The sequence below is a fragment of the Aptenodytes patagonicus genome, chromosome 3 (assembly GCF_965638725.1).
Source record: "Aptenodytes patagonicus chromosome 3, bAptPat1.pri.cur, whole genome shotgun sequence".
Taxonomy (NCBI): Eukaryota; Metazoa; Chordata; class Aves; order Sphenisciformes; family Spheniscidae; genus Aptenodytes; species Aptenodytes patagonicus.
In genome coordinates this window covers 22,146,989-22,280,056 of record NC_134951.1, presented here as the reverse complement: position 1 = coordinate 22,280,056, position 133,068 = coordinate 22,146,989, and the positions used below count along the sequence as shown (strand labels likewise).

Sequence of the window (133,068 nt, the reverse complement as noted above, 5' to 3'; positions counted from 1 at the left end):
GAACTACAGTGAGTCACAAGTTGAAAACGATTCAATGTTAGGCTGCTACAAAAAACAGAACATACCATACTGGGACAGATAAACAATAGTTTTGTCTGCAAAACACATGAAGTAACTCTTTCATTCTACTTGTCAGTGGTATGACTCAGGGGGAGTACTGTGTCCATTTTTGGGCAGTGCAGATCAAGAAGAATGTGGGTCAGTCCAGACAAGCAACAGGAATGACTGAAGGTCTTAAAAACATGGTGGATAAAGAAAGGCTGAAGGAATTAAGATTGGGTAATCTAGATAGGGCTGGGGGAACAAAACTTGGCATTACTTGATCTTGTCTGCCTTTAAAAGTAATGAAGAGAACAAGGAGGAGAGAAAGACACAAGGGCATTTCTGGTGCTGATCCCTAATAAAGACTTTTGGCCACTATGATTTATTTCTCCCATGCGTGTGCATCAGGAGCAGGCTCCAAGCAGCCAGTTCGTCCATCACTACTGCTTAGCTCACCCTCATGAGCTAGGCTTTTGGCAGGAGAAGGCTCTCTGGAAATGTGGCACTACTGCCAAATACTGAGGATTGTCCAATCTTGTAATCTTTTTTCCCCTTGTTGTGGTTTAACCCAGCAGGCAGCTAAACATGACACAGCCGTTCACTCACTTCCCCTCCTCAGTGGGATGGGGGAGAGAATCAGGGAAAAAAAAAGTAAATTTTTTTTTACCCCACCACCCTGGCAGTCAGGGTGCCGGAAAGAGCTGTGCTTCCGTACCAATGACTTCCGAAGCAGCTCAAATCCCTTCATATGCTGCCAATCTCTTTTTCAGTTGGCATATAGCGGGCCTCGGATCCTCCGTATCCCCAACTCCAAAACCCTAGGGGTCAACCTCGAGTCTCCCTGGTGCTTTCTGCCAGAGGCTCCAGGTAGGGCCGTTCTCCCCGGCTGCGGTGTAGAGCACTTTTTTTACATCTTGCCCTGCCCAGACTGGCCCAAGGGCTACTGCATGGACTATCTCCTCTTTAATTTGTTCAAAAGCTTGTCATTGCTCAGGGCCCCATTTGAAATCGTTCTTCTTCCGGGTCACTTGATAGAGAGGGCTTACAATCAGACTGTAATTTGGAATATGCATTCTCCAAAAACCCACAACACCTAAGAAAGCTTGTGTTTCCTTTTTATTAGTTGGTGCAGACATGGCTGTTATTTTGTTGATCACAACCATTGGGATCTGACGACGTCCATCTTGCCATTTTATTCCTAAAAACTGGATCTCCTGTGCAGGTCCCTCAACCTTACTTTGTTTTATGGCAAAACCAGCCTTCAGCAGGATTTGGACTATTCTCTTCCCTTTCTCAAAAACCTCCTCTGCTGTGTCGCCCCATATGATGACGTCATCAATGTATTGCAGGTGTTCTGGAGCCTCACCCTGTTCCAGTGCAGTCTGGATCAGTCCATGGCAAATGTTGGGGCTGTGTTTCCACCCCTGGGGCAGTCAGTTCCAGGTGTGCTGGATGCCCCTCCAAGTGAAGCAAACTGTGGCCTGCACTCTGCTGCCGAAGGGATTGAGAAAAACACATTAGCAATATCAACTGTGGCATACCACTTGGCTGCCTGTGACTCCAATTCGTATTGAAGTTCTAGCAAGTCTGGCACGGCAGCACTCAGCAGCGGCATGACTTCATTCAGACTCCTGTTAGTTTCTACTCCCCATGAGACTTTTGCACTGGCTGTATGGGACTGTTAAAGGGTGAGTGAGTCTTGCTGATCACTCCCTGGCTCTCCAGTTGACAAATCAGCTTATGGATGGGAATCAGGGAGTCTCAGTTGGTGCGATATTGCTGCCGGTGCACCATTGTGGTAGTGATCAGCACCTGTTGTTCTTCGACCCTCAGCAACCCCACAACAGAAGGGTCCTCTGAGAGACCAGGCAAGGTGGACAGCTGTTTAATTTCCTCCGCCTCCAAGGCAGCTACACCAAAAGCCCACTGGTACCCTTTTGGGTCCTTGAAATACCCTCTCCTGAGGTAGTCTATGCCAAGGATGTACGGAGTCTCTGGGCCAGTCACAATGGGGTGCTTTTGCCACTCATTCCTAGTTAGACTCACTTCGGCTTCCAATACAGTTAGCTGTTGAGATCCGCCCATCACCCCAGAAATACAGATGGGTTCTGCCCCTTTATAGCTTGATGGCATTAGGGTACACTGTGCACCGGTGTCTACTAGAGCCTTATACTTCTGTGGGTCTGGTGTGCCAGGCCACCGAATCCACACAGTCCAGTAAACCCGGTTGTCCCTTTCCTCTCCCTGGCTGGAGGCAGGGCCCCTCTAGTCCTGGCCATAGTATCCATTACTTGCTTCTTGTAAATGTGACTCAGAAGTCCCTTTATTGAGATCGGAAGTAAAATCAGCCCTTCTACTTTGTCTGGGGAACTGCCCACTGGAAACTGGAGCAGCAATTTTCCTGGAATAACCCCCTTCTGTGATTGTTTTTCCTTGCAACTCATGTACCCGTGCCTCTAGGGTCGAGGTAGATTTTCCATCCCACTTCCTCATGCCCTCTCCGTGGTCATGTAGGTAAAACCACAGGGTGGTCCGTGGTATGTATCCACTATATCCTCTCTCTTGAGCAGAGGGATGCTTACTCCTAATGGCTGAGATACTGGTCCGTACAGGTGGGAAGTAGGACATATCCTCTTTGAATCGCTGGAACTCCCAGGACAGTTTTTCCACAGCCAAGACACAGGCCCATAGGGAAGAAGAGAGACTTTCTTCCTATTGCCAGAGTTCGCCAGCAAATTCATCCACTGTTTGTTCCTCTTCGTCTTTCCAGGTCATTACTGCCAATGAGTTGGCATATGACAATGGTGCACTCCTTACAAACTACATGACTACATATGGGTCATGTGCACTTGACTTCATCTGGATCTTTGGATAACGGCTCTTTGTTCAGGTCATCATAAATCACCTCCAGCATCACCAATTCCCTTAGGTAGTGGATACCCCTCTCCATGGTGGTCCACTTGCCTGGGTGACATATAACATCATTCTTGAAGGGATACCTTTCCTTTAACCTGACAGGAGTCGCCTCCAGAGGCTGAGGGCTTGTGCCCCTTTTCCAATCACTTTGTCAATGCCCCCTTCTCTGGAAAGGGACCCCAGCTGCTTGGCTTCCCTACCCTCCAATTCCAGGCTACTGGCCCCATTATCCCAGCATCGGAGCAGCCAGGTGACAACGTGCTCGCCTGGACAACGACTGAAATCTTTTCGCATATCTCACAGCTCACTCAGGGATAGGGATTGGGTGGTTACCATCTCATTTATGGGTTCTGCCTCTTCCTCCTCCTGTTCTCATGATGGCCCTGGTTCATCTTCATCCCTTACTAAACGAGCTCATTTTCTTGTGTATTTCTCCTTGTGTATAGGGGTGACTGATACCAGCACAGGTTGATTCTCTGGTTCAGCCGCAGTGCCTGTTGCTGGGGTTTGAGTAGCCGCAGTGCCTGTCGTGGGGGTTGATCTCTGGATGGTATTCTTAAATAATTGTTAAACCTTAAACAAGACCTGAATCACATTCAGGAGACATAATGATAGGACCATGCTGGTTTGAACATCCCAAGGATATTAAAAATTCTCAAGAGCTATTGTAACTCACCTGAAGGAGAAAGGGAAGGTGAAGGAGCAGGGGAAAGCATCCCCCCAGTGTCTCCCATAGCTTGGTTCCCCGAGGAGAAAAGGTAAAAGGTGTAATTATTAATAGTTACTGAAAAGTGGCTCCTGAGGTACGGAGATGACGGCAATGCTGAGTACAAATACAGAAGTACAAATACAAAAATTAGTCTCATGACCAAAAATGTTACCACATCATAAACCAGCAGTGTTAACAAAGTGCAGCAAAATGATATCCTTGATCCAGCTCCTAGACGTCATAAACAGCACAACAGGGAACATATACAGCAAGTAAGGTGTTACATAACACAACTTTGAGAGCACACACGACAACTTTGGGAGTAAATTAATCAACATTGTGACCAGCAACTATTAAACCAATATGATGAATGCTTATAACAAATTTGCCTTAACACACTCTGGACAGATCTGTTGTTATCTCAACTTCAATCCTTCGTGCCCCACGTTGGACACCAAAAGGACTGTTGTGGTTTAACCTGGCAGGCAGTTAAACACCACACAGCCGTTTGCTCACTCCCCCCACTCCCCAGTGGGATGGGGGAGAGAACTGTGGGGGGGGGAAACTTGTGGGTTGAGATAAAGACAGTTTAATAGGACAGAAGAGGGAAAAAAAAATAATAATAATGATAAAAGAATATACAAAACAAGTGATGCACAATGCAATTGTTCACCACCCGCTGACCGATGTCCAGCCAGTTCCCTGAGCAGCGGTCACCCCCCCCCCTCGGCTAACTCCCCCTAGTTTATATACTGAGCATGACATCACATAGTATGGAATATCTCTTTGGCCAGTTTGGGTCAGCTGTCCTGGCTGTGCCCCCTCCCAGCTTCTTGTGCACCTCCAGCCTTCTCAGTCAGTAGAGCACGGGAAGCTGAAAAGTCCTTGACTAGTGTAAGCACTACTTAGCAGCAACTAAAACATCGGTGTGTTATCAACTTTATTCTCCTACTAAATCCAAAACACTGCACTGTACCAGCTACTAGGAAGAAAATTAGCTCTATCCCAGCCGAAACCAGGATGCCCCTATACCAGGTGTCAGCTTCTATTTGTATGAAGAGTGTTTACACTACATAAAGAGCTGCCCGAGACAGAAATAGAGGCAAGCTACACAAATCATTTAATGAAGAAGCTTGACCATCTCTCTGTGTCTTTAAAGGCAGAATCAGACTGTAACTACCAGCCCAGGTTTAAACGGTGCTGCAGAGTGGTACACAAAATGTACTTCTATTTAAAAAAATAAAAAGAAAAAAGAAATTCATTGATCAAAACCTGATGTCAGGGAGCAGCAAGGGCCAGCTGCTGCCTAAGGGCATGGGAATCGAAGGTGATCCAGCACAAGCCGTGCCCTCACCAAGGGCACACAGTCCCACAGGGGCTGAGCACGGTGGGCAGAGCTGTGGGCTGGTAGCAGGGTCTATAAACAGTGCCAAATCCAGGTCCACAGTCAACGCTGGGGATCCCATCAGGAGCAAAAGGAGATGGGGCCAGGGAAATGGCTGCAAATAGACACAGTTGCAAAATAGTTTGGACAGGGACAGAGAGCCCTGGGTTGAGCTGAAATGAGGTCCTGGGCCTACAAGCAGGGATAGGGGAGACCCAGAGGAGGCTGGGCAGGGCCAGTAACATCTGTTGGTGCTCTCAGGGCCCTGGAAAGTTTCAAAGGAATAAAAATTAACATAATCTTGATTTAACACGCACCTGACTGATTTCAAGGATATCTGTATTTAAAAATAATTGATTACATGTAGCATTTTTAAGTCCTAAAGATGACAGATAAAATTCAATAAATGCGATGATTTGTTCACTACTATTGAATTCAAATATAGACAATGCTACCAATAGCAAAACATCAGATATATTTGCTAGTAAATATAGGCTGAAGGAAAGATTTTTGGTCTTGGCTTAAGCTTGAAGGTTTAAGCTTACCAGAATTACGGTTTGGGTTGGTGGCAGAACCAACTGTGCCAAAATCTTTTTTAACAGTTATGTGGTTTTGGCAAAAATCTCCTGAAATCTCCTGAGAATTGTTGTTTTTTGAGAATCTGGCTACATCTCAAATGGGAAACAGGCTCTTCCAGCTCTGGGATCTTACTGGAAACCATAAGCATAGGAGTGATGTTGAAGCTGGGAATTCAAATGTTTCCCCGCCCTTCTTGGCCACAGATAAGATGAGTTGGATGTGACATCCTAGTTTCAATCCATCTGTTCTTTCAGGCACTATCAGATGCATAGCTCATTTAACTGACAGCAAATTCTCAGAATAATTTGTATTACTTGCATTCTGCAATAGCCTCAGTGATCTCTTCTCCTTCCCCACTTCACCCACAGACACAGACTTAGCTATTCATCATGTGTTCCTCACCTCATTGTACTATGGGACAGCTGTGCTCTCATGCATTGCTTTAGACCATTTGGCTGCAAAAGCTGGCTGGCAATCCTGTACAGCTGTAACCTTGGCCCACTAACTTTCTAATGAAAGCCATGCCACCGTGGGTACCAAAGGGAAAACAAATACCCTTTTGTCCATGGAAAGTCTGGCAGGGAAGCAGATTCACTTTTGTTTCAATAGCAAATTTCCTTTGACTGCAGCCCTCCCTCAGTCACTCCTTTGATTTTTTTCATAGTTAGTCAAGTTGAGTGAATAGCCAAGGGCAGGAGAAGATCTACAGCACTTCGGGCTACAGCTGCCGATTATTTGAAACAAAGAATCTATGAAAAATTAGCAAAGAAACTCTGCTAAAAGAATTCTTAGAGTACTGTCTTACTGGAAGGTGGTTTCATTCCTCGAACTGGTTTCTTTTTCGCACACACATTCAATAGAAAAGCCTTGAGCAGTGAGGAATGTCTGGCATTTCTGCTGTCAGTGTGCATGTACATTGGAGTGCGATATTTTTAGAAGCCCATCACATCCAAGTATGCATGAATACTCACGTAACCTCATAGTGCGAACAGCTCACAGAGTCAGGGATGTGAGGGCTTATCAGATTAAGCACACAACTTGGTTCCTGCTGAGTGTCCAGCAAATATTGAAGATGTGATGTTTTCCACACAAACACACGTTGCATATTCCAATCCAGGGGCAAAATTTGTTGTAAGACTCAAACAGAGAAGAGAAGCAGGAAAGGTTATGGTAGGTTGGGTATGGCATAGCTTTGCAGCACAGAGATAAAATTCATTAGCTTGGAGACTGCATGGGGAAAGCTGGACATTCAGTGCACAGTAGACAACCACATGTCTTTTGTAAGCGTATCTAAGTTGTTTCTTTCTTAGGGGAATTTTTTTGTAAATAGGAGATTTCTGCTGGGTCTACTGTAGTGTCCTGACCCATGCCCAGAAATGAAGCCTTATTTCTTCTCTCTTGGTCTGACCATCTGACAAACAGCCTTTAAGTGCCTTCACAGCAGAAGAAAACAGGGTCAGCTTTACAAAGAACACCCAGGGAAGGTCTGCTTCAGAGAATGTCTAGTTTGAGACATACAGTTATTCATAAAAGAAGGTGAACTTCAGAGAAAGGGGAAAGTTTGGACTAGAAGTTTTCTGGAGCTTTTTCAATTTCCCTTTATTTCCAAAAGGATAAAAATACCATTTATTACAGTACCAAAGCCTAGCAAATGTAAGGAAAACATTTAAGAAAATATCCCAATGCTAGGGATAGAGGTTTTACTGGTTGAGCCACAGAACAATTTTACAACAAGCTTCCACTTAAAGAGGGCACTGTTTTAAAGATAGGGTAAGAGTCTCTAAACTGCTGAGTGATTTTAGATCCCTGAAATTTTGTAGGCCAAGCAGAGGACAGTTTAAAGAGCCTTGCATCTTTGCCCTGGCACTGAAATGTCCAAAACCACTTGACACGTAAATGATTAGGTGCAATGAAAAATAAACAGGACCATATTCCAGCAGGGTACTTTTGAAAAAAACTAATTTTTTTACAGTAAAATAGGGCAGAAATAAATGTGAACCATGGGTCAAGTATTTTTTAATTTTTTTTCATTAAAGTTCTTAATCAGACTTTAAGTACCTAATTTAATCACCAAAGCTTGGGCCTAAAGCCATTTGCTGAGTGAAATCCAAGTTTAGAACATAAATACAACATTCCTGCATAATGCAGCTTTGATCTAATGACTAATAACAAGGAAGGATTCTCGTTCTATTACTCCCAGAACACAAATGCAATGGCCTTTGTGTTAACTTTCTCTGATCTTGATTACATCTGTATGTCTTGTAGGTCTAAGAGGGCAAGACAAAAATAATTATAATTCTGTTAGCTTAAGGGCAATCTCTGCTTTTGGATCCAGAGATTTTAAAAAGGGTTGAAGTGACTTTTTTTTTTTTTAAGTTTCTTTAAAAAAAGAGAATGAAGAAATGGAAAAAAAATGAGCTAATGAGATGGCCAGTGCTACTTGTTGCTTCTTGTGAACTTGTCTAGAATTCAGAATGCATTTTTCCTTAAGAGAAGAGATAAAGTCTTAAATAAATAAAGATAACATGGTGTCACGCTACTGGAATTGTGCAGGCTCGTAGAGCAGCCTGCAAAAACACTGTGGAAGAATATGCTGAATGTCTTTCTAGTCCCTATGGTAACCACTGGAGCAATAAGTTGTTCTGAGGACAAGTGGAAAAAAATGCTATGAGAAAAACAGACCCTTCCTGACTACAGCAAGGAAAAGGCATGATCTCTGCAGCCTCCTAGCAATAACGTACACTGTGATTATAACTTTAAGTATGCAAACAGAGATCCAAGTGTCACAAAGGGGATGAACAATAAAGAGCTGGCCCAAGGCTCTGTGGTTTTATGATGGGGCTTGAGGTACAGAGGTAATTTTCAGCCTGTAATTAATATTTCCCTGCTACTGCCAAGGTTTCCACAGACTAATCTCTCCTCTTTCAGGGTTCCTAATTGGATATCCTCTGAACAAAGTCCCATGGCTCTAAGTAATATAATGATCACAATAAAATTACCACATAGTAGCAGTTCTCCAAATACTTCCTAAGCACTGTAGGTGGCTCTGCTGCTGTTCCTTCATTTCCTAAATTCTCACTTCCTCCCATGACCATCTCATCATTTTGATCAGTGCCCAACATCAATCATCTTCAGAGGTGTATCCAAGCCACTGCCAGGCATGAGTGGGATTTCCTTACTCCAGGGCAGAAATACCTACTACCATCAGCATAATATATCTGCAGCATTCCTGTGAGAGCTCACTAAGCTGCATTTCTTGTCACAGCAATATCTTACGTGAATTTTCACAAATGAAAAATATGAATTGCTCATAACTGAATGTATAAAAGATCAGCTTGGTATACTGAAGATAGGGAATCATGCTGTTTCTGCTGTAGAGATCTCAAAGAACAGGAAGGAAATATTCCCGAGGAACATGCGGGAAAGGAAGAGGATCTGGAGCATGAATTTTCAGCAGAGAATTGGAGGAATTAGCTGGAGAAGATGAACACCTGGCATAGTAATTGAAGTTTGTATCATGATTTTACATTTGAACATCATATCTGTACCAAATATTTAAAACTGTGTATGTTAAATAGGGTTTCTAAAAACATATATCTCTACTCCAAAACATATACAAATGTCATTAGCATACAATATATTAACAACTGTAATAATGAACAGTTCATGGCCAGATAAATATTATTCTTGGTTTTAATCATTGTCTAAATAACTAATTGAGCATCCCACAATGCTCAAACTAGCAAAATAGTCTTTTCTACCAAATACACAATTGCTTAAAAGTATTTTCTTGCATCTCACTCTAAAGGTCAAAGAGCTCTCTCCTACAGCCCACCAGAGCAATGACTACCACTGAAAGGGACCCTTCACATTATGCCTCTGATCTAGGAAACACTTGCTCTAAATAGAAATTTAGAAATTCTTAACCTCATCATTCTCAATGGCCATTGCCCTTGAAATATTTCTCTCCCATTACTTGAAAAGGAGGAAGAAAAAATCCAACACATTTAGTTTATAAATAGAGAAAATATATTCTTCCTTCCTGTATACCACTTCCAGAATTTCAGCAACAGATGTAACTGAACCACCAAAGCTTCTGAATCCAGAATGGTTGCAAATTCCCTTCCTCCCGCCCTAGGTAAGGTAAACTGTTGTCTAGCAGTTTTTGACTGGTATCTCCTAGGCAGAAATATGTGCACATGTGCTGCACCACACAAATGGAATGAGCTGGACACAGATCCAGGGCACATGGAGCCCACTGCATGTGTGATGCACAGATTGACCTCTCCAAGCAGAAGACCAAGATTTGCAATAGGTCTGGTCCATCCAAAACATGAGCTATCAGTGAACCATATGCACAATACAGTTAATACAGCAGTCCCAATATACATAATGCACTACTAGCCTCCACTGTAATAGCTATTGTTAGTGGCTAACATAAGATAAATCATCCTCACAGATCCTTGTAATCCTCAAATTCCATTCAGATAAAATTTTCAAGTGAAAAAGAGGACTTATCCAGGACATGCCCATGTCTATCTGGTAAAGAACTCTACTTCTAGGGAATATTAACAGCATGTACCAATTTGCTCTCCAAATCCAGAAATTATATTTTTCATCTTTTATATCACACGAGGCAGAAATTTTTAGTCATTTTTGTTATTGTCACTCTTATCTTGAAGCAGAGAACCCAAATCCCCCATGTTTAATTTTACTACATTTATTTACTTGCCAACACCCCTTCTCTCTCATTGGAGAACACAAGTCTCAGAAAGGTCATGGCCATGAAAGAACACTGTTAGCAGCAGCAGGAAGAAGATGGATGGAAGATCCAGTTTTGACAAAGCTTCAAAGCAAAGGCATATGCACTCTTGTCACTCTTTTATCTCCTTCTCCCTTTAGTAAACTCATCTCTTGCTACTCTTAGCAGGTTGCTCCAGGGCATCCCAAATAGCATGGTGTCTGTCAGTGTACCTTATAAAATCAGTGAAAGTCCCTAGGTCTGCAGGGTCGTGGGAGAAGGAATAGTATCACGTCAATCGTGACGGGGTCCAACTGTCAGAGGAGGGGAAGAGCACCTTCGGTCATAAGCTTGCCAAGCTGGTGAAGAGGGCTTTAAACTAGAGATGCCGGGGGAGGGGAACCTCAATCCATCCCACTCCTACCAGTTTGATGCCAGGGCCAGCAATAGATGCCCAGAGCCTGGAGAAGGAACACGGGTCAGCAGGAGAGTGCCTGAAGAGCAGCACAAAGGAACTCCAGCCAGTAAGACAGCTTCATCGGGGGCCCAACTTAAATGCCTCTATGCAAACGCACGTAGCATGGGGAATAAACAAGAGGAGTTAGAGACGTGCGCACGCCTGCAGGGCTATGACCTTATTGGCATCACGGAGACGTGGTGGGATGGCTCCTATGATTGGAGTGTTGGGATGGAGGGATACAGGCTCTTTAGGAAGGACAGGCAGGGGAGACGAGGAGGGGGTGTCGCCTTCTATGTCAATGACCAGCTGGAGTGCATGGAGCTCTGCCTGGGGATGGATGAGGAGCCAACCGAGAGTTTGTGGGTCAGAATTAAAAGGAAGGCAGGGACAGGTGACATTACGGTGGGGGTCTGCTACAGGCCACCCGACCAGGAAGACCAAGTGGATGAGGCCCTCTGTAGAGAGATAGGAGCAGCCTCACGCTCACAAGCCCTGGTCCTCATGGGGCACTTCAAGCACCCCGACATCTGTTGGAGGGACAACACGGCAGGGCATAAGCAATCCAGGAGGTTCCTGGAATGCATCAATGATTGATAACTTCCTTCTCTTCACAAGGGGATTGAGTGCACCCTCAGTAAGTTTGCAGACGACACCAAGTTGGGCGGGAGTGTTGATCTGCTCGAGGGTAGGAAGGCTCTGCAGAGGGACCTGGACAGGCTGGATCGATGGGCCGAGGCCAACTGGATGAGGTTCAACAAGGACAAGTGCCGGGTCCTGCACTTCGGCCACAACAACCCCATGCAGCGCTACAGGCTTGGGGAAGAGTGGCTGGAAAGCTGCCTGTCGGAAAAGGACCTGGGGGTGCTGGTTGACAGCTGGCTGAACATGAGCCGGCAGTGTGCCCAGGCGGCCAAGAAGGCCAATGGCATCCTGGCCTGTATCAGAAATAGTGTGGCCAGTAGGAGTAGGGAAGTGATTGTGCCCCTGTACTCGGCCCTGGTGAGGCCGCACCTTGAATACTGTGTTCAGTTTTGGGCCCCTCACTACAAGAAGGATGTTGAGGTGCTGGAGCGTGTCCAGAGAAGGGCAACGAGGCTGGTGAAGGGTCTGGAGCACAAGTCTTCTGAGGAGCGGCTGAGGGAACTGGGGTTGTTTAGCCTGCAGAAAAGGAGGCTGAGGGGAGACCTCATCGCTCTCTACAACTACCTGGAAGGAGGTTGTAGCGAGGTGGGTGTCGGTCTCTTCTCCCAAGTAACAAGTGATAGGACGAGAGGAAATGGCCTCAAGTTGCACCAGGGGAGGTTTAGATTGGATGTAAGGAAAAATTTCTTTACTGAAAGAGTGGTGAAACATTGGAGGAGGCTGCCCAGGGAAGTGGTTGAGTCACCATTCCTGGAAGTATTTAAAAGACGTGTAGATGAGGCACTTAGGGACATGGTTTAGTGGGCATGGTGGTGTTGGGTCGACGGTTGGACTCGATGATCTTAGAGGTCTTTTCCAACCTCAGTGATTCTATGATTCTATGATTCTCCAAGTGGTAGAGGAGCCAATGAGGAGAGGTGCTATGCTGGACCTTGTTCTCACCAACAAGGAGGGGCTGGTGGGGAATGTGAAGCTCAAGGGCAGCCTGGGCTGCAGTGACCACGAAATGGTGGAGTTCAAGATCCTTAGGGCACTGAGGAGGGTGCACAGCAAGCTCACTCCCCTGGACTTCAGGAGAGCAGACTTTGGCCTCTTCAGGGATCTGCTTGGCAGAGTGCCATGGGACAAAGCCCTGGAGGGAAGAGGGGCCCAAGAAAGCTGGGTAATAGTCAAGGATCACCTCCTTCAAGCTCAGGAGCGATGCATCCCAACAAAGAGAAAGTCAGGCAAAAACGCCAGGAGGCCTGCATGGATGAACAAGGAGCTCCTGGACAAAGGACAGGTGCTCCTGGAAGAAAGGACAGGTAGCCTGGGAGGAATACAGAGAAATTGTCTGAGCAGACAGGGATCAGGTTAGGAAAGCTAAAGCCCTGATAGAATTAAATCTGGCCAGGGACATCAAGGGCAACAAGAAGATTCTATAGGTACGTCGGGGATAAAAGGAAGACAAGGGAAAATGTGGGCCCTCTCTGGAATGAAACAGGAGACCTGGTTATCCGGGACACGGAGAAGGCGGAGGTACTCAATGACTTTTTTGCCTCAGTCTTCACCGACAAGTGCTCGAGCCTCACCACCCAAGCTGCAGAAGGCAAAGGTGGGGACTGGGAGAGTGAAGAGCCGCCCACTGTGGGAGAACATCAGGTTCAAGACCATCTAAGGCACCTGAAGGTGCACGAGTCCATGGGACCCGATGAGATCCATCTGTGGGTCCTGAAGGAACTGGCAGATGAAGTTGCTAAGCCACTATCCATCGTATTTGAGAAGCAATGGCAGTCCAGTGAAGTTCCCACTAACTGGAAAAGGGGAAACATAACCCCCATTTTTAAAAAGGGAAAAAAGGAAGATCCGGGGAACTGCAGGCCAGTCAGCCTCACCTCTGTGCCTGGGAAGATCACGGAACAGATCCTCCTGGAATCTATGCTAAGGCACGTGGAGGACAGGGAGGTGATCTGAGACAGCCAGCATGGCTTCACCAAGGGCAAGCCCTGCCTGACTAACCTAGTGGCCTTCTATGATGGAGTGACTACATCAGTGGACATGGGAAGGGCTACAGATGTCGTCTATCTGGACCTCTGTAAGGCCTTTGACACAGTCCCCCCCAACATCCTTCTCTCTCAACTGGAGAGATATGGATTTGATGGGTGGACTGTCTGGTGGGTGAGGAATTGGTTAGATGGTTGCATCCAGCGGGTAGTAGTCAACGGCTCAATGTCCAGATGGAGATTGGTGACAAGTGACGTCCCGCAGGGGTCCGTATTGGGACTGGTACCGTTTAATATCTTCATCCATGACATAGACAGTGGGATCGAGTGCACCCTCAGCAAGTTTGCAGATGACACCAAGCTGAGTGGTGCGGTTGACACGCCAGAGGGACGGGATGCCATCCAGAGGGACCTGGACAAGCTGGAGAAGTGGGCCCATGTGAACCTCAGGAGGTTCAACAAAGCCAAGTGCAAGGTCCTGCACCTGGGTCGGGGTGTATCAATACAGGCTGGGGGATGAAGGGGTTGAGAGCAGCCCTGCCAAGAAGGACTTGGGGGTACTGGTGGATGAAAAGCTGGACATGAGCCAGCAATGTGCGCTCGCAGCCCAGAAGGCCAATCGTATCCTGGGCTGCATCAAAAGCAGCATGGCCAGCAGGTCGAGGGAGGGGATTCTGCCCCTCTACTCTGCTCTGGTGAGACCCCACCTGGAGTACTGCGTCCAGCTCTGGAGCCCTCAGCACAGGAAAGACAGGGACCTGTTGGAGCGGGTCCAGAAGAGGGCCACAAAAATGATCAGGGGGATGGAACACCTCTCCTATGAAGAAAGGCTGAGAGAGTTGGGGTTGTTCAGCCTAGAGAAGAGAAGGTTTCAGGGAGACCTTACTGCAGCCTATCAGTACTTAAAGGGGGCATATATAAGTACTTAAAGAAGATGGCGGCAAACTTTTGAGCAGGGCCTGTTGTGACAGGACAAGGGGGAATGGCTTTAAACTTAAGGGGGGTAGATTTAGACTAGATCTAAGGAAGAAACTTTTTACGCTGAGGGTGGTGAAACACTGGCACAGGTTTCCCAGAGAGGTGGTGGATGCCCCATCCCTGGAAACATTCAAGGTCAGGTTGGATGGGGCTCTGAGCAACCTGATCTAGTTGAAGATGTCCCTGCCCACAGTAGGGGGGTTGGACTAGATGACCTTTAGAGGTCCCTTCCAACCCAAACTATTCTATGATTCTGTGAATCACATGAACACATAATTAATCAGACAGTAAAAAAGTGCTGGGCTCGCAAAGTTGTACTCTTTCTCCATTTACGCTGGACTTTATCACTTTCAGCAAGCTGTTGGGAGAGCATGACAAAAAAAGAGAAAGAGCAAGGTCTTTGGATTATGAGAACTCACTGTTAATGAATACAAGGACTGCAAATATTTATAACATCCTGGGCTGGGCACCCAACTGAGGTGTCCAAGTGAAGGGCTGTTTTTCACTCCTGCATGTGCTGAGGGGAGCCTTAAGGAAGTTATACAAAGGCAGATTGAAGATCATTGCTCTCCCCCGCTACACACTTCCTGGCCCAAAACAGGAGGGGAACTAATGAAGAATATAAATAAGGGAAAAGAAATACAAAAAGACTAAAAAGAGGTTACAATAAAACAGAAATTGGAAATAGGCATAAGTTAAAAACAAGAAACAGTCTAAATAGAGACAGGCTGGCATCATTTCAAGCTATGGGACTTAAAATAATTTAGACAATCACCTTTAAAAAGCAGTCATAAAAATGCCTTGGCTGTATCAACAACTTAAGCCCTACTACACAGCAAAACCTCTCTTTCTCTTTCTTTCTTTTCCCTGTTTTCTCTGTTTTCTCATGCATCTTGTCATTTCCCTCAGGTCCTATCCCTGACAGATAATTTTCCTCATGTTCAGAAAGGTATTATTTAGACTACTTAAAAACATTTTTTTTAATTATACTGATAAGCAATGGTATTATTCTGGATCTTTGACAAGGGGTGAAATTTTTAAATACTAAGTTAATACAACACAATTATTTGACACGATCGTTTTTACTGTATTATGGCTCAAAATAATAACAAGGCAATTAAAAGTATAGACACTTCTGAAGAGATAAAAATGCTTGAACATTGCTATCTATAAAGGTGAACAAATAAGAAAAATTAACATGTGAAAATGAGGTTACCATAATAAAACAGCCTGGTATCTTTAAGGGGAACTTTTTTTAGTGTTTAAATGGGGATAAAATGTTGCTGAAAAGTCTTTAAAAAAAACTTTTATAAAATGCCCTGTCACAGAAAACATTAATTATGTTGGCTATGTCCCGGGTAGAAACAAGCTAAAATATCCACCGTGAGGTCATAACAATTTCCCAGGACCTCCTTGAAAATGTGAAGTGTGTCACAAGGGGGATTTTCCTGATGAAATAATGTATAAATAGCTTCAATAAAGTAAGCAAGGGAGTTAATTCTGGCAGAAGGGATCTGCTTTGAGTTATTGAGAACTTTCTCTCTCCTCATGCATCTTTCGCTGACAATTTAAATCAATGGATACTACAACTCAAACCACCGGAGAAGAGTAAAACCTGGGACTGGTAACTTATTACCTCATTCCCAATCATAGATCTTGGGCTGCCAGGAACCTCCTCTGCCCCTTTTTGGCTCAGAACAGGACACTGTTCAACCCATCTGTCTACCCCACTGCCTTCTTACCCCTTTGCACATACATACACACAGAGGAAAATCTAGCTACAGCTACCTAGTTTAGAAAAGATAATTTGTTCCAAGTTGTTATGTTTCTCAAGTGTATATCAGATGAATTCATAATTGTGGGAACTCTTGAAACATTTCCAGCTTTACACAACATGTTTGTTTTAAGGCTCCGGTGACGTCTGTAATGTGTGGGTCTGCTGAGATTTGGAACAGATGCATTATTTTTCTCAGCCACCTGGAAGAAAGTAAAATATTGAGAAAAGCTGGTTTATAAGGACTCCCTGGTGTCCACAAACTGGTCTGGTTAATAAGAGAGAAATTTTTTCTGATTTTTTTCAACTGCAAAACAAATGGCTAAACATATAATTGCTGCTTTCTCTCAAGGAAATAAAAATGTCAGGAGACATGCAAGGCTTAAAATTAACACACAGTAGCTTGCCTAGTGTCCTGTTTTGGGGGGACATTAAGGATTTGGGAATGTATTTTTCAGACCTGTCCTGCAAACCTGAAACTGAAGAGAGCAAAACCTCAAACCTGTGTGCAATTCAGTGTAGACTAGACAGCTTCAGCAGGAGTCAGAGGAAATTCAGGAGGGTGCTTTAAGTTCTTAAATTCTTTTACTGGGGAAAAGACACACTTGAAGTGTAGACTTGAGGTTGAGAGCAAAAGACTTCTGAGAAAAAAGTGGACAAATTCAAATGGCAGCCCAGAGAATGGGTTTTTATCCAGACAGAGGGATGTTCAGCTTGTTGCAAATGTCCTTGAAATTAACAGGCAAACTACTTCACATATACAAATATCACTAGCCATTTCATTTGCTGAAGTCCTCCTTTGCTTCCCCTCAATATAATGAAATACGGCAAAATACTTTGTAAACCCATTCCCTCCTTTGAAAGACAGGAACCCTGAGCCTTTGAGCAGACTGAGTGGACTTCATCTACCAACAGCGACTTTGTAGTTGGAGCAGAGCCTCAGAGAGGGATCAGGAGCACCTGAGGAGATCCTGCTAAGCTGCAGAGGGCTCACAGGGCTCAATTTGCTGCTCTGCTCACATATGGTTGCATGGCCTCAGACAGTGGTGGCATCCATAACAAGAAATGCCAAAGTTGGCTCAAGATGGAGCTTCTCTGATGTAGCTGTCATTTCTTAATGACTGTATATAATGAATCTTCCTATATGCAGAGGCTATGGATTGTTACAGACCAATCTACAGAACCTGGATATTTAGTTCAAGCCTTTAAAGCACCCCTATAGTGTCCCTCAGTTTTGCCCATGTTATAGCACGTATCAAATACCTGCTTCATTTCTTTGTCTCAGATTCCTCTTATTCCTCTACCTTGGAGTAAATCTTCATGATCGTTGTTAAAAAAAAGAGCTTTCAGCCACAAGGCCTCCCACGGACACTAGCCTGGAGGACTGAGGCTGGACGTGCACAGCCATAACGTTCTTTATCATCCAAGCAAACAATCCCAGTCTATGGAATTGAGGACTGCAAGGGACAAGCCTGCTGGCTCACTTACCTTTGCCTTTTGCATTGATAAGCTATGAACAACAAAGTTACTGCATTATATCCATGGAATATCAGATTAGCAATCAGGTGAGAAGAGCTGTTTGAGCAAATGACTGAACTTTGCCTTCTCTTTTGTTGATGAAAATTGAAAACACAAATATTTTTGTCTATCTGACTTTAGGATTTCTCAGGTGGTCAAGGAGAAGCTTTTTACTTTTAAAAAGTGTTTTAAAATGTCTTCACAGGCTGACCAGAGCTGTCCCACATTAAGATATACAAGGTATTGCCTAAATTGTTTTCACAAATTGACCTGAAACATCATCACTGTTAGGCAAATGAGGTAAGGTGTTTCTTAACTACTGCTGGGAACAGGGAGGAGATAGTATATATAGCAAAAAACACTTGTCAGAGGCAAGAGATTTTGTCCAAGATATATACATTTCAGCAGCAAATGTAAAAACCAGTTGCCTCACCAAAGATCCTAAGCTGCTGGCCTAAAAATGATATGTTTGGGTAGATAATGTTCTAAAAGAGACAACTCTCTGACCAGCTGTGTTTGCAGGCTTTACAACCCTGAATCTACCTCTCCTCTACATGCTACAGCTCAGCTCTAAGACATACGCACTGGGATTTCCAAAGAACTGGGTTTTAGCTCTATATCTTCCACTGAAGTTATTTTTTGCATTTCTTTGGAACTATGAAATTTCAAAGAAAACAATCTGTATCTATCGTCAAGAGAATATCAAGTTTAGATGAAGCTTTCTTTTGTCTCTGCATTTTAGAGATTGAACAGCAATGATTAAAATGTGATTTTGTAACAAATTTTTATGTATCACTAACAAAATTCTTGCATTGTTCTTGTGTGCTGGCCATTGAGTAAGACCAACTCTTTACCACAGTCAGTTCGTGCCATCTTTGAAATATCGTGACATTTACATGGCAAGTGCTGTGTAAAGGGATCAATGTGAGAGTAGTTCTTCTTAAAAAAAAAAAAAACAAAAAACAAATAAAATGTTTCTTTTTCAAGCCTGCTCTCTGCAAAGTGAGCTAGAATATAAAGACATTTAGTTATAATACTAAGAAAATAAAATATGGAATACATTAGTCTCCCCTCACCCCCAAAAAATCTAAATCTTCATTATCTAGCAATGTATAATTAGCTACATCTGCAAAACTGCACTGCTGCATTTGAAAATCCCAAAGGTCCTAGTGCAATTTCTAACAGATGTATCACTGCTCTTACACAAAGGGGAATAATGGTTCGATCAGCTCTTCAGCCCACTAACCACAAGAAATACATCAAGTTATATATCCAACATCTGGTGATGATATCATGTCCCAGTTTGTTTTTCAGCATTTTACACGGACCTAGAACTAGATCTGGCTGTGAAGCTCAGCAGAGAGTTGCACTACAGTTCACTTCTTATTGCCTTTTCAGAAATGCTATGAAACATTTCATTGAAATGATAATGTATTTATGAAGTCTATTATTTAGTGAGCCATTTGTCATCCTTGTATCATGGAAATAATCCAGGTATCAGGTTTACAGGAAACTCAAAATTGCTCTGCTGGGGCTTGTTGACATGCTTGATTCTTCCAACTAAGCCCAACTTGGAGCCAAAGTGGGAGTGAAATAAGCAGACTTGGATAAAAAGCTATTGGGAGTAGGATTAAGATGAGGAGTTAAGGATACAAGGAGGGGAAAAAGAACAAGCAATCAAGGTGGCGGCACAGTAGAGAAGGCAAGCTGAAGAGTACATCAGAGAAGTGACAGCAGGGCTTGATACAAATAGGGATTGTCAGCTAACATAGGAATTACATAGAACTGTAGTCTTCAAGCAGCTCACGTAATTGCCAATTATCCCGGGCATCATCTAGTCCATTGGTTTTTAGAAGTCTAAAAACTGCCACCTTTTAAAACTGATTGGCCTGATTGTGCTAACTTTTTGGAAGGTGCTAGTTGGAATGAGCTGAAAGTGTGCAGGTTCTTTCTAACAAAACACTCAAGTTTGCAGGTAGGGAGCCTGGCATTTTTTTATTTACTGTCATACAGAGCTTCACCATCCTGATCCCTTGGAGTCAGCTGCATATGCCTAGATGACCTTTAAAGGTCCCTTCCAACCCAAACTATTCTATGATTCTATGTCAGCATCACTGCCCTGGCTTACAATCAGCTATTCTTGCATTTAGAGCAACCCGGCCTTGGGACAAAGTTGTTCTCAAGTCACTACAGGGACAATACTACTACTGCTGTGAATTTTCTCTGCCTTCGTTTCATGAACATTTAATATTAGACAACACCTAGTTCTCAGCCTCTCAAGTACTCCTCTACCATTTTACAAGTCATCAAATTACTGTAAAAGCACTAAAAGAATAAAGTCTCAGTAGAGTTTTAAATTAAGTGTTAGCAAGTAGCTGAAAATTAGCAGTAGCATGTCTTTTCTCAGTTATATATGAAGAAAAATGTGAATTCACAGAAGGGATTGTTTTAGAAGGATGGGTAAACAGCTCAATGCTTTTCCTTGGCACAAGGAATGGTGCTTTGGACTCCATGGCAAATGGAATATAAAGTCCAGACAGGGTTGATATTTAATACATAACCTTATTCTCAGGGTATCCCTTTGGGTTAGTGTACGTTGCTCACTGTTCAGCGTATTGTTTTTCATACATCTCATTTTCAGTTTCTTAACTCTCATTATGCATTATATTAAGCTTAATATCAAACACTTAGATTTCAGATGCTTTTGCAGGACCTGAGTTCCTTAAAGATAAATATTTATTTAAGGAAGTTCCTCCATTTTAAGACAGTTGTTTTTGAATATTTTCAAATTATTAGCCAGCTAGTGTGCTGACTTCTGTAGATTCCTAGAACCTTCACACTTGCAATTTGGACCTCTTATTTACCCATAGGCCAAAAAGTCACAGTACCTTGTGACCAATCACTTTGGGCACAAATAAACATAGATGGACCATAGATGGACCCTGTTTAATGTCATTAATGATCTGGATGATGGGGCAGGGTGTACCCTCAGCAAGTTTGCAGATGACACAAAAATGGGAGGAGTGGCTGATACACCAGAGGGTTATGCTGTCATCCAGAGGGACCTCGACAGGCTGGAAAAATGGGCCAACAGGAACCTCGTGAAGTTCAACAAGGAGAATTGCAAAGTCCTGTACCTGGGAGGAACAATCCCAGGCACCAGTACATGCTGGGGGCCACCCAGCTGGAAAACAGCATTGCAGAAGAGGACCTGGGGGGTCCTGGTAGACACCAAGTTGACCATGAGCCAGCATTAAGGGACTGGAGCATCTCTCCTATGAGGAAAGGCTGAGAGAACCAGGATTGTTCAGCCTAGAGAAGAGAAGGCTCAGGGGGGATCTTATCAACATATATAAACACCTGAAGGGAGGGTGGAAAGAGGATGGAGCCAGGCTCTTTTCAGTGGTGCCCAGTGAGAGGACCAGAGGCAATGGGCACAAACTGAAACACAGGAGGTTCCTTCTGAACATCAGGAAACACTTTTTTACTGTGAGGGTGACTGAGCACTGGAAGAGGGTGCCCAGATAGGTTGTGTAGTCTCCCTCCTTGGAGATATTCAAAAGCCATCTGGACATGGTCCTGAGCAACTGGCTCTAGGTGGCCTTGCTTGAACAGGGTTAGAGCTGAAGTCCCTTCCAATCTCAACCATTCTGTGATTCTGTGACCTGATACAATGAGTACGGTTTATATACTAGCATCAGCAGCGTATTTTCAGCTTTTCTTTTCACTTTGGCAGAATGCAAAGCCAACCTGGGTTCAAGATTTCTACAGATATGAATACATCAGTTTGACGTTTGTTTAGTCAGATTTGCCTGCTCAACTCACAGGAAAGGAAATTTCACTACTACCTTTAATCTGTAAAGATACTGTTTGTATTATAGCATCTAGTGTTTGCAAGCACTACTCAGAGAGTTCAATGTCAAGTGATGTTAGAGAGTTCCTCTAAGAGTGGATACTGGATATTCATACTGTCATACAAAATCAAATAATAGCATGATTTTTACATTTAGCAGCTAATGGAGTGATCAAAACCAGAAAAGTTGCTACATTTGAAAAGGCAGGAAAATCTTGTGATATCAGTGTAATTTGTATTCACATATCCAAATTAGTTGCTTGAAAGAATACATCCCTTTATCTAATAACCCTCTTCCTCATGCTTCTCTTCCTCTTCCCTCTTCTTAAACAGCAGATTTAGACCAGCTATCTACATGCAAAGGTCTGTTAATTTTCAAAGACGTCCTGTTCCTCAGTGACGGTTAGGGACACACATCTCTTTTGTAAGGTCCTACTGATGGTTTCAATACTTCTCTACAGAAATTATTATCCTGTGTTAATAATAAAGTAAACTCTTATTTCTATGAGGGGTTTATATTTTTGCAAAACGACAGCAGTATTGTAAAAAGAATTGCCGATGCTGCACTTTGGGAAGGCCAGTGGGGACTACAACACAACTAACGCAAATTAGGACACTAATGCTGGTTTTCATTTGGCAATGTCTTATAAAACGCTGTTCTGTAACGTGGAAATGGGAACTGTGGAAACGCCGTCACGCAATGTGTTTCACCATTAGAAAAGCATGAGGCTACTAGAAACATGATCTTTGTGATCAAAATCCAAATCCGAAGCAAATTCTAAAAGAACAAGAGGGCAGTGCTTAACCCCTATGTAACAACAAATTCCTGAGATGCCCAAAGTGATGTCATTGTAAGATTTTTGATACTACAGTATCAATACTGCAGTATTTTCTGTTAAGAGCATCTTGATGACTAGAAAGTTGTTCTTCCTATTAGGGTTATATATTAATATAAACTTACTTTTGATGTTACAACATCAAGCAATTGATGGTCATTCAGAAAATTTGCCACAGTGTAACAAGATCACTGATGATTATCATATGAATGTTAGTAAAACCACCCAGGCAAACGAAGTAAGGAATTTGAAGACTGACAGAGAGTAAGAGCATATCTAGGAAATGCCCTGCTTAGTATTACCTCTGCTCAACTTTTTATAGGGAAATCTCTAACTGAACCTCTTAAATGGAATTAAAGCTCTCAAGCCCTTTTGGGGGATGGTAATGAAAATGTAATTCATGCCTATAAAGATATAGGTATCTTCAGTCGAAGAATTTGAATTCAGCAGTGGAATTCTGCTCCTCATCAGGTGCATTTATGAAAGGGGACATCTCTACAACTTCAGCAAAATGCCTATGATGCAGAACTTGGAAGAAATAAACTCCCTACTGAGGAAGATTGGACATTGCATGGCTGTGGAAGCTCTAGTGTGTTGAGAAAGCGGAAGCATGTCTCATCTGATCCCATGTCTTCCTGGGAAAACCTAAGGAACGGAAGGATGACAACAGGCTGTGAATTCAATGTTTTCCAGACAAATTCAGGCCTAAGATTGTCTGAAAGAATAGAAGTTCTGATGAAAGATGGGCTTGAAAACTCATCCAACATCTCAGAAAGTTAAACTGATGAAAACTTAATTCTATCTGCTAGCAGTGCCAACATGCTTGCCTATGTCTTGTCTGACAATGATGATTTTAAGTTCACTGAGGTTCAGTGAAATTCTGGGATGTTCTATGACTATTTTCAAACTGTATTAACTGACATTTTTTCTTCAGCTTAATTTTGGGTGAGTAATCTGAGGTTCAAGTGATTTGAGGATTTAGTTTTAAGGGTATAGGCTATCTGACAGGAATTAGATATGCGTAAGTATGGTCTTGCTGTTACTAATTCTCCATATGCCTGATTTCATGTACATGAAAGGAAGGGAGAAAGGACAGAGCATGTCACTTCTAACCCTTAATCTCCCCTGCAGAACAGCTGGTGGGAAATGACAGGCACCGCAATGGCATTATCAGCCACTCTCAGACCTGGAAAACTTCTATAATAATCAGATCATCTAAGACTCAGCTTCCCCTTATAGTTAAAAGTTCATGGAGGTGTTGTAAATGGTAGATTTCTCTTCATTTGGTCAACCAAATTCCTATTCAAAATAAAGGCAAAGACATTAAAAATGAAAACCAAACAGGAAAGGGCAATAACACAGAAGAAGGAACAACAGTAAGCTTTCTCTGAGACACAAAAGGCCACTGGTGAGCTTCAGTAGATTTTAAAAGACTTTACAGAGGCCTGCATAATTATATCTTTTTTACAGATGGAAGACTTAAACATTGAGAGATTAAATGAATTGCCCAAGCACGCTGAAAGCTAATCCAAGAATAAAACCATCCTGTTTTTTATCTTCAGTGCCATCCTGCCTTCAATTAAGCATTCAAGATTCAGCCAGAGAATGGTTAAGAGATGTTTTTCACTCTTTCTGGCTTGGTCCGGAATATTTTTTTAGGATCAAGATGACATAGTATCAATGTAGAATCCAGCAACTTTGGAGACAGGAGGGCCAGCAGCTCCGTTAGCCACGCATCCTTTCTAACCATCCAGCAGTCCAGATGGTTTCTTTAGAGCACTTCTGATAAACAATCTCTACAAACATGTTGCAGCCATGTTTTTATTTTTAAATTACTCGTTCAAAACACAACCTATTTCAATGTGTTTAACAGCAAAACCTCCTCCTAAATTCCATTTAACTGCTTGGGCTAACTCACAGTTTGACTGGAAGAGTTGAAAACCATTTTCTGTCTTTCTTATTCTAGTTTGGACAATTAATTCTACCTCTGACATTTACTTAAAAAAAAAGTTTTATTTTAGTTACATCATTTATATAAAACACATAAAATAAAGGATATTATATACAGACTGTAGAGTACTCCCAAACAGCATATTTCAACTTCTCAGTACACAGGTCTGTGCTGCCTTCAGGTCAGGGAAACAGAACTGTAATAGAAATAGAAAAGCCAGTTACTGAAAAGCAACTAAAATACGGATCAATATGTAAAAAATACTTAAGTTAATATCAGATACTGGCAAACTCCTAATCAGGATAATACTGTCATGTTAATATCATTAGCAAAGGAGTGTACAATTTAGTAACACAGTAATAGCAATTTATCACCTAAAAAAACCTCATTTCAAATACTGCAGATAGTTCTTACAGCATGGTATTCCTTTCACAGAGAATGGAACTTTCTAGATACTGATGAGTAAATCATCATAAAAATGAAAGCAGGTATGATGTGTTTAGATATGCTGCAATTCTTGCAAATAAACAATTTGTTATTCATTTATTTTTGTGCACCATGCACTTAATTTTGTGGAAATTTTACCATGAACTGAACAGATGAATCTCTTCAGTTTACTTCAGGGATTATTCCACACTTTGAGGAATTGAATAGAGTTGCTCAATGCTCAGTAACCCGTTTTGTCCTCTGTCCTGGTTTCAGCTGGGATAGAGTTAATTTTCTTCCTAGTAGCTGGTACAGTGCTGTGTTTTGGATTTAGCATGAGAATAATGTTGATAACACACCGATGTTTTAGTTGCTGCTAAGTAGTGCTTACACTAGTCAAGGACTTTTCAGCTCCTCATGCCCTGCCAGCAAGAAGCTGGGAGGTGGCACAGCCAGGACAGCTGACCCAAACTGGCCAAAGGGACATTCCATACCATGTGACGTCATGCTCAGTATATAAACTGGGGGGAGTTGGCTGGGGGGGGCCGCTGCTCAGGGACTGGCTGGGCATCGGTCGGCGGGTGGTGAGCAATTGCATCATGCATCACTTGCTTTGCATATTCTATTGTTGTTGTTGTTGTTGTTGTTGTTGTTGTTGTTATTTTATTTCAATTATTAAACTGTTTTTATCTCAACCTACGAGTTTTCTCACTTTTACTCTTCCAATTCTCTCACCCATCCCACCGGGATGGGGGGAGTGAGCAAGCAGCTGTGTGGTGCTGTTGCCAACTGAGGTTAAACCACGACATCCTCCAAAACTGTGTTCTATTTAAACCACCTCAAACAACCCTTTCCTTCCATTTTTCCAAATATTTCCTTCAAAATAACTGTGAATTGTTGTCTTATTTGGTCACGTCATGATGGTCGTTTGGCAAAAGCTCTTTTAATCTCCCTTATGAAACCAGTCCCTGTGGTACCATAAATGTTGTTTTTCTCTTAGATACCCCCCCTTTGACAGAATACTTTGGACTGGACTTTGGATCCTTTTTTTAGGTGCAGGGTCACCAGTGACATGTAAGAGAGAGACATGAGGACTATAGATGTCACTAGAAAGGCATAAGAAATATCATATGCATTGTAGAAATAAGTACATGTAATCACTACAGTCACAGAAGACTTTAACTCATAATAATATAAAATATTTCATAATTAAAAGAAAGTAAGTGTAATAAAGGAATACCATATTCAGTGGAAGTTTCCTTCCTGCCTACAGCTGGAAATTCATGTATTCCATAGAGATATTTTAACTAATTAGCTCTTAAATTTACAAGACAAAAGGGAAGTATGGTTTTTCTGCCTGATTGCCAGACATTTTATTCAGGGCCTGAGAGAGAAATGTCTTCGTGTAAGTCATGATCCTGTGCATGCTTCCTTGGTGTGCTGTGCCAAGACCGATGTAACAAGCTTTGGGAATCTTCACTGAAGACCAAAATGTGCTAACTGAGATCTGAGATAGCAGCCATCATCCTGACAGTCTGGCAAGCTGCCTAGGAGAATTTGCTATATCTGCTGGGAGAGTTAAGGATATTCTCTAAAGAATGAATGATTTCCTGAAATCTGGCCAAAAACACGGGTTTTAGTTTTTACACGGATTTCAATTTCATTTGTAGCTAGGCACTCACAGGGATGGACCTTGTGTAATAAAAACAAGCTAGAATAAAAAAAAATTCTAGGATAATATCACCAAGGCTTTTATTATAAAATGACAAACCTGATGGTCTCCTGTAAAAGGAATTCCTTTAGTGAAATTCTGTCCTTAAACTGTAGTCACATACTATCCCTAGCAATCTAATTAGGAAAGATTTTTAAGAAAATTGGTTAGAATTGTTCCTTGTGATACTTCTGTTTTCAGGAACTGCAACTGTAACTTTTCTGTTTGTTCAGTTCTGTTGTACTGGGCACATGTGTAAACAAGCAAGAGTCAGGACATGGGCCTGGGATGTTACAGAGGACAGGATTTCTTCCTAATAAACATATATTGTTTAGTGCTGTCGTACTGACCTGTAGTAGACTGACATTATTGAAACAGATCTCCTGATCTCGTATGTTAGACACCGAATTCCTTCTCCCTCTTAACACACAAAATCCAGAACTACAGGAATATTATTATTTGGGGTAAAATCCTGGCCCAATGAGGGTCCTTCCCAGGACTGACCACACAGTGTCGATGACATTACCACATCTGCTTAGTGGAGACAAGATTCCAGCCCTGTCTTTTATCTCCTGTTAATAGATTTTCATGGGATTTCAGAATGAAAAAAGCCACCTGGCTGGCTGAAGATAGGAAGGCAAAACAGAAGAATAACGGTCCATTTAGGGAAGCAGTTTCTACAGCACTTTTGCAAGATCATACCTTATTAAAATCTTAAACCATAAGTGCCTAAATTTTCCATAATCCCCATAGGAAAATTAAAGAACATGATTTTAAAACAGCTGAAATGAGCTGGCACAGTCATTGCCGTCAGCTTTCTTTAGACCAGACTTAGTACAACTGTCTTGTTTGCTTTGCAAGAACTGTGAAAGTGACACTATACCATTTTCTGTAAATTCTGGGATGAACACTCTAGTTTATACTGTAGTAATAAGCAGTCAACCACTCAATGTTTGGTACAAAATAAATGTGTGATTGTTGTGGTATTTGCATTTACTTTTTCTATTCTAAAATATCCCTTTTATTTTGACAATTTAAAGTAGTAATTAATTTAAAAAAAAACCCATGCAAGCAACTTTTCTGTGTATAAATATTCCAATATTCCAGATAATAAATATTATGGGTTTTAAGGTGCCCATAGTCACATACTACTGCTAATCTGAATGCTTCTAGAAGACAGGTAAGATGGCTTGCAATGTTTCTAATGGAGAAGCAAAACCATTATCACTAATGCTGCACAGAACAGAGAGTTACTCCTTTCTACCCCTTTGCAGACAAGTAATTATCACAAAACCCACCAAGACTTGTACTTACTTGCAGTGTTAGTCTCAACAGAGACATCAAGGCTTGAATGAACTCAAGTCTTCATCTGTGAATAATTTTCCAGAGCTGTGGTGGAGTTCACTGGCACTGGGAAGTTCTCACATCTGCAAACCATGGCTGTTCAGTAGGCCAACAAGGCATTTTATTTTCCAGTGGTGCAAATCCAACACTAAAATATGCAAAATTCCTGACCACAGCTATAGCTTAATGTAGCCCAAACTCTTTAAACTTCTAATATAAACATTTTCCCCGACCATATTTTTCTGCTCTTTCATAAGTGTGAGCTATTCTTGTTTTAATTTAATTTAAATTAAAGACAGAACTACAGGCTGCAATACAGACAAGCTTGTGGCTTGAAAGGGAAAGGAGAGACAAGATTATCACTAGGAACACACAACCTGTAAAGTATGCTACTACAGTGTAAATTCTGACTTTCCTCTCAAAGCTGTCATACTTTTAAATAGCGTATCAAGAGTGAAGCAAACAGCAGCAGATGGGGAAAAAACAACAGCGACTGTCACCAGCCTTTTTCCTTTTGTGAAAAACTTCTCACCACAGAACGGAAGCAGCAGCTCAGCCTTTCTTTATTTTTCCTTTAATTTCTTGCTCTCTCAAGGGTGATCAGGCATACTTGGTTGATTTTTGCTACAAGGAATGTAAGAGACGGATTCACCTGTAGCTGCATCAAAACTTCTATACCAGATAAAATAATTTGAAACCTTAAGTAAATGACTTTCTCTAATGAAAATTAAAATAATTACAGATAAATCTGGATTGCTTTCTAGACTGAGTTTATCCAATTAGTATAACACAGTTAAATGAAAAATCATGGATGGGGAACAAAGAATGTGACTCCTACTTACAAAATTGGGGGCTATAAAATAGCTAAAAGCAGCTTTAGGATCTGGGTGAATATGAATTCTTGGTGTGATTTGGCAAATAAGAGTCATCTTAAACTGTGAATGTGCACCCATAAAACCTTGTAGTTTAAAAAAAAAAAAAGAAATTAGAAGACTGATCTATTTTGCAAAAAAAAAGTGAAACTAAGGATCAGGATGAGCAGTGCAGTAGCTGAATATCTGCACAAACACCCATGAACTATTGCAGGCTGAAATTCTTTGTGAGAGTAAGTAACCCACTATTACAAATTACATTATGGTGATGCAGAAGTAACATTTTAAAATTTTCTGTCAAGACTGCATGTCTTTTTAAGACACTATTCAAACACAAGACAGTGTCTTAATGTAAGAAACACTGGATGAGTTGAGTTTAACATGCTGTGCAGGTGCTAGACAAGACTGCAGTGACTTCTCTGGGCTTTAAAAGTCTATTAATCTAAAGCAATAGGTAGGAGCTGTGCCCCTTTTTATCATTCCCAATGTGCAAAATCCTTGATCTTAAAAAAGTAAGGTGATGTTTCCTGAATACATCTGAAGTTCAAATGGAAAATATTAGCTGTTTGTGAGGTGAGATGTGGGGTAACAATAGCATTTCACCACAGAAAAAAAGAAAGAACATAACACGAAGGTTTTAAAATCCACATTAACATTTGCCTGCATCAGAAACTAGCTGTCATTTTCTGACTTCAAGGCAGATGTTTTCTGTTATTGCGTGAATTGATTGTTGATATAAAAGAAAATCCAAATAATCCCATGGCAATCTTTAAATACTCTCAATATAAGAGAATAGCCTGGCAACAAGTAAGGCTGTATGCAAACATGCCAAGCCAGTTCAGCTGAAAGAAAACATTTATTCCGCTCCTACAATGTCTCCAGTCTGCTGCACTGCATTCAAGAAGGCCCTTTGTAGAAAGCTTAATTAAAAAAAAAGAAGTCTTCCTTTTCTGTGACAGCATTAGAGGTTTTAAATAAAAGCGTAGGTTGCAAAATAACTCAATTTCACGCAGAGGGAGAGAAAACCCTTGATTAAAACAGCTTGAGTATTCCTTCAGCAACTGGGATTGTTCACTATATATATAAGCTGTCACACTTGCCTCTCATGTGTAGCAAGAAGATGGCTTTCTACAGCAAGGGTGACTTAGGAAAGAGCGAGCTGTCAGCTTGGTGTCTCCTCGCAGAGTTCCTCGGAACTGTGAAACCTGTATTATGGAAATTTGTGACGGACAGTGCTGAATCCGGCACCTAAGCACAGGAAAAGGACAGGAACCCCAGTATGCACCTTTGGCTGTCGTTTCTAACCGGCTGACTCTGAACCCTCCTCCGAAGCATCCCATTCAGGCCTCTAAGTAAGTCCTTGTTCACCAGCTAGGACCTGCCGTTCTGAGGGGTCAGGCTGATGATTTGCCCCAGTAAACTTTTTGGCTTGCAGTCTTGAGTTCGTGTTTAAGTCTTTTAGCTGTGAAAGCATGCAGGAGAAAAAAAGAAAAGGCAATCTTCATTGAAAGAGAGGCAATGCCTCAGAGTGGAGGTAGGGGACTAAAAGCCTGCCTTACTACCGCTCTAGTAGCTGCTCAAATAAATGGTCAAATTGATTTCCAGTGCCTGGGGACTCTCTATTGCAGTCTAGTACATGTGTTCCTTTGGTATATTTAATCAGTTCCTATATGAACTGATGAACTGTTGAATTTTGCCTGAAAAAATTCAGAGTACTTGATGAAATCTTTTTTTTCTGCCCACCAAAACAAAGCAATAATTTCTTTTCCTTTCTCAGGACAATTCCTGATTACTTTTTCCCCTCTGGGTACTTTTTTCATGCTAATCTCTATGAAAAGAGACATGAAGCACTTTACTGCACTGATCCTTGGAATGGCTGCAAGCCAGGTTAACAACAGACAACTTCTCATAAAGATATAAGTAGGTAATGGGCTTTATTTTGGCAACACAGCAACATTTTTAAAGCATGTGACTTGTGGGAATGTAAAGTTGTGTCACTGAGGGGGGCATCAGACACAAACGTCTTCACTGAATGCAACAATTATGTTTATTCCTTTATCACAGGAATTGCTGTTCTGTTCAATTTCTGAATCTAAACAGAGATATTCAGTTCATAGCTTTTCAGCTAAACACAGCTGGCCAGATCTTCTTGTAACTTAGATGTTTCTGATCTGTACTCTGCTCCATCTTTTACCAGGCTAGAATCCTAAAGAGCAGGGAAAGGACCATTCATAACACTGCCAGTGGACAGCAAAGATGTTGGGCAGAAAACAAAAGGAAAAGTACGTTGGAGGTGCAGAGGTTTCCTTGCCATGTCACAGCAGGCTAAGTGTGAAAAAAGGGAAGAAAATGAACTATTGCATGAAACTAAGAAGCCAGGATAATTGCAAAATAACAGTCTGATATTGCTAGGATGTCTGCTTTAAAATATGGTATGAGCAGACAACACTGCCTTTTCATGACTCGGTACCATCTCCTGATTAGGTACATCATAATGCAAAGCTGATTAGGGCAGTATTAGTATCTAGTAATTTATTACATGTTTAGTAATTTATTGGTTCACATTAGTTTTAATAAGGATAACATTGTTTCCTTCCACTAAGAGTCGGACAAACTTTCAGCATGAATGAGACGTGCATATGGTCATATTGATATTTTTTGTTGACATATTCTGTCTAACAAGCTTTTTGTCATATATCAGATCTCGTTTTTTCTTGTACATAATAAAAATTAGTGGAGTGAATTCTGAAATATACTTCACTGAACCCCACATTGTAGACGAGAGAGACCACGAGAGGACAGTAGTCTTTCTTTCTACTGGTAATTTTATAATTGTATTATCCTGTATATGCAAAACATTTAATCTATTTTAACAATATGACAACAGAATAATGCAGAAGTCTTGAGTAAATTAGTCAAATACACTAGCTTTTGATACCTTATTCTAGTTTCCAAACTAAAGCCATGGAACAGTCCCATGTCTAAAAATCTCACTGCAAAGATTACTGATTTCGTAAATACTATAGGAAAAAAGTATGAAACTAGTAGGGGATTAAAAAGAAAATATAAGGAAAAATATTTTAGATCATACAATGACATACACTATGGCAGCAAAATATTATTTTAAAAATAAAGGTTACTGAGCATGGGAGGTCATTCCCTGTAAAGACAACTTCAATCATACTGCGGCCAAATGATTCTTAGCTGTAATCAACCAAAAGGAATAAAGTCAACTCACTCAGTTTATTTCAAATATAACTGAATCTTTCTCAAAATATATCAATATCAGCCCAAGAGTTTTATTCTAAATGTCTAAACTTTGTGGTTTGTTTTTTTAAAAACTGTTAGCGAACTTCTTGGCAATTAACTGTGTTGAACCCTGGCTATTGTCTTGTTTGGACTAACACAAAGTTATTTACTGAAACAAAACCTTCTCTTCAAGTCTCTGCCTGTTTTAGTCTCAAGGTAAAAAAAAAAAAAAAAAAAAAGTTGTTCAAATGTAAATATTTGAGTATTTTTAGATTAGGCTTAGGAACTGACTATGTCTGTTAAAAGAAGCATGCATTATCCATTTATGTTACTAGAAAAATGTATACCAGTACTTTGCCAGACTTATTTTATCTGAATTTGGAGGAAAAAAAAAATCTGATTGCCCTAAAATTTTTATAGGATAGTGACTGAATACTACTCATCAACATTTTGGAAGAGCAACAGGATATTTCCAGCCTGCTGGAAAATACATAAATGAACCTATTGCAATTCTGCTTTTCTAGATTTGCCTTATGCAATACTCAAAGTCAAACTATAGTGAAACACAGTCAACTGTAACCTGAAAACGATTCTTAACTCTGCGTCTTGGGAATCCATCTTTAACTTCTCCCATTCCACTGTAAGGCAACTTAGAATTATATTAATTGCAATGATATTGTATCACAAAATACTTCACTGTATGAAGTCGTGAAGAAACAGATGAATCTCAGGTGGATCTAACAAAGGAATCTACCTAGTGCTCTAGAGATCCTAACACCTCACCAAAGGATGAGAGTAACTCAGCAGTAATTCATATTCTATGATGGGGAAACAACATGAGGTAAATAAGAGGATCTCTTTTGCACAGGAGACTCATTTTGAGCTGAAATTGCATGAACCTGGATATCCATCTGTGAAATGATGTGAAGAATGAATGTAGAATCAAGTGCATTGGAAGGCAAGTCATGACTGGATCTATTTGAAGATGCGACGAAGTGAAGAAACTCTGTAAGAACAGGCTGTATGTAAGTATGCGCTGGTTTTGGCTGGGATAGAGTTAATTTTCTTCATAGTGGCTAGTATGGGGCGATGTTCTGGATTTGTGACCAAAACAGTGTTGATAATACAGGGATGTTTTCGTTACTGCTGAGCAGGGCTTACACAGAGTCAAGGCCTTTTCTGCTTCTCACACCACCCCACCAGCGAGTAGGCTGGGGGGGCACAAGGACTTGGGCGGGGACACAGCCAGGACAGCTGACCCCAACTGACCACAGGGATATTCCATACCATATGGTGTCATGCTCAGCATATAAAGCTGGGGGAAGAAGAAGGAAGGGGGGGACGTTCGGAGTGATGGCGTCTGTATTCCCAAGTAACCGTTACGCGTGATGGAGCCCTGCTTTCCAGGAGATGGCTGAACACCTGCCTGCCGATGGGAAGCAGTGAATGAATTCCTTTTGCTTTGCTTGCGTGTGCGGCTTTTGCTTTACCTGTTAAACTGTCTTTATCTCAACCCACGAGTTTTCTCACTTTTACTCTTCTGATTCTCTGCCCCATCCCACTGTGTGGGGAGTGAGAGAGCAGCTGTGTGGGGCTTAGTTGCCGGCTGGAGTGAAACCACGACAAAGTATTATGACAGTCCCATAAAAAATAGGAAAAAAATGTTCAGGAGTAAGAGTTTTCAAATACACATTTGTGTTAAGAAATAAATGTATTTTTAAATATCCTTTCTGAGTCTATGTGTATTTTTTTCCCATCACCTAGAAGAAAACAGTGAATAGATACTTAAATTCTATGTGTCATAATATTAAAGAACCTATTGAATCTACATGATTCATTAGCTCACTGTTTAGTTCTCAGAAATGGAGTCTCGATCATGACAATCCTGCATAAGATAAGTAATATGGATTTTTGATAAAAGCCTACATACTGGAATCTTCAGCAAATAATCTAAACAATACATGTATTGAGAAGAAATCACTTGGAATTTACTTGGAAATGTGGCCCCTTTTATTTTAACTGAAAAGCATTCATTATACAGTGCAAACAGTTCTTTGGTAAATTTACTGATTAAAATAAAAACAACAAGGACTTCGTTTTAGGTAACATTAAAAAAGAAAATAAATATGTAAAATTTGCAACATATTACAGCAATATTCTCACAGTGGATACTGAGGAAATGGTCATCTAGCCATTGGCCACTGTTTCAGAAATGTTAAAATCAATGCTGATTCTGCAGACACTGCAATAAAACTGAATTAGTACAACCCATGACTGATTACATTTTAAACTGTGGATAAAGACCTGTTTTTCCTGAATGGTTTATAATCAGATGGATGGCGGAAAATAACTCAATATTACACTTGTTTAAGCATATCCAGACTCCTAAGCCCGTCTTATATACCATATGAATAAACAGTGAACAACGAAGAAAACCTCCCACTTTACTCTGGAGGCTGGAGAAAAGGAACAATCAGATATAAAGCACTATTTTATAATGTATAAATGGAAACTCTCTTCTCCTATAAGCGGAATCTTGAGAAAGTTTATTTAATACAAAATTGGAATAAAAGAATGCAAGTAGTAACCAGCTGGATGTATTACTGCCTTATTTAACTGTTTAGACAGTTAAATTATATTTGGTTTAGCTCCGCAATCCTTCCTCTTTGAGGAATTTCTGCTATAGGTCAATGGGAGTTCCATCTGAGTTGGAATTACAGGACGAGACATGTGGTTTGGACTCTCAACAAAAGTCAGCAAAATACCAGAGTATCAAAGAAATACAGGAATGACAGCCTCTAGGAACCATGTGATACTCAAACATGCTCGCCACACACAATTTCTAAAAGTATTAACATAGAAAATTACGTAAGTCAAAACATTGTATATAAAATCAATTAAAATATTCTTAAAAATATAAATTGTAGTTCCACGTGTACCTCTGCCACACACCTTTAACACACCACTCACATGTACATATTGCTCCTACCATAGTATGAAACAAGTTTCTGTAGTAAGCTTTAAAGATACACCAAAGTTTGAATGTGTGTCACGGTATCAGTTTATCAAATTAGAAATTATTAATGTTAGTAATCAGAGAAATTATGTGCCAAAGTATTATAGTGGAACTCATATTGCTGTGCTAGGTTAGTTATTAGACAGGTATTTGTTCTACCATGCAATACTTAAGTATTCAGTCTGTTTGCATAATCTGAAGTGTTTAAAATGAGAATGTTTAATTTTGTGCAGATTTCTTTGACACCCAAATCTCTGTTCCCTAAATTTGAACAATAAACTCAGAAGTCAGTGAACTATATAACTAAAGAAAAGCTCTGGTTCTAGCTAGTCCTGATTTAGGACTTAAGGACAGAGCCATAAATTCTAACATATTAAGTATTCAGGGAGAGAATCAATTCTGAATAAACACAAAAAAGCTGTAAAATGAGGTATGATAGTTGTCCTTCACTGAATATAATATATAATTCCCGGTCAAAAATATGCAGTTTGTATTCTAAAAAGAACACAACTTTGAAATGCTAGAGTAGACATATACTCTTTAACATTAAACATTTATTAAATGGGAAATAAAGTCCATTGGCAGACCATTTTTAACATGAATGATAAAAATATTGAGGTAAAAATATATATGCATTAGATGAAACTAGAAAAAAAACTAAAAAATCAAATACCTTGTCAGAAAAAGTAGTCAATCCACAATTAATCATGATGCTTGATTTTGATTGTTCTTTTTTTCAACAAACAGTGCCACAATATAATCAGGAACATATGTCTATTGACAATATGCACAATGAATCAGTAGGAATCTTTGTATACAAAATGGCATGTGACATCTTTTCACATTTTCATAACAGGGCCATACAAATACATGAGCTGATCTGAGATCAAAAGAAGCACGCTTTAAAACTGGACTGGATGGTCATGTTACAATGATTTAAAATAAATGAAACAAAAAAAAAGTCGCCAAGCAATTACATATGTTTTGACAAAAAGGATTATGTTCATTTTAAGATCAAATGCTACTCTGTCATGTATGTTTTCGTAGAATGAGGAACACTGTCAATTACATCTGTAACATACATTCAGTTGCTTTTTGTATCTTCCAATTACATTTATTTATATTTCCTTACTAATTCTAGCTTTTTCGGTCTGAAAATTTTGATTAATTTTGCTCCTTGAATTAATGAAAGGATGTTGAAAGGTGTCGTGTAGTTTTCTTTACTTCCTTGCTGGTCCAGATGCAGAAGTGATAGTGTGATTCAAAAGAATTTCCATGCATAGGTGGGTTTGCAGAAACTGGCCCTCGACGGCATTGCTTTGGGCACAGTGACCTTGTGTTTTCCTTTTCCCTGCATTTACTAAATAATAACAAAGAACTAAATATCAAGTCAGTCTGGTACTGAAAAGGAATAGTAAACTTTTAATGTTGCTAATTAAAGATAGGAAACAAAGTGTTCATTTTTAGAGTAAGTCTCAAGCCCAGTCATTTTGGGTACCTAAAACTACCTGACAGTGTTCTTTTAAAGTAGCACCAGTTTGAGTTTGTCTAACCTGAGAAGTTTAACACACAATTATCTTTGACTTGTTTGCTAATTTCCCTTTCGTTAATTTTTGCATTGTGATTACCTTCATGGGCAGAAAATAAAACGATACATTATGTTATACTGTTACAGCACCATTAGAATGTTGTAAATCTTGATTTATTGCTGTTGTTAAGACTGTAGTTACCTGTTTTTGCCATCAGCAGGCATTGATATGATTTGAGGAGTATGCACCCTAAATTATTAAAAAGCAGACTTATGGCTTCTTTTTATTAATGTTTTGTTTTAAGCAGACTGGACAGCAATCTCCTTTAACCTTCACAGGCGCTTTGCAGTCAGCCGGCGGGCATGATTCTACAAAACAGGTAATCTGACCAACCTGTGTCAGGGAAAAAAGTAACAAAACCAGAACATACTTAGCTACATTTTCCAAACAAGAAATACATTTTTCATATTACTGAAGAACATGTTCTCATTCATCCTCTCTAAGATCTTGGCTACTAAGATTAACTCCACGTAGTTTATTTCAGCATAAACTGATACTGAGAAGGCTCTTTGTATTATACCATCTTTAATGGAGCAGTATACCATTTTATCTAACGTTCAGGCATGAAACTCTGGGATACCAAGTACTGACATATTTCTTCAACTACCTTTTTTAAAATTTCACCATGATAAAAGAAAACCAAGATCTAGCACTGTCGGATGAGCTTTTATTGCTTTTTATGCATTTTAGTAGATTTTTTCAAGAAGTCTCTTACTTCTCAGTTAATTTTGCCAGTACAACTATACATCAATGAAAATGGAAATATAAAAGTGCATAAAGGCTGGATTGAAAACCGGTGTCAAGGGCAGGGATAGCTGAACAATATAATTTTTCACACCACATAACTGAAGGTCCATAAAAAAACAATTAGCAACTATTACCCAGAAATTAGCAGGCACAAAACTGGAACTGCTGTTTTAGAAGCAGAATCTACTATAATTTCTATCTCAGAATGGATTTCCACATACTTACTTTGCATTCACACACAGTACAAGGGTCCCTTTTCCAGGTTTCATTGCTGGAATATGATTGACCCTTTTCATCAGTGCAATCAGTTTTACTGAGGCGTGATTCAAGTTTTTTTATCTGAAAACATTAAAAAAAGTTAACAACTGAAAGGTTTTTATTTGTGTAAGGTATTCTGTCTTTTCTCTTATGCTACATAATCCATGATAAATACTTGTCTGAGTTTTTCTTCTCACTACTTAGTTTTCATAATGCTGAAAGATTGGAAACAGGTAATATGTATGGAAACAGCCTTTCAAAAGAAAACTAACAGAAGGTACATCTTTCCTACCATTGGAATACACAACTAGAGCATACAAAGAAAAGCAAACTACATGTGGCATATATGGAAAGACAAATCTAAACTTTCAAAAATGTCTGAATGAAAAGGAGGTGAAATAAAAACAATAAACTTAATTAAAAATGTTTGCTTGGATTTTTGACTCTCTCTATTTTTTCCTTAATGATGAAAAAAAGGGGCTATATGATTATTCTACCTTGCTGATTGCGTGCTTCTTGGGAACAGTAATTAGGAAGGCACAATTTTTAACAATCCCTCAGTCTTTTTTACATCCAAAAAAAGACAGAAGAACTGACTGAAATGTAATAGGTCTTAACACAGCATTTCCACTGTCAAAATGGGAGCATTGAAGATGAGTACGATAATGATTAAGTAATACCATCAAAGATGGAATCAAGTCACTATGCAAATAAATATATGATTCGTATCTATAAATTACATGGAAAAGCTGCTCTGGGGGAACTTAATTATTCTAGGCAAACATTTTGGCCTACTTTGGATTTGTGTCCTGTATGGTATACATTTTTAAAACTGAATTCCACTATGGCTGAGTTATTCTGAATAAAGAGTTTATTTATGCCACATTGTAAAAGTCTTCTTTAAGTGATCTAGATCTTAACTATGTTTACAGCTGTCATCTGGCATATTACTTCTTATGAAGTCTACATTTTAATCATAGTTTTACATAGATTCTATACATTTCAGACAGGAGAAAAAGATTTTACTAACTCTACAGACAAATTTTTAGAGAAAGACTAATCCCATGTTTAGTATACAATGGTTACACAAGGCTTCAGGTTCAAAAGTCAAGAGGGTCTAATTGTAGAATATTTCAGTATTATTTCAAAAGAACATAGAAATAAAGAATAATAACACACCATGTTCTGTGTTGTGTTTTGTTTGAGATACTATGTGGTGGTTTTTGGCTGCAGTGGATGTCTAAATATTAAAAACATAAGAGGAGTGATGTTAGGAAAACATTATAAATTAAATCTACAATTAGAAACTATCCATTATAGCACCTTACCTGGTTTCTGAGGCTTGAAATAGTTTTTTGCATTTCCAAAACAAATTCTTTGAAGTCATTCACTGCGGGCATGTTTGTATTTTCATTAGATGCTGATGTGGCATTACGAAAATATTTACTCTGTTTCACAGAACTGCAACAAATGAACACCAAGTCAGAGTATTCATCTAACTCATTTTTATTTGGCTAGATATTTTAGAACATTTAGCAAAAATGTAAAAGAAGAAGAACCAACAAATGTAGGAACTGTATGAACCTCAACAGCACACAAGACCCACTGGTGCTGAAGACAGCCTTAGGTCAGGTGAGCTGTGGCTTACTGTTAATATGACCAGCAACAGGGAATTTCTTCTACTTAGAAAAATAACATATGTATTTCATGCAGGGGGACACACAAAGTTGTCATCAGTGACACTGTAGAGCATCACCTTAAATACACTGGGAAATCTCTTGAGCCTCCAATATGAAAGCAGACAAAAGTGGGAGAGTTTTAAAAAATGTCACTTCCAAACATGAAATTCACATTTCGCGTTCAGATTCATTTTCTCCCTCTATATGCTCATTAGCAAAACGTGTATTTAAAGAAATATGACTTTAAGAAGGAAAAAGTTGGTTTTCATAAATAAATGAGAAGTACTTTTAGATATGAACATATTCCTGTGTCCCATTTTAACTAACATTTGAAATCAATACTGATTACTGCACACAAAATCTAGAGTCTTTTGTCTACAGCACTTTCCAGCTGATATCTGATAAGAGATGTATTACACTAAATTGTGTTAATCAATTCAATCTGTTGACAGGAAACAGTTATCAAAGGATCTGTCCATAACTAGTAATATATTATTTGGCACCACTTAAAAAATATGTATTCAAAAACAAGGATAACACTAATTATTGTCACTTATTACATTAAGATCCTTGAATCCAAACAAGCATTCCTATCTTGTTAGTGTGTCTTCTCCAGAGCTAAGGGATACCCAAAGAATGAACTGGCAAAGAAATCCTCTCTCATATAATAGGGCTCATGATTTATAATCTTTCTGCATAAATTAAAACAGCACTTATTGGCAGGTGTTCAAGCTAGTTTCCCATAGTTTTTCATCTAAATTAAAGAAAAAAGAACTCTAAACAACATAACATGCCAAAATTCAAGTAAACCAGCTGCTAAGCTGCTATTGTATAACAAGTTTAATCTTCCTCACCTGCTCAAGTTATTGAAAATGAGAAGGAAAAAAAGGAGAAAAAAATCTTCTCACCACAAATGCAATTTAAATACAACGAGCATGAGAACTGATGACAATGTTAAAGGACTGAGGTTGCTTTAGCTTTATTTACGTTATAAATAAAGCATTGTAAATTTACTATTTTGTAGTCCTAATTAGTAATTGGACTGTTGTAGATTTTTGAGCTTCATTTCTGAAACGCAAACAGCAAGTTAATGAAAACAAGCTGCTTCTCAGATATAAGCATTTGTTTTTTCTTGCTTCAATTTTTATTTAATTTAACCCTTCTACAGTTTTAGAATTATGGGACTAGCATCTTTAAAAAGTGAATTGCTGTTTCGTAAGTTTAAAAACTTCTAACAGTTCACTTGCAAAGACAGACGAAACATCCTTCTTCAATGATTACTCCAAAGGAATCTTTCTTTTTCTATGGTCTATAAGTAAGCTTATACTTAGCTGCTGACTCCTCTTGTCTAAAATCCTAAACACCTAAAGGCTCTGTTACTTCAGGACAGCTTCCTAACAATTAAGTGAAATATAATGGTGGTGTTTCTTCAGTGCTATAACTTCCACATGAGTATTTGAAACTGCTGAAATAAATTTACCTGTCTACATATCTGTGTAGCTGTTTTCCTTGCCAGAGTGGGTAGACTCTGTCTCAGTCAAGTAGATAACTTTATTTGCTAAAAGAACACATGCTATATGGAAAGAGCTAGAATTCAAGAGAGTCTCAAATTTGCTCATCATGAAGGATCTTCATGAGAAATGTTTGGTCTGAGCAGAATTCATTTTGTTTCACTAATTCATAGAGAAGTTTTGATTCCCTGGAAATTGCAGGGACCCTGTGCAGTTGATCATTTGTGACTGACACTGTGATTTACTTCCTTTCTAGAATATTTTTAGGATTAGGGAGTTATAAACAACCTTGTCTGTGGCGCTCCTGTTCTCCATTCCTGCTCTGAGTATTTTTGTACTAGAAGCAATCCCTACCATTATCACGAATTTTTATGCTAGTGTTACCAACACTTGGTTTCCTCCTATTTCTACAGGACGACCTAGCAGCTCCAAGGAGGAAAGGAAATAATTTAGTTTGGTTACTGCAGGCACAGTAGGAATGTGGGATTCCAAATCCCCCAAATTACGCTTCATTACTGAGTTTTTTCACAAAAAGCACAGGAGGAACAAAAGCACTATACTGCGTCACTCACAAAGGGTCTTACACAAATTTGAGCTTGAAAAAAAAGTGGTTTATTGTTAGCAGATATGCAGAAGTGTCAGAATGAAATACATCAATCATAAACTTGAGAAAGCAAACACTGTAAAAAAGTGGTATGCACTTACAAAGAAATCATTCAGTTTCATTCCAATTTGAAAACAAATGTTTTTTCATACTTCTTTTAAAAAAAAGAAAAATCTCACCTTACTGTTTTGGACATTTTCATTTTCTTCAAGGGCTTGTCCTCCTGAAAGCTGTAATCAAGAGAACGTCTTCCCCGGAAGTGATATGAAAATGCATTAAACTGTCCTCTAGTTCTACAGTCTGAAATTAGACAAGAAATTACACATTATAAACTACAGCATAATTCAGCAGTTATAATATTAATATGGTTTTACAGTATCTTCTGAATTGGCAAAGGCAATTCATATATTCAGTCTGATTCCTCTGGAATCAGTTTGATGGCAGCTGAATATGTCTCAGCGATACAACATTTAAGCCAGCTGGATGCAGAGAATTTGATTATTCACAGACCAGCTTTTTGGTATGAAACAAAGGAATAAAGATTATTTTCACAAATATATCAGTGCTATTTTAAATATTCTTTTCACTTCTGAAATTTCCACTCTCTTGGCTTTTAATTATTTTCTGCTTTTGGAATGGGGTAGTTACATACAGAGGAAAACAATGATAGAAAAAACAGCCTGTTGCTTCCTCATCTATTCTAGGCATTATTATTTGTTATTTTTGGCATTTGAAAGAGAATGTTTAATTAAATCCTGAAGAACATTTGCAGACACACTTTACTGGTTGACCAGCCCTATTGCCAAATTTGAGGGATCTGAAGGTATCACCAGTCACTTAGACCCTAAGACCCTACCGTAGAGTGAAAATCTCAAGCCTGAGAATAATCATGACAGAAATCTTCTCCTAAGATCCTAAGAGGATGTCTTCACAGGATGAAGTATGTCTTTCCTTCAGTTCACTTTTTTTAGCCTTCCAAACACAGTGAGTATTTGGAAGGAGTCCCACTTAAAAAAGAAAAGGAAAACAAAACAAAACTGGAACAGCATTTTGGAGAGGAGACAATGAGAAAATATAAGTTTTCTCATTTGTGTTCACAGAAGCTTTAAAACAAAAAGTTATAATGGGCCAAGCTGCAGTGGGAACCAACAGCAGGTTCAACTGTTAGAAGCAAAGAGTCTGCTAAGAAAACAGAAGGGAAAGCTGAAATACACAATCCCATGGACATATCAGCTAAGTCTGGCATTAGCAGAACGAGCCATGAAAGCAACTGAATAGGGGAAGAAGTCATTTTCCCTAATGTTTCTCTTAACTTGCACCAGAACAAATTTATTCAGAAAGTCAATAACATTTTATAAAGTATTTTTCTGGAATTTAGCAGAAGCTAGATCGAATACCTAAAGTATTAACATAAATTATTTCACAAGTTTCAAGTCAAGAAAAGAGCCTCAAAAAAATTATTGAACTGAGCAACTTGAGAAATAAATGTAAAGTTGCTCTGTGATTATACAAAAATAAGTATCTTGGACTATTTTTAATTGTATTGTACTTTTACTTAAACTAGACTATTACAATTTCCCTGTTAGGAAAAATTTAGTTTGTCCATGGCTTAATATCAATTAAGATAGAAAAAAAAAGACTGACAAAAAAGAAGTACCGATTGATTTTCAGTTCAAAAACAATACCTACAGAACATTCTTGAACACAATTTATCCACACAATTCTCCTTCCCTTTTCTTCCCTTGCAGTTTGTCCCATTCATGAGTAAATTTGTTACCTTCCTCCTATAATAACAGCACCACCAAAGAACTAGATGATATTTACTGCCAACATATTGTTCATTCTTCTTGTGTGTTCTGCTGTTTCTCACACAATCTTCTTGCTGCCCACTCAGAAACTAAGCTCTTTCAGATGGGAACAGACTGCTGTGTCTGTAAGATGCTTCGCATGAAGGCATTTTTGATCACCCTTTGACGCTTCTATATTTAGTATGGTGAGAAAAGGGATCACACTCTGGAGGGCCACTGGAGAAAGGACTAGTTTTGGTCAGAGGATTTTTCTTAAAGCAATCTGTTGCTTAAAGTTTTCCTGAGTGTCATAGAAATTTTAGTTTCTCTTGGAAGCAATTTGTGAAAGGTTTCTGCTGTCCTCCTTTGTTTAATAACTGCTAAGGTCATCTTACATAATATAGATTTTTTTTTTGGTACAATAACACAATGGCCCATTGTTTTTTTATTCCTAGGCTGGTTTTTAGAAACAAAGGTCTGAAATCCTGGGAAGGTTTTATCACCTTAGACTGGTAAATATGAAAACCGTATGCTCAGTGGCAGCTTCAAGTACACAGACCTGACATTTCTGTAGTTTTTAAAGACTTAAATATCCCAGCTTGCCAAACGAACAACTCTTGTTCTTGGTTTCAGTTTCAGGTACAAGGAAGAGGATTATCACTGCTGAGAGGTGTAGGACAGACTGCTCTACTCTAGCTTTCAGAAAGCCTAAACCAAGAAGTTGATATCTACTTTTAAATGAAGAATACCTTAGTAGTTGTGGTAAATGAGAAAAATTAGCCTCAACTTCTGCTTTTTTCAGCCTACTTAAAATTTCCCCCAAATTAGGTATACCCAGTCCAACTCATTTTCTGCACAAAAGCTGAATGTTTAAGAGCAACCTAATAACTCTTTTTTCCTCTATGGACAACATTTTCTTCCAGAAGCTAGGTATTGTCACACTGCAAGTGTCAAGATAATCCATTTGTATATTGAAGCCACGTTCAGATTTTCAGAAAATCCCCTATTTCCCACAAAGTTTTAAAAATGCACCTATAATGTAAATTGGATAGGAAAAAAACTGACATTTAGAAGTATTGAGCACTCTTAATTCCCAGTCAATCACCTCTCAAAATCTGGGTCAAGGAGAATTAATCTAACAGTAGATTAAACTAAAGCAACTTGAGAGACTAAGGGAATGTGAAGAAAAGCACATATAATGTAACTATTGCTTCTATTTGATCATACTTCAGTTTTCTGAGGTTTAATGTAGTGAATTTAGTTGCTGTTACTGTAAGCATTTGTACGTGTCTAGAACTCCTAGTTGCGCCAGTGGGAGCAGTAAAAGCGAGGAGAAACACTGAAAATGTCTGAAGTGTCAAAAGATTTTTTTTGAGTAGATGTTTTGACAAAGCAGCTACTTAAAAATTACACAACATATGAAAAAGACTTTTCACTCCAAATGAAGTCCTAACTCAAAATAGCTGATTTTGTTATTGCTAAATAGGTCACATCCCTTCACATTACGCTGCACCTCTTCATTTCTTCTGTTGAATAAGACTTCCTAACAAATGATAAATTAAATAGCAGAAAAAATGTAATATGTTGGTCTAAAATCCAACAGTAATCTGCTCAGATTGGAACAGATGCATTTTGCATAAGCATTATATAAACGTTTGGACAAAAGTAACAGCATAGAAGGTAGAAGATAAAGTGACAACCCAGACTGTCATCTCTCAGCTGACATACTCGGGAATTCTAATAATAAAGACGTTCTCTGTACTTGACCTCGAAGCTCACAGACTGATGCTACCAAAACTAGAAGGCCCAGACATCACTGGGAAAGCAAATATCCAGATAATTTACAGAACGTGACTATATAAATTGTTAATATATGGCTAACGATAGCCTAAAGACATCTAAAAACATATGTCTGCGTGATCTGAATAGGGTTTGGATGGCCTGCAGGAAGATAAAGGAGAACCATTAGATTCTTGACACTAAACCAAAGCAAATCCGATCTCCCCAGCAGAAAAAATAAACAGGACTAGTTAGAAAGTTTTGCAGATCAAAACCATGCATCTTTTGGAATATAAGTATCAAAGATCAATGAGGAAAAAAAATTCAGACTGAAAAGTCACGGAAATTTGGAAATTTGAAAAGTAAGGACACTAAGAACTGACCTGCCCATTAGACTGTGAAGGTATCAGTGTCTTAGAAAGGCAGTAACAGTCCATAGAGAAGAAGAAAAGGCTCTTACTGCCTAGTTTTGCACAAATCACCGAGACACCTCCATTAGGACACTTTCCTACCCGTTTCCTTTACAGTCAAAGGACACTGACACAGGAAGAGATTGCAGCCTGAATTGTCCTCTAGAGGCATCTCTTTCTCTACTGCCTGCAGCGGGACTTTGACAGGCTGGGATCTTAGACCTGGGGACTCATTCAGGAGTTTGGGTTTAAAGACAATGAATGACAGCCTACTGCTTCCCTGTCACTTTTCATTAGGGATGGCAGCTACTGGCATGAGACCCCTGCTAGCAAAGACAAAGCAATGTCATAGATTAAGTCTCCTTATTTTAAGTTTATGAATTAGAACTGTATTTTACTGATCATGGACACCTGAAAAAGATAAAATATTCTTGGTTTGGATGAAATATAAATAAAAATACTGATTCTCTCAAGAATATCTATAATCATACAGAAATGCTGGACTATATTAAATGTACTTCTATTCAAAGAAAAAAGGATGTAATCCTTAAAATTACAGACCATGGAACTTTATTTTAGTAGCCTGGCATAGTCTGAATTGTTATTAAGCTAATAGACACTGTCTTTAGATGTAAATTTAAATGTAAAAGATACACTTGAATGTAGAAAGCAAAAATAAATATGACATGACAGAAGCAAACCACAAGATCTGTGTAAAGATCTTGTTCATGTTCAGGCATAAATAGCATCATTTTGGTATTTTGAAGAGTTCTTGGTATACAATTTCCATTGTCACAAAAGATTTTGCAGTCTCACACTGAGACTGCTGTTAACATTTTAAAATGTTAGTCTTCCACAGCATTTAGTGCTTAGTCCAGTGTTGCTTAGTATTTTCATTGAAGATGAAAGGGCATAATGAGAAGCGCATAATAAGATATAATACTAGAAGTAAACGCCAGACAATTTTTAACTTGGAATAAAGCACAATCGTTAAAACAAATAGTTGATGGCTTTCTAGAAGCAATGCTTAAATCAAAGAGGTCAGTACAGAAGCAACAGACGACATAATTGTTGGTCTGGTCTTAAAACGCAGGAATTCATAAATATAGGTCTACCCACTGGAAGACCATGTATAAATGCACTCGGATTAAGAATGTGTCAACTTTTCTAATAAAATTCAGTGGGATTTAAGCATGTTTAATCATAATTTGTATAAGGCTGTTTTCCTGAACTGAACAAAAAAGAACAATACCTGAAACAGGAGATATGTTGGTTGCTAACTGAGAATCAGTTAAGAAAAATCACCTTCCTAAATCAATTTATGCTTATCAGGATGACTTGCATCTTGTCTAAATCACCTCCTCCTGGGTCATTGTTTCACATAAAACAAAAGGCTAAAGAAATTTTTCATTTCAATTTACAAAAAAAAAAAAAAAAAAGTGTGAAACTTTTAAAGACTCACAATGGAAAACACTTCAAATTTACATATTTGGAGTAAAACCATGTTTCCATTTGAGCCAACATGTCTTTGCACCTAATTTCTAGTCTTTTTTTTACATAATTAATCTCACAAAAATATTTGGCATAACCATAACAGTACGCTTATATTCGAGGGAAGAGAAGTTTATCATTTCTGTATTTTGGGTTCAGAACTGAGTTACAAAGTCAATAAGAGTAATCATGGAGCATACAATGAGTTCTTAAAAAACAAAAAGTGTTTTTTTGCACTAGAAAGCCTGAAAAAAGCACCAAAAGTTTCTTGTTTGGAAAATCTGAAGCTTGGATGCTCTTTGCTCAGAGAGCTGCAGTAAATCTGCAGTAATTCCTCACCATCTCTGACAAGACAAAGAAATGTAAAAAGTGAAGGAAACCAGAAGAAAAACTTGTGTACCTCAGTGGAACCCCTTCTTTTTCCCACCATAAACTAGTAATTCTGTTGTATGATTCGTTAACTGAAATCTAAAGGTAATCTGGTATTGTTATTATAAAAAGGAATAATGCTCTGCTTTATAAGAAACAAATACTAGCTTTACTCAAGAAATCTAAGTAGCAGCTTTTTGTAACTAAGAAGTTTTTCTATTCTTCATATGGAAAAGTATTTTGACTTGAACAAAACAGGAAGGATAACAAAAACAGATGTGGTTTTTTTACCAAGCTGAAACAGCTGAACATATGGGTCACTTATTAAACATACATGAAGTGTAATAAACAGTATTCTGTATTCTAAATTTTAACTTATGATGATTTTAATAATAAAATCATCATAAGTATTTTAAATGTGGAAAATCGTTTAATTTTTTTTCTTTTAAATAATAAACAATAACAAATTCAAAGAAACAAAAAACCAGAATGTATTTAACTTAAAGTAAATGCTGTTCCTGAATGTATGCTGTGTGTGCCCGCCACCTCAGAGTAGTGGTGAGTCCCTAGTGCCACAGAATGAAAGAACTTTTTTAAATTAATTGCTTAAACCTGGATTCCCACAGAAAATGTCACACCCATTCATCCACACAAGAGAGCAGTTCAAGCCATGCATACTTTGTTTTTTCTTCATTAACCTCTGCACAGACTTCAAAAGAGTTCAGAAGAAAGGGATACAGATAGGCAATTTTTTAAAGAACATTAGTTGTTTACCCTTTCTTTTGCTTGGCAGTTGCCTAACTGTACTGCATCCAGTAGTACTCTCTGGTAGTAACATTCTTGAATGAAAATACAAGCTAGGCTGTTGAACGGCTGAATACTCTAAAGATTTTCCAAAGATAACATCTGCTCTAGAAGGCTCAGTGATAACATAACATTTAGAGAATCAACACATAATTTCTCAGAACAGCTTTACAATTTTTCTAAATCGATATAATTAATGTATTTGTGAAACTGTCTGCCAAGCTTCATGAACCATGGCAAAGTGAACTTATCCTGAACTGGTAGAATATGATTTATTTGCTTATGGTAAAGCATTTGAAGAGTGATAATTGATATTCTCTCAATGCTTCTGGCATATGTCAGAGTTATTCTGAGTAGATTCTGGAAGACTTTGCATTATAATTATAATGCGTCAACCATATCTAGAGTTTTATATGCTATTATCATTTATTTGGGAATGGCAAACCTGGTAAACGTTGTTCAAAAAATCTGAATAACCTAAAAAAAAAACCCTGATAAAAATTAGAGTAAGACCTGATTGAAATGATATCTGGGGGAAATTGTACAAGATTTCATTGAAATCTAAAGTATTTATTTCTCCTAGTCTCACACAGATAACTGACATTTTGAACCAAGCCTTCCAAGGAAGAGTTTTCTTAGACAGTGATTTATTATTTAAAGAGTTGTTTACTGGACAAGACAATACAATAGTCAGTTTAAAAGCTAAATCTTTGAATAGTAACTCTCTATCTACTTTCAGCCAGGGCATGTAATTCGAGTTTTGTCAAAAGAAAATGCTAATAACATTGTCAAGGAGATCTCAATAAAGAGAGGTCATCGCCCTCTGAAGTATTTTGTTGTCGATGCTACTGCAAATCATTCTGCAAATCTGTGTGATCCAGAAGATTCTCTTGGGAAGGGATCTTCTAACTATGTTACAGATGCAGTGAAGTCTGATGTGATGATGGCTAAAGACAGGCCATTCAGAAAATCTGTATGTGAGATAGAAGCCAACATACATGCTACCAAACAACATGGGATTCTCAGCGTCCTCTGCTTCATGCAGCTAAGTAAACCCTGTTTCTGGAGAAAAAAAGTTTATTTCTGAAGAAAAACAAATCACCCCACTGTCCTAACTTTTGAAGGAGATGGCAATGAACAAGAATATTTATCCACAAAAGGAAGAAAACTGGAAAACAGTTACCTACACCATGCAATACTCAAATCTATGCTATCTTTAGAATGTGTCTATTTAATATAAAATATGGAATGATTGCTTACTTAACAAGGGTTGTGCTCCAGATTTGAGTTTGTAACATCTTAACAAAAACTGAACAACAATCAAATATCTTCTTAAAATAAAATGAACAGACACTAAACAAAGTGCACGTTAATACACCCAAATCCACCTGTATACAGACCTTCACAGCAATCTTGCCACATCCGGAGGTCCAGTTTAGGAATATCTTCACAGCTACTATATCCATGTGGGAATTCAGCCACCTTAAAGACATCATGTTGTACCCTGGTTATGTTGTCACCATTGTCACATAAAACTCTGGCAAGAGATGTCTGCTTGATCTGAGTGAGCTGAGCAGGCATGAACACACCCGGGTTCTCATACCATAACCTGTAATCTCACAGAAAAGACAAGTTTGCTAGTGAAAAAACAAAACACGCAGTTTGCCAGAGATATTGCAATACTGTATTCAGAATGAAATTAATTATTCCATAAATCCTGTTCTCAGCTTTACGTTGTATCTGAGGGAGTGATCCAGATGCCAAAATGTAAGCGCTTAGTGTCACTTCAGTCCTACTTGGTGTCATGCTGACACTCTGAAAGGGCCCAAGTATTCAACAAATCCTTTGACTTCTCTTCTAGTCCCATTTTGATGTCTTGGGTGTCTTTGGACATCTAAAATGGCACTAGACTACCAAGTTCAGGGTTCTTTTAAAGTAGAGGCTTAATTTACCATAGATTTCTTTCTCCACGCAACTTTCCTATGGGTATGAAAAAACTTTGATAGAATTGCTGAGATTAGAAGAATGTTAATCTATACCTAGGTTATTATCAAGATAAGTGAGATGATTGTTTAATTTACTAAGGAATTTTTTATCTGTAAAACTATTTTAATGACTACTAATTCAGGGACTTATTAATATATGCTCAGTTAATTCATTACATTGAAGGAAGAAATGTTATCAATAGAAAATATAAATAATACATTACTATGAAAAGCAAGCCAGCCCTTGTAAAAGAAAACATTTTAAGACACTGTCCAGGGTTTGAAAACATTTTACATTATTCTAACATATAAGAATTGCTCGCTGTGATATCATTTGCATCTCACAAAACTGTAAAGTTATAATTCTATATTGATACTTTTTTCCATCTATGTCAACCAAAAATAAGTAGGAGGCTCTTTAAACTTTATGAAAAATCAATAACAATTTTATACTAAACTTAGAAGAATGGTCAACAAATCGCATTTTACCTACTTATTGTATCATTTTCATAAGGCATTAGACAGTGGCCAATGAATTTCCAAGTACTGGGATCAGAAAAACAGATTCTGAAATTTCCATCTTGACATGAAGTATAGGCTCCCTTCAAACATCACTCCTTTTCCCTGCACAGGCACATTTGTTTTGCATGGTGCTGGCAGCTTTGATCCTCTGCCCATTGTAAAGGCTTTTCAAAGAAGTGAGAGTTGCTTTCATTATGTCTAATAACGTTTTACTATTTGCTGGCATGCTGCTTCAAAACATTTGTATTCTTTGGACAGCAGAATCCCATTTCCTAAATATTCAATGTTTTCCTATAGTTTCTAAATGTTGTTTCAGAAGAAAAAAAAGAAAAAAAGCAAGCTTTTGCTGGAAAAATGCAAATAGACACACAAAAAAGCAGTATCATTATCCTGTTGTGACACAAATAGGTACTTGTCACCAGCAATCTGGAGCTCATACTGCGTATATTTCTCCTTTTACTCCCTCTGCCTCCAGGCATGAGAGTTTTATGTTTCACAGCTTAATTTTTAAACAGATTTTATGTAAGAAAGTTATTTTTAAGAAAAGCATACAAAAAGGCTTGTGTTATTGACTACAGAAATGAAAAAGCCTTTATACTATCTTAAGTAGCAATTTTATAATTACATAAAGCAAATAACATTAGATAAAGTGAATCAAATCTAATTTCCTAATTCTTCCTCTGTTTCCCTTTCACTAGGATGGGACTAATCAGCGTAAGTCTTTCTACCCTCATGCCATGCAAAATACAAGATTCTAGGTCACAAATTATGTTAAAATGAGGGAAATGTTGATTTTCAGATTCCAAACGAGTGTGCTGAAAGTATGCAAAGGACATCTGGCTGCTGTAACAATAGCAATGACTATTTTCTTATTTCAGGTACTGTAGAAACTGAAAATGAGAAATTGCTCATAATGTGCATGTAAAGTAATTTAAGAACAATTATCAAATTGTGTTCTTTGGGATCACCTGTCTGCTTTTAACACTCTTAAGGTGCACAGACTGCTTGTATTGAAATATGTACGGGGGTTATATACACAGAGTAATACTTTCCAACCCATGCTTAAGAAACGGAGATGGTGAAAGTGTCTCAACCACCACAATTCCTTTGCCAATAAAATAATTAAATACCAATGAAAGAAGATGAGTAACATCCACTTTTCAGAAAGGTAAGTGACTTGAATAACTGGTAAAAGGAAACTCAGCATGTGTTGGCTGTGGTGCTTTTTGGAGGTCAGTATGACATATTCACCATAAAAAGTAACAGATTTAAAAAATAAATTAATCATAGCTTCTAACAATGTTTTAAACCTGTATTCTTCATCTTTTCAATTATATATTAAAATCATAAATTAAAATAAAATGCAGTTTGATTTAGAAACAAGACATTGCAACTGCTATTAAGCATCCTCAATTTAAATTACTTTTGGTTTCCATGGTATTTCAATTTACCTGTCTCCATCCCGAATACGCCTAAACTGTGTGCTTAACAGACACATCAAAGTTGGCCCCAGTCGGCTCCCCGGAACTAGGTCTTCTACCATTAGAGCAGGAAATAGGTCTATGTTCAATGGGGAACCATACAACCTATAAATAGAAAACCACAAATATTTAATATCAAATATTTTACATTTACAAAATAACCAGTATGTGGTAAAACTAAGGGCAAGAGATATGAACAACTCACAGTAAAAATGACAGTGATAGTGCAACATCTTTTGTGAACAACCTGTGGTGTATATGCAAGAAACCCCACAATGTAGGTTGTATATGTGAGTAACATCACAGGGGCCTGCAAGTCTATCCCACAATTTCCTTTCTCCTAGTAGCTTTCTTCTGATTTCTTAGAACCGTTTCTTTTTCAATAGCTTCTCTTTCCTGCCCCTCTGTACATTTTTTCTTTTACTGTAGCTGAGATTAATTCTCTGTCTGATTTTGTGCAGATAAGCTAGGGGTGGCAGGTAGCTGAAGACTTCCTTTCAAACACTGATGCTCTAAAGAAGAACAGATTGCTGGTTGTGAAGGATGTCCACATGAAAATACAGTGAACGATATTCCCATTTGTTTTAGTGTACGGAATGGATGGAACTGAACATGTAAATACTTGCATGAGACTGGCATTAAAGATGACCTTACATTGAAATAACATTCATATTTGACAGCATTTATAAAACCAGACATTTCAAATTAATACTTTAATGAACACATACAGTATATATTAACTTCTTATTGTTCACAGAGATGTAGAAGTGGAGAAATTATCTGCATGTGGGAACTTTCCACATCTATTTCCTGGTACGGATGGAAGTTTCTTAAAAAATCCCTTTACCCCTTTCTTAACAAATATTTTCTTCTAGATAAGACACTTAGCTACTCATTTTGCATGCACATTTAGATAATTGATTGTTTTTCTTCACCTCAGGCTCACCTGCTAAGTTTCTCCCTGATTTCAGGATTCTTAATTTCATTTTTCAGATCTTCAAAAGTCTGAGCTGAAGAAAGATTACAGTAAACTCTAAAATCATGGTAGGGAGGAATTCCATGATCTCTGCCTCTCTGAATATTCATAGCTGCCAGATCTAAAGCCACAGTACGTGCCATGGAGAAGAGTCTTTCTGTTAATTCTGTATTGAGTAATTGTGATGGGACACGCATCTTACCAGCAACACCAAACAATCCCCTTAGAAGTGGATCAATGCCTCCTTCATTTACAATCCGAAATGGAGAGAAGAATGCCTTATGAAGAGGTAGATGGCCTTGTGGAATAGGTTCAAAATTTTCATCCAGTCGATACAGAAAAGGATTAATGAGTGTGTGACCAAACCTAAAAGCGGCAGTTGCAAACTCATTAGTTATGCCAGAATTAACACTGGGATCATAACCCTTATATTCGCCAAGCATCTTCATGCCTACCTCTCCAAAGATCTTAGGTAGCCAGTGGCTAAATGTTATGTGTTGCATTTCTGCACCAACAATTTTGCGTGTTTCGTGATATATTGTGTCACCATCCCAGTGTGGATTGAGTTTCAGTAGCTCTGTGGCAATTCTGTTGTGTTCTCTAAACCACAACGTGTGGATGCTGGTAAGACCCAGCTGTTCGTTAGAACGCTGATCACCAGCTAAAAAGCAGGGAATTGGGCTCTCATTTTCATCTTTCATACATTCTGTTGGTGGGCCAGTAGCAAATGGAAGAAGGGGCTTGCCAGATCTCTGTACGATGCCCTGTCTCAGAAGACCCCTTTGACTTGCCAAGTCTCTGATTTCTAGTGCTTCATGGTCCGAACTGCCATACACATTGGATGCATCAATGTATGACGTCAGCTGGTTGATCTGTTCTCGTGGGTACACAGAATTCATCAGGAGAGATGTCATGCCGCTTCCACAAACCGGACTGGAGCGTACGAAAAACATGCAGCGTGCACCGTTTCGAACTCTGGGATCGTTTGGTGGTATCATGATCGAAAAGCATGGAGGATCATTTGTACAAACTGAACTGCAATGCTGACCATCCGAAAACCTGGCCTCACTTAGGGCAGCCACGGTGAGGTCAAGGTCGTGGTCAAGAAACTGACCCCACTGCATGAGCATGTGAGTGTACTGGTCATCAGGAGTTATTGTTTCTGTGCCGATCAGAGTAGTTGAAACCAAGCGAGGCATTGGGAGTGCGTAGCCATTAGAGAGCCTCTTGGGTTCAATTCCCCGAGGCAAATTAAACCCATTTTCGTAGACTGACTTTAACAGACGTTCAAAGGCTGTCAGAGAAGCGCCCCACATGGGATGCTGAAGGTTGTTGCATGTTCCATCGTGTGTCCTGTACTTCTGGTGGAAGCACATATCTGAGCAGTTGTTGACTCGTCGATGGGCTGTACAGCCTGAGAGATTAGCTATCAGATTCAAGTACTGTGGGGATACAAGGTCATTATAGTGATAACCTGAAACCAGAAGAGAGACAGAGAGAAAATCAAAGACTTTCTAGACTCACGGTCCCCACACATCACGAATTTATCTGAAATGTTATTTTATTATATTGCATTTCCCACCAGATTAAATATCCCAATTGTTTAAAAGGAACAATAATAATCACATATGTATATTAGAGCACTAGGTCATTTGAGCAACAACCACTATTAGGTCAGGAGGGAACTTTGTAAAATGCCAATTCAAGTTCAACTTTTACAAAATGTTCACAAAAGGAGCTCATTACTTCTTTGGTCACTTAAGAAAGCAGAGATATTTTCAGAAATAAAAGCCTCATATTAAGACAAATGGGAAATTTTCCTCATGTTAGAGAAAGCACTTTAAAAACTGTCAGTAACATTTACATGGATTTCAAGACTTTATCTTTTGAGACTTGATAATTCACTGAACATTACTATTTTGTTTTGCTTTATTACAGCGAAAGTTGCAGAATTTTAAGAAAAAAAATTCAACAAAAACCACAAAAGAAAATAACCACAGGCAATATAGCTAAACAGAAGAGCGATCTCTAGGACAAGTGGTGTGGAGTAACTCACATTCACATTACCCAGGACTAGTTTCTAAAGAAAACCGGTGTTTGCGTAACACTTGGCACAGGTTTCCTCTGCAATCCACACCATTCACCTCTGGGACTACAACATACTTATCACTTTCCTGCTTCTTTTCTCAGTTCATAGAAAAATAATATATACAAAATATATACTGTAATTCATTAGAATTATGTTTTTATAACTTCAAACTAAGGCTATGTATTGCATGATCTCTGCTGTGGTACGACGGCATGTGGAAGGATTGAAGACCATAAGCCCTCCTAGTACAGTGCTGGGTGACTGCAAATAGCAGAACAGTCAGGCTGCGCCTTGTCCATGCTACCTATTAGGAGTCATTCTAAAAGTGATTTTTCTCTTAGAAACTTTTGGGCTTCATTTCAGGAAAAAAAGTCATTAATTTGGGCTATATGTTATCAACTTGTGTAGACCAACAAAAATCTGTCTGTAGAGTGAAATTTTTGACGCTGAGAAAGACATCCCTACTGTATCCATTCTGCAATAGGAGCAGGTTTCCTTCAGAAAAGCTCTACTTGGTTCTCCTAGACTGAATGTGGCCCTGGACCACATTTTTCACTTAATTTGAAAAGCATCCACACTGTTCAAGACCATACCACAACTCACACCAAAGCACAGTAAGGGGACAACAGGGAGATTCGCTTCAAATGGGCTGTGCTGATCCAAAGCATAGGCACACCTTAAGTGATTAATGGATATACAGTGTGGATGAGTGAGGTTCCAGGATCCAGGAGAGAGCCCAAGAGGTAGAATATTTGGCAGTGCAGATGCACTTTTAGCTAACTAGGAACCATCATACACCACCATGGTTCTTAATCTGGAAAGCTGGCAGTCAGGAGTAAAACCGAACAAGCAGAATAAAGGCAGAAAGAAAAAAGGAAATGAGTGAGTGTACAGCGGTATTGTGTTCCCACAGGCTCACAGGGTTCCCACCATGATGGTAATCAGTCAAGAATATGAACTGAAAGCAGTTTTGCAAAAGGTCGGTGCAGGCTAATTGCACAGAGTCGGGAAATGTTCCTTTTAGTCCTGAGCTCAGTCCCAGCGTGCCTGCAAAGACACCGACCTTCATCCACATTCAACACGTAAGTGTGTGCTAGACACACTGCTGTTCTCTGCCAATTTCTACAATGCAGGGCAATTTCAAACAAACCACCTAAAGACTCTCTTTGTCTTTGCCTTGGAAGTGACTGGATTGCTCATAGCTGCTCAGCTGGGACAGGACCTGTGCTCAGTCAGGGGATTTATGTTTTCTCAGCCTCAGGCTACGTGTACTCCAAGTGGTTTACAAGTCAAAGCAAAGATATTAGAGACCTAGTGCTCGCATTAGGCAAAACTAACCTGTTCTTGTAGACATACATAAATTATTTTATGGAATACTCCAGACTAAGAAAAAGAAAAATAAACCACAGTGCAAAATCAGTAAGTGCCACTGGGTAATGCAGCAAAACACACTCTTTGAAGATATTATTGATAACATATTATAATATGCTGGCTACTAGGGCAGTCTAATTCTAAAACTACACCCAGAAAACATATCTTCTTTATAATAACACGCCTTTTTAAATGATCTCCATTCATCATGGAGTTCTTTCCTTATGATCATTATTCATGCAGTCTTTACATAAACATCTGTCTGCTGTTGTTATGCTGGTTGCCACCCAGATTTCTGAAATCAAGTTGTGAGCAAAACTTGACTATGAATGTTTTGGGTGGAATGACCTTCATTACCAATTTAAAATAAAAGGTTCAGCCTCTTTGTTTAGAAGTTCAAGTTGGAGGCAATGTCTCATCTATGGATTAGATTCGATAGCTTTCTGAGCAGACTGAAGGCTGCCATAAATGCCAGTCTCAGACCCTTAATTACCCCTCGCATTGCAGGCACTAACTTTGGCTCTGCTTTCTAAAAGGCTGGGCGCTGAGCGTTTCCAGTGCTTAGAAGCTGGCTAGCTCAATTCACATAATATTAGCTATATTTTTTTCAAACTGCAAGGAAGATGTTTCATAGAGTCACAGAAATATTGATTAGAAGGAACCTCTTACCCAGACCAAGCTCCTGCTTGAAGCAAGGCTGTCTCCAGCACTGGATCAGCTCAGCTTTATCCCTGTCTAACAGGCTTGAAAACCTCCAAAGATTGAGTCTCCTCAGCCTTTCTAGATAAGTTGTTCCAGTGCTGCACTGGCCTCCTGGTGAGAAAGTGTTTCTTAACATCCAATCTGAACCTTCCAATTTGTGGCCATTACCCTTGTTATACAGTCTGGCACTGCAGAAGAGAATTTGGCTCCATAGTCTTTCCTTGGGATATTCCAAGATTTTACATAAAAAAAGTCTCTGAATGGGAAATTGTCAAGTTTCTCAACCGTTCCCAATGTAAAAGTGGTAAATAACACCTTTCATTGGGCTCTGCATTTTGAAATAAAACCAAATAAGGACAAATATGAGTATTAAAATCTGAGCATTAGGCTATTTAAATGAAAACAGATTTATTTTACTATTCAAGTTTCCGTAAAGGCCAGGTTTCCATGGATTTTGTAGGGCTGAGAAAGCAAGCTCTCATGAACAGAACTTCCAGTATCACAGAAAGTTGCCTGATTTTGTGTTCGTTAACTTGTATGTGTATGCTTTAATGCCAATTTTTGGTAAACTTTAGGTGATTGAATTTCACTGTTACAAATCCTAGTGAAAAGTAGTCAAGCAATTCTCACACATCAGATTTCATATATTCTTAGTATTATATTCAGTATGTTTGAATATGCATCTAATCAGATGTGCTGGTTTTGCTTAGGATAGAGTTAATTTTCTTTGTTGTAGCTAGTATGGGGTGATGTTTTGGATTTGTGACCAAAACAGTGTTGGTAATATAGAGATGTTTTCGTTACTGCTGAGCAGGGCTTACACAGAGTCAAGGCCTTTTCTGCTTCTCACACCACCCCACCAGCGAGTAGGCTGGGGGGGCACAAGGAGTTGGGAGGGGACACAGCTGGGACAGCTGACCCCAGCTGACCACAGGGATATTCCACACCATGTGACGTCATGCTCAGCGTATAAAGCTGGGGGAAGAAGAAGGAAGGGGGGGACGTTCGGAGTGATGGCGTTTGTCTTCCCAAGTAACCGTTACGCGTGATGGAGCCCTGCTTTCCAGGAGATGGCTGAACACCTGCCTGCCGATGGCAAGGAGTGAATGAATTCCTTGTTTTGCTCTGCTTGCGTGCACGGATTTTGCTTTACCTATTAAACTGTCTTTATCTCAACCCACGGGTTTTCTCACTTTTACCCTTCCGATTCTCTGCCCTATCCCACCGGCAGGGGAGTGAGTGAACGGCTGTGTGGGGCTTAGTTGCTGGCTGGGGTTAAACCACGGCATCAGAGAACCAAATTAAATCGGGTTGCTCTTATAAAACAAGCCTTCAAAGAATTTTGAATAAGTTTTTGTGGTAAACTATTCATCACAAATTATTTACTCAGCTCTGATAATGAGTAACAAGCTTCTTTTACTAGTAAATATTACAGTACTCCACAAAGCTTGCAGTCTTTGGTCTTATAAATACTCGCCTAGTTCACGGTCAGAGTTAAATTTTTCGGAAGTTACAATAAATACTCAATTATAAACATCAAAAAGAATATAATAAGTAAAAATATTTCCTCTAGATTTTCAGTGTAGCTTTTGGCTATGCCTCAAGTCTCAAAAGCTCTCCTAAAACTCTATCATTATTTCCAAATGCTTCAGTCCTATGTCTCAAGCCTATCCACACACATATCTACACACGTTAGTTGTATATGCTCCAGCTGGACTTCATGAATTTGAACTTGGACTTCAATAACTAAAAGGTAGAAATAGTAAACCTCGCATTTTTCTGCTATTTATAAAAAGCAGCAAAAACTGTATTTCTCATTACATCAGATCAGTGTTAAAGGAAACTATTAGCTTTGTTTGATACACACTTATAGAATGAGTGGCAAATAATTCTTTGAATACTATTGTGGTACATGCAGAAACCTTGGTTTGCAAAGTATACAAATCCTTCTTGTTATATCATCTTTCCTCCTTGCCAAGGCACGCCGACAGTAAATGGTTTTACTTAAAGAAACATGAACAAAATAAATACTGATTATTTTTAATACAAAACAGAAAAGTCTGTTCTGCTATGAGACAATGGTCCTAATGAATTAACACACAGGGAATCAACAAACAGAACACATTATGCACTTCCATTATACCAAATTTGACCAGTAGAATAATATGAACATGAATTTTTCCCTAATATGTCAACGTGAGGAAAAATAAAAACACTCTACTCAGAGAGCTCAAACAAACTGAGTTACACCATAACGCAGCAATGTGCAAACCAAGGACTGAATTGGGCAAACACATATATTTGGTAAAGTTTTGCAAAGTCAAATACTCCACTGATTTCAATGTAATAGTTCTGCAATTGGGACCCAGACTCAGAAAATAAATGTCTTTTGAAGTATAATGACTTAAGAAGGCAAATACATTTCAACACAGAAAAATAAGGGAAGAATACTGACTTGTTCCATTCAGGTCAACCATTAGACCATCTTGTACATGATCTTGAATAAGCTGTAATGTCCTTTCAAATATTTCCCCAGCTCTTGCTTGCTCAACAGTGTATGGATCCCTTGGGTATCGAAATAAGGCTAGCAAATCATTTGGAGAACGAGGACGACTGATAGATAATTTGAAAAAAATAGTAAGTGTACACAGGAGTTACAAAATAACAATACTACATAAATCACGTAAACGTTCAGCAATATGATTAGCACATACCTTGGTTACTTATCTCAAAATGGAAGGCAAACAAACAAACAAACAAATTTAATAAAATAATAAAACATTAAATATTTAGTAACAATTAAACATTTAGTAGCTTTTTAATACACATTATCGCAGCAGAAAAGCTGCTGCAGCGAATAGAGGTCTCAACAGGAGTGTTTAAACAATAGGAATCCTTACGTGTTAAACATAGTATTCCCAGAACTAACCAGATGTTAACAATGTCATTTAAATAATAAAATGTCTTCTTGCTTAATAAATGTTCCATTATTTCTAGTATATACAAAATTAATTTTGACTTCTCAATATAAAAAAAAGAAGGGAATACCTGTCAAACAGATGTGTACGTGTTGAATTTATTGCTCTGTCAACAGTTGCAATTGCTTCCACAATTGATGTTTGTACAAAAGGATCTCCATTTCGGCTGACATTAGGGACTACAGAAAGAGGAATTCACATGTTATTGCAAAAATGGCCACACACAAAAAGATACTTCTATAAAACAGAGTCTAGACACGACATCATTTCAGTTGTACAAAGTAAACCCCTGTTCTTTAAGCATTAGTTCGTCCAAATATAAAATTCTTAACCATTTTGGAATTCTGTCAAAGCATATTACGGTAGAGCAAAATTCATTTAAAACAGAAGTTAATATAAGTTTAAAAGTCATCTTGCTTATAATTCTAAAACAAAATAAAGTGAAGATAAATGCATACAGCATTTAACTGTCCATTAATTAGTCCTACAATTTCAAGTAAAAATGACCAAAGAAAAGATGAATGATTATTAAGGGTTTTTTTCTGGTGTGGTGTATTATCAGCTTTCAGATGTTGATATCAACTGTCCACTGAAATCAATGCAAATATTCCCTTTTATTTCAATTAGTACTGAATTAGTACTGAATTCAATGTAAGAATTTAAAGAGTTTACAGGAATGTGTTACAACAAGTGGAAAATACTGACAGACTTTGTTTGCCTTTTAGAACACATGCATCACATAAATTCAAAGAGATGTCACAAAAAACAAAATACAAAAAAATGAAATTAAAAAAATTCCCACATAATTTTACATATTCCCAAATAGCTACAGTAAATTAACATTGCTCCTCTCCTGAGCTTAATCTAGTAAGCAACACATATAAATTTTAAAGGGCTATAAGTATTTTATTTATTTTGATCATTACTTTGTTTTCTACTTCTAAATTATCTAGCTTTTTAATACTACGTTAAAAATCACATGCTTAAAAGCTATTTAACAACTCTGCATAATACTGGAAACTCACTAATGCATAGGCCCATTCATCTGCCTTTTTATACAGTACTCAGTTGCAGCTGGATGTTTGTATCTAGGGCTAATAACCTTCCTTTCAGTCTAAACCAAGAACTACCAGATCCAGGGGCAACAGCTAACAATTTCCAGAGTGTGTTTAGATTGGAGAAGTCACACAGGAAGAAGGGTAAAGTAAGGAAAAAGTCCAAAGCAAATACACTGGAATAAAATCAGCAGATGTACAAAATCAGCTGACATAAAACCCGTTGTTTGCAAGCTTTTCATGACTTTTTTTTCCTTTTCTAGGCAGTATTTCATTATTCTTTCATAACTGGCAGCTTAGGCTGCGTCTATACGAGTTTCAGAGTCTAGACCTGGGTAATCAACCTATACTGTCAAATAAAATAGTCCCTGGCACTCTATAGCTGTAGCTGAAGCCCCTTTCTCTACCCTGAGTCCAGCTGCCTTGGGCTGCTGACAACATACTCCCAGCATCCAAAATGAGCTGACCTTTTCCACAGTGCCTAACGGCAGTAGTCCCTGATCTGTCCTAATTACCAGCTGTCCTCCTTGCTTGACAGCTTCATTTTCATAGCAACCATACAGAAACATTATCAGATAAGCTACTTATTTTAAGGAGAAATATCATTTACAGGTTTGCTACCCTCATTTTAGTTGTTTCAGAGAGTGCTTGTGTGCCATAGAATCATAGAATCATTGAGGTTGGAAAAGACCTCTAAGATCATCGAGTCCAACCGTCGACCCAACACCACCATGTCCACTAAACCATGTCCCTAAGTGCCTCATCTACTCGTCTTTTAAATACCTCCAGGGGTGGGGACTCCACCACTTCCCTGGGCAGCCTCTTCCAATGTTTCACCACTCTTTCAGTAAAGAAATTTTTCCTTACATCCAATCCAAACCTCCCCTGGCGCAACTTGAGGCCATTTCCTCTCGTCCTATCGCTTGTTACTTGGGAGAAGAGACCGACACCCACCTCGCTACAACCTCCTTTCAGGTAGCTGTAGAGAGCGATGAGGTCTCCCCTCAGCCTCCTTTTCTGCAGGCTAAACAACCCCAGTTCCCTCAGCCGCTCCTCATAAGGCTTGTTCTCCAGACCCCTCACCAGCCTCGTTGCCCTTCTCTGGACATGCTCCAGCACCTCAACGTCCTTCTGGTAGTGAGGGGCCCAAAACTGAACACAGTATTTGAGGTGCGGCCTCACCGGGGCCGAGTACAGGGGCACAATCACTTCCCTAGTCCTGCTGGCCACACTATTTCTGATACAGGCCAGGATGCCATTGGCCTTCTTGGCCGCCTGGGCACACTGCCGGCTCATGTTCAGCCGGCTGTCAACTAGCACCCCCAGGTCCTTTTCCGACAGGCAGCTTTCCAGCCACTACCTTAACACTGCAACATTGCAAATTGTAAAAATCCGGTGGCTGGTTACCTTCCCTAGTGCTGTCTACCATAGGCGTAATCTTGGTGTTCACTTTAGATATGTGTTTTGCAGAGCTATCTTTCTGATTAATGGTACACGTGGGCTGAATCATAAACTTTGGTCAGATCTTAACTATACTGTACTTTATTTTTGTTTAGACTATTTGCTGCCAGTAGTTCTCTTTTTAGACTGATAAATACTAAAAGTTAGAGCTCCCTGCAAGCCTTTCACACAATACCTTTTTTGGGGGTGGGGAGAGAAAAATGGCAATTTTTGTAAGCAACGAAAACTTAATCCACACACATCCTGCCTTACACTTAATCCAGAGACTTTTACAAAACAACAGAAAAGGACAGAAGAAAATGGCAAAAGAAAAGCATCTTTAAAATATTATCAAACATGGCCAAGAAAACCTGCCCCCAAGCTTCTATACGCTTGCCTTTATTCTGTCTCAATGTTAAGAAAAGATTTTTCTGCATTAGGAACATTCACAAAACATAAACTTTGTTTAAAAGAAATGTTGACATGCAAGTTTTTAGGCATTTATGGCTATGCCCTTATTAATACTATCCAGATAGCAAGTATCCAGTACGTGTGATCTGTCCACTTGTCCTCCTTGCTTCTCTGACAGCTTCATTTTTACAGCAAACATAGAGAAACAGTATCTGATATCCCACTAGTTTTAAGGAGAAACATCATTTACACTTTTAGACTAAATGCAGATTAATCAAAGGTAGTTTCACTAATTTTAGGTTTATTGATGCTATAGTTTACAAGAAAAATAACCACATTACAATTAAATACTGCAGATCATCTAGCACCAAGTTTTGTAGTTTGCTAATTTCAGCAGATGAGAATGAGCGGTTGACACCTGCATTAAGTGAATGAAACTGGTTTCCATTGGAGTTATAGTTCAAGTCATGGTTTCATTTTTCAGAGCTCTCATTGATTTGAGATCTGGCTAACCTTTTTTTTTTTCTTTTTTAAACAAAAACCTTTTTTTCTATGCATCTCTAGAATAACCAAGATTAACTGATTTTTATGGACTTTCTTTCATTCGTAGACTTCATACGTGTAGATGAAACCTTATCATTGAGTGATTCCCAGTCCTACAGTTTTTCTCTCAGAAATCATCTTTACAGATTGAAGAAATATTATTTTTGATAGAGGAGGGGATAGTTTGATAGTCTACTAAAAGCAACTTAGGCCAGGGAACATCATAGTTTTATTGATACCATGTGATTGATATCATGGTAATCAATACATTAGAAAAACCACTGATCTATATTTTTGAATTTAGTAAACAAAATACAGAACATCAGACATAACACTGGGAAACAATATCCAATACGTTAAAGAAATCACTGTTCAATACTCATTTTTCAATGATACAAAAATACTGTGTCAGATTTCCTACTGAAAGACAAAAAAAAAAAAAAAAAATCACATTTTTCTTAATATTTTCCATCAAAAATGAGTCTGAAAAATCAGCAGTTTTACTCAAGAAGTCAGAAAAGCATTAGGGTCAACCTATGTAACAAAGGTATTTCCTTAGCTTCTTTGGCTGCTTTATTACCAATTACTATGTATTACTAATTGATAACTATTATTTGCCATTATTACTTTCAAATAATTAGAATAAGCTCAAATATTCTCCTTTTCTTTCTGTTTTCTCCTTTAGCTTCTTAAGATCATTATGACTTTCCTGAATTCTTTCACAATGGTTGCAGCGTAATTTTCATTCAAGTGCTGTAAGTGCCCCTTTAAAGATGCCACAGGACTTTTTGTCAAGTTATCCCTAAAGATTAGACTGTGTATTCGACTAGCAAATTCTAATAGGTCCAAATAATATCTCAAGAGGAAAACAGTATGACTAACTGGAGCCCAAAGCATTGTTTGTTTTGAAGCTTAACTCCTAGAGACATTTTGGCTGACATATTCCCATCTTACTCACATCTGTGCAGATAGTTGCCTGAATTAAATGAAGGGGGGTGGGGGTAGGGGAGAGGATTATGGGAGAAAAAGAAAAATATGAATAAAAGAAAGAATTTAGCATTTGATTAACTTTTTTGCATCTTACAAATTAAGCAATTAGAATAAAACTAACAATCTAACTCATACCTCTGATTCATACACCTTACCATTAACACTAAGCACCATACTAACAGAGGAGTATCCTATGGTATTCCGGGCAACACATTCGTATCGACCTTCATCGGCTGTTCCAACATCACGAATGGTAAGAAATCCCTCTGGACTAACATGAAATTTCCCACTCTCAGTTACCTGTACTCCATCCTACAGCAAAGCACAATGTTTAGTTATTATAAACACTCTTTGTTTTCAAACCTGAATTTTTGTCTTCTTTTTCTCTTTTATTTTTATATTTTATTTATATTTCTGTTTTGTATGCCAAATTGTATGTTATGTTGACAGGAGGACTTGCATGTACTTCTAAATTGTACAGTGTATTTATTTACTTTTCAAAGTACTCATTATTGTAAATAAAAGTTTTTTAATAGTTATAGGTCCTCACCACATAAAATTTAAGACCCAAACATAAGAGAGCACCTCTTGAGAACATATATATTTGATTTTACTCAAAATTAACCAACTAAAAAAGATCTCAAGAGCTTTATATGTATCAATCCTTCATGTGCTATGCATTTAGAAGCTATTTAAGGTACATTAAAGTACATTTTCTAATGCTCACTAATTGAAGAGAAGAAGATAATCAGGAAAATTGAAGATCAGTATTAGCAACCCATTAATTCGCTGGTAACTCTGCTAATAACTCTAACTATCTAGTACCTTATTCCATGTAATTACTGGCTCTGGCTCTCCTTGAGCGCTGCACGGGATCTGCACGTTTGTGCCAACCTCCACTGTCATGTCACTGGGAACGCTGGCAAATACAGGAGTCACTGAAAAAACAAATGATACATTGACAAGGTATGAAATACAACTTGTGCAAAAGACCATCCAAAAAGAGGTCAGCACTGTTTATTTTTTTTCAGTCACCCAACATTTCTTAATCTATAGCCCTATTCTGTCTGCAAGTTTTTAGTTGCTTACAAGTTTGTCTTAGAGATAAAATTCCTTATTCCTGATGTCTGCTTCAGGCTGATTTTTAAGTACTCTTAACTTCTAACAAAACAGGCTAGTAGTTGCCAAAAACACTGAAGTTCCATAAATTAAAAGCTCTGAAAAAAATTTCTGTGAATAGCTAAATCTGAACAAAGTCACCAGAATGAATATCCCATCAACTTCTGTCAATTTTTGAAAGTTTTAGTTTTTAAATAGCAACAACAGAGATTTCTTAGATCATAGAATCATTGAGGTTGGAAAAGACCTCTAAGATCATCGAGTCCAACCGTCAACCCAACACCACCATGTCCACTAAACCATGTCCCTAAGTGCCTCATCTACTCGTCTTTTAAATACTTCCAGGGATGGGGACTCCACCACTTCCCTGGGCAGCCTGTTCCAATGTTAAATGATGATAAAACCAAAACTTTCCACAACTCATTCAACTGTGATTCCCCCAGCCCGACTTGCTGAGGTGCTAAGCCTTCACAGAGCTCCTACCCGCCTGGCACCAATGAGCCCTAGGCCTTAAAACATCAAAAAATCACCTCCAATTTTAAGGACACAGGGCACACAGTTACCTAAATCCACTGTGAAGAAAATTAATGCATTTCTTAAGCCTAATTTCCTTCAAATCCAGATTGACATCCAGCACTCAGATATCATCATGAGAAGCACATACAAGATTATGAAGACATTAAGAATTGTATTTCTGCTATAACATATCAGTCTTTTGGGGGGAGTTGGAGGGTGCTGCGCTCTTACAGAGAAGTATTTGGCCACACAGCATACATTTATACCACCAACCAAACCTGACCCTGGTGTTAAACTGTTTGTATGCAAATGGCTATCAAGGACCAGAAACCATTTCAAATAAGGCATCCAGAGGCAGGCGTCCAGCACCGGGAGGCAAGAGAGTCTTGCTTTGTGGATGTGAGCTATGTCATGCCAGCAAACAGACCTGGACCATTAATCTGTATTCATTAACACAGATTTAGCCACAGTGACCACTGACTAGACATTCCTCAGATGAACAGTCCTTTTGCTAGAAGCCCAGAAGAAAAAGTTTTCTCTTCTTGCACAATTGAAAATAGCATTGCAATGAATGTATGGAGAGCTCCAATTTCAGGCTGCATATGCACCTTTAATTTTGTATTTACCATCTTTTGATGACTGGATTTTGCAACCTGAGTTACACAAAAATCATTTTATTAAGCTTTACTCGAGTGAAATTTAACACAGCTAGAAGGCTATAAAACTTTTTAAAATTGAGTTTTGTTTTATGGAATTTTAGTCAACAATTTTATAGAGGTGAAAAAAATCTTGATTTGACAAATCAATCTCTCAAGTACTACTCCTAACTAAGAAAAATCAATGGAATTTTTTTCTAACAAACTTCTAAGCTCAGGAAGACATTTGAGCCCCTTTCACTAATATACTGTTTAAAATGAGGTCACTAACAAGAAATGCTCTGAATTAAATGTTTAATCTCCTTGAATTTAGTTAAACACCAAAGCACTTAACTAAATTCTAAATATTAATATGATTCTAATTAATCCTAGAAGTAGCTTACTTAGAATTTACTTGAAGAAAAGCATAAGAAAAATGGAGTGGGGTTTTTTTCCTGTGTCAGCTTGTTTTAAGTATAAGGAATTAATTTTCATTGTGAAGGTCATTCTGCTGTTGTAAAATAGAGTGTTCTGTTTCTGGACATCAAAACATTATGTTAATAACACTATTTAGTTAACAGCATAGAGTCTTATAAGGAACTAGTCTTTTCACAAAACAAAATACTTTCCCAAGCACAGGAATACTGTCAGCCACAAAGCAAACCTCCATTCTTTACAAAAAAGAGTAAATCAGATAAACCTCCTTCACAGCAGACAGACTGTTCTAAAGGAATGATACTCTGTACAAATACTGATAAGTATCCATACATGTTATTTATTAAAAAACACCTGGAATCTAAAAATAGATGTACTCAGAAATAATGATCAGAAATGTGAAATGTTAGCAATACCCTGAACAGCAAGTTTTCTAAACAACAAAAGATATAGCCTCATTCTAACAGGCTTTTACCAAAAAAGGCCATGTTTAGTTGCAAGCTTATGTAGTCTCCAAGTGACTTTGAACAAAGTCTATCAGTTCACACTGTCCCACATGCTCAATTTATAAAAACTAATAAAACACCTTGTAATTCAAAACGAGCAACTTAGAATCATTGTAAAATGCAGCAAAAGTCCTGAAGAAAAACCCAAGCACTATTCAAGCTCTGTTTCAAAAGCTTTTTTAAGTCTAAACAAAGATAAACTACTTCATACTAACAATTTGTGCCACCAAACATAATTAATTCTCAATTTGACATTTTAGGGGAAAAAAAAAAAAATCAAATACAGTACTGTGTATTTTAGTGTAAGCTTAAATCTTTTTTTTTTTTTTTCCAGCAGCTGTACATGGAGAACATACCTCTAGGCTGTACGGTCAGGTATACAACAATTCGTTGAGATCCGATAATGTTAACAGCTTGGCATTCATACTGGCCCTGGTCATGCAAAGCAACCCTGGAAATCCTTAGGGTTCCAGAGGATAGAACTAAGTGCCTTCTGTCAACAGACAACTGGCCTCCTGAAACACAGAGCAACAGCATTTGCTATTTACAGCAGTGCAGCACAAAGTCCCTTTGTGTCTGAAAAAGGGAAAATCCAGAAGATTTTAAATTTGATAAAACATTGGAAAAAATTAAAGTCTCTTAAAAAAAAAGAGTTTGAAGCCTTTACTTCTCAGAAGAAAAACACGCAAAGCAAACAAAACATACATATGCACACAATCATAATCCTGATGTCTTCTCTGTGGTAGAAATAAATATTTTCATTTAAGGACCATGATAAAGCATCTGAATGAGAAGGCATCATAAGAAGAACACCAGCAAGTATTACTGTTCATTTCATATTATTGCCATGTGTGTAAGACACAATTCATCTCATCTGCCTAGGCCATCTAGAGAATCCACAGAAAAATACATACAGCCCCGAAAAAATGGAATATAATAAAAATGAAATAAAAGGCACATCAGTGTCTGTACCCTATTCTTTCTTTCTGGACATTTCATCTGATTGGAGCAATCTTGGTAGAGTGAGAGACAGGGACATTATCAGCATCAAAATGATCAAGAGTTTGTTAAAAATCTCCTTTATCTACCATAACTTAGAATTTCCTAAGAGTAGTTTTGCCTGCTAGAGCTATTTCATTTGATTCAACTGGAATATTTACTTACTGATAAAACATCCACTACAGTATTTCTTCCCGCCGGATTTGGCTTAATGCCTTTACAGCCGCAACCTGATAAAACAGTCAGTAGAGTGCACCCCAGTGTTCCTGTCAATCCACATTAAGTGACAGAAATGCAGTTATACTGATGCCAGTTACAGGTTGGACTGCTTTGGTTTCTGAAGAGAGCACATCCCACCTAATTTCAGATCTCCAGTTAATGACAGCCATTTCCATTTCTTCTGCAGTAAACTGGCAGTCATAGGTATTGCCACGTGTGATTTTGTCTCATATTTCTTAAACATTTATTCTTAGGAATCTATTATGGAGACATATATTTTAGTGAATCTTTTTTACTGAATAATGAAAAATACTTGGGCAGCTAGCTTCTGTGGGACACCTTGCCTTTTCCAGCTAAAGCAGAAACAGATGAGCCCTGTTTCCTTCAGAGACTGAAGAATCTCAACAAATACATGCAATTCCTTTCAATGCATGAGTGATTCCAAAATGACAGCTAAACTATTCTAGTAGTTTAAAAGTAAAAATGGAACACACTTACCTCCTTTAGTCCAGGCAATAACAGGCTGGGGATAGCCTTGCGCTTCACAAGGGAAGTCAACGGTTTGTCCCTCAATCACTGTTTTGTCTTGAGGAGTGACAGTAAACTGAGGTAGAGCTGCAGAAGAGAAAATAAACTGCTTAAAAAAAAACAACTGAAAAATGCACGACCGTCTGAAATTACGTACCATTTTGTGTGACTCAAATAGCTCATATTGGTGGGAAAAGAGGTGCTAATGGGACTCTTTTATATTGTGACCGCTATAGGGCAGAGAGTTAGGGCAGCCACTTGTGCAACAGGAACATCTCCCTCACAACCTGGCCCTGGTGTCAGTGAAGGCCGCTGGGATCTACTGCCATAGATCCAAAGTAAGAGGTACAGTAAGACTTGTAGAATCAAACACAGAGTGTTCCCTGGATTAAAAATACCTTCTTCTCTTCTCTCAAAAAATCCTCAGCTAAATTATGAAGAAAATGCAACGTAGTCAAAACCATCCTGAGCTGCTTGTTTTCTTCTTTACACAAAGGGAAAGCAGTGAGTGGAGTGTGAGCCAATTTCTGCAGTAACATCATGGCATTATCAGTGTGAGAAGTAATTTGTTCAGCTCCCAAAACACAATCATCCATTGGTGAATAATAAATGAACAAACCACATGGACAAGTTGTTTTGTATAGCTTTAAAAATTGAACTCATTAACAAAGCATTTGCAACCTAAACTGTCTGCCAACTAGAGATCTTAACATGAGAACAGAAACAAACTTAAATTTAAAGGTTACTCAAGAAGTTTTGCAAATAAAAGTTCCAGCATGAAAACATTGGCAAAAATATTCTCCATATATATGAGGCTTTTGATATATTGTTCTCGAAATACTTTATCTTCATACTATTCACATACAATACCAAAATTATTGCGATCACTTTTGTTTTGCAGAAAAGCAATGCTAACGCCTCAGCTGGCAAAGTGATAGTTTCCATGAAACTCAGCAGAAAATGTTCCCACTGAAGTGTCTACAAAAGAAAGGCAGCTCAGATCTGTACTTGAAACTCCATTTCTAGTACTCCAGGCACAAATTCTAATCTCTACGATTGCTGCCTGCTACAGAAAAAATTTAATCCCCCACAAATTAGACACTGCATGTTTATTTCTACAGGCAAACAAAACGTAGTAAGAAATAAACGTTTCAAAACACCAATGATTAACTTCTGAGAATAATCAATGAAACTTTCAGAGAATTAGTGTATGTTATCTTACTCTGAGTGAAATGTATAGCAACATTGCTATGGACTACACTAAAATAGTGTAATTAAAAGAAAAAACTCTTATGATTTTAGTTTGGCTTGGACAATTCAGAAAAAAAAACAAAACCACACAATTTAAAGTAATATACTCTTCCGAATATGTTTTACAGCATGTCACTCCTAGTTTAACATTACTTACCTTGGACTATGATGTACGCAGTCGCATGGATATTATCTATGCTGTTAGTTGCAAAACAGGTATACTCGCCACTGTCCTCCTGCTTCACATTTTGTATGTAAAGTCCTCCTGACGGAGTTATCGTGACGCGGGGGTCACTTGGTAAAGGGGTTCTGTCGCCTTTGGTCCAGGTAATTCGTGGCTGAGGGTGCCCGGTTGCGCTGCACTCCAAGGTAACACTCTCTCCAACTAGCACTTCGGTATTTTGCGGGTGAATCACAAAACTTGGCCGGGCTGTGAGAAAAGAGCGATGCCTAAATATGACTTTTAGCTCACATAGCACTAATTTAGCTGAATGTTGCAATAGTTTGGGGAATCTAGGGGTTTTTTAATAGCTCTGTTCCAACATACTTCTAATCTTGGTGCAAACTGCGTCACTTTAAGCCTAATCTAGCTGCAGACATTTATAAATATCCATAGATAAAAAATAAAAGCTCATATAATTGCACTGATGTTTTTTCTTAACTCCCATTACAACAGTTTTCAAACATTTCCTTCTCATTTGCTGATCTTTATAAAGGTCTCTTCAGAGGCATAGACACTGATACGCAGAAAACAAACTGGTTAAAAATTGCCATAAGTGCACTAAAAGACAAAACTGATTAAGCTACATTTTAGTAACTTTTCCCAACTACATGTGTGCTTTGCAGTGACATTTTAAGTTTACCTAATGCTGAGCATCAAAACAAAATTTTCTCACAGCAAAGTTTGGAATTTAAAAACACTACAGTCCTGGACAGGAATTTAGTGATTGCAAACGTGAAGCACTGGCTAGACAGAGATTCAGGCTAAAAAGCTCCTGAGCAAGGATGGCTGCACAGGGTGTGCCAAAGCTTTCATGAGTGGCCTGTTCAGAAGCTTGTGGTTTTCAAGTATCCAGAGAGAACGTTATTGCACTGAGCAATATCACAACGCAACAGCCTCTTTTCCTAACCCTTCTACAAACAGCCTACACAACTATCATCAGAATTGCATATTACAATAAAGATATTAATTAACAGGCTGATTTGCATTTTTGTTCTAGAGATATTGTAACTTCATGATCTTAAGATGCCCAAGCACAAGAAATCTACATGTCAAGAACATACAAGAGCCAAAGCATCTTATTTTTAGCAATTTTATTATCAAAACAATTCTCTATCTGAATGCAAAATTCAGACTTGATGTTCTTTACCTGGTGACTCAAAGTATCTAAGAGTAACTTCCTGAGTTTTCACTTCTCCAGCCACATTTTTTGCCATGCACTGGTAAATGCCTTGGTCTGTTTCTTGAGTATTCTGAATCATTAACGTGCCATCATCTAGCAAGTTTAGACGGGAATCTTCTTTCATACTGAGCTCATTACTGTGAAGAAAAGAATCTGCTGGAGTTAAACCTTTAAATCACAAGCACAGAAAACTGCCAAATAATAAACCCCAAAATATCTTCCCCAAAATAATTTGGGGAAAAAAAAGTTTTACTGTGTTAAGTAAAATAATAGAACTTTTAGTTTTCTCCTACAGAGAAGGAGAAGAGGACAAACAAAAAATGAACCAGTTTTGCTTATGCAAGTATTACATCTTCAAAATGAAAAGCCAAAATACTTTTATAAGTAAAAGCTTTCAGGGAAAAAAGTGAACAAAATACACATACCTGGTCTCATTTTCATTTAGGGCTGTTCTAACTGGCAAATCAATTTAAAATGTTTCCGCTGGAAGTATATAACGTAAGTTCAACACTCAAGATACGTTCTACTAGGAGAGGGGTTAGCTGCTATAAAACCATCTTTGTGCCAACCTCTGTCTGGATTGCCCGAGGAGCGCTAATGATAATTTGTATAATTATAATTCGTACTGGCTTGAAACATAAGTTAAGATCAGGTCTTCAGGCTATGTCATGGATACATTTCTGTGATATTATCTAAGAACAGTTAGGGGTTTTTATTAAAGGAACTGTTTCTCACTCCATCCCTCACTCCATGATATAGAAAGCACAGAGGAGGGATGAGATCTCAGCCCCTATGTACAAAACCCAGCCTGACTGCTGATCTATTCAACATACCGCTCAACAGGTCGATGGCTTTTGACTGAAATCTTGCCATTTTCAACTACCTTGCAAAGAGCTTTGCTCTCATTTATGCAGCCAGGAAACAAGCCAGAGTCAATAATCCCACACCCCAAGCTCAAATTTCTTCTTAAAACTCTTTCATATGTGTATTCTGAATACATGTTTTCTTTGTTTATTATAAAAAGTACATGAGCCAAAGAAAATTTTAATGAAATAATTATATCAAGTTCAAGGCCCTGTTCTTGACATACTCCATAAGCGCTGTACCCTTGCTGCACGTGGGGTTCTCACTGACATCAGCACAAAGCTACAGAACCAGGACTCTATGTTGTTCCATTTTATCAGCAACTAACAAACTAAAATGGTTCATTTGCTAATATAAAATGTGAGGGAATATATTTTCCAGATCAGGTTCTCAATTTGTATAAGAGCATTATTAAGCCAAAGTCTGGTTAATCTAGTGGTAAACTCACAATTCATGTGTCCATCATAAATTCACATCAGTTTAAGGGGGGGCGATGTGCTGCCACATGGCTGGTTCAGCCGTGCTGTGCCCAGCACTGCTGGAGGGAGCCAGGCACTGGGCAGAGCTCGAGCAGCCACTCTGCAGTAGGCTGGCCCTTGGGCTGCTGAAAGACGCACGTCCTTCATAGGCCCTTCCCTTCGTCTACTAAGCAGGGAGGAGAAGCAAGGAAGGAGCAGGTTGCCCAGAGAGCTTGTGCCACCTCCATCCTTGGGGACTCTTAAGACCCAACTGGATAAAGCAAGCTGGTATGATCCCGCTTTGAGCAGAAGGCTGCACTGGAGACCTCCTGACATCCCCTCCAACCTGAATTACCCTACAATCCTGTGATACTTGCCTGCCTTCCATGTACTGGTCTGGGAAGCCTGGAAGTTGATATATCTCTCCTCTCCTGGAATGGAGCTACACTTTGGAGGAGAGCTGCCTCCGAGGAGCTGCGGCTCAAGGAAGACCTTCTTTGAAACCTAACTCTTATCCAGCTGGAGTCCTTTAAAAAAGTAGCTTTTGCTCTGCCTCAAAATGTAATGCAAAGAGACCTGCACAGAGTATGCAAACACTAGCTAAACCCACAAACTGCATGTGCAGCACATCCATATTGGATTGCCTGGTACTTACATATAAATGATTTACAGTTTTACAGGTGTGAGCAATTTTGCAGGTATAACTACAGTTGAAAATCTTACCAATAATATTATAGTCATAAATTAATATTTTCTAAAGTTATCAGCTCTTAAGTGTTTAGAATTACTAATAAAACAGATATGGGCGATTATTACTTCATATACTTCTTTTAATTATAATATGTTTCTGCTGTAACTATTCCATATACTAGCATGTAATGCGTGTGGACATGCACCCAGAAATGTACACACACCCAGACAAACATACTTACATCAAGATTCTCTCTTCCTCTTTTAAACTTACTTGTTTCGAAGCCAGATAATTTCTGGTTTAGGATTGCCTTCAGCTCTGCAAGTGAAGTACACTGTATTCCCTGAGGTAACATCCACATCCTGAGGCTCTGATGTAATTCTTGGCCTCTCTGTATCAACAATAAAATGTATAAGGAACTTTTACTTGTTTTAAAACTACTAAAGAATGGTAAATAAAAAAATTTCCATACACCTTGTAGAAAAATATTTTTCACAAATGTTTTAACTTAAAATATTTATATGCTTAACCAGGATTAAACGCACTTTTCCCTAAGCAAAAGTGACTGCAGGCTTTCTGACCTCCTCCATTGTTCCTTAGGACCTTTTAGCAGACTGGAAATGGATTGTGCAAATTTGTATCAGGTTCTAAAGTAGCTGTTTTATTTATTTGAACAGAGACTCAATTTGCTTATGAAGGAAAAACTTTAAAGCTGCAAGCACAAGTGCCATTTAAAGTAACTTCCTCTAGATAAGTATCAGTGCCTAACCTGCCTCCCACAGAATAATTTGTCCAGTTTACTTCCCGCAGTTTCCATATTCAGGCTTCTTAGATGTGCAGAGAGCTGGTAGGATGCCATGTGAATTATTCTTGCACCAAATCTCCTTTTTACTATCTTTTTCAAGAACCTTGTAGATGCTTATGGTCATAATTCTCATGCTCAGAATTATATCCAACACACAACCAAAAGGACAATCTCCTTATTTTATATCTTGGCCTCGTCACGTGGCTGGGCAGGCAAATGCCCATAGCTTGATGGGAAATCTGCATTTTTATTTTGGAACAGAAGAGTGGCCCACGGGGCCAAGCCTTTGCACCCCTAAGCTGAGGGAATACAGACAAACAAAAGGATTACAATAGAAGTGATTATCCATTAATCCTTCAGTGACAGAGGATTTCAGTGCCTGTGCAGGGCACTCCTTGTAACTATAGCTGAGTAAAAAAGAAATCCAGTGGCCTGACCCCGATTCCAATAATATCAACAAGAGTTTTAACAATAAGGTATGTGAAATCAGGAGCAATTCTGTTCAGCTTCTTTCTTCCCTTTCCCTTGTACAGAAGGGAATAAAGGACACCAAACAATATTATCATAATACCAAAGACCCTAGTTGACAATCCTTTTATGATCAAAACTGAAATATAAAAAGGAAAAATAAACTCTTTCTGGATAATCACATTTAGTTGCTCAATGAGAAATTTCAAACTTGGCTATATTTGTTTCTTTAAAGATAGGCTGAAGGGTAAAAGCAATCATTTCTGTCAGAAGCAGACAAAAACTGAGAAGGAACACAGGGACATTTCTGGCAATAACCAATATTGACCAGAGGTGGTCAGTGTTATCGAAGAGAACAGAACAACAAATTCTAACAAAACAACAAAAAATACAGTTTAGGTACATTTAACACATTAAAGAAGCCAGCAGGAAGTGGCAAACCCACCACAGTTAAGTTCTTCTGGTGTTATTGTGGCCACTGATCTTCCCTGGATCCTTCGTGGATACTCACAGGTAGCTGCTGCTTGAGCATTACCTGACTCTGCATACGTCTTCAACAGCTCCGCCAGCCAGAGGATTTCACAGTCACAGTGAAGAGCGTTTGAATCCAAACGCCTGCACAAAACAAGAAGCAGCCACAACACCTGTTAGCAAGCACCAGCTATTTTGTTAGGATAAAAATGGTTCTGCAATACCAGCAGCACCTTTATCTGTGAATACAGACAACAGGCAATATGGAATACAGGTGACGGTTACTTGCTTATATGCATTCTAGTAGTCTTTATTACAAAAACGCGTATTATTTTTACTGCACGGGTAGGACTGTGATCAACATAGCAAGCATCTAAACAACATTTCTTTTTTAACCCCAGCATTCAGTGAATAAATCAGGTTTTATTTAGATGTTATACAAACTTTGCTTAAATAAGGAACTTACACCATTGTCCCCACATTTTTTTCTGTTTAATACTTATTACTCTAGTAACTTCACAGCTAACCTGACATTTTTACAACTTCCCATTTTGCTGATCAGGTAGCTGAGACAAAGACCCACAGTTTTATTTAAGCATTAAGCTCTCATTGAGTTCAGTGGGTCAGTAACTTCGTAAAACACCTGCCTGTTGCAGATAACGAGAACTCATAAATTCTGTCGACTTTCCTTCCAGTAGTGGAGGGCCCTGTTACTATGTGGAACACTGCACTTTCTGGTGGAGGGCCCTGTAGGAAAAAAATAACATTAAGTACAGAAATCTGTACCATTAAATATGTCTATATATAAATTGGGAATAAAGTTGCATGGCAAAGCAACCTCAGTTTGGTATATCTTTGGGGGTTGTAAACTTTTTGATCGTTTTGTCTTTTAATTTTTTTTAACATCTTGTACAAATGCTCAGATATTTTTTCTTCTTTGTTCTCCTATGAAAAACAGGCAAGAACAAGCAAAACTATTTTACAAGCTACTGTGCAAACGTCTCCCAGTATATCAGATGTTATTGGTAGAATTTAAATCCAGAACATGAAAGTCACAATGTGACCTTTAGGGATAAACTGTCCCAGGTCAGAAGACACCAGGTCAGTCTCGCCCAGTCTCCTGTTCCACTAATAGCCACTATTAAAACTCCCTTTTACCTAGGTATTATGTGAAGAAGAATCTCTTTCTGTTTGCTTGAACTCCACAGGACTTTAAGGGAGGTATGAGTGAAGCTGCTACCATGGAAGGTGCGTTGATCATCAAAATTTACTTTATCCTGCCTTTCGCCCCCAGTTAAAGGTACAGTTTCACAACTGTCCTAAACCAGCAGTGCCACAGGACCATCTTCCTGTTTGTGCCCCTTGCGATCTCCTTTCCCAGTAGAGCTGGCGCTGTGACTCGCTGCACAGCACACCCTCAGCAGTCTTCCCAGAAAGGGAAGTATGCATGCATGACTGCCTTTCTCAAAACGGCACTCTTGGATAATTTAAAGAATGTTTATCCTAGATCAGTGAAGATCCAAAGTGAGGGACAGAAAATCCTCTGAAAGTCACCTTACTATGGTACTCTTATTGAGTTCAAGTTTTCAAATGCTACCGAGGGACTAAAAAGCCTCTAATTTTCCAAGTTAATGGCATTTCAAGAAGAACTGGCTTCTGGAGTTGCTTTTGAAAGTAATACTTATATTCTTAAACCACCGAGCACTTTTTTATAACTATGTTTTTATCATCAGATAAGGACAAGTAAAACAATTACAAGAAAACAGTAAAATAATCAAATATTGAAAGAGATCATAGAAGGATCACCCAGTAAGACATAGACAAGAGGAAGAAAACAAAAACAAAAAACCAAAGAAGGATCCGTGTATATTATTGTCCTGGTTTCGGCTGGGATAGAGTTAATTCCCTTCCTAGTAGCTGGTACAGTGCTGTGTTTTGGATTTAGTAGGAGAATAATGTTGATAACACACCAATGTTTTAGTTGCTGCTAAGTAGTGCTTACACTAGTCAAGGACTTTTCAGCTTCCCATGCCCTGCCAGTGAGAAGCTGGGAGGGGGCACAGCCAGGACAGCTGACCCAAACTGGCCAAAGGGATATTCCATACCATGTGACATCATGCTCAGTATATAAACCGGGGGGAGCTGGCGGGTGGCGGCGACTGCTGCTCAGGAACTGGCTGGGCATCAGTCGGCAGGTGGTGAGCAATTGCATTGTGCATCACTTATTTTGTATATTCTTTTATCATCATCATCATTAGTAGTAGTACTAGTATTTTCCCTTCCTTTTCTGTCCTATTAAACTGTCTTTATCTCAACCCACAAATTTTACTTTTTTTTTTCCGATTCTCTCCCCCATCCCACTGTTGGGGGGGGGGGGCGGGGGGGGTGTGTGAGCAAATGGCTGTGTGCTGTTTAGCTGCCTGCTGGGTTAAACCACAACAATTACTTAGTCTACAAAACAAGACTGTATGATTACAAATAATTCCAAGACAGGAAACAAACAAAAGTATTTAGTCAGTCACTAAAGATGGTAGGATATGAAGTAACGGTCTCAATCTATGTACGTAAGCAACTGGAGCACAGCTTAGGAAAAATTATTTAATATGTAAAACAATTACACAATGAAAGGCACTTGCAAGGAAGATAAATATTGCAAGATGAGATACAGATATTTAAATAATTAGATTATTTAAACTTTCTTTAGATCAATAATAATTCAATTTACTTACAGTCTCTTCATAGATTCTAAGTGACTAAATGTTCCAGGAATCAAATGAGCTATTCTGTTGTTATGCAAAAATCTGTTAAAAAGCACAGAAATATGCATGTAATAATTCAGATTTTGAGACACACTCATTTCATTTACATTCTTCTGAAAGTCCTTTAAGAGAAAGTAATTTTACAAAAGAAAAAAAAAAATTGAACCTTTTTCAGCAATTCATTGGCTGCTATTTTTTAAGTGGCCTCCAAGGTGTATGTGATGTGTCCACATGGGGAAAAAGAAGCCATAAGAAGACAAAGTAACAAAAAGGAAGGGAGCTCATAAGCATTCAGATGAGAAATAAACAAACAAAAAAAAGGTCATAATATAAATCTTCTACTTCTTATTCATAACATTTATTTTAGGCCAAACATTGATCACACCTCTTTGGAAAATAGTTTGCAATAAGCAATGCTCACTTCTGCATGCCTCTAAGGTTAGCCTGACCAAAGTGTTCTTGGCAAAGACTATGTAGTAGTTACAATTAAAAAATTAGATTAAAAATAATCTATGGGAATGATAAAAATATTATTTTCCAATTTCAAACATTTGATTTAATTCAAACAAAGAAGCAAGCTGACTTCTGAATCTTACCCCAAGAAAAACAAACTTACAGCCTTTCAAGTTTTGGAAGATGAGTAAAGGATTCAGGTTCCAACGTTTCTATTTGATTAAAGTGCAGATACCTGAAAATATGTTAAACAAAGAGAAAAATACTGAAACAGTTTTCTTAATGAAGCTGAAATATTATAAAGCGTTTGTTATTGTTTACACATCTAAATGGTGACAGTGATGTAGTGGCTTAATTTTCTTCTGTTATCATCTGAATCCTGTACTTGAATCTGAGAAATACAAGACATGACAAACAAGAAGGGTTTGCAGACCACTATATAGTGTGTGTGTCTGTGTGTGTGCGCCTGTACATATATGTGCAAAAAAAATTGTTTGAAAACCATTACTTTGAAGATTTTGGAGATACTACTTTGAACACTCTTTTGCCAATTCTAATTTTCATTAGTATGCATACTTGAGTAAATATATATGGAAAAAAGAGAATTATGTTTTTTTACAGGAAAATGTTGCAGATTGTTTAGAAAACATCTAATTTCCAACAGAATAACATTTTTAATGGGCAACTGTTTTCATTGCTATCACATTGAGTGAAAATTTCAAAAGATGCTGAGAAGTAACTTGCTCTAGTCCATGAATACTGGCGTTTAAAGCTATGAATGCTCTCAAAAGCTCAAAAGCCAAACAAATTCGTAATATAAAAACAAGTTTGATTGAATTGCTTTTAGACAAAGGGCTTTCCAGCAATTGGTGCACAATTAACCACCACAGCTGTGCCCTGTTTGATGCTCTGTTGATGCTTACGTAAGCTATTAATATCACACAGCAACAAATATTATACAGCTGTTAGTCCTGTAAAACTGAAAAAGTCTAAGGTAACAAGATAATTAACCAGATTATTAATCTGTAACTGCTGTGAAAATGGACTGCAAAGGCAGTATCATTCCAGTCTTGACTATGTCGTGGAGGTACTCCATAACCTTGCAGATGAGAAAACAAGAAGTAACTGATAAGACTTGCACAAGAAACTGTGAAAATTATTTATAAACTTTGGATCCTGATTATATCCGAATGTATCCAAACCTCCTAAAGTTTCCTATTTGACCTCTGACGAACTCAGGAACATCTGGAGAATGTACATATATAGCAATTGCTGTGGGCTGAAGAACGAAAAAGCCCATAATTTAAAAACAAAGAGAAAATCTCAGACCCCAAAATCTCCTGAAAAATCAATCCTTCAGCATGAAAAGTAAAAGGACATGGGAACTCCCTTGTGCTGAAACACCGCACGTGCTCTACTCCCTGACCTGAGCCGAATGGTCACCGCAGAGAGAGGAAAGCGGGAACAAGCAGCAATTACGGCAGAGTCATTGCAGCGAGCCCTGGAAGACGCGTGTGGCAGGGAAGCCAGGCACGTGCCTGGCAGTCTCCCAGATCCCCTGCCAGCAGCAGCATGGCCCGAGCGTAAGCCAGCGAGCGATGCCAGGGAGCAATGAATGGGGATCACAGAAAAAGCTAATAAATCAGCACGGATGTGATCAGGCACATCGGAGTGTCAAGTCTGCTTACTGCCAGTGCAACGCATGGCCACAAATTGTAGTGAGCACAGTGTATGATCCTGTTTGCATAAGGAAACAAGCAGCGCATAATCATGCTGCGCCTGCCAGCCTTCATCTCCCTTTTGAAAATACAGGCCAATTTCATCTATATTAAAAAGACACACGTCTCAAAGGCAGATACTTCCTGCAAGATTCATTTGAATTGCCAGCGGACAGAAGAGAGACCTCAGTCAGGTCCAGCCCTGAGGAAGGACCGGCAGGACAGGGCAGGTATCTGCCCCACGGGCAGGGCCTGGCCGTGAGGTGCGCAGGCACAGCTCGCCAGGAGCCAGGGCTCTGCTCGCCCACCTCCCCAGCATCAGCAGCCTTTGGGAGGGGGCAAGGCAAGCTGGGGATGACTGCAGTGAAAGAGGACAAAGGAAAAAAACAAACACAACTATAGGGTTTGTTACTTCTGAAGCAGCTTTGATTTTGGAAAGTTACATACGCTACTTCTTGTGCAGCCAACAGGGATTTTTTCCTTTTTAACTTTGTTAATTCTACTTGCATTTTTATGATTCATGAGGACCTTGCAAACGTATCTCCTTATCTTCCCAATAAATTAATCTCTTGTACTTCTTTGGCATTGACAAGGCAAGATTTGTAGGTAATACCTCTTACTAGGACAACAAATAATGTTGGTAAAAGCAGGCACATTGAGGCATACAATCCCTTCTTCAGGTCCATGGATCAGAGGTGAGATTAGCAAAGAGAGAAAAAGAAAGGACACCTCTCAGATGGTTTAAGTGATGTATACATCATTAAACTCAAAGCAACAGCTCGTAACTGCTGTTTAGTATTCAAGACTACTACAATTACAAGTGTAAAGAATACTTTATGTGTCTGAAAAGTCATCTTGTTTTTCCAACCAAATTAATCAGTCTAATTAAAACAATACTTCTGTTATAAACCTTGCCTTGTTTACAACCGCAAATCATCAGATACAGCTACAATAATTCAGGCACTGAAGCACATTGTAACAGTTAACTTCACCTCATCAGAAATCATGCTGCCTAAAGTAGCTCAAAAAAATCAAATCATGAAGTCCAACTGGAAAATACTCTTAACCCCTTCATATGACAAGTTACTTGGGTTTTGCAGGTCTTTAAATTATGACCTCAAAAAAGTCCTAAGCAACTTAGCAGGCAATTTATGAACAGAACAAGGTGTTAAATATGTGGACAAAGTAATTAGCAACAAGTGTAATTCTAAAAAAAACAGATGCAGAAACCAGATTGCGTTGTACATCTACAGTAAAAAGAATAAAAAATCCTTGGCTTTATGACCTACACTTTAATGACATTTTATCACTTAGGTTTATCACTTACATTCTTTTCTTCTATGTACCACATTAAAGCTTTTTAAAAGGATTTTTAATATTTTAATTAATATGAGAATTTCTTGGACTGGAAATTCACTTTAAAGGTAACCATATTCAGGAAATAATCTCACACAGACATGTCTTTATAGACATCTTTTATGTTCAGAGTATAAAATGCTCTTAAAAATAGTAGTATGATGTAATGAATTTAATACTAAAAAGACTTACATAATGGAAATTTAAAGAAAAAGCATGCAAGAGTGATTTTTAAATACCCCTGTGTCTTCCTTTTTTAATTCTGAATTCACTATCAAGGATGAAACAGAAGGAAATACTTAAGGAAAAAAAAGGTCCAAACCAAACACACCTAAAGGAAGATAAAGATTTGATCAAATAAGCATGGTACAGATTTTCTCTTTGTTATTGATCTTGGAGGATGAACATTTACAGTAAAATTCAGTCCCAGTGGCATTTTTCACAACACTAAATTTAGGATTATATCTTCTGTAGCATAATATTTTTGTAGAGGATTACTTTTATCCTATATGCCAATTGTTCATTTCTAATAGTATCTCCACATCTTTGGGGAAGTACTTAAAATCCATTAGTTGAGTATAATCTATGTTCTGAATATTTAATGTTTGCCATTTTGATTATTTGAAAGAGAATGAACAAACATATTTTTCCCACATTTATCAAAGAGATTTCCCTGCCCAGGGGTATGACAAGAAATAACAGGAAAGAGATTTAAATAAGATGTTACAGTAATGATATAAAATATTGGCACAGGGTACTTAAGGAGATTATGGAATCCCCTCTTTAAAGACTTTTAAAATAAGGCTATAGAAATATCTGTTTCCAGCCATCTAGGTTTGTTGTCCCTAGCTGATCTTATTTTAGAATAATAAGGATGTACTTCTAAAGGCCCCTTTTCATACCTTTTTGGGTTTGTTTGTTTGTTTATTAATTCTCTTTCATTATTTCTTACCATAGGTATTTTTAGCAGCAATGAGACTTTAATCAGGCTCCACTGTGTTAAATGTGCGTAACTGCTCACATACAGTTATGCAAAAACCAGGAACTCTTTGTAATATAAAACTTAAAAAAATTCATAGCAACATTTCAAAGCTACTGAAAATTGAACTGAGGGAAATAAAATGAATATAACAAGCTGCATCACTATATGTAAGACGTTTTTTTATTATGTCTTACATTAATCACGTTTATTAATTCCCCCCAAAATATGTATAGTGTACACAAACTACAGCATAACTCTAATAACAGCTTATAAAGAGCAAAATAAGTATGTTAATATGAAAGTTAAAAGAAAATGCATAATTAGTATTCCACTAAGATTAGGCAAACAGATTTAAATAATTCCATTAGTATTTGGGGATCCCACTAGTTAAGGACTGCAGCAAACACTTTTTGTCCCTGATACATACAGCTTTTGAGATCTCAAAAAAAATAGTAGATATTTGGAAGAAAAGCAATGTACACACATCTGGAAATAGACTGCATTTAGAGCTTGATCTTGGGATCCAGATACAGCAAACTCATGACCTCCCAAGCCAGGTATTTGTGACATTTCAGGTGGGATTCAGTGGTCTAAGCACAGGCATATAGAGGCATATAGCGGATGTCTAAGCACAAGCATATAGAGGCGGCTTTCGTTGCCTTTCCGGTGCTGTCTGCCTTCCGGCTGCTGCTCCGAAAAAATGCAAGTTTCCTGCAGCTTTGTGTCACATTTGCCAGACCCAAACATATGACTTGCAGATTTAACATGGTCTAAACTGGTACTAAGCAGCTACTTTTAATCAGCTGACTTTCTCCCTTCATGCCCTGCCATGACTGAAGAGTTAGGTGACGAAATATGTATGGCTCAGTGTGTTCGAGCATCTAAAACTGCCAATTTTTTTCAGAATTTACTCTAGCACAAGCAAGTTTCAAGATCTGATTCAAAGATCTTATTCCCTTGGCAGAAATTTCTGAAGAAAAAGATATTTCTACTACATCAGCAGCTAAGAATTCTGCTGTGGAGGTTTAAGAAGGATCCTGCCAGCCGCAGTAAATACTGGGGTTTTTCTTCCCTTATACATGCAACAGGCCTCCTAAATCAACCTATATTTACAGTTTCTCTCAAAGAACAACAAAAAAACCCCAAACCCAACAAAAAAAAAACCCAAACAGAAAAGTGTTTGCTTTCCTGTTCAGTTTAAAAAAACCCCAAAACTATGTTTCATTCTGCTTCATTGGAGTAGAAGAAATTACTACAAATCAAATCTTTCCCTGAGATGTGGACCACAGCACCTACTTCTGAGAACTTTGCTGAGCATTGAGAAGAGCATTTGGTTGAGTCAACACATCCAGTAGCAAAATGTGTTTGATAACTTGAGGCCATAGAAGCCTCAAATGCAGAAACATCGACTGAGTAGTCAATACAGTCCCAAACTGAAGTTAGAGGGCTTGGGAACTTGTTCACAAAAACTAACTTTTGTCTTGTGAACACAGTCTTTCTCCAAAGATAATGTGATAAAACAGACCCTGTAGAGTCAGAACCTATTTTTATGCTAAAGATGCATAAACGACAAATCTCTCATAAACTCTCGTAAACTACAAATCTCAGTGAATACCCTCCATTAAATTTATTTCCAGGCCTACCACTGGCTTCCTGTGCTCCCATTTTCCCACCTGGCGAGCCTTCTTTTTAAGATCTGCCCAGGAGAAGGGCCCTAGAAGAAGTGAGCTTTCTGATGTGAAACCAGCAGGGCAGCAACCCTCCGCAGCAGCTCACCAGACCAGCCGTAGGCACTGCCTGTGGCAACTGACGCCATGACACAAGGGCAGTCACCGAGCAGTGACTGTGCCAGGCTCCGTTCCCATATTTCCCAGCTAGAGGTGAGACTCAAACCTTGTTTAAAACTTAATTTCATACAGAATAACGTTAGAATAATGTCTCAGGTTAGAGCTTAAGCTGATACTGTGCGATATCACTGCGGGCAGAGAGACTTAACTGCAACCTAGCGGAAAAGTACATTCCGAAGGTGTTAATGTTCCAAAGTGATTTATGTTTTTCAGTCATAACATAGATCAACAGGAAATAGCGCAAAAGAAAAAAGGACAACTGTTGCCACTCGCAACATATCAGACTTGTGGCATGTGGAAGAATAGTATTTTGGAAGAATTAGTAATTCAATAAATGGGCCTCAATATTTAAGGTTCTACACAGAAAATAAGAAATGCTATTAGCATGCAAGTAAGCCCTACCAGTTGCTGTCAATATGCTGCAGTAATCATTTCTAGAGTAGGAGGAAGAGGAAGAGAAAGGCATTAAGGAAACAAATGACATTTATATATGTTTTATAATTATCACTTTTGTTTTGTACAGAAGCTCTTCCTTCAAAAGGCATCTACTGCACTCTAAAATGAGCTTGTATGATTTTGTACCCATCTGAAGTGTCATTTTATTTCAGATACACAGTGTGTCCACTAATATCCACTAACAGTTTATAGTAACAAGGAAACTGGTACACACATTAGAAAACCTGTAATACACTGATAACTGTCAGGAGTTTCAAAATGTATGTTGGTCCTAGAATAAAGATGTTCAGCCCTCAAAATTCGTATGCTACAAAACTCATTGGTCTAGTACTGTTATTTGGCAGTCAAACTGTGAAATAGCTCTGCATTTATAGCTCTTTCTGTTTTTCTAAACATTACCACAACAAACGTATAGTAATGCTTTCTGATTATAAAACAAAATATAGTTAACTTAATAGAATCAATACAATCAGTTTTTGTCATGCTAATGACTGCATTTTTCATTCTTTTTCAATAGAAATTATTCTTAAGTCATTATACAGGAAAAGGAGTATGAATTTAATCAATCTTTCTAGAAGACATTACTGAAACATCTACATTACAAACAATGAACTTTCTTACTTTTTAAACATCTGTATATGGCAATGCTTAACACGCATCAGTAATAGTAAGGTTTTAATTTTAAAATCTCTTTGTGTTTTAAAATATAAAACTGGATTAAACTTCAAGAGACTAATTCAGCTTTAGTTATGCTGGCATAAAACAAAGTAACTGCTGCAGTCAAAGGAATTGTAATGTTATAAAACCTACAGAAATGAAATCAGAATCTCTCTCTAAGCAATACACATTATTTTTCAACATTTTCCACAATAATGCTGCTTCTTCGTCAAAGCTATGTAACAATGTATAGGGACACCGGGAATGCAAATCACAAATAAAAGACAAACATAGAAATGAGGAATTTGACACAGAGATCGATTTTGTTTTTCCACATGCAAATGATTATGGGGCGCTCTGCCTAATAACCCACGGAGTGCAGACATGCAGAGCATGCAGGCAGGATGTATGGATCAAGGCGTGCACTTTTCCTCTGCAGGGGAACCATGGAGATGACAGCACAGAAGAGAAAAGGCACTTACAGTTGTTCTAGAGAGGCAAGTCCTTTAAATGCTTGCCTGTCAATTGACTGGATTTCATTCTTGTACAAATAGCTGAAACAAGAAACAATCAGTAATATTAGTACACAAACAAGAGCTACGTGAAGGTGGAAAAGAAGAATTAAGTTGACACATGAAGACAGTTTTTCAACTGCATATTAGAAAAAAAAATACAAAACAAAAACTAAACACATACACATAAAAATACTTTGTCATTGAGATTTCATTCCAAATGTTTGTCAGGAAAGACAAAAGTCTGGGGCCTTGTAGGGCCTGAGGCTGTCACCCGGATGGTTTGGGATTCCCAGTGCTCACTGTTACTACTTACTGTTTCTTTGCCCCTCAGTTTCTTGATGGGCTTGCCAAAAGTCAAAATAAATTCAACTAAATGGGACAGAATTGCATCAGAAGTGCCTTTACCAGAACACACCGGGGATGCCATTGGCCTCTTACTTTCTGTAAAATATCTCATCTGGATACTGGTACAAATATCCAAGTTATGATGGAATTAGTCTTTTTACTGGACTTGGAGAACAAACAGTGAGAATTTCTATAACTCTGCCTGTGTCACCTTTTGAATATTTACCAAAAAATACAAGTTAGAATATTGGTATTGCATCCATAAAACAGCATTGTATATTTGTTTTATCACTGTGTATAAGATGGACATTAGGTCCCCATTGATACTCTATAATATAAACAGAATAAACATATGCAGTGTACCAGTATGTTCACGTGTGCTGTCTATACCTTTTCTACAGAATAAAAATAAATCAGGATGGATCCGTGTATGTGCTCACGTTCATCATGCTTTTAACAGTAAGGATGGTTTAGTGAGAGGGTGTTGGAGAAAAATCACACAGTTTAGCTGATGACTGCAGTTTCTGCATGGAGGCAGCGAATGAAAATACTGTTGGGGTTCAGTGTCAGTCACTCTCTTTTTGTGTTAGGTTAGGAACAGGTTCGCAGTAAGAACTTTCTCACAATTATTTCACAAACGGCTTGAAATTCAGTTAATCAGGCATGGATTTCTACGAAAAAGGAATAAAGAGACTTTGGACCACAAATGGCTTTATTAGCAGGCATTTTATTAGTAGTGGTTTTGGCTTTTCTATTACTACAGTTTTCAGTAACTTACTGGAAATATTGCAAACTTCTTTTGATGCAACACATAAAATACTGGCTCTGCTGGCAGTTTTTACACTGACTCGACAAAGGGCAACATTTCACAATAGGCCCTAATAAGGAAAAAAGTTGTAGACATCTGATGTTCACCTCATGACAGCTTCGGGGGACAATATGGAGCAGTATCTTTCCCTTGAGTCTAAATTTAGTTTTCCACTATATTGCTTGCTGAAATTCCAACACATGAATATATAGAGACTCAGGTGTGCTTAATTAACAGACACCCATCTGAACAAAAAGCAGAGTTCCTCCGATAACAGAATAACTAATAAACAAAAATTTGTGAGGTTTTTTAAATGCTCAGAATTCTGAACAAATTAAACTGGAAAAAAAAATACTGTCATATGAAATGACTGTAAAAACTTTAAAAATAATTTAAAAGAGAGAGAATAAGTGTCACACTTATTTTGGATGTGGAATTGGTTTTTATTCCATTTGCAAAAAATATCGTTTCATGGGTATTGAAATATTTGTTTTGACTCAGATTTACCAGTTTATTTGAGGTTCATAGTCATTACAATTTTGTCTCTCCTTAATTTTCCTCTCTGTATGATATTAAATTCCTATCTTATTTTCCAGTGAGAATTTTAAATGTGCCATTTCTTCTCACTCCTTAGAAAATTTCAAAGACTGAACAGCCGAAGTGTTATTTACCTTTCCTAGTACACTCCACTTGGCAGTTTGGAAATTACTCTTATTCCTCTGAGTGCTAAACCTCTGATCAGACCAGTGAACCAGAGTGGACTAAGATGCTTTTATTAACTGACCTCAGTTAAGTATCTCTCGAATAAAATTCTTCAAATACCCACAGGAAGTTTGAATTAATCCAATTTAAAAAAAAAAAAAAGTTTTACCAGACTCACTGACGTAACTTTTATTGACTTTCTACAGACAAAGTAAGGCAGAGTGAAGAACAAGGGCGGGTTAGAGGAAGACCGGGATAATGACTTTGTAGTTTTGCAGACTTTTACCATCATACTGCAGGGAAGGGAACAGCCTTTCATGTCCACTTTTGGAGCGCTTACCAAGCCACTGTGTTAGGACTTTATTTGGGATTCAACTTTAAACTACATCTTTTTCCATGTTGATCAGAAAACCCTCAAGCTGCAGGACACTCAGCTGACCTCAGTCCATCATGTCCCCCCTCCACAGAGAAACCCCAGCAACCCAAGGCTACAAAAACCTATGTTCTATGACAGATGTGTTAACCATACTTTCATTTAGTCGTGTAGATGTTTCCTTGAGGATATTAACAGAAAGACTAAAAAAAAAAAATATATATTTGCCTAATGAAGAGAGAGATGACAATACAAAATACAACTAAGTAGCACTCACAAAAAATATTTATGTCTTTCTAAAATACTACTGTGCCTAAGGAGTGAAACTTTGCAACCACTGCGCTAAAAAAAAAATCTCAAAATTTATCCCAGTCACATTAGCAGAAAACTGATTTAAAGTATAATTAGGGACAAAGTAACTTATCATTTGATTTACCTAAAAGCTCTACTACACAACTGAACCATTAGACTTTTTTAAACGATGAATAAACAGTGGATTAAGATGACAAAGGATATATTCTATTAAGACATTAAATTATTTTCTGGCAATTACTACTAACTGTTTTCCGAAGAGTTAAAAAAAAAAAAAAAAAGCTCTTTCCAGAAATGCAAGCAAGGCTGATAGGGGCCAGAGGTACTGGTCATACACTTGGGAAATGAACAAAAAAAAAAAAAAAAAAAAAGGTAAACAGTTATCAGAAAATTAGAAAAAAGTAGTTTTAATTAAAAGTTTGATAGATCCCCTATGAGGATAATTTTTGGTTTTTATGGATTGTATTACAAGTCGTGATTTAAGGAAAGCAAGATCCAGATATGTTTGGAACAAGAGAAAAAAAGGTTCAAAGTAATGGCAATATCAGGCAGTGTAGAGTAAAACCTGGCAAGTAAATGAATATAGTAAAGAGAGATTTATATAGAAATATTAAAGAGACAGTTGGCAGAATCAGCAACATGAATTGCAAAGAAATTAGATCGGGAATTATAGGAGGTATTCAAAGGAAAAAGTAACATGACAGCAATGGTGGCAGAAGGCACAGAGGGAAATGTGACCTAATCCCATTTCTGGAAAGGTGAGGTGAGCAGCTCCGCACTTTGGCAAACCTACAATGTGTCTTCTACCATTATTACTTCATTCACCAAATGCAAAACAAATCTTGCATGTTCCCTTTTCATATTTCCAGAACTAATACATGTCATAGAGTCTTAATTTCCATTTATCATTTGCTTATCGCACTGTTGCCATGTCTGATTCCTCACCTCTCCATTTCTTACTAAGTGAACATGTCTCAGTGCTGTTGCCGAAGTAATTTTCATTCTCCATTTTTATTTCCTTCACTTCCTTCACACTCGCGTCTAGTTTACTGCTCCATAAATATCAAGTACCTTCTCTTTATCTGGAAAGCTCTTTGTAATCTCTAATCTATATTTTATATTTTTCCATATCTCCTCCCTAAATTCTTTCTTTTTACCTTAACCTAATTTTTTCCACTGCTTCTAATATCCTACATGTTAAAACTGTAATATGTCTCTACCTTCAGTTTCCAGTTATCTTCTGTCTCGGAGAATAAACTGCTGACTTTCAGGATCAGGAAGGATTATCCTACCAAGTTTCCACAAATCTGCCTGCATCTATATTATAAGGTTGGAAAGCTTTTCTTTCTCATCTCTCTGTACTACCACCTCTAGTCAGTAAACTGAGTAACTCACAGGAAGTCAATTAAATATGTTCAGCGTACCATATACATCATGTATACATATACATCTTGTATCAGGAGCACCAAATTACAAACAAGTTACCAATTATTTTGCTCATATGAAGACAACTTTTGAATTTTATTTTAGACAGGACTGTTTACATTATCCTTTGTAGAAGAGGGAACATAAGACCAAAAAAATCATACAGAATCACTGAAGTGCAGAAAGAAACTATATTATGGATGGGATCCAAGCTACTAATGCCTTTTTGATCCTTATTAAAGAGCCATATTGCTAACACTAAGGTATATGAAATAAGACAGAAAGGCAGAAAGAAAAAGTATCCTCTTGGTTTCATAGCAAAACAATAATAATGACATTTGTTTCTTTCCAACTTTTAGTATATGAATTCAAAGACATTATTACCACAAACAGCACAGCAAGATCACGCAAAACTGTTTATAGAACTGTCAAGATTTCAATTACATAAAGAACAAGAAAACAAATAATCCTTAAAAATAAGATTCAAAAATCATATGTGCATAATTTTCTTTTTATACTGTAAGGACCAACTTTTACAATTATGAATATTTTTAATACACAGAAAATTGAGAAAATATTATTACTCTGTCAAAATTTGTTCTCCAGACAGACAATTCTGAAAACTTATATACCTCATAAAACTCTAAGCTCAATTTCAGAAACAAACAGTACAAAGATGCATTTTAAAATCCCAGGGCTTCTTTGAGACTTGCTGGAAAAAGTTTTGTCTAAAAGACCAAAAGAGATACAGGAATGGGCCTTGACGTCTCTCTCTCAGACACTGGCTTTTTTTTAAATACTGTATTATGTTTTATATTTACATATTTTATATATAACTATATATTTACAAGTATTTTATACATACTTATATATTTACTAATAGTTATATATTTTATATTTATATGTACTTATATTTCACTAAATCAAAGCCACTGAGAAATGACACGTTTTCTAAAATTACTCACTGAATTATACATTTTCAGAACCATCTGCAGTCTAGTACTTCAGTTGTCATAAGAACATAAAAAACATCATGGACTAATGATCTCATTTTATGAAACAGGACCATACAAGTTAGGTTTGCAAATATCCATAGGATCAGGCCATTCAAAGCCTCAAATATTCCAGATGACTTGGTTTTATAATATTAAATTCTGAACAATATTTTTGACTTTTAATAAATAATACGGTTTCCATCCCCCTAATTTCTATTTCAGTTCATCCTATTGGGAAAAGTAGTCCGTTTTGTTTCCTTTGTTCCATAGAATACACTTAGCATGTACTTACTCAGCTAACATTTTCACAGCTAAACTGTATTTATTTGGTACATTTGAGCCTTCTGTATTGATATCTGACCAGTACCAGCATTTTTATAACTTTAAGGCTGTACAGTCTAAGGCTAAACATTTATATCACAGCCACTGAAATAGGCAAAAAGATCTTAAAGTTTATTTTAGCAAAACGGGGGATGGCTTTAAAGAAGAGCTCTCTGCAGTTGAATGAACTACCACATTGAACTTTATATTCAAATTTTCCAGGGAACAAGAGGAAAAGGAAAAGATCTTCCTCTCAACAATATAGATATAGATAAACATTACTACATGTATATGAAAACAAACAAATCATAGTTCAGTTGTTTCTTTTCACTCTTCTATTGAACTGAACAGAGTGCATAGTTGAGTTTTATCTCAGGCTTACTACAGCTAGGCAAAGGCAAGCATATGAAAATAAAGAACTAATAAGAACCAAGTAGTATTTCTGCACAGTTGCTGACTATGGAATGAACTTAGCCATCCTGAATTAGTAGACCTTACGTACTGCGCTACCAGATCCACCATACAAACACATCTTGTAACAAATATAATCATCATGGACTTTAATAATTCATTGGGGATAGTCTGTTCAGTATTCTTTTTCCTCCAGTTGTATATAGTTTAAACAATTTTATTAATGAAAGACATTACACATAAAAATGAGACCATGAAATGTAACCAAACACAGCATGGAAAACCGGGTAATGTGTCTGCACAAATTTACGTGATTTTTATTTTTCCCCCTTCTCCCACCTCCTTAGAGCTATTCAGGCTGCATTCTTGAAAACTAGATGGAAAATTAAATTTCTGAATTGTTTCCAAAACAATGAAATCTCAAAGTGACCATTTTTTTTTCTGTACAGCACTCAAGCAATGATCAATCCTCCAAGAGAACGGAGTGAAACTTTTCTACTTGACACTTCATAAGGTGGACTCCAGAGACTAAAGCTGAGAATCCATGACAACTTACTATTCAACTCTTTTTTGCAGATAAAAATAACAATTTTTTGATGTCTTTTGTTTATTCGGGTAATTAATACACTTGGTATGTTTGTTAAAAAGGGAGGAGTTATTCTTAAAATATACAGGTTGCCTGAACACAGGCCTTACAGCCAATCATATAGGTACTTTTCTATTTTGTGTTTGACTTGATTTTTCTCTTATGAATTTATACTGCATCCAGTGAACAATTTAGGAGTAGTTAAGAAGCTTATATAAGTTACAAGCTTCTGTAAACACAAATCTTGGACTAGCTGCTTTTAAACCACTTTTCAAAACACAAAGTTAAAAAGTACTTGTCAGAAGGTTTCACTGAACCTTTAAAGAGGTGACCTCCTAAACCTTTAAACATATCCCTTTTTAAATTATCTTTTAAGTCTCATATAGTAAACAGCAACTAGTAAGTGGTTTAAAATCTACTGCCTACAGCTGTCACAGCCCTATATTAGCAAATCTCAAGGCATCTACTTACAGAAACAAAGATTCAAGTTGCCCCCACCCCACAAATTCATTTCACAGATTTTCAAAGCAGTTTATCTCCTGAGATAGTGAGTCAGATTAAAACACAATCTCAGATTAAAACACTTTCCCATTGAAGAAGTTCAATTACATATTGATGCAAAAAATGACGTTCATTTAACTTACAGATATTTCAGGTTTTCAAGGTCTTCAAATGCCCCACTAGGTATTCTTTTAATTTGATTGTTGTTTAGAAGCCTATAAAGAGAAATAAAGAGATGTTTATTTTAACATAGATGAACAGTAGGGAAAAAACCAAAATGTGTAACAGCAGGTGTAAATGTAGCATTAAAAGGAAAACTTAAAACAATAACAAAACAAAAAGCTTTTTCCCTAGTTACTGTTAGAAGAAAAAAAGTGACATGCTTACACAGCTGCTCAGTCACTGCCTTGCAGGAGAAAACTAAAAAAATTAGACAGAAATAAAAAATTTTAAAAAATCTAAAATCTGAAATTATGTGGGTTTTTGTGGGTATCTGAGATGAAGATGAAGCAAAAAAAAATCCTGGTACCAAGTCAACACACAGGGTTGAAACTGATAAAATCAACATTAACAAAAATTTGTCTTTAACAGGTACATTGAAGTGACTTTTCCTAGATGTTTCTTAGTGATACTCTGTGTACTGGGCCCTTCACATCATACAGGAACACAATTGTCTGTATTCACAGATTTGCACTCATCTCTCATGCAGTGGTATTACGAAGAGAAAGGAATCCAAACTTAATGAATCCTGTCTTTATTCGGGACTTGTGGATCTCAGATCAGTGATCTGAACAGTTAAAACTTGAGGCTGGATATCTGACAGAAATTGTAATTCAAAACTGGTGATCAACTGCAAACAGAGATATGATCAAAGGTGACTGGGAGTAGGGATAGCTAGTAAAAATGTCTTGGTAGTACCAGTTTGGACAATATACTTTTGGGGGAAAGTCCTATCATTTTTTCTGGTGTGAATATACAGTACAAGATGTCTCAATACATTTTTGTTATGTGCTTGCAGGATAAATAGATAGTAACGATCCAAAGCTCACTGATATCACTGTACTCTATTTCAGTTCACGCACTACTTGTGTTCTAGAAAATGGTAAAATTTGCAACCATAAATTAAGTACATTTAAAAGTAAGAACAACTGTCCATCGTAATTCCTCCTCATGTCTGCTAATATGCTAGAGAAGAGAAACATGCATGCATCTGTTCAAAAGTCATGTTTGAAGGAATGACAAAGGAGATACTAAGTTAAAACTATAACGCACATACTATTGGCATTGTGGGTTTGTAAAAAGTCTTTTAGAAAACATGGACTTCTCTTCACAAACATATATGGTAACAGAGACCTCTGTAAAAGGAAGCTCAGCAGGAACAAAACCCTCCAACTTCCGGCAGTCCTGGCGAGCACATTAGAATAGGAAAGTTCAAAACAGAGTTTGTCAAATATTTTGTAACTGCAACACATTTGCATATTTGAGCCTTTGAATAGCTTTGTTGTAACTCCATGATTTATTACGTGATATTCCACCAAAGTAATTTAGCACAATTTGGAAAAAATTATATAGTAAAGGTCTGTATTTTTCATATTTCCAATTAAAGAATGTTAATAAAACATTAGGATGTAAATAATTTCCTTTTTATTTTAACAGACGTATACCTGGTTTTGCTTTAGGCCCAAATCTCACTCTCTCACCTGTGTCAATTCTACAGCTGAAATTTGTGAGACTACTTACCTGTGAAAAGTGAGCAAATTTGGCACATTATCAAATTAATCATATTAAATCAAAAGAGGAAAGTGCCTTAGGGTTGAAAAAGAACTTACAGTGTGTTCAGATTTTTAAGCCGTCTAAACTCTCCAGGCTGGATTTCTTTAATCCTATTAAATCTTAGGTCTCTGTAGAATAAAGAAAAAGAAACGTTATTAAAAAAACTACATATTTTTTCATATGAAAAACTGAACTTTTTTGTGACCACCATGACCAGCCTCTGTCCATAAACTATAGCTTTTGACCAAAGGAGAAGGCAAAACAAATCCAAACACTGTTTGACAAGTTTATGCAGAGGATTGACCAAATCCAGCCTCAGCAGTCAATGCTGAAGGTTGTACCTAAGTTAAACGTGTGGTCATGAAGGATGTTCTCTTCCACAGTGAAGCATCTTTTTACAGGATGTTGAATTGTACTTCACTAAATTGCACTGTCTTCGTATTTTAAAAGTTGCTTGTAAATAATACAGTGAAACAGATACAGAAAAACTGGGATCAGAAAAAAAGCTCAGGAAAAAAGAGACAGCTTTCAAGACTGTTAAGCTACTCCATTCTTCTGTTTTGGGTAAGGAAGCTTAAGTGCCTCATTTTGGCCTGCTTTTAAAACCTGTAAATCCAGCTGCACGAAGCTATTGATTTTCTTACTTAATTTTATTTTGTCTTACTTTTTGATATGTTTTTACCATGTTCAATTTCCTGTCATATCCATAGCTTAATGAGAACTTCTCCAAGAAGAGGGAAACTCCAACTTCTCAAGTGAGGTGCTGCAGAGCGAGCAGGGACAGGGAGTGAGGTGGCAGTAGCGCGCGGATGTGGGGAAACACCACGGCTGTGCCAGTCTCACACCTCTCTCCTGCTGAAAGAAGCAGCAGCGTTTTCCACCTCTGCCCATCTCCTTTCCTTCCCTGGCTCCAGGTCGCTCCATCTTGCTGCTTGCTCACACTGGCTTTCGTATTCTCAGCAGCTCAGAAACTGATTTAACCAACTTGTCTGGGCTAGCAATAAACCCATGCAAAAAAAAACAGGAAAAAAGCAAACTGAATGGGCTTCCTGGGAGGCCACACAGGTGAGAGAGGTACTGTGAGGAAAGATCGGGACCAGGGGAAAGGAAGGAGGGCAGCAGGTCTGTCCTCTTCCCTAGCAGCAGACCAAAGACACCAGGACCTTATAGTCTCTGCCAAGCGAACAGAAAGGAAGCAAATGGGAAGTGAGTAAAATCTGAAAGACTATGATCATACTTATTGCACTGTCCTTCCTAGAACACACACTTATCAATTGCTTTCAAAAAGTAGGACAGAAACATATCATAACTTCAATCTTAGCACTAAAACCAGTCCTAATTAAAACATAAATATGCACTGCGTTTTAACAGGCAATATGTTATTAAGAAGTCTCTCTGGAATTTGGTATTTAGTCAAGGAAATACAGAAAAGCAGACAAAAAGTCAGCTGTATACTAATCCCATATAACCCCACTGGCTGAGGTTGTAGGTAATGGGGGGGTATAGTTGCCTGAAGTCTTTTGCAAAGTACATACTTAAGCATCATTCCTCATGAATCAGCCCATCAGGGCTTATTCAGCTCTGGAATAATGGCCTCAGAAGGACTTTTTCTACGTAAGTGTTTTACGATGTGGCCTACTGTTCATTGTAAGGAAAGGATTAGACATGTGGTTTTGTTTGCATTACACTCCACCAAAATATTTGATCAGTGACTGGAATAAATGAGGGATGCAAACTGCTATCCCTTATTTAGATGTGTAGTTAAACTGCCTGTAGACATGCAAGACAGCCCCCTTACTCAACTCCCAGCTGAAGTGAGGATTTCCAGATTTAGAAGCACAAATTGTCATAGCTTGAATTTGTTCTTTACAAAAGCACCTTCTTTAGTTATAGCTAAACAGCATTACGTTTTGTTCATCACTCACACAAGAAATACTCACTTACCACACACGAAACACACATGTCCCGGATGAGAAAGAGATGCTGCCTATGAGTCACTGAATCTCAGGTGCCGAGATTTTCTAAACAAGCATTGAATGTCGTAGCGTGCACTGAGAGAAGATACAGCAGATCCCTCTGTAAGCATCATTGGACATGACATTCCACTTCACTGAGAGCTCTTTCTAGATTATCTGAAAGTTTATTGTGTTTCAAGGAAGCATTTTAATTTTGATTAAAATAATCAAAAGTGCAAAAATCCAATATTCATGAATGGAATATTGAAAATTGAGTATTTTTCAAAAGCCTCAAAATACCATTACAACCAGCAATATTTAGCTACTAAACAACATGGGACTTCTCAAATTGATTTTATTTTTAAAGTTCCACAATTAAAAATACATCTTTACACAAAGTAGGCATAGACAGAATGCAGAATGTCTTATTAGATATAAAAGAATATACATTCATCCATATGAAAAGCAAGCCTATTCCCTACAGTGAAGCAAAACTGATAAGTAAGTACGTAATTTTCATGAATGCAATGAAGGAGCCAGTCCTCTGAATCAGCATCAAAATGAGCACCCTTTTGATGTGTCAAATCCATTCTGCAGTAACTCACTAGGATAACTAGGGATTAGCAACACCAATCAAAATAATTTATATTATTTTACTATCGCTGCATATAGTGATATTTTATTCCAACTCCTGACACTATTGTCCTTCTCAAATAAAGTTGTTAAAACTACATAACACATCACGTTTGAAATCCTACCCATTTGTTTTCATTCCGCATAAGGGTATTAATAAAGATCTGTAATAAAACACAGCACCCAAATTTTCTCTAGAGCCCAGTGCATTTGGTGTCTGTAAGTAAAATGTTTCATGGAAAGCTATGATGACAATACATTTTATAAAGATTAATTATATGTTTTCTTTAAAGTTAGTACCACAATTACATTAAAATTGGAGAAAAAACAATGTTAATCTTACTAAAATGTAGGATTATGATTTTGGTACATTCCTTCAAAGAGGAGCTCTTTCTTCAAAGGAAGTAACACTTCTAAGTGTTAACTCGGAGTTTTTTCATTAATTTTTCAGCACAAAATCCCCCCAAAATAAAGAGTGAGGCAGATCACAAATGCTGCTCAAAATAAAGAACACACCACCTCTTTTGTTATCTAAATTAATATAATTATACTTCATGAGGTATTTCTTGTACATGGAAGATAAAAGTTGTTAAGTCATAACCACTGTAGATTTCTCAAGAAGAAGTTCTGTCAAACTGTCTTAATTTCCTTGTATAACAGGATAATAAGCCAAGTGGATAAAGAAAATAGAGTATACACTGCATACATTAAGGGGTTTGATACAGGCCATTCACATAAACAAACCAGAGAAATATGGTTTAGAGGAAATCTCTGTAAACCAAGTGTCCAACTAGTAGGGAAAAAGAGGATAAGCAAAGACTAGTTATTGAACTGAAAGGTTGTATCAAGTAGAATTGGGCAGAAATCTGCCATAAGGTATTAAATATTTTAAGACAATGTTGGTAGAAGAAAAAAATAAGCTTATGAAGTTTGCAGATGCTGGCAAATTTGGAGTGGCTGCAAATATTCTGGAAGATGTCTGAGATTACAAACAAGCCTGAAGTTATAAATCCCTGAGAAGTGGAAATAATTAACTGAACAGCAAGGAGACAGGAAGAACCAGACAGCCACTAGTTCTTTCAAAGCCAATTAAGGTTTCAGATGATGACCAAAAAAAAAAAAAAAAAAAAAAAAAAAAGCCTCAGTCACCACTGTCGTACCATTGTAGAAAAAAAAATATTCCATACTAAACAGGAGCACCATTTTGCAGGCTTGAAATGGCATCCTCCGATGGTACAGACCCCATGTCCAGCTTACGAGAACCGACTGCATTTCAGGGGACAGGAGAAGAGCTCAGAGCAAAAGCATAACAACAACCCAAGCACAGGGAAACTTCCCCTCGGAGAATGGACAGCAGGAATGAGGACTGTGTTAGACTGACAAATGAGTATTGGTAGCTCATGAGAGGCCATTACAATCCAGATCTTCAAAGACATTAGTAACATGCGGTTAATCAGCATGATGAGGTTTCTTGTCCCTTTTTTTCAGACTAGCTCCTGCCCAACCATGCTGCCACATGACCTTTTACTCACAAAAGCCTGTTCCCTCCCCATTCATTTCTCTTTCACCTTTTTCGTTGTCCCCATTTTGCTCTTACAAACTGACTGCATCCTGGCTGTATGCTGTGCTTCGGGGCTCAGTGAGCCTGGCTTCCACTGACTGGCCAGACTGCACCAAAAGGTTAAAACAGCAGTATGAGGGAGTCCACCCCAGTTGCTGACTGTCATTTTTCCCCTTCCTTAGCTCTAAATAATAAATGAAACAACCAATAAAAATTATGCAAACACCTATGATGGCATGGGATTTTATGGTAATATAGTGACTTTTGCATAATAAACCAAGTCTAAATGTCATGCATTCAGTTTTTCAAATAAAAATCTAGTACACCTAACTCCTAATTCAGATTGTCTCCTTTACTATGTGTTCCACAGTGAAAACATTTACTCCTTAAAATTATACCTAGACAACATAATAATACTTCTAAGGAAGAATATGCTACTGCTGCTTTCTTGTATTGAATTCTCCTAGATTGTGGTCCTGTTCCTAACCATCTTCCTTCAGAGAAATTCTGCCTGACCTCCCAAAACACTCTGCTAACAGTGTTCTCTCTCAGCTCTCATTCTCAAACACAGCCACAGCCATATGTAAAAAAAAGAAGTCATTACAACAAAAATGAACTCTCCCTTCTACATAAAGCCCTAAAACTTGTCTTTCTGTCAGTTCACAAAAACATCCTAAATATTAATGGTTACCATTTTCCTCCTTCTTGCAACCCTTCACAGCTTAACGATTTAAGTTGTAAAAATACACTTCAGCCATACAGACTTCCACAGAAGCTAAGCCCATCACTTTGAAGCATTATGTCTCCCCTGAATAACACAAACAAAACAACATGTCTACAATGCCTAGTAAACTGAATACTCTCAGGATTATTTTCCTGGCCCCGTGTCATCTGCTCTGTGCTAATTCATGGAGCGCGACCAGGAAATGTTCAGCAGAGCGCGAGGCTGCGTGGGCCAAGAACGTGCCAGGGAGCACGCTGACAATTTAGCAATTGGACGCCCCTGAGAGTCGCATTCCAGCGCCTGGGAACAGTCGGGGTCCCACAGCACCGCGAACAGCCGTGGGTCAGGAAGCGTGCCAAGCAGTACGCAGCAAACGGGGTGCACATACACAGTTGCTCAGCAGGCTTCCTATGCGCCGTTATGTGAACGAGGTTTTATGTAAATCTGTAAGATGTAGACGTATGTATGTATATGAATATGTAAATACAATATTCACATGCTTTCTTTTCTGTGACAAAGCAAACGAGAGCTGAGCTGCGGACACTTTTTGTCTGGACAAAAATAAACTCTGTTCCTGATAAAATCTTTATTTGAACTGTGTCCATTAGTCTCCCCTCCTTCAACCACCCAGCTTCTCCTCTGCTTGCTCCACCCCAGCCATGTCCTCCTCATCTCTGCCTGCAAACCGGGTACCCTACAACTTCACTGGACCTGGGGGATTTCCCTGAGATCCCTTCATTGCTATAGAGAGAATATAGGAAATTACTTTCCATTTTTTCAATTTTAATTTGTGTCAGAAAAATTTATCATGGCACAAAACCATTGAAGATCTTTAATAAAAAAAGGAAAAGCAAAAAATAACATTTTAAACTACTGCTTCATTCATAGCCATCACTCTCTATATATACACATGTAACTAGCCAATTCTAACATGGATATAGAAACATTGTATAATGTGATGATTTACCTAAAAACATTTATCTTGTGACATAATGTACATATGCAAAGCACCGTCAGGGCATTAGCAAAGAACTCCACATGTCACACTCACATCGGACAGAAATGCTGCAATTACAAAGATTTCAAATCTAGTACCACAACTACAACTGTTCTTGCCATTTTTAAAGGTTATGCAAGTTTTTTACTATATAGAGCCTTCTATGAATTAATTATAGTGCACTTAAACCTGAATCCAAAAGCTTTCAGAACATTAACTTTATTTGAAGTATTTCATAAGAGCAAAGACAGCTGAAAACATTCAGAACTTTGGTTATCCATCTCCCATCTTCCTGGCTGCAGGATGGAAATGAAAGCAAAAATAAATCTGAAGGCTCATTTGCTAGGGTGTAACAATAAGATTTACAAAATATAACATGAGGAAATAGTTTCCAACTTTAACAGCTAGAATCACCAACATACCTCCCAAATAATGATATGTGCAAAATCTTAGACTAAAGGGAGATAACTTACTTTGCTTTGAACACTTTTTGTTCTATTATTAAAAACTGCTTGAGAGGAGAAGTCTATATGCAAATGGAAAATTTTAGGCACGATGTGTAATTTCATCTTCTGTTTATAAACCTCCTGATTTTGATAAAAGTCAATGCAAAAATAGGCTATAAATACTATTTCCCTCTTGGATTAAAGAATAAATTTTAAATAATATCTTTACTTGTTACTGGTTTTACTGTTGAGGCTGAGGAGGACAAGTAGCTAGTCTAACCAAGCCTTCACTGCTTGTACTAGCCCCAAATAATTCTGTGACATGAGACTATGTGTTACTTAGTACGTTTTAGGTAGATCTGCTGTTCCACATCACCTATATTTCCAAACTTTAGAAGATCCCTTTAATCATTTGGTAATCTCCCAGCATTTGTCATAACTTCTTCTTGTCCAAAAATGAAAATATTCTGTTACTTTGCTTAATAATGTTAGTAAGTTAATAATAAGTTAATTATTACTTAATAATGTAAGTAAGTTAATAATAAGTTAAAACACTTACACTTACTAAATTTGCTCTGGAGGACTATTTTCCAGTGTACTGCTCTCAGATGTAATAGATTATAAATCACATTCATACGTTCATGAAAACACTACATGAAAATCAGACTAAGTGAAACAAGCAGACAAAAAGAATTCCAAAAAAAGTAGGACTGCCAAGTTTCTCCAAAAACAGTATCTATCAAGACAGAACAAAGCCAAAGCATCAGATTTGCCGTTGGCGAAATAGAACAATGCATTTAAACTCAAGTTTAGAAGATATGAATTTGTATTAGCCCATCATATTGAAAGCACCTGATTTCATACTTTAAATTGAAAATAGTTATATGTCTTTTAGCTTTGGACAAGAAAAAGGCAATGTGGATGAAATCAATAGTCATATAATACACTGATGTTTGAAACATGATGTTGACACATTAATGACTTCTGTTGTCAATCTTCATTAAAAAGAAAAATACTGAAACATTTGCCAATGAAATCAAATCTTGATTTTTTATTAGCGGTGAAAGCAATTATCTCATTACCTTGTTTCAAGGGTTAACCAGTACTGTAGCATTGATTTAGGACATGCATGAACTTAAATTCAGAGATATTTCCTCAGAAAAGCAAAATCACCACAGCAGCAAAATGGAAATAGCTGAAAGGATACTATTGTCTGAAGTATCTTAAAAACTGAAAGGTTCTCAAATGCTAAGTGTGGACCATAAAAGAACAAGCCCCGTGCCCGACCCCCTGCCCCAAAGGTAGACACTTTTAAAAGCTCCAGTGAAAACTATTTAAAGCTAAAACTCTTCCTCTATATATGATTGTAAACTGTATGGTAATATAATCTTTATTATCTTTATTACTTTAATTTGACAAATTAAAAGGTGGCAGTGGCTTTGGTTTGGTAAGAATCAGCAGGAATAATGCAAACTACTTTCAAGGGATGGATTTCTCATTGTTATAACCGCTCTGATACTGAGAGATACAAAAAGTCTGAAAAAGACATAGATGTGAAAGACAATGTACTCTTTTATTCATCTGTAAGGCTAGTTATGAAATGTTGATTGGCAACAACAAGAAGTGCCAAGACAGAAAAATAACAATTCCTTCAGCTGCATGATATATACTGAATCTGGAAAAAAGTGTAAACTAGTTAATATTCTCTTCCTTTAAAAAAAGAGGGAGCAATTTAATAGAGTCGTAGATCTATTAGATTTAACAGGTTACATTAATAATCTAAGTTAAAGAATGACCATTGTATGTATCATTTGTTAAGCTCTCTTCAGATGTTTTAATGAGGTAGGAATTGTCATAACTGGATCACCTTGCCATTGGCAAATTCAAAAGAACAAAATAAGAGAAAAACATTAATTTTTTCTAACCGTTGAAGATTAATTACTACCCAGCAGAAATAACCTATACCATAAATGCCAAACTACTATGTTTCTCAACACAGAACAAAAGATCTGCAAATGCCAGCAAGACTACATTGCTTATGTCTACTTTATTCTTATTCTTTTTTTATTCAAGGTCATCCCAGCAGGAAATGAAAAACAGCCATCAGCATAGTAAAAACATTCAAACAGAGCAGAGCATGAAAATTGCACAAAAGAGGTTATATAATCAAGTCTGTGCAGTAACTGGATGATGTCAATGGCACTTTAATGCTGCTTTAACTACTGCCCTGTAAAAAAATGTGTCACTTTGTTGAACAAACAAAGAGAAGGCCACCACTTTAAAAAAATAAAACCAAACCCCACTTTCAGCTATAGCACTACTTACAGTAATCCTCACTGCTAGCAGCATAACATTTTCTAGAATACCAGAGGAACCAAGATTTTTTTTTTTTGCCTGGTTTTAAGATTTAGCCCTAGTGATTATTTTACAAACGAAATTACATCATTCTCCTTTTTCTTGGCAATTCATTTTCTGGATGAATTCTTCCCCAGTCTAATTACTACATACAATATGTGATTTTCTCTAATTTACATTGAGAGATTTTTATTATCTGTACATCAGCACTCAGCACATAAAATAAAGCCACTGCATTTTTAGATGGGAAACTAAAACATAATTCTTACATCGTTAGTGGGTATCATAGTCAGTAATATTTAGTATACCATAATTTTTGTAACAAAAGTAAATGGTAGGACCACAAAAGTATTGAAATCTGTAGAACAGGATGCAGAACATTTGGCAGTACTCACCTTGACCATAAAACCATGCTTACGAAAATATAAAGAATTAAATCTGGATGATCTATCAATATCTAATTAAAAAAAATACCTGATTTGCACAAATATGTAAGATTTGTTGAAAGGGACCTCGAGTTTGTAAGTCTTAAAAAATATATTTATCAGGTACAGCTTTGGTGAATGGAGAGATTATGATATAGCCTTCTCCAAGAGCTAAGGATTTGTTTTAACTAACAATTATTTTGCCATTAGAGTTGAAAGGAAAACATTTAAATGTGAACTCAATGAAAAGCAATACAGTATTGTCTTACTAAGTCTGTAGATCCCTCTGCTGCCCTTGCTGCCAATTTTTCCAACCAGCTATGCAGTGCCATTAATAGGACTCAAGTGGGATTTGCTGGTTCAAAGTTTTAGGCATGTAGGCTTAATTGTCAAGAATTATACATGGAAATTTTACTCTGGCATGATCATGGCTCTTTGTCTCATCCACCTTCAGAGTCTTCCAAAATCCATCCACTACAGAAATATTGTATTTTGAAATTAGAAATTTTATTTTATAATTGTTTCTAATTCTCATGCTATCTTAAAAAAAAAAAAAAAAACAACCCAACAACACCACCACCACAAAACCAAAACACACAACCAAAAAACCCTCCTTTTAACAGTATGGGTAAAATTGAAAGAGATGTAATGCTATTTCTGCAGTCTGAAGAAATAACAAGAAAAGGCAAAATCTGTCTTTATTCCTCTCAGGAGGATCTATTTCTAAAACCAAACAATGAAAAGGCTGTTGACAGTACAGCCATATGATTCATTACTGATTATTTTTTACAGAAATATCCTTGGGAAAGGGCTGCTTTCTTGTCCTGCATTTGTGCAGTGCCCAATAAAATAGGGCACGATAGCTGTGCATGAGTGCTGTGTTAACAGCCATACATGATGGTTAACAGCAATACATGATGGTTAAGGTCTTGGATCAAGCACAGAGTGAACTGATGGTTGGCACAGTCTGTATTGTAAAGAGCTACTGATACACTGAAATATTTTTAGAGGATTAGCGACAGTTGGAGATGCAACCTCTTCTCAGTTTCCTTCTCAATATTTATTATTTCAACTGTACTTTTCCTTTCAATCAAAAAAAAAAAAGTTTTTCCTCTATAGTAGGCAAAGGAAGACACCAAAAAGGGAAACTGACTAGTTTATGGCATACCATGAACCACTGAACAAATGCGATAACAATTTCGTTTGGTTTTGTAGTGAATAACTACTGTGAAAAAAACCACAGAAATACTGCTTTTATGCTATAGTCATAAATTAGTCTTTTCCCCCCCCATCTACCATTTTGCAAAATAAATAATGTTTCTGCACTTCTCTGTCTCACAGGGATGCTTAAGTCTAAATTCTATATCCATGAAATACTGCTATTCTCAGAGGAAAGAACTGAAAGCCAGAAAGAAACATTATCATCCCCTGGCCTCCCACACAGGAGAAGTCACACAATGGTAGAGAAGTTCCTGTCTTAAGGCAATTATTGCTGTCAGAGCTGAACCATCCCTTTGAGAAAAATATAAAACTGTGATTCAAAAGACCATGAATCAAGCAAAACCTAAAGCAAGTCATTCTGTTAGTTAACTATATTCACTGTTAAAAATGGGATAGTCTAACCCTGCATCCAGCTTGAGTGTGTTTATTTTCAGATTCCACTCACTAGAAGCAAACAACTTTAAGTGAAGAGTAGCATTGACTATTTTTCTTAAAATAGGTCCAGAGGAGTTAAGCACTGAAGTTCATACACAAAATTTTTTTTGCAGCAGTTCTTAAAGACTAATTAAAAAAAATATCCTAAAACACCAAATACAGGTACGCAGGAAAATATACTCACAATTCTTTGTAACAAGGATTTTTCTGATTTTGTTTTACGGCGGATTAGTTCTTTCATTCCTGTCAGGAAAACGGATGCCGGTGCAATGCAAGCAAATGAGCGTGCGTATTCATAAAAGAAAATACGCACCGATACAGAAGATCCACCTGCATTTTACCAGAGTGCCAGAGGTCAGATCGTTTCTTAAGCCTCCTTCTAGCTCTGACACATCAGCCCCCCCTCCCACAGGAGCACCAAGCTGTGTACCCCCTGCACTGGGCGAGTATCAGTGGAGAGCTGCGGGCCATGAGCTCTCAGCAACAGAAGATCCTACAGCTGAAAACAGGGATGTGAGTGAGGGCTAGGAAAGACGTAACAGACTGGGCAGGTAAACCAATATACTAGTATAGAAGTGTGATTTCCCCATCAGTGCAGTTTGGGGGGGGGGGGGGGGGGTCTTTCCTCAGGGCAGGAACCCTCACATGCAGTGCATGTGAGCTTGCATTGTATTTATTATACCAATAAATAACATCCAGCATCTACAATGCCCATGACCTTACTAAAGAATGCCCATTTTGTCTCCTTCAATTCAAAAAGAAGTCTTGCAATACAAGATCAACATCAAGCCAAAGGAAGTAGAAAATTGAAGGAATTACTGCATCTAAAAATATCTAAATTTGACTCAAAAGCCTTTATTCATTGTAAATCTATGCGTCACTCTTCCCTCTCTACTAGGTGGATTTTATCGGAACGTATTTCCAACCGTTATGTACTTTCCATTTATTTCCAATACAGAGATTGCCGTATTAGATTCAAACAGACTCAGAGGTGGTGTTAGAATTTAACTGGATACTTGTTCTTATAGAATGCCAAGGACATTTTACTATTAATATGAAAAGCACTATTGGCTTGCATAAAGAGCAAAAACAAAAATTCAGGTACTCTATCACTTGGCTGCAGACCGGCTTCCTGGTTTCAAAGTGATGGCTCTTCCTTCCACTTTATGGAAAATCCCAGGTCACTTCAGCTGGGAAAGGCTGCAGCTCTTGGAATCGTATTTTCTGCTTCCTGAGGTTAACAACAGGCTGCCAGAGCAGATAAAGTTAGCTATTTTCTTGCTCTGCCTCCAGCTCCTCCTGCTGCTGGCAAAGCAAACTCAGAACAAGAACTAGGAGTGACGGGGCTGCGTTAGGACGCCTCCAATATTTATCTCCTCATTCCTCATCAGTGCAGACAGCCTCAGCCCAGGCTTCTGTGCGTTCCTGTCTCTTGGGAGAAGAGAAGCTGCTTTCTGCCTACAAAGAGCAATGGAAGTGGCTACTAGAAGACGACATTCAACCTTAAAGTACCCAGCTGAATGACTTTCAGGGAAGGGAATCTCTGGGAACAGAGATTATTCCTTCCTTTTTCTTCTTGCTATGTCCATCCTAACATCAATATCAAAATTATAAACAAAAAACAATTAAAGCAATTTACTACTCATTTCCAACTCCTGCTTCCTACTTATTAGGGAACAAGTTATCCTACAGAACGCATCAAGAGAATAAATAAAAGATTAGTAATAAATATTATGCTTTATACATTTTTATCATATGCCATAACTTGAATCAATCAACACCCATCCCATTTTACCTCACATTGCAAAAGTAGAACTGAACTAAATAAAATGCCTACAACTTCTTTCCCTGCACATTTCTTTTCTTCTTTCTCTACCTAAAGTAAATCTGGATTGACCAGATTAAAAATACTTGGAAGATTGGATTGCTGCAAATTATAGATGTGTCTGAGATTTCCAAATAAGTGTTACTAGTCTTGTGCCTGTTTGTTAGTTATTTTAAATTCCAGAGGTCTCAAGAGATCACAACTATTTTGCTTTAAGTCATGCACCCTCTTCCAAGCAGTTCTAATACTGGCAGTATTAAGTCAACAATTAATTAGAAAGCACTTTTTAATATCTCTGTAATTATTTCATCACATTAACAAAGTACTAAAAATACCAAAAAGAAGCATGAAACACTTTTAGGCAGAAAATGTTTTTACACACTTACATGTTGCTCCTAAGGCTAAAAAGTTAATTTCTGAGTATAAGCGAATGCGATTCTGTACTATTTCAGTCTTCACAGTTTAATGCCATTTTTGAAGTTATAGTTCAATCTGATTTTTCCATTTTGAACACATTTCATCTTACATCCTTGTTTTCATCACCCCTTATCAGTTACAAACTAGCTATCACTCAGGCCATATAAATACCATTTGGGCCACGTAGAGAGCAACTTCACATGCTTCCCAATAACACATCATAGCTAACATGGACTCTCAAGGGGTCTTTCCTAGAGTTCAAAAGGAAAGAAAAATGCTTTCAACCACATGCATATGCAACAAAAGGGGAAAAGTAAAAACATTTGATTAGTCTTGCAAAACCAGAATGGAAAGAAAATATTGGAAATATCTCTAAGCTAAACACATACCTGCATTTTAGGAAAATCAGGTGTTTTAAAATATCCACATAATAAATACCTAGCATGACAAGTCAATAGATGGGAGATTAATTAAAAATTAATTCAGGAAAGCCAAAATTGTAAACGTTGCCAAAGAAAGATATTGCTTTTGCTGCCGGGCGGGAGCAGCAGGCCCAGGGAAGCACGGAGGGCAGGGCAGGTGGCTCTCGCTTCCCAGGCAAGGTAGGAAAGTGGAAGGGGACTTTTTCTGCAAGGAGGTCTCAGCAGGGGCATTTACGGCCCTCTGTGTGTGCAGAACCTGGCCCTTCAGGTTGTATCACAAACTCGGCTTATTTTTAAGCTTTTCCCTGAATGCAGGCCTATTTCCGTGACAAAGTGAGCGGCCGCAGGGGCCAGTTAACAGCTTCCCTCAGGAAACAGTTCCTCCCCTCCTGCCGCCTGCCAGGCCACTTTGTCACCGGGGCGAACAGGAGTGGCCATGGACATCACAGGCCACAAAATCAGCTAAATGATTCAGAGTGAAACCAAATTTTTTTCCCTTGTTTATTTTTCAGCTAACTCTGAGAACTGGGCCAGCAGCCAAAAGAAACCCAAGTACCACTCACAGGGTGTTTCTGGGTTGGGTTTTTTTTAACTGCAAAGGGGTACAATCTCTATTTTGTAAGTTAAAACAGAAAACTGAAACAAAACAAGTAGGTACATACTAGCATTAATATACTAAATAGACCAGCTACTTAAATACATTAGATTTACTATTTTCTTTTAATATACAGTATAAATCATCATCTCAAAAAAAAGAAGTTTGAGTCCTGTCTGCAGCCAAAAACTTTAAAAAACTGAGTTTCAATAAGCAGATATATCTACTAATTACTTTTCAGCTTTGAATAATAGATTCTTAGAATGTTTCTACTACCCAAAAATACATACTTACATGTCTTGGAAATGTATAAACTACTAGTACTCCTCTTGACTAAGAACACTGCCATATATATGGCTTAAAAGCCAGTGAAAAAATTCTTTCCCACAAATATTATTCACCAGATTTTAAGCTCACCTGAAAAAGAATCATCTGGACCCACAGCTAAACTATCATTGCTGTAAGACTGGTCAGCAGTACAAATATACCCTCTGATCTGGAGGCATAAAAATGCCAATTTATGGCTGGGATTTCCACAAATACTTAAGACACCTTAAGTAGAATTTAAGAGGCTGAAGAGTGCAAGCCACAAACCCAGCACTTAACCTCTTAAGTGCATAAATTTCTACTGATAAAGTTTCCTCAGGCATCAGATGTTGTGCTACTACAGTAGTGTAATGGCTGAAATCTCTCCTGAGAGGTTATACACTTGCTCTGGTCTCTGGAGGGACAAATCCTTTCCATGTCCAAACCACAGGGCTAAAGATAAGGCTGAGCTGAATGGACATTTTATTTCCCACCCACTGAAGCTTTGTCACTGTGCAGTTAAAAACAACAGATCTATGGAACGAAAGAGACATCAACCAAGAGAAAAAAAAAGCAAATTTTAAATCCACAAAGGCATTCAACAAGTTTTTCAAATCCTGATGTTATCGGAAATTTCTTACATGTGGGTCCAGATCTTAAAAAGAATTTATTTTATGGGCATCTACCATCATGTCCAATTATCTCCAAAGTTCAAAGTTAAAAAATAAAATAAATTAATTCCACCCCAATCAGCTTGTTTTAAAAGCATTTTTTGTTTATACTGTCCAGAAGACTGGCTCCTGAAAAATGAAATATCCCTTCAGAGAAATAAGGATATTTTCAAAGCAAAGTCAACCTGCAAAAGCCAGTAAGTAAATAAAAGATATTTTAATATTTAAGTATCTTATAAATGCAAATTCTACTTCAGATAACAGACCAAGATGTATTTATTATTATAGACTAATGATGGGATATAGATTTTTTCTGATTTTCAGGAAAAGAGTTTAGGAAGGGGGTGGGGGGTGGAGGGGGAAAAAACAAAAAACAACCAGGATACAATTCTGTCATAAACGATGTCTGACAAGCAAGACAGGTATTTGCTCTATGCTAATGCTGTTAAAAAACAATTCCTCATGGATATCCATGGAAAAAAAGTAAATTAAAGGTAATGGAAAACTGTTACCTGAAGAATCTGGGTTGCACAGATATTACTGGTTTCCTATATATTGTGGGAATTCAAAATTTTACCAATATTGAAAAGACAAAACTAGTTTGAATTCAACTTGATATTGCTGAATGGTGAGTGCCAAACCACAACACGTTCTTATTTTTCTTTGATGAATAAGGGATTATAAACACATGCCATGGAGTTACAAAACTGACCTACATAATACACCTGAGTACTTGAGTGTGTGGGCTGTACACAAGTTATTTACCTACCTCTTATACCTCTTCTCTAAGTGTTGTTCACATTGCAAGTTCATTGAAAATGGAAAACTTCCCCTGTACTATCTAAAGTGTTTGGCATACACACAAATTTCTTCAAAAGATAGCTATATCTTACATATATTGATGGATAAGATATCTTTTATACAGATATGGCCAGTATAAAGATTGACACTGAATGCTGGTTAATATTTTTTTATTATAAATCTTGCTTTCTGCCACTTAAATTACTTTGCCAAACTGTTCAGTTGGAAATGAATATTTCATTAATATGGTGTCTCAAGACTATTTTTACACTTTAGACAATATTTCTTCTGTTTCCACTACTTTTATGCAATTCTTCACATGCAAGATGTATCCAACATGTATAAAGAAAATAGAAGATATCAAAAAGAAAACATCTACTCCAGAAAGAACATGAAGTTGACACAGTATAAAACATCTCAGAAAATACTCGTGTCATAATGGGAAGATTAGAAGATTTTTTGGCTAAGTTTTCAAAACTGTTGCTTACTGAATCAAGAAAGATGTTTTGGCATGTATCAAAATTTTAGAATTTTCAAGTGATCTAGCTAATTGATAGAGCACTCAGGAAAAAGAATAGTCTGAGTTTTAAAAATTGCTTTAAATAAAGTATAGGAGATGTTTCTATACTAAGAAAGGTCTTTACAGACCTTTAATAATTGCCTGGTAGCAATTATTTACGCTCCTGACAGCTATGTCTTCGATCTACACATAAAACATGCTTTATCTACACATAAAAGTCTAACTAGTGAACATTCTAATTGATTTACTTTAGCTGATTCTACCCCCTGTATAGGTGCTATTACACTTACTTAAGCTTTGCCCAGGCCAATAAAATTAAATCAGAAAGTTAATGACTTGAATCTGGCCAGAGCAAACCACCTACTCACATAATCAAATTGCTCTCACTGGCTCTTGCAGCCCTGTCGCAGCTCTGCAGCTCTTCCTGCCCGATGAAAGTCTGTCCTTTCTCTGGCACTTTAAAAAAAACGCCTGGGCCTTTTTTATTGGAGACTGAGAATGTTACCTAAGTCAAAGATCTGAATTTTATGATTCAGTTTATGTCTTTAAAAAATAACTTAAAGTACTCCCACCTCTCAAATTTCTCAGAGGGTTTATCAAAATGCCATCAAACCAAAACTTTTTTCTTGAACCCAAATTAGTTATTATCCCAAAGGGTGAAAAAATATCCCTTAAAAGGCATCCTGCTTGATAGGCAGCTTCCCAGCTGCAAATCAATCACTGTGTATTTTTTATATACATATGCCACACCATCACACTGCTACTCCAGCTTTTTACGTTATCTTAGCAATGTAATGCAGCATTTATTTGTATTTATTCTGAGTTTTGAGTGGTTCACTAGAGTTATCTGTGTACCAGACCACACGCTGCCCCACATATTTTCCAAAATATTTTTGAAAAATTGGAAAAAAGTTTCCTCGCTCACCATTAAAACATTATAAGACTTTGATTCAGACACACGTTAAAGATTTGAATATTGATGACAGATTTCATCTGATTATCATGAAATTTATCTGATTATCTTGATAATCAGTCATTAAATAGAAGCCACCATGGATATCAAAGACTGAGATTTTATATCTAAGTGGCCAACCAAAACCATGTAAAAACAAAATACTTACCTTCTGTAGAGCACGGTGGACCTTGGACAGAGGCTGTAAGCCTCTCAATTTAACTGTTTTGAGAAGTCTGCACTGAATTTCATGCTGCCCCAGCCATGATACTCACACTGCCTGGAGATAAGTCAAAGCAAGCATGGACTTGCTTATTCTGTATTTTTTCTCCTACAAAGGAAACCGGCAGCCACATGGCTAGGAAAAGGCTGTTAAATCCATCGGTCTGTCTAACACAATGTAAATAACTTGACACTTAGCAGTCACCATCCTGCTTACCAAAAACAGTCATTAGTCAAGGTAATGCTGTGTACAAAGTAATATTCTTTTCCTTTTTTAGACCAGCCAGGCAACGAGCAGACTGTTGTAATAAGTGATTTCAGGGGAAAGAATGCTGAAAGAAAATGTTTCCAAAAGATCCGGGGAGTGGCAATTGGAAAGAGAATAAAAGATCTGAAAGTCCGAACAACAACAGATCACAACAAAAAAGGGAACAATGTCACAGTCATTAAAACTAATTTTGGAGTTAAATATGCATGCTCATTGTTTTGCTTAGTAAAACTTAGAAAACAACTCAGAAAAAAAACAAGAGAGAACACTACATTGCCCCAAACTTCACAGTTTTCATTTTACAAACTTTCACAAGGTTCAAGAAGCCATGCCAGGCACTGCACAAACTCTTCAATGTCCTAATCTTCGCTAATCTTTGTAAATACAGATCAAACAAAAAGACGTGAAGCTGAGAGCCCACACCAGTCTCTCCCTCATGTGTCTTTCTCAAGAAGTTTGAGAATCTTTGTTATTTGCAATAAATTAAACATTCATTCAATTTTCTTTTTAAAAGAATCACTTGACTCTCATTAGCAACAGTAACAATTCCATACCAAAAAGAAATCAAATTTGGCAGCCTGATAAGCAAAAGAAGGAAAAGGAAATATTTGAGTCATTCCATTCCAGCTCAGCCAACTCTCATTGCACCATCTCCTTGGATTGCCTTGAAACTCTGCCCATGTTTGCAATAATAAAGCCTGTAAAGCTATTTTTGTTTTGGTTTTGGTTTTTTTCCATCAAATCCAAATGGAACAAATGATAAAGACAATTTGGCTCTGTTGTTTCCATTTTATTGTATATATATATACACACACACACAATATGTATATCATGTATATATATATAAAAACCCAGGCATACAAACAAGTATTTAAAATATTAACTTATTTTTATATATAAACTTCTCCAGAAAGACAAGCAACTATAAATATTTAGCCTGTGTGATATAGATTTTAAATGTCACCTTTATAAATGGACCTTTTCTGTAAGTGAAGTCTTAGCCTATAAGGCTGTAAACACTTCGGCTTGCTGGAAAGAGACTCAGCAAACATCCAAGCCCAGGAAGAATCAGAAGCCTGGGGTTTACTCACGTATACAAAGCTAAGCATAAGTTCACATTTGCGAGATGAGATCTAAAGTGTACAAAATATTTTATCAGAAAATAATATATGAAGTGGGGAAAAATACTGTAAACAAACTACAATAAGCTTTGAAAGTCTCAGAAATATGAATCTAAAAAGAAATAATTGAAAAAATACCATTTTGAGAGATTAATCAAGATGAGTGAAAATTTACAGTTTGTTTTTCAATTGTTCAAAATAGAATTGGGGCCTGAAAACATTAACCTAGCATTTTCATTTTACCCATTACACACAGTAAAATATTCCTGTAAAAGGACATTTTGTAATAAAAAAATAAAATATTATGCAATTTTACACATCACACACTATTTCTCCTCATCTTTTGTTGTTTTCTGAATAGCTGTCTGCTGTTTTTTCATGTCATAATAGCAATAGCAATTTCTTCTATTATATCATGTTGTTTTCTTTCCACAGCTTCCTTCTATCTTTACCCCGAGCTCTGTTCTCTTCTTTACTGGCTATACTTTCTATTTTTCTTTTCTGCTAGACTTTCAACCTTTTAATTTAAACTTAGTTTACTTACAAGCCAATCCATAAGCACACATGGGCAGCCTAACATTTATTGAACATCTAAATGACCAAGTTTTCTGCTGACTAATGACATCCCCATCTCATATCTTAATGAGCACTGACCTCACCTGAGAGAGAAGTCAGTAAGAGCTACTCAGAAAAATGGAGGAGGTTGGAATATTTATTAGTCATATTTTCTCTTAGGCATGTGTTTACCACAATGTTAGACGAGACACTCGCCCCTCTCCTTGTGTCTCAGACCCAGACACTCCTGATGAGGCAAGGGATAGGCGTCTCCCTGTTATTTTTTCACCAGCCTTCTTTGGGAAAGAGTATATTTACTCATGTCCAAGCATCCATTTCTTACTCTTTCCAGTGAGTAATCCCATGTTTGTATCTGCTACTCAAAAATTTCTTATTCAATGTCCCTCATGCCCCTAAATTCCCCAAAGTAATGATGAAAATTGATATAACTCGTCACTTTTCATTTTGCTGCTTTTTGGGAAAACTGAGTAACAGCAGAGGCGCTGAAGCTATCTGCCAGCAGAAACAGGAAGACAGAAGAATGTTTAAAACCGTGATTTTCAACTAGGGGCCTAGACAACAATACCAAGCAATCCACTGATCTATATGATCTTCGTGGCTTTCTAAACCGTTTCAGTAGAAGAAACAAAAAAGTCTTGTGCTGACCACTGTCCAAACTCCCAAAGCTTTGAAACAGCTGGAAAGCAAATATCCTACACAGTCCAGATCAGCATATAAAGAGATGTTGGCAGTAAATGGTGAATTTTCATAGTGGGGGAAGGTCACCAGTTTCACAGAGAGCTGTGCTGGGTTCTGCATTGTTCAATTTATTCATAAGTGGAAGAGGGATGAACAACAGAGACAACAAAGTTTTGGTTATGATATTTATCTATTTTAACAAAGTCTGACTAGGAAGAACAGCAGAAGGACCGACATGTCAACAGTCCATAACTGGCTATTAAAATGCAGACCTAATGCATATTAGTACAAAGTAATACATATGGAGAAAACCAAACTTTACAAATAAAATGGTGGGCCTAGAACTGATCATTACTACTTACGGACAAGATCTTAAGCTACCCTTGATAATTCCATGAAAACAACAGTCCAGTTCCAGAAGAGAAAATATGATGTTGGGAATTATTAGGAAAGGAACAGAAAATAAGAACAAGAGGCTATCCTAATGCTGCTCTAGAAATCCCCAGTTAGCCCACATACCAGATCTGTCCATGCAAATACCAGGGAAACTTATAATTCCCTCACCTCAAAACACAGCAGAGTGGGGAAGGAGCAATTCAGATGATGAGAGGTTAGGAACACTGATCTTTCAGTGAGAAGACTCCTCAACTTTAGAAAGAAATGAATGGAGAAGCTTAGGATCAAAGCTCATAAAATCATGGCTGTCATTGAGATGATAGAGAGGGATCGAGTATTGGCTGTCTCTTCCAACAGAAGAAATGGGGGACACCAAGTGAAGCTAGCAACTTACAGGCTTCAAACAAAAGAAGAAAAAACTACATTTACACCATGTAGTTTGTGTAGTACTCCTTGTCACCAAAAGTTATCAGTGTAAGTAACAGCTAAATTAGTTGAAAAAAGAGGTTAAACAATTTGCGGAGGAGAAATCCATCAAGATTTACACGTAATATGGAAATAATCTTTAGCTCAGAAAATCCCTAAGCTGCAAATTATTATAGGGATGAACCACTATATGCTGCTCTATGCTGTCTACTTGTTTATAAACTGCATTTTCAGTCACCCTCAGAGAACACATATTAGGTCAAATGGATCTTTGGTTTTACTCATTATGGACATCTTTCTGTACATAAATACATATTTAGCATTTTAACACTCAAATGTTAAGTATTTACTGGTCAAAAATACATCTTAGTAAAAAAGATGAAAACCAGAAATTTTACGTATGAACTGTAACATAAGACAACGTATTCCTCTGATGACAGTGTGTTAAATATACAGTAAGATACTTGCAGGAAACGATGGGTATGATTTTGCTCCACGTTTTCCTATTCTTCAACAAAGAATTTGATGAGGGTTAACTTGCTGCTGAGATGACAAAAATACTTTCCCACTAGTGGATCTAGTGACTTGCAGATATGTTCTTGAGAAGACTCATTTGAGCCTTCTGCTGCATCCCTCAGCAGCTTTGCCTAATGTCTGCCAGTAAATGCCAAACACTCTATCAATGTTGTACCCTTCTGCCCCCTGCTAACGACCAAGCACATTCTGCAAGCTCTGCAAATGTCTCCTTAACACATTCACGCCTTGGTCCTGGCTCGTTCCATCAGCAGTACAGACAGATTGCCCGGGAATGATTGCCCGGGAATGACGTTAGCTGGGTTCACATCCTACACACCCTCCAAAGTCGCTTTGCTGGGGAGGTTTAGTATCTTTTGCAGTATCCATTTGATTTGTTGGTACTCAGAGAATAGGGCTTAATGGAGGAGAAATACTCTCCTTTTAGCGACAATTAACATACTTTAAGTTACTTTCTGTATTGTGTACGTCTCCTTAGCCTGATTTTTGCAAGTAGTTTCTGTCGAAAATCCTACGGAAACATTCTCTTCTGAAAAATATTTTAAGCTTTTGTTTAGACAAATAAATATCAACATCTACATACAGATGTTTAAACTCCTTCTATTGTCAACAGAAGACTAGTCAACACACTCATACTGAAGAAGGCTGGAGAATTAATAAACTGCCCAAACAGTAGCAGCTTAATTCAGCTGTCTGAACAGCAGTGCCTGCTCTTGGTTTAGATGTCCCAGGCTATCTGAGACATCTGTTGGGAGCAAGCAGGCATGACACAGGCCCACTGGGAGACCTGTGTTCTTTTTCGATATGCAGCTTGAGGCTAGAAATTATTTTCTCAAGGGAATTCAAATGGCGCTAGATACTATAGTTAGGAAATGAAGGTGTCCCCTTTCGGGTGAGCGGGGTCCTGCTCCAGGCACAATGGACTGTATTGGCTAAGTTGCTACTCACTAGAAGGGAAGCTCACACATCAAACATGGCTGTAGACTACTGTGTATAGAGACCTAAATGTAGGTGTTTTAATCTCAAATTGAATTCTGCACTTGGTCATAACATTTCCATGAAGGAAGACCTAAGATAATTTTTACTGAAATAATCTTATGCCTTCCCCCTGTTTTGTGTAATTCAAGCAAATCACCATTGGCATCTAAATGCAGTTTGCTGCCCAGCCAAGAGTCTGCCAAGATCTGTGTCGGTATTCAGTTATTCTAAACACTTCAAGTAAACCTTCAGTATCTGTTCTTCTTTTTTGAACACTAAGTATATACAAATCTCTGTGTCTTAACTAAAATCTTATACCAGTGTCATATCTCTCAACTACCTCCTATATGTAAATTGATGCTCAGCAGTGAAGTGATCGAGCTTACTCACAGTCCAGATTTGAGACTACAGTCCTTTGTCCTTCACAGTGTCAAGGTGTATTTTTTTGCTGTCTTAATTGCTTAATCTACTGGAATTTTTCTAAAAGGGTTTCAAAGTTCTGATCGGAAGCAAGGATCCTGCATTTTTCAGATGAGAATGGGCTGGTGGTTTGCTGACTGATAATGCAACATTTGCAAACAGCAGATCTGCAAAGAGCATGCATCCTTCTGCTATAATAGCCCAGACTCCTGCACTGACAGAATTCATACATATCACCCATTTCTTTTCCCTAAATCCCTCTGTTAAGAGGCATAATGTTATCACAAATCATCACTGAAATTTAAAATGTCATTACGTTTCCATTACCCCTATCTCTTTGGTAAATCATGTATACTCCAAACAGATGTGTGATTTGTGTAATTCAGTTTTTTTTTTTTAAATTGTATTAAGATAGATGCTCTTGAAAAGCATCAGTAATGCTTTTTAGTGGCACTGTGAGTGCACGCTAGATTCCACAAGAATTCTCATGGAGCTATGAAAAAAACGTGAGTACTTCTTATACAGCTGTCTAGAAACTCACCATAGAATTAAACAACTAATGCTTTCCCCTTTCCCTTTGGGTGGATCCTTGACATCTACACTACAAACCAGAAATTAAAATAGATACATAAATAAAAAGATATGCACTGTAAACAATCCAATTTTTAGAATACGTTGGAATCACATAAACAAAAGCAGTAACAAGCAACACTGAGACTGTTGCCTTCAATTTAATTTCAGTGGCTACCTTCAAAAGCTACTCACCTGGAATGACTGCAATTTAAAAAGTCCTATTAAGGTCTGATCACTTAAAATTATAGTCACGTATTGAAAAGGTGTTTTATTCATATTCATCTCACATGCAGGAGAGCCAAAGTAATAATTGCCCATAGCAAATATTATTACGAGTGACTTATTTCAAAATAAATTTTTCTCCTCAATAATTTGCATGCCATTCTTAGTGCAAATCAAGTCCACTTTCTTTTGTGACAATTATTTTTTGTCAATTTTTACCTTCTCTGCTTACAACAGAATGTTAGTTTACATACTTGTTCAGCCTTTGAGACCCAACTGCAGTGAATACAATTATGCTTGTACAGCTAGCAAAAAATCAGAGAGCATCCAGGTGCTGCCAAGAAAAACTTTTGGAACGAGTTTTAGTATTGGTCTGCGTATGTGTAACTAGTCCTGTAGACAGGTTTGGATTTTGGTCATGTTTAGGCAAGCTACAAAGAGTAACATATTGCATCGATACTCAAAGGACCCCTGTCAGAATTACAAACACCATGAACTAGAAATGGCTGCAAAACACAGAAATCCCCTAAATAAGTGTAAGGTAGGATACAATTCAGGGAAGAGAGGACAGTAATACTACTGTATTCAGAATTTTACATTCCTCGACCGTTTAAATGGTCTAATAAAATATGTTTCAGCAACTTCCATGAATACATGAGCACACTATATTTAGTCAGAGATTAAAGGAAACTTCCAGGACTGTACTTAAAGCATGAAGTGGTTTTGCAAACTGCTTTGGAGGTGGGTCTCCATTCTTAAGGGAAGTCAGCACAGGACCTGCTGACTGGGATGCCAGCCCTGCTCCTACAAAGAGTCTGGGCAATAATCTCATCTTGGGTGAAACCACGTGCTCACACAAGGCTCCACAAGCACTTTTGAAGCTGGCAGAATCCACCCTGCAGAAGAAATCTAAGCCGTGGATCCCAGCCTGCAGCAGGGAAGGGGGAAGTGCCAGAAAGTGGGGGAAGCAGGAGAGAGTGAGAAAATGTACAGCCAGAAGTAGCACTGGCAAGGTCAGCGACTAGTAATGTTATGAAGTTTTCAAAAGAGAGCCTGAGATTAGGAGTAGACATTTTTGATATGTGGGGAAAAACATCTGGCTGCACTGTTGGTCTGGGCCCCATGCTGGTTTAATCCATATAACAAATTATATGTGAAGTAGGACAAAGTCAACCCAGCTTCCAAAATGGGACAGCTTTCAGAACCAGTGCTCAGCAAAAACCAATATAACTATATACTTACAAATGACAAAAAACTGACGGTGATGGTTTTTTACAAAATTACTTTGCACGGTCAATCCGTGTCCTAAGGAAGAAATAAAACAGACAAGAATGTGGAATTTACCAATGCCAGTAAAAAAGGGCTTAACCCATCAGCAACACATTTTGCAGGATTTCGTAAGTCCATGTTTTAAAGGGGAAGGCTTTCAATAGAAATTAATTCATTATTTCTAACTAGCTATCAACACCACTACTAAAGAAAATAATTTGATATACAGGCTCCACATGAAAGACAAACTGAAAGAGTTAAATCAGAGATGAAATAACTGCTTCTTAGTTTCATGCTTAAAAAAGACACTATTCTTGAGTGTAGAAAGCCCTCTGTGGGTGATGGGCTACCTCCATGAAGAATTCTTACACAGGTAAGAATGAGTGGTAAACCATCTGGTAATTCAATGAGTACCTCAGACATGTAATAATTATTCTGAAAATACATCCTACAGCTAAAGGTAGGCACTTCATATACAATAGATACGCTATTTATGTATAATTCGTACCTTCAAACTACTGATTACTAAATAAATTGTGCCATTGTTTTTTGTCCCAGAGATTCGTATTGCCTGACTATCTTCTGGCCCATCTCCTCCCCATTCACAGCCATTCAGCAGAACTGTAGCAGAAGGAGTAATTGTGCATTTACAGATGTAGTGTTACTTATTTTATTTATAACAGTCCCCTAGTCGGCTGGTGAAAAAGGAGAATACCCATTACCAGATGACAAGGCCACCATTATGTTTTGAAGAATGCTGGTCATCTGCAGGCGTATTTTGAGAATTACTGTTCTTTGTCAAGCTGAAAAAATGTTTTTAACTTATTTTTCATTACTTCCACTGCATTGTAGCTTGCATTATACCAGAATGATAATTCAGATTTGGGATACTAGATATATTAGTGGGGTTAGACGAGTATAATGCTTGCATTGTTCACACATTCTCCTCTGACTCACTGCAAGATTATAAACACCCACCGTAAGGGGAGCTCCACCCTGGCTAGGTTTAATCTAATGCTTTCTGCTGTTGCAGGCCCTTCTACCTTTAACATGAAACCAAGCCACTAAGACTTGACTCCATACTCTAAAGATTTTCTTTTTTTTTTTTTTTACAGTTAAGATGATTCACAAAACTAGCTTTACACAGTTTCCTGTAATCTCAAGGCGAAAGGTGTTCTGTAAATGTACTTTGTTTCAAATGTAAGAAACATTAACCACCCACTTCCTGTATTGTTCCCTAAAAGGTTTACAAGTACTGCAGGACTAATCCCATTCTGCCAAAAGGCTGTGCTTCTTGCCAAAGAGGGACTCAGTTAATGTTAAATGACTGTACTCTTCACATTAAATAATACTTGGAAGCTGAAACACACCAAGGCTTTATAGATCCCTTTTGAAAATATCTGACAAAGTCACAAGTCAATTTATTACAGGAGGCCCCGCAGAAAATTCCCAGGGCCAAGCTCTGCTCGGCTTCCACGGCTGCGTGTGTGTAAGGGAAGGACAGGGCTGGTGCCAAGAGCTTTCTGAGACCAAGTAACATATAAGCCGGTCAGTGGAACAAATCCGTTCCTCACAGTAAACCTTGAAACAAAATAGCGTGTGATGTTCGTTTAGAACTTTGCATTTATTACAGGCAAATATGGCTGGAAAGGTGACCGTTTCAGTAAAATCGATGCGAATGAAATAAACGTTAACCACTGTCAATACTGAATTTTATTACCAACACAATCCCACTCAAAACACTGACCAGACCCTATAGAGGAATGGCCGGACACTTCAACTGACACATTAGTACCTGAATTAAAAAAACAGGACATTAAATAATGTCCACAAGTCTCTGCAGCAACTTGAACCGGGTTAGTTTTCAGTAAGCCCAGGGTTTGGGTCCCGGTTTGCTCATACATCCCCACCACGGCTCGGAACTGAACAGAAAGTGCTACATATATCCCTGTCGATCCTCCTGCCAACTGAATATGCTTTTCAGCAGCATACTAAGGAAGCAGCAAAATCCTTCTAGGGACGATTAAGCCGGAGGCACAATGCCCGCAGGTTAACCAGAATATCCACCTCTAACCGCCCCCGCAAAACCCGGGCACCGGCCAGACCCCACGCGCCCCCCGGGCTGCCAAAGCCGCGCAGGAGCGCGCCGGGGCACCGCCAGCCCCCGGGACCGGCCGCGGGGCCGGGGGGCGGCGAGCCCAGCCCAGCCTAGCCCAGCCCCGCCGAGCCGCGGGCAGCCCCGGGCAGCCCCGCCGCCGCCGCTCGCCGAGGAGCCCCGCCAGCAGCGGGGGGGCGCCCGGGGCCGCCCGGGCAGAGCCACCGCCGTGGGTCCAACCCCCCTCCCCCGACCGCAGACAAAGGGCTGAGGCTCCACCGCCACCCAAAGTGCCTCCCACCCCAGGTATCCCCTCCTCCTCCTCTGCCCTCCCTCCGCCCCTCTCCCTGCCCGCCGGGCCGCCGCTCGCCCCGCCGAGCCGCTGGCGCGGCAGCCCCCGCCCGGCTACTCACAGGATGGTGGTTTGGGGGGACACGGCGGGGACGCCCTCCAGCATCAGATGCATGCAGCGCACCGTGGTGCGGAAGCAGAGGCAGCGGCTGGGGCACCACACGCTCCCGCGCTGCTGCGGCGGCGGCGGCTGCGCGGCGGCGGGGGGGGCGAGCCCCCCGCTGCGGAGCAGCAGCAGGAGCAGGAGGCAGAGGCCGGGGGCGGCCGCCGCTTCGCGCCGGGCCATGCTGCAGGGCGCGGGGCAGGAGGAGGAGGAGGAGGAGGAGGAGGAGGAGAGGGGCTCCGGCAGGTCCGCGTCGCGCCCGCTCCGCTCCCCGGCCGCGGCTGCCGCTCTGGTCGGCGGCGGGGCGATCCCGTCCCTCCGCGCAGGCTGGAGGAGGGGACGGCGGTGGGCCCGCCCCGGCCGGCGGCGGGCTGGGCGGCCGCCCCGCCGCGGGGGCTCCGCGCCGCCCTGCGCACGCACCGCGGGGCAGCGCCGCGCCCCGGGGCGAGGGGCCCGGCCGTCGCCCCCGGGCTGCTGCTCCCCGGCCCTCGCCTCCATCCCCGGGAAGGGAGGGGGTGAAGGTACCCCCTGAGACGGACGACTGCGTGCACCCCGGGAGAGAAGGACGGGAAAATGAAGGGAAGTGAGGGGGTGGAGAAGGCAAAAGGAAAAGGAAAGGAAAGGAGAGAAAAAGACAGAAAGCAAAGAGAAGAGATGAGGGAGAGAAGAGAAGGAAAAGAGAAACCCTTATGGCAAGAAGCAAGTTCAACAAACTAAGTCCCGTTTCTGCCCTGGTCTGAAAGACTCACGGACACAACCTTTGGACTACCCCCTCTTAGTGCCACAACTCATACTGCTGAACCAGGAAAATTTGTCACATTTGCCCTGAATTACATTCAGTTGATGTTTTTAGGTAGGCATGTACGCTGGCAAGGAGGTGTAAGAGGACTACCAGAACGTAACTGTACTTACAAGAATAATGGTTGCAGCCTTAACTCCTGTGATCTCAACACTTTCTCAAAACAAATCTTGCGTGAGAACACAAAACTAGATTACCTCTGAGATTTCTAACTTTGCCCTAAATACGTTATCGTTCTGTGGTGTCAGGTCCAAACTAGATAGATACCTTTTGTCCAACCCTCTCCGTGCTTTGACTGTCCCAGGTGAAAACACTGGAATGTCCTTTCTACGATGACAATAACAGTAACCACAACTAACCTATTAAGTGTAACAACAACATATTCTCTTACAAACAATGGATGTCAGCACCCCCAGTTCCACCCCAGAAATAAGCCATGGCACTTCTGCAGGGTTGCCTGCATGCCTTTTCTTCAAGGAACAATATAGACGCCATTCTTGCCTACAGCTTAACTATAGTAATTCTTACTCTGAATCTCATTGTGAAAACTTTGTTTTAGCACATGACTCAGGGAATGACTTTTTCTTTTTTTTTTTTAACACCAAGTCAAACACCTCATGTAGGAAATCGGAGGCTGGAAGTGTGCTACAAGTGCTGGAAATCACTGATGGGCCTATTAGAATCAAAACATGCTGAGATGAGTCGTTATCTGTAACTTTCTTTCTGCAGAAGTACTATTTGACTATGTTTTTCCTGAGTCGCTATGTCTCTCTTCTCTAAAGCGAGACATGACTGCTTATATCTTCAACAGGAGTTAGCTAATGGAAGCATAGAAGTGTTTTTCGTGTTCTAAGGAGTCCCGAGTCCTTTAAAACACCTTTCAACCTCCCAGTGAGCGGGAGGCTGGCTAACTAGGAACTTGGAGAGGCTTGTGAGAGTTTACAGAAGAAGCAGGTTAAAAGGTGCATCACCTCAATGTCGATTCAGCAAGCAGCTGCTCTGTGTTTCACCTTCTTTGCATTTGTAATCGGTGTTGGTATATATGCATGTCTTAATCCGAAATTTATATTTATTTCCTGGTCCAGGAAAAGCTCCGGCACTTTTGGCCTGTGAAGTGCAAGTGTTGGCACAAGTAAGTTTTTGTCCCGGAAATGCCACTCACATTAGAGCATCTTGGCGGTTGTAAATCTGTCATGCTGCAGCACCCATGCTAAAAGCAACAGAACATCTGAGGTTAGATAATTAAACACAGTAATATAGAGATACCACTAAATTGGGATATTTGTAGCATTTAGGAAGATACGATGACCGTTTATTTTGTGGCATTTTGGTGCTTTATGATGATTACTTTAAAAAATAAAGTACATAGTCAAAATTAATTATGTTTTCTATAGGAAATTAAAATGGTTCTGAAAAGTTTTTAGCATTTGGGGACTTGCTAGACTATTGTACTATGCATTGGAAGTATCTATGCTATACATGAGTAATTCTGAGAGTGAGATTAAAAGTGTATAAATATTTTCACTCTAATTAGGCAATTTAGCCTTAACATGCTATATAGCATTCTTGCCATTTACTTTAAGTTACATGTAACCTCCAGGCTCTTGGTTAATATATTATTAATGCCTCACAAGTCATTTAAGTTAGACTTTTTTTCATGCCCTGTGGAATCCAGTAGAGTATGAGGTGGTGTGCAATTAGCTCGGTACTAGACACTGGATAGAATATTAATGCTTCTAATTAAAATATAGTGCAGATTAACTTGACATTCATTGAGATGCTGAGACAGCAGTTAGTTCCTTCCTTGTCAGTGCACCGATTAAAGAGTCAAGGCTACATTTTCTGAGGCCAAGAACTGCATCTTGTTTTCAGTCTATAAAATGCTAGTTTGGCAGGGAAGAGAAGAGAGAAATATGGGTAGATTGAAAAGTCTTCACAGAGGTGAATAAGAAGATCCAAAAAAGCTTTCAAGAGATTTTCTCCAGTAGTAAAGGAGGAGTTGAAAAAGATGCTTAGAGAGTGGGTTAAAAAGGAAATCTTAGTTAAAGCTGCATAGGAAAGGTATTTACGTTATTATGTGTTGTAAGTTAAGCTAACTTTTGGAAGTCCTCACAGTTTCTTAACTGTTCTTCACAAACTTTCTGGAATAAGAGGCTTTTCATCTCCAGATTATGATTTATTCTTTGAACTAAATAAAGTAGGAAACTTGTGGAAAAATGTCTTTTATTAAGTAACTGAAGACTATTTCAATGCAGTTGCACAAGGGAGAAGGCAAATTTCTGGTGTTTCCTAAGTTTTTTATTGTTTGATTTTACAACCTCAAAATCTTTCCTATTTCTTTTTTTTCCTTCACAAACAGTATTTGTATAATACAGTAACAGGAGTAAGAAGTTTGTCTTGAGCAAACTTGGGCCACAAACTATTAAGGGCATAGCTGAAATCAATGAGAAGCAGCTCAGTGACTTCAGAAGGAAGAAAATCAGGCCCAAAAGCTTCTTCTGTGTGGTCATTTATGGTATTCATGAAACTGTAGTTTTTAAAGATTGGAGAAAAACTTCTGCTGTGAATTTAATTTAACTCTCTGTCTTCTGGTCCTTGCATGTTTTTGGTGCTGAAAATATAGACATCACTCTGTAATTTACTTTTCAATAATGCTGGCATCCTTTTTGGCTTCTGACACCTCTTTTATGATTTAAAATTGCAATTGTCTTTTTTTTCTGTTTTATCTGCATCTTATTTTCTTTTATAAAATGCACTGCAAAAAAACTGTATAATTATTTCAATATTGATTGCATGCTATTCCTAATTGGTGGCAGGGAAGGTTTCTGATAGATAAGACTTCCAAATGGTTTTGATATATCTTTCTATTCTTAGCCAGTTTTCATAGAAGAATTTTTATAAAATGTGCAGGGTCATTTTTATTGACCCTGCATATAAATATCCATGGGAAATTTGTCTTTGTTTCCGATTTCTCTAGTTGAGGAGTTGACCTAACAAAAAAGTAAGATACTTATGCTGGAAATGAGAGATCTTTCTGAATGCTGGTAGAAGTGCTTACCTTATACCTAGATATAGTATAAATCTCCATTTGCTTTTGAAAGTTTCCTACTTACCTCCCAAATTTTTGTCAAATACTGCCACTTGCTGGTTTTATTCCATACCAGTAATTTAGTTTTGCAGCTTTTGCTTTGCTGAAGTAATAAAAACACTTTCTAAAAGACCAAATAGTTAATACTTTTATCTTTTGTTTTCCAAAAAAAATCAGATATAAGAATTATAAGCTCAAATCCTCTTCAGTTTAGTTTATATCTCCATGTTAACATTCTGTCTCTGGATATAAAATGAGGCATTCAAGACATTTCAATATGTCTTCAAATACCTGACAACGGAAACGCTTTGCATTGACTTTGGCAGACACAGAATCATGACCTAGTTTATTGTTTAGGACTCTCTTGGTTAACAGTAACAGTAATAGTTAAGAGGAACAAATTGTAGAAATAACTGATGAAAAAGCACAATAAAAACATGTATTTAAAGTGGTTTTATTATAATATACCAACACAGGACTAAAGCTTAAACACATCTGATCTTTAATCTTTTAAAGACAGAAGCAAAACTCAGAATGGTTTTGAAAGCATATAATGGTGCCTTTTATTTCTATTACATACGCAAAGCGAGTATCATGGGGTAGCTGGATGGCATGTCAGCAAATGTGCTAAACTCAGGGTATCAGCCAAGTCAATTATTTAAATTCATAAATGCTTGTTCATAAACTTTTCTCAACTATCCAGGAAAGCTTATGCTTTACTCTGATACATACTTTTTGAAATACCGCATGCTTCTTCATAGATCAGTCAGAGGCAATATAACTTCTTCTCTGACCATGGGCATTCAAGAATTTATGACATAGAATCATAGAATCATAGAATCATTTAGGTTGGAAGAGATTTTTAAGATCATCGAGTCCAAAGAAGATTAAGGATGTTGTCTCCACAGAAGTCAGATTCAAATATCCTTCTTCCTCTCAGCTGGGAAAGTGATGTTGTTGATATCTTTAAAAGCTGCCATTCTCCTTTCCTGAATATAATATGAATTTCCGGGGAAAGTTACTCCTTCACTGGTTACATTATAAGAAAGGTTCCTTCCAAGTTCAAACAAGAGTGTACTGTTCTCTGGAATGTGCTAGGGTATCTTTAATTGCCTCATGTCTTGTAGATCATCTGAATATGCAATAAAAACATGTATTTAAAGTGGTTTTATTATAATATACCAACACAGGACTAAAGCTTAAACACATCTGATCTTTAATCTTTTAAAGACAGAAGCAAAACTCAGAATGGTTTTGAAAGCATATAATGGTGCCTTTTATTTCTACTACATACATTATATAAGTTTCTTATATAATAAGAAACTCCTGGGACAGATTCTCTATAAACTGGCAAAAAAAGTAAAGGTTCTCTTCCAAAGTATCTTTGAGTCTTCACCTCAGTCAGGCTACCTGGTGCTACTGTATGTGTCCAAGGAAAGATGCTTACCATATCTTAAATCAGCCAGTATAACTTATATTTGCCAGATATTTCTGGGTTTTTTTAACGATGTGTTTTAATGTGTTCTCCGTTTCAAAGAAAGAGTTTGTTGGGTGTAGCTGTAGGAAATGAACTTTGCTAACCCATTATCTGACATTTAAGGAAATGCCCATAAGCTTTGTTTTTACTAACTGTGCAATATGGATCTATTAGATCTATAGGCTTTTTTTTTTTTTTTGATTGCACACAACTATCACAGATGACAGTGGGGGTAAAACACTTATTAACCTGCATTGGCTAGTGAAGTCAGGCTTGAAAAGTAGATAACGCAATAGGATAACCCTCTTTTTATCCTGGCTTTTTAAACAATATGCTAGAAAAAAGAAATGAATAAAAATGAAAAATAATACTAAGCCTTGCTTTGGCAAGCTGCTTAAAACGTAGAAAACCATAGGTCCTTGCTCAACAGCCAGCCGATGTACCTAGTGGAAGAGTTGGCCAGTAATGGTAGAGAAAAATAAGAAAACTCCCCTGAAGAGATCTGCCCCAAGGAAGATGTACTCAAACCAACAAGCTCCTGGTTTCCCACAGAGTAATTTTCCTTAATATCAGCATAACGGGAAATTGGGTGTTATTAGTTTAATCCCTTGCCTACACTGAGGAAATACCTCACCCAGAAGAGATTCCAGGCTATTATTTGTACTACAGCTGTGCCTGGAGGCCTCAGCCAGGATCAGAGCCACCCACCCATGTTTTACAGACATAAATAAAAACCGGTGCCTTCTCTGAAGACAGACAAATGCAGTAGGACTGTGCCCATTTCCCAGATGGAAACCGTTAGGGTCCTGGGTGAGATGGATACCATCAGGGTCCTGGGTGCCCTGAGCCCGGGGGCCTAGCTACTGTGGTGCAGTGCCAGCCTGGGAAGAGCAGAGCTGGTCCTTGAGGAGAGGGAGCTGCTGTGGGGAAAGCCAGCCCCCCCTGCAAGGGCAAACAGCCCTGCTTTTAAGCTAACTGCCATTTCCAGCCTGGCCTCAGCTCAGCCCTGTCCCCACAGCCTTGCCCAGCCATCCCAGGGCTGTGTCTGACGCCGGTTCCCCCAGTGGGCCTGATCCCAACCCCAACCCATGGGTCAACATCCTTGCCCAGCCTTGGCTCATCCCAGTCCCCAGGGCTGGGGCTGCCCCAGTGCCCCCCAGCATATATGATATATATAACAAGGTGCAATGGTAAATTGTGACTTGAAAAGTTTAGGTTGGATGTCATGTAAAAATATTTTTCACCAGGATGGTAGTGTGGCACTGACACAGGTTACACAGAAATGCTGGGAATCCTCTTTCTGAGAGGCTCTCAAGACTGGATTAGACAAAGCCGTGGCTGATATGAGATAGTGCTGGCAATAGTCCTTGTCTGAGCAGGAGGCTGGCCAAGAGGCCTTCAGACATCCCCTCCAGCCAACATCTCTGTGGTTTTGTCATCAGCTGACTTGCCCTTTGGAAATGCCCATCTCGATGTTAACAATAGCGTGAGTCTAAGTGACTAGCTTGGGCAAGATGCCTCACAAGCCTAAAAGGTGAGTCATTAGCAACTTTACCAGTATGACACAATCTGGGACAGGAATGGTCTACTCTAGTTATCATGGCCTTAGCTTCCAGTGAAATGCAACAGTTCTGGAGCAAAATCAACTTACCATAGTTTCATTAGAGTAATAGTTAAACAAAGGTCTTTGAAAAACCAGAAGTAATGTGATACTTTAACAGGACATTCAGAAGAAAAAAAAAATTTTTTTCCACATAGATTTTTGTGTTTAAAAATAATAAACCAGAAAGATACAGTTCCTCAAACTTTCAGGTCAGTTACCAAAGTACACTAAGAGGCAAGACGATGTGTTCAGCTAGGTTGTCTGAGATTTAGGCTATCAACAGACCTCCCTCAACTCATCCATGTTTTCCTGGCTGATCAAAGTCAGTAAGACTGTTCAACTAGGGTGGGCTAGCTCAGTCCTGTTCTCTCCCTCAGGGTAGTTTTGATGTCCTCTAATTGCTCCCTGGATTGCCTAATTCCTGTTTGATCTTCCTCCTTTAGTCACCTTTGATGTTCTGTTGTTGTTTGTTACAGGATCTCTGGTTAGGATTAAGTCATTTTAGACAGTAAGACATTCCTGCGAACGGGAATACAGACAAATGTGTACTAAAGAGAGAACAAACCAAAAATGTGTTCTTTCCTCCAGGTGTCCAACCCTGAGTTACAGCAGCAGTAAAATCAGAGGTCTTGATTTGCAACTCGGGTTATTGTATCATGACCAAAATTTAATGTCTGCCGTCTATGCTCTCTTCCTATTGGCCCTTGAATTTTAGAATGACCCATGAGAGAGCAAAACAGCCTTTCCAGATTCAAGGCTTAGGTAAGAGTAAGCAAAACAGAGCCTGCTTAAGAAGCAAATGGAGAAAAAAACCCACTACTAAAACCTGCAGCAATACCGGTACCTTTTGCATGCAAATCAATGTAATGTACAATTCTCTTCAGTTGCACAGACAGTAATTATATTCTCAACGATCCTTGCTGTACATCCTCCACTGTCCCCCATTAATCATTCTGTCCTACACTCATCCACAAAATGGACATTTGGCTGGTTTGTTCTTCTTTGTTTCTTTTTGCATAGCCCGTGGAAAGCAAAATGATTCCCATCCAGTTCTGACTGGAAGTGATGATATCTTTAAAATATGGCTGGGTTGCATGAGTTAAGGTTCTATTATTTATCCTTATCATATAGTTTGAAACTTTAGTTAGTTGGAAGAATTTTAGAAAATTAGCAAATTTTAGATTTTTTTCTGTTGATTTTTCTGGTTTTCTTTGTTTTTCTTTCATTGTTAGTTCTCATTCTATTCTCCTTACTGTCTCTTTTTTCTAGCAGAACAACAGCTAAAAAAAGCTGTCAGGAAGTAATGAGGGTGAGGGAGGAAGGTTGGGGGTTTTTTTAGCTTTGTTTTATCAAAAAAGCAAATATTTTTAAAAATCCAGTGCAATTAAAATGTTCCATTCATTTGAAATGTTTTGTAGTAAAGATATATCATATTTCAATCTGAAACTATAATTCATGTCTTCTCTCCCCACTGAAAAAATGAAAATATTTTTACTGTAAATATGCACCAAATATATATTGAACCAGTAGCAAAATGGCATATTATAATTTGCACAGTATTTTTTGAATTATGTTAAAATATAACTGCATTGAAATTCAATCAGCTAAAGTCTAATTGAGAATTTTGTGGAGAAACAAGCAGACAAGAACAGACCTCATCCTCTTGAACAGGAATCTACTAGCAAACTGACAGCTGACTGGCATTTTAGTACAAAACACTAGTCCTTAAATAAAAAAATAAATCTCAGTATCATTTGTAAGATCATCATGAACAACATACTTTTAGTATTTTAGTTTGTAACTTTCGCAGAGGCACCAGAATTAAAAGGACACAGTCATTAATTCTTCATTTCAGACTTTCTTTTTCATCCTTCTTCTTAATGTTTTCCCTGCCCTTTCTCTCCAAGGCACAAAGTTTTTAGGTCTTAGATTTAAAAACCAGAACATTAGAAGGTGCTTGAGTGACTCCTAATTCCATTTTCTATTTTTGAGTCACGGTGTTCATTTTATTTGATCGTTATACATTTGTGTTATTAAAAAAATATCGAGGAAGGTGAAACCCGGTGGCAGAGAAGCAGAAGGGTTGCGCCTTCATGTGAATGCTGGGGCCTGGAGGAGCTAGCGGTTGAGAGAGTCATAGCAGAGAGGGTTCAAAGAGCTTCCTGGGACCAAGGGGCCTAAGCAAGGGCTGAGTCAGTGACTCAGAAAGTCATTGGAAGTAAGGACATGCTTGCAAGGAGCACATGGGGACATCTGTAGAATCATCTGTTTTATTTCTCTTCTAGCTGCTCTGAGCCTTCCCTGTTTAAAAAATAAAACTCCTACTTTTGTTCAAAACCTGTCTTTTTGTGTTTAAAATCTTTTTGGTCTTCGTTGGAGAGCTTACTGTGAGGACAACACCTAGGCAGATCCTCTTCAAAGCCAGCTCAGGACCTTGTCACACTCACATTTTGAAGTCCTGCTCATTGATTTCAATGAGATTTTGAGGGAGTGCACTTGGAACGTTTAAAACAGGTCATTTAATAGACGAGTATTAGTAATAACAGGTAGCACATATATTTTACCTTTTATTTATGGATTTGTTTGTAATCAGCATTAAACTATGCTTATCAGATTCCTTAGGAAATAGTGGGTGAATTCAAATTGCAGTTTGAAAAATCAAGGTTGAGCCAGGATTTTCAAACTGAAGCATGTAAGAACAATAATTTTCCAGGGTGCTGAGCACCTCTGTTCAGACAGCTTCTGATCATGTGTAGAAAAAATGCACCATGGGATGGTGCATTTCATGATCCCTATCTATAGATAACATCATGTCACGTGCAATGCTAGCAGCCTCACCTGAATCAGCATGTCCGATGAGAGGAGCAACCTTTGCCATGAATATTGCTATTGCTTCTTGCTTATTTACCCACCTATCCTGAAAAAGATTCTCTTTTTATGCCAGTCAGTTCAAAATGGCTTATAATCAAACACAGTCTTATAAGTTATGACTACAAAAACTTAGCAGTTCAGCTGATGATGCAATATCTAATTTTAGACATACCACAATTTTGCTCTTAATTTTAAATATTTTGCATCAGCTGTCCTACAGTGAATGCAATTGCTTAAAAAGATCACTCCTTTCTTTCACATGGAATGAATTCTTCTTCCAGACCTGCCTCCTGGGATGGAAATTCAGCTTAAGTTATTTTCAGAAATTGTCCTCACATGTATTCTGATAACCATAGATAGTGAAAATGAGAAAGGGTGGAATAACTGGAAGTGAAATTCAAAAGATTAAAACCTTTTTTTTTTTTTAAGAAGGTAGCATTCACTAAGGAAGTAAGAATAAGAAAAATTGACACCTGACAGAAATAAGTTCCTCCTGAACAGGCTTGAATTAGTTAAATTT

At 38.2% G+C, this 133,068-nt stretch overlaps 1 protein-coding gene across 1 annotated transcript; it reads right to left on the bottom strand.

Moving 5' to 3' along the window:
* Positions 1 to 33,933: 33,933 nt before the first annotated feature.
* PXDN (peroxidasin) lies at positions 33,934 to 122,893 on the bottom strand. Its single transcript, XM_076332854.1, has 23 exons — positions 122,670 to 122,893; positions 95,274 to 95,345; positions 93,588 to 93,659; positions 86,633 to 86,704; positions 79,298 to 79,369; positions 78,652 to 78,723; positions 75,897 to 76,066; positions 74,452 to 74,569; positions 72,133 to 72,302; positions 70,920 to 71,192; positions 69,482 to 69,598; positions 68,122 to 68,280; positions 65,380 to 65,492; positions 64,710 to 64,866; positions 60,186 to 60,294; positions 59,593 to 59,750; positions 52,946 to 54,449; positions 51,970 to 52,104; positions 49,412 to 49,620; positions 41,551 to 41,671; positions 38,906 to 39,038; positions 37,545 to 37,658; positions 33,934 to 36,905 (listed from the first exon to the last, which is right to left on the bottom strand). The coding sequence occupies exons 1-23, from the start codon at positions 122,891 to 122,893 to the stop codon at positions 36,783 to 36,785; spliced, it is 4,467 nt and encodes a 1,488-aa protein (XP_076188969.1). The 3' UTR covers positions 33,934 to 36,782.
* Between the last annotated feature and the right edge of the window lie 10,175 nt (positions 122,894 to 133,068).

Coding starts and splice junctions, on each gene's coding strand:
- PXDN (XM_076332854.1), bottom strand. CDS start 122,893: ATGGCCCGGCGCGAAGCGGCGGCCGCCCCCGGCCTCTGCCTCCTGCTC. Junction 68,281..69,481: donor TATTGCCTGGACTAAAGGAG/GTAAGTGTGTTC, acceptor TCTGTGTTTCAG/GAGGCCAGTTGTCTGTTGAC. Junction 49,621..51,969: donor CGTATTCGGGATGGAGACAG/GTAAATTGAAAT, acceptor GTGAGATTACAG/GTTATGGTATGAGAACCCGG.